At 40.8% G+C, this 144,179-nt stretch overlaps 4 protein-coding genes across 4 annotated transcripts; all 4 read right to left on the minus strand.

The window, feature by feature from the left end:
* Window positions 1–19,561: 19,561 nt before the first annotated feature.
* On the minus strand, window positions 19,562–41,607 carry SUPV3L1 (Suv3 like RNA helicase). Its single transcript, XM_075216471.1, has 15 exons — window positions 41,187–41,607; window positions 40,282–40,359; window positions 37,021–37,128; window positions 36,345–36,459; window positions 34,195–34,363; window positions 32,982–33,093; window positions 32,668–32,745; window positions 32,262–32,353; window positions 30,764–30,944; window positions 29,992–30,085; window positions 27,302–27,521; window positions 26,983–27,063; window positions 26,456–26,632; window positions 24,409–24,557; window positions 19,562–20,024 (listed from the first exon to the last, which is right to left on the minus strand). Exons 1-15 carry the CDS (start codon window positions 41,443–41,445, stop codon window positions 19,616–19,618), a joined length of 2,322 nt encoding a protein of 773 aa, XP_075072572.1. The 5' UTR covers window positions 41,446–41,607; the 3' UTR covers window positions 19,562–19,615.
* A 12,906-nt stretch (window positions 41,608–54,513) lies between these two features.
* Window positions 54,514–71,368, minus strand: VPS26A (VPS26 retromer complex component A). Its single transcript, XM_075216475.1, has 9 exons — window positions 71,229–71,368; window positions 67,221–67,370; window positions 61,104–61,179; window positions 59,347–59,503; window positions 58,978–59,142; window positions 58,409–58,515; window positions 58,218–58,286; window positions 57,706–57,848; window positions 54,514–56,454 (listed from the first exon to the last, which is right to left on the minus strand). The coding sequence occupies exons 1-9, from the start codon at window positions 71,229–71,231 to the stop codon at window positions 56,344–56,346; spliced, it is 981 nt and encodes a 326-aa protein (XP_075072576.1). The 5' UTR covers window positions 71,232–71,368; the 3' UTR covers window positions 54,514–56,343.
* A 17,155-nt stretch (window positions 71,369–88,523) lies between these two features.
* Window positions 88,524–98,025, minus strand: SRGN (serglycin; the record flags this gene model as incomplete). The annotated part of the gene is made up of 3 exons (XM_075178288.1): window positions 88,524–88,882; window positions 93,763–93,886; window positions 97,932–98,025. Coding segments are annotated over 3 exons (399 nt in total), but the record flags the coding sequence as incomplete, so codon positions are not given.
* A 25,269-nt stretch (window positions 98,026–123,294) lies between these two features.
* KIFBP (kinesin family binding protein) lies at window positions 123,295–138,242 on the minus strand. The gene is made up of 8 exons (XM_075216472.1): window positions 137,865–138,242; window positions 135,562–135,660; window positions 133,941–134,020; window positions 133,536–133,719; window positions 133,286–133,379; window positions 127,165–127,277; window positions 125,300–126,183; window positions 123,295–123,876 (listed from the first exon to the last, which is right to left on the minus strand). The coding sequence occupies exons 1-7, from the start codon at window positions 138,204–138,206 to the stop codon at window positions 125,308–125,310; spliced, it is 1,788 nt and encodes a 595-aa protein (XP_075072573.1). The 5' UTR covers window positions 138,207–138,242; the 3' UTR covers window positions 123,295–123,876; window positions 125,300–125,307.
* Window positions 138,243–144,179: the final 5,937 nt, after the last annotated feature.

Below are 144,179 nucleotides of genomic sequence, written 5' to 3' on the forward strand. Positions count from 1 at the left end.
CTGCAAGGAAAAGGGGCCAGTCACAATTAGAAATTGGTGAGACACCCGCCCCTCCACAAAAGATTATTTTGGTAGAGAGTCAAGAAACAGCCATATAAGTGCCCTTGAGAATCCAGTATATCACCATTCCAACCTAAATAAGTTAATTATACTATGTGGTTTGTATTGGTTTAGGGATAATAGACTAATGAATGCAAATATTGGGTTGACTACTTGAGTGGGCCATGAGTGTGGACCAGAGGTAGAGAAATAAGTCTGGGCTCAGGGAAAGTTTGCACGTACCCTGTACAAAGATATAATATAAAACAGTGTCTAGAATACACCTTTTCTTAGAATAGGCATATTTGAAGCAGCTGCACCATGTCCCTGCACTAACCAGCCAATCGCTGCATTTAACATAATCAGTAGTGATTGGGATTGGAGGCGAGTCAGACACTTAAGCCCCCTTCACTTTCTGTCTGCAATTTGTGACAGCCTGCCATAATAAATACTGCTCTTTCCTGAATATTTTATGGTATAACCCCTTTATACTAAGAAAACTTTAGAGATTAGAGTGTACTAAATGTTTCTTTTTTCCTCTGATGTTTGTGAGATATTATTTACCAAGAGCATCTCTAACCATCACTGTTGATGTTCTTAGAACATATACCGTGTTTCCCTGATAAGACCTACCCTTACTTTCATAGACCGGTCCAAAATAAGCCCTACCCCGATTATAAGCCCTAGCTAAATCCCCATTTTGCCTGTGCTACAATACAATGCCCCCATCTCCAATCACAGCTGCAGCGTCTCACAGTCAGTGCGCACTCACCCCTCGTTTTCTGTGAATGACGTTGGCGTGCGTGCCAGCGTCATTTACAGCAGCGTCGCTGAGGAGAGTACAGAAAAAGAGGAAAGTGAAGAAAAAGAAAAACGGTAAGTACGGTAAACTATTGTAAAGCAGGACTGAGGGGCATGATGTGGAAAAAAGCAGAACTGAGGGGCATCACACTTACTTGTTTATTGAAATTGCTGTTATATTGTTAATTAAAATAAGCCCTACCCCGAAAATAAGCCCTACCCCGAAAATAAGCCCTGTGCAGTTTTTTGGGGCAAAAAAAAAAAAATAAGACAGTGTCTTATTATCGGGGAAACATGGTATAACTTAGGTAAACTGCATATCCTGGATGCCTTTTCTTCCCCATCACAATAACCTCTATTTGTCCTAATTTACCTTATCTAAAATAAAGACACAGAGACTGTATAAAGTGGGTAAATAGGTCACAGTTTATTAGTAATTGAAAACTTGGTGGCGGAGAAAGTGCACTGCGGGACAGCTAACCAACCGATTACTCGAACCAAGCATGGATGGTGAACCGACCCAAATTCACTTAACATGGGGAACTTGGCTCTTACTGCTTGGCCGTTGCTAATTCTGGCATTAGAGTGACTACACCCCCTCTAAACTACCAATCACGTGCCCTCACAAAGCAGGTCAATGAATCCTCCACACTAAAGGACCAAGAGTCATTTTTACCTCGATGAGGGCAGTGACATGCGGCCAATCAGCGATAGCGCCGTATGTATTAGCCGATGATCGCAGTGCCCTTCCTACCAACTGTGCCTGCTCTGTGTGATGGGGAAAAAAATGTGGTTAAAACATAGAATTTGCATGAGCAGGCCAATCCATCATCAGGTGTGGGTGGGCTGCCTTGCTGGGTAACAGAAATCCTCATTAGGACCTCTCCCACGCAGTTGGGGTATCAGTGGGGGCCGTGGTTATAGTACATTTACATCCCTATGGATGGGTATCAGAATAGCGGCTTCTTCGTCTTTCCGCAATGCAGCAGCCTGACAATTTTATATGGCATTGGCCTACATAGACGCATAGACCGCGGCAGGCTGGGCATACATTACTATCTCCATACGAGAAGCGACATTTTTAAATTAAGGAGAATTGGAGGGCGATTGTATCACAATCAATTTTGATTACGTTACATGGCCTGCTAGCAATGAGATCCCCATTCCTACACAAGTGCTAGCTTCACAGGCAGCAAATTTAAGTTTTTTGCCTCCACTACAGCTAGCCAGTTAAATACTTTGTGCTATTAGCAATATGGTGTGCTACGTGAGCTACTATTTCACATCCGACACATACATAGCCACCTCCCCCCTGTTCAATTTCACTCTTGACATTAATACGTTCGTCCATTAAACATATAGTTAGACTCACACTTACAACACGTTTCAGGCAGACAAGTAAGATGCATTTGCATCTTTCAATTGTGCTATATACCCACTGATTACGAGACCTTTTTAGTATACAAGACTGTGCCGAGTTCAGAGGCTGCAGGCTTAGCATGGACTCTAACAGCCAGGGAGTGTATTTATATGTTTCCCCTACCGGGCGCTGCTTCACATATTCCCCCTTGACTCAGGCCATTTCACTTATTGGTGTCTGTTGATATCTATGGCACCCAATCTTGTAGATCTCAGAGCTAACAGTTTTGTTTCCTGGTAATGCTCGTCAGCCCTTTAGTCAGTATCTGCAGAAAGCCTTGTCCTGCACATGGGTGCCCGAGTAGAGATTCTAATTTGTGGGAAATGTGGTGCCATGACTAATGGTTGGTCTAATAGTTGGTCTAATGGTTTCCATTAGAACACTGCATTCCCAAATCCTGCATGCAATACACGGTAGACATGCAGATATTTGGCACTAGATTCAGAGGTTCATCAAGCTTTCGGTTTCCTGAGCAGGTACATGATACTGTCCACCCCTTTTTGAGCATTTCTAGGGTCCTTTAGTGCCTAGGCAACAAGAGTCAGCAGGTGTTCTCCCACTAGTTGGCGGTCGGGGGATGTATTATTGCATTTTGTAGACAGATCTATATCCATGAGTTCATTACAGAGTACACTAGACGCATAGGTAGGATTTGAGGATAGGTTTCCCAAGGGTATACTTTTCTACACTACTTTGCATTCAAGGATCGTTTACACATACATCTGCGCATACGTTGTAGCAGGGGGAAGTGTTTCCCTGAGGTCCTAATTTGACAGTGATTTATTCTCTTCCTTTCCTTAGCTGGCCTGTTATATTGCTTTTATACGTTAGGTACACGCTAAGGGCAAGGGGCACATGAGGTTTACCACATAATGTGACGATTGGTTCCCTTACTTGTCTTTACTATATTACTAGCAATTATTAACGCGTTTAAAGAACTTAAAAAGTAGCTTCCATGGCAAAGTCAAAGAAAAGGACATGAGATTAACAGGCTTCCACACGTGCGGGGTCAGCTTAGTATCCAAATGTATGGGATTAGTCCCCTTTGGAGGAAGCTCGGTTTAGTCATAAAACCGGGCCCCGTCCACCAAATTTCAGTTTAACATGCTACGGTTTGGTGGTGGTGGGGAGCCATCATCCGCGGCACACACTCCTTTGGATTGCTGCTGGAATTTTTGGAAACATCATTGTCAAGTTTAGACTGAGCCCGTGGAATAAGCTTATCCTCATATGGGGACTCCAGGGTATACCCAATATATGAGTACCTAAATGACATAGGCCCGAGCCTGGAGGGGAGCTACTCTCAGTGCACACCAGGCATCTCCCCTTTATGAATTGTTCTAATTCATCACAACCTTTTCCTTACCAGATTTTGGGCATCCCGAGTTGGTGAGCTAGTGTCTCAGTCTCAACACAGCATAGGCGCTGTACTACAGGCTAGGTACATTAACATGTCTACTTCACAGGTGGCCTGCTAAACCCTTCGTTTCTATACTGATCAGTTGGGTAGAGATTGTTGGATGACATTACCCGTACACGGGGATAACTCGATATGTCTAGTAGCATGTAGGCTGAGGCATTTTGTGAGTCGGCAATCGGTCGCACGGTGCTCTCGTTGATTGGCCGCAAGTCACTACCCTATTCAAAGCACCTGGGTTCTCTGTTCCTTTACACAAAGGATCCTTGGCCTGCCTCATACAGGCAGGGCTTTGCAAGCCCTGAGGGTGAGGGGGGTAGTCACACAGACACCAGATTTAGCACCGGCCAATCGTAAAGGATTTATCCTGGGACCAGTGGTTAGTGCCAGATGGCCATATACTGTTTGGTGTTTACGTTGGTCATGTCGCCTCATGATTTTTCCGCTCCATCAATATTTAATGCCCTGTTTAGACCCATGTGTTGCAAGGCTTTTTACGTGTAGACACGGCACTTTTTGGCACCCACTCGTCTAGGATTGGTGCGGTGGAAATCTCACGAGGATAAAAGATATATACGACCTTGGACTCTTTGGTCCCGCCAGACTAGCCAGTTTTTGTGGTTGATATTAAGGCAAAGGTGTAAGTTTGTAGACTGCTTTTTTTTCTACCCCTCCCTCTAAAAAACAAAAAAACAAAAAACAACAACAATTATTCAATGCTTTAAGAAAGCTTTGCGACGCTCCAGTCTGCCGCGGCTCAGTCAGGAGCCTTCATTGACAACATTAAGGCACTAGGTCGTTGGAAATCGGGCGTGTATAACGGTACATACGCCCATAGTCCGCTGGTTCCACCAAAATGAGGACAATGTGATAGGGGCAAGGAGTGGTGTAAATTGTTTGAAAGTCATTTGTGGTACTGCATCTAATCCTTTCTTCTTTCTTCCTCGTCTATTCCCCCCTTGTCGGTACTGGTAGGCTTATCCGCCCGTCACGTTACGCGGGGGCATGAAAGATTTTCCCATCTTTCTCCCCGGAATGATTAGTGGTGAGCGGCTGGGTTTTGATATTTCGCCTTCATTGAGGCTACCGACTTCCCACCCCCCCTCTCAAACCTTTTTTCTTTAATCGCTTTACCCCATGTATGGTATAATCCTCTCACCTGGGCATGTTGAATATGCATGAAGGTGAAAGCTGCAGTGGGTTAGCATAGACGCTGCTTGACATTTAGATCATTCTGTTTTACTCACGGGTGCTTTGACAAAGAGATCCGGGTATGGGTTATTGGTCATTCGTACGTCCAGTGGACATCCAGGCATAGGGCTGCCAAAATTTGGTTATTATCGACCACAAACAAGTTAATATCCGATGGATAGGTAGGCGAGGTATGCAATGGTCAGCCTTAATTCCCCTGCTGTCCATGGAAATTGCGAAAAATAGTGCCCCGGACATATTAATAGTACATCTAGGGGGTAATGATTTGGGTCTAGGTAAGTCCCTCGATTTGATTATAGCCATAATAGAAAGCTTGTGGGCAATAAGAGCCCAATGGCCATCGATCCATCTTTGCTGGTTTGAAGTCATAACCAGATTAGCATGGAGATGCCTGATTGATCCCTCTATTATGAAGCGTATCATCAAGAATTTGGATCAAAACATAGGTGGAGTAATAAGATACCTAGGCGGAATTAGCATTAAACTCACCCAAATAACAGTCGATCAGGTCCATTTATAATCGGGCAGACGGGGTTCATCTCACAGACGAAGGTTTAGGTCACTTTATCAGGTATTTATTTAAAGGGCTAGAGGAGGCACGTAGGGCAATCGGTTGCGGGCTGTATGCCTAAAAGGCCTCCAGCTTTGGCAGGAAGGCAAATTTAGTGAGTCAGCAACCGGTCACATGGTGGGGGGCATGCAAGCTGACGCCTGATTTAGCACCGGCCAACCGTAAATGACTTGTCCTGGGACCAGTGGTTAGTGCCGGACAGCCATACACTGTTTGGTAAGTTTGACATAGTTGGTGTCAGCTCACCATCCTTGCCTTCTCCACCAACGATTTATATTAAGCAAATTATAATTCAAATCTAATAAATTGCAACAAATTAGTTAAATTTAACAGTTGTCTGGTGTCGTTATTCTTAGTGTTAAGTTTGGTTTTGGTTAAGCGTGTTTATAGGGGTATGGTGACAGAGGTTAGGAACACTTCAGTCTGTAGTTTATGTATTTTCAGGTTCAAAAGCTCAAAACTAGGTGCAGATTTCCAGAGGCAGCTCCACGGATTGTGACGTGGGCGTGTACCTCTCAAGTTGCTACATAGAGAAGAAGGTGCATTTAAGCACATAAAGAAGCATTCCAAGTCTGCACTTTTTCAGGTTCTCAATATTTACTAAACTGCGGGTTTGAAAAAGTGGAGATGTTGCCTATAGCAACCAATCAGATTCTAGATTTCATTTTCTTAGTGCATTCTACAAAAGATCTGCAGAGACGTTTTACCCTGTGGGGAATAGTTCTTACCCGCATCCACGCTCAAATGAATCATCCGTGGAAATGCATGTGGTAGACACGGTATAGTGAGGTATCACGGGCTTCCCCGTTGAATTCAGAAACTTGTACTTACTCGTTCTTGCCGCGTCGCACATCAAACAGGTCTCAGTTCAGATCGCGTAGGTGCACCTACTAAATGGGCTGTCCGGGAAACGGCTGTAACAACAAACAGTGCCTTCCTTTCCTTTAATTCCTCGTTCCTCCGTAAGTATCGGAAATCCCAAATTCTTATAAAGGTCCCGGGTAGCTGACGCGTTTTGTCCCTAGAATGGGACTTTTTCTCAAACTAAATAAATTTCAGAAATAAAGATCTACCAAGCATAGTTTATTACTGACTGGAGATAACCTTGTCCCTCGAAAACAAAAAAATCCACCAAAAAGCCCATGGCATCCACAAATGTCACCATTGCCAAATTCTCCCTCCAATGTAGATAAACATCTATCTCTGCCACTTGCCATGATTTAGAATATATAATATTTATGCAAATGACTCTGAAAACAAGACCATTCCATTCTGTAGGTTTTAGAATTCTTCCATAAAAGTTTTAAAAAAACACATAAATCCTAATTTGTTATTGATCATAAATATCATATATAGGTTCCTGAGAGTCTATGGCCAGCCATAAAAGATATAGGGACTAATTCATCAAGGCACGTATTTGTCGATTTTGTAAGTATCATGTGCAAACTCACTCTACCCATATCCAGAACTGGGCCATGTTCAATGCATCTACGTACACAAAGCACACATACTACAGTCTACGATTTCTGTGAGAGAACGGGGTGGGAAAAGGACATTTGCCCATAGTCAATGTACAGTAAGGGCCAAACTCGAGCGCAAGCAGCCACGTCCAAATCAAGCATCTCAAAGTTACTTCTCTTTCTGCTGGATCTCTTGCTAGAGCTATAGGGCTAGTCTGAGTACTAATGATGACAGTCTTGTATGCATGCTATAACATGTGTTTGCAATCAGGAGCAACTGTAAAAATGTATTGTATGTTCAGTAGACATTAAGATCATCCTAATAAATGTATTTTGCGGGGGAAGAAGCAGACCTACACTGAATTTATCAGTGCATGTATCTTCAAATCAGTTCCTTGTTCAATTAGGGAGTGCATAGAGCCGATTTGCATGCGTTTTTTTTGCGTTGCGCTCAGTATGCGCGCCTTGATGAAACAGGCGCATGGTGTCTTATTGGGACCTTGACCATTTCTAACTGTCTTTAACTCTTTAATACACAGTACATATAAGATGTGGATTTATAGGTTCTCTAAATATTACCATCTTGGTCATATTTAGAGCTCTAAGTTCTGGGAGTTCTAAGCTCTATTACTTAAATTTGTTCTGAAAAATGTTAATTGCTGTAAGACACGAGCTGACTTGCAGGGATTTGTCCCTGGTTGTCTGTGACAACAGTGAGTTAATTAATGAAAATCCACAGTAATATGATTAAAGTGAGATTAAATGTATACACTGTATGTTACACAATTAAAGTGAGATTACCTTTATATATGGCACACCAAAGTGATATTAATCTTATATGGAATACAAGACTTTAATGCATTTGTCATTTGTTTAGAATAAAAGTTTTAATGCACACATACAAAGATCAACATGAAAACCACATGCCTAATATTGTGTAGGTCCCACTAGTGCCGCCAAAATAGCTCTGACCCGTCAAGCCATGGACTTCATAAGACCTCTGAATGTGTCCTGTGGTATCTGGCACAGATACCACAGGACACATCAGCAGATCTTATAAGATCTTTTAAGTCCTGTAAATTGTGAGGTGGGGCCTCCATAGCTGTTTATCCAGCAAATCCCACAGATGCTCGATCAGATTAAGATCTAGGGTAATTTGGAGGCCAAGACAACACCTTGAACTCTTTCTCATGTTCCTCGAACCATTCCTGAACAATTTTTGCAGGTTGGCATGAAGCATTATCCTGCTGAAAGAGGCCACTGCCATCAGGGAATACCGTTGCCATGAAAGGGTGTACTTGGTCTGCAACAATGTTTAGGTAGGTGGTCAAAGTAACATCCACATGAATGCCAGGATCCAAGGTTTCCTGGCAGAACATTGCCCAGAGTATTACACTGCCTCTGCCGACATGCTTTCTTCCCATAGTGGGTCCTGGTGCCATCTGTTCCCCAGGTAACTGATGCACATGCACCCAGCTGTTACATGATGTAAAGAAAAAATGAATCTGAAATCTCTTACTGAATTATGTTATCCAACTGTAACAATCTATACTTGTTACAGAGTGGATATATTTTAACCAGTTGCTAGTCTAAATAGCTTTAGGAAGCTGCATGGTATTACAAGTTAGGTTGGGTACATTACAGGATTTTCAGACGATTATCGGGTCAATCAAACGATAAACAACTGTTTGGCCCGATATCGCATTAGTGTATATACTGCAGCGATGAGCGATTATCGTTCAGAAGCACATCGTATTGTTTTATTTTTAAACTGGACTAAAATTACATTCATCGATGGAACACTGTCGTTCCAATTCTGCAGCGTGAATGCAGACCGGCAGTGTCCATAGATCTCTGTGGAGTCACAATCTTTTCAGCCAATGGTCATGTGTGTACACATGAATCAGCATGATGATCAGGACTTTTATTTCTATTCTGTCATTGGTAAAATCGTTAAAGATGACCCATCGGGAGAAATTTTCTGTAGTGTGTAAATCCTGTTTAAAACTCATACTTAAACCAGAAGGAAACCAATTCCCAATTTACATTTTGTATTTTAATTCACATTTATTTTTCACTATCATCTATAATTAATGACTTAATTTTAAGATACAACATAATCCAACATAGTGATAAAATTGATAGGACAGTTCTGTGGACTTTTTTTTTTTAATCTATCTTCATGTCAGTTTAGTAGTAGCACCCCAAGAATAAATGAATAAATAAATAAAATTAAGCACAATAAAGGGAAGAACAGTTCTGAAAATTCTTTATTGGTGCGACCATTCTTTCAGTTTTATTAGCACCTTTCTATCACAGTTAATATTAAGCTTTTTTTGTGCTACAGTAGCAATATGGGATTGTCTAATTAAATATTATCATGCACTGTCTAAAGTTAGTATTGGTTTCTAAGATTTAAAAAGGTGGAGTCAACTATTTCTATTGAAACTGAAGAATCATTTGGATCTCTCTTTTGAAGGTAAGTTGTACCAGTCTCCTCAATGAAGATCTGTGGGCCATTTATTTGTGCCAACTTTATTTTAAGTAAATCTTTTTCATATACATCTTTTGTGTAATTTTTTCTTTGAGCCAGCATTCCAGGATTATAATCTTGGTAATCTAAGTCTGGCCTCAAGGCTCTAGGGAGTTATATATTTATAGGTTTACTCCCTTTGCATGCGTTTCCTCCAGAGGCTCTGCCCCTAGCTAGGAAAAGCCGAAATTCATGGCATTTCATAGCAGGGGACGGGCTTAGTGAAGCAAAAAATGCATTATTAAGCCCTGCATCCATCACCTCAGAATGCCTACTCTTCCAGGGGTCCAGGAGGACTCCCCAAAATTCGGGAGAGTAGACAAGTATGACCTTTGTCAATTTCACAAATAAAATGTTTCCCAGAGCAGACTAGGGAAAGTGCATGTGGTTACTGTAAGACAGCAGAATTATCAACATCCAATAATAAAGTAGCCATTGGTGACTGTCTCTGTTCATTCCAACCACATCTCCAGTGCACAGAAATGCTAATGTGAAGTGAGCTAGTCATTCTAGAAAACTTAAACCAGCTGCTGGCAACCATAACTCTCCTGCACCCTTTAGCTTAACTGAACCGCCTTTGTTTTCTGGTTCCAGACAAGGCTGTTGTGTTGCAAGGGCACGTTTGTAGGTATCTGGCCGCTTGGAGTAGCTATAGGTAGGCCGCTGCTTTTCTTTAACATTGTGCTTTCTTCAGGAAACAGATCCAGGGCACTAGTTCCCTGTTCAGCAACAGGTGCCACCACTAGGGAGGCAGTGGAGATCAACAACAGGGGAACAGAGATGGCAACAACACTGACAGTGGAACTCAATACCATGTATTTTCCCACTGTGTTCATAAATCTATAATTGTTTTATATTTTTGAGAAGATAATTAAGTGCTCTAAAGCAAAGCCATCACAAACTGATGAATAAATAGTGGCCCAGGAAGCCGTCGTGCTCAACTGATGCTCCTGGCAATTCGGCCCAAAAAGCAAACACAGCTTTTATAGAATGAAGGTTTATGAAGCAGCCTTTTCACTAAAGAGAATCAACTCTTTGGGGTAAATTTATCAAGCTGCAGGTTAGAAAAAAGTGGAGATGTTGCCTATAGCAACCTATCAGATTCTTATTATCATGTATTTAGTATGTTTTACAAAATGACAGCTAGAATCTGATTGGTTGTTATACGCAACATTTCCACTTTTTCAAACCCACAACTTGATAAATTTACCCCTTTGTCACTTTTCTTCAAGGACTGTGTCACTCATTTCTGTCCTCCTTTCTCTAAGCATATTTCAACAGAGCCCCCCCCCCCCCCCAAAGAATTGACTGATAAGGGGATCTTCTGCATACTGAGCATCAGAGACCCTGGCCGAGACCCAATTGTAGCAACATCAGACTAGTTGGGCTTGATTCTGAAGGTCATTTTCTAGTGTTTTATAATCATAATTTTTTTTATTTTTTTTCAAAACTTCAAAAAGTAAATCTGTCTCACAATGTGTGGAATTTACTTTATCCAATAATCCATTACTTCTGAGAACGTGTTGTTATTAATGATCCAAGCAGCTAACTACAGCACCTTCAGTTTGGAGAGAAGAATAGGACATTGATCTCTGGCAAAAATCAGGATGTTTCTGCAGACAGCAGAAAGTTTGCCACAAACACTGCTCACCATTAACCTATACAGGTTATCATCATGTAATACTACATCTATATTTATTCCTAGCACTCTTGTTCCCTTTATTTGAAATGTTAAAATAAAATTCCTTATTACTCTGGGAATGAGAAGAAGAGGGACTCTCTTGCTCTTTGAATTGGAAAGCCGTTCCCCTCTGAAGCTTTTTAAAGGACTTTCTCTAGTGCAGGTCCAAACCAGAAAATGCCCTTAAGGAGGCGAATTCTAAATAATCTGGATTATATAAAGAATAGCCTGTCCATGTTTTTAACTAGACAGTATCTAATGCTGACTGTATCGTGGTCATTTAAATGCCTCCAGTACTAACTACGTCATATAATAGTTGGTCACCAAAGTGGAGGTAATCTAGTCTGCACATGGCCACAAAAGACCTTCCACTTTTTTTTTTTATTCTATTTTACACACAAAAAAAGCTTTAATATTTTTATCAAATGTTTTACTGCACCCGTGCTCTCAAAAGGTAGCAAGGATTATTTTAAGAAAGTTTGCCCAATGAGCATATAATCTAGTATACAAGCCTAAGCCTTCCTTCAAAATCTTCCCATTCACTTTTAATACTTTAGTGTCCTGAAGAAACAACCCTTTTTCTCTTCAAGCCTGCTAAATTTCTGGTCTTGTAGCAATTAAACTTTTTTTTATTATTTCTTTACTCTCTATGGTTCAATAAATTGCTTTTAATAGCTCTTTGAAAACTCTGCCACAAACAGAAAATGTTTCCTTCCTTTCTACTTCTTCCTCATTCTGTATCCAACTCCCCTTTTTGTGGACTCAGCCAAACATTTACCACAAATACTATGTTTTCTCAAGTGTGGTCTAGAAGAAGTCATCTTAGATTAATATAGTTTTTAATCCACCTACAAACAAATATATATCTTTCAAATGAAAATGAAGAGTAGGGGGGTACACGAATGTTGCGAAATATCTACTCACCGATAAACGTTTCTGCAATAGATTCATCAGATCGTCATTCTGTGAGATTCAATACTGCTCTGAGAGAAAGATGCGAATTATACTTACCGATAATGCCTTTCCCCTCACATACTTCATGGTAGCCATTACAATGGATTAATCCCTTCTAGCTTTAGGTAGAGAAAGACAATTAGAAGAGTCTCCAGAAAGTATATAGAGCAGCTACTCTTTTTCCCCTGCATGTTCTATATAAACTTATCTAACAAAATGGATGGGAAATGTGGGCTTTCATGAAGTATCTCAAAGAAAAAAAATATTCGTATCTTTCCTCTTCCATCCACCATGGTAGACTTTACTTTTATTCCCTGTGTACATCCCATTGTAGAGGACAAACATCAACTCCGCCATTTATGCTGCATAATGAAGACAACTGTTTTAAGTAGCTGTGTGGAGAATGTCTTTCAAATGGTGCATCAGTAGATGACATCATATCCAATACATAATGTCGGGGGAAGGTATGAATAGATGACCATTCAACGGCTTTGCAGAGATCTACTCTCTGAGCTCTGTGTACCCAAGAGGTTTGCAACTGCTAATGCTGAATGAACCTTTAAGATTTCTAACACCTTACATCAATTTATCTTGTATGCCTGTACAATGGATCTAATCCATCTCAAGATGGTCTGTTTGGATGGGTCAGATCCCTTCTTAAGTCCAGTAGGGATCACAACGAATTGTTCCGATCTTGAATAGGATTTGTCCACTTTTTCTGCATACTCGGACAGGTACAAGTGGGGACTGAGCTAGGCAATATTCAGCGCTAGGTCTTTTCACCTGATCTCCCTCCTTTGGGGCTATTTGGATACAATGGTTCCACCTTGTTTGGTGTATTGTCTGCCAAACTTATAACTTCTTACATCTTTGAACTGATAGGGGGACGAGGGAAAAGGAAAATGCTTCTCCTCCCAAGCCTGCAGCAGGGGGTTAGATTTACCCCCAGAAAACCTGTCAATAATAGGGTCTAGTTTTTCTCTAAATAGAAGTACTGTTAGGCTATTTTTAGTTTGAGCCTCTGCTGCCATTGGACGCAGCCACCTAGATGAAGCCACATTTCTGGTTGAAAAGCTTAATGGTATCCAATGATGCCTCGCAAAGTAAATCTATTCTTGTCAACATAACTTCAATGCTTTTCACTTTTGTACAAATTCCCTTCCTTCTTAGACCAGTCTTCTAAAGAAATAGTGGTTCTGGCTGATAAACTTGCAACTTGCCCCCTCTTCATCGTTGCAGGGATCCATGTGTTCTAATATTTTTCCGTTAGACTGAGACTTTTTCCACTTGCTGCTATTCTTTACAACTTAAAATCTTCAGAACCTTGTGCACAGGAAGAGCTCAATTGCTTCTAATGCGATCTTCAAATAAGGATTTCTAAACTGCACAGGTTAATGCTTCATTCATCCACATAGATTTATATGTGTCTGAGAAAAAGCTCCACATTAAATAGCCTTGACTCTCCTTTACGGGCGCCTGATTCACTACTAGATGGTTTTTCCATACCCCAAAAAATAAAAATAAAATCTATATATACACATATTAAGCATCCCTAACATACCTAGGACAGGCACTCGGCTGTTAGTCAGGGATGGACTCAGACTCCATCCTTCTGACAATGCTCCTGTGCCTTCCTAGAACAGGGAAGGGCTGGAGAAGCTCTTCCTTGTCCCTGGATGTAACACATATATGTATTCAGCACCTATGTCTGCACACCCAATATTTAAAATGTAAATATTTTTATTACACATTTGCTAAAAAGGTAGCAATTAATGGTCCCTGTTTTCTGCACAGCGTACACCAGGTAAGCCACTATATGCACAAAAAGACAACAAACTACTACATGTGGTCTTTAACTTCAGATAGCTACAGAAAAACACACATCGGAAGAGGAGATGCTGCACTATATAGTACTTGGAGTGTTTCTAATTGGTCTCAATCTAAAGCTAAAAGGGACTAAACCATTGTAATGACTGACGTGGAGGAGAACACTATCTTGAAAAACTTTAGGATATGGTCTCCAATGAGGGAAATATCCCAATTCTTGGTTGTTAGCTCCAGCGAAGGATACAGTTGAATACCCCAGTAGGGAAATGTGTGTGCTCTTAGCCTCTTCTGCCCAGATCCCATTTAGCCCAGATCCACTACAGAGGAAAGGTGTAAGGGAATGTTTTTTGTTTTTGTTTTTTTAACCTGATTGTTGCAAGTGCATAGGTGGTGGGAGGAATGCAGTTGAAAAAAGGATTTTTGTACTTACTGTAAATCCATTTCTCTGCTTCCACCTGGGAACACTGCTTCACCATGGGAATACGGAAGTAACTCGTGAGCTAGACACTTAGGGCCTCATTTAGAGTCGGATGCAAATCGTAAGTGTAAACTGCATCCCGTAAATTACACAGTATTTATAGTGGCACGGATATTTAGATCTGTACGACTTAGAATACTGTGCAAATTGCAGAAGCACGCCCTTATCTGCTTTGTGGGCCAGCGTGCAAGTGTATCATGCCCAGTGCCCTGTAAAGCGGATAATAAATAGGAGAGAAAAAAAAACAAAAAACAAGGGTTGGTTATGCTGTTTAGGAGGTGGTGCACGCTTATTTTTTTTTTTTTTTTTTTATTCTTTTCTACTTTGTATCTTTAATACATAAAGGTCTCTTGCACCAGCTGAATGCACCCACAAAATATACATCTACTAGAGACCTATTTGCGGTTGCTTTCAACTCAAAATAGAATGTAAGGGGCATGAACGTGCATTTAGATTGCTCCGGGAGAGGTGGAATAGGGAGGGTAGTGGGCGAGCCCTAGCAGAGAGGTGCAATGGAGAGATCCGTCTCAGTCGGAGTGCAAACTGAGACGGCTCTTTGCCAAAAGTGCTTTTTTTGCGCTAAACAAAAAGACTTGTGTCCAACTCTAAAATGAGGCCCTTAGAAGTTAAAAACAAAGCCTCCCCCCCTCTATATCTATCTATATATATGCACCCGATCTGCAAGAAATTTCCAGTTTATAACTTACAATTTCCAGAGGAAGCAAAAATAAGAATAAAAACTCAAAGGGAGGGGTTCACAGTGTCCCCCAGAAGGAATCAGAGAAAGGTATTCAACGCAAGTACAAAAATCCTCTTCTCTATAATCCAATCTGGAGGCCACTGTTTCACCATGGGGACATTACAAAGCTGCCCCTAACGGAGGATACGATCAGACACCACTGTGCGCATTATTTTTATTTTTTTTACCAAAACTAGTATTTCTGGACGCAAAGATTTTGAAACGATAGAATTTAGTAAAAGTATAAATGGAGTACCAGGTCACTGCCCAACATAGCTGGTCTGCTGAGGCTCCGTATTGCTCAGCCCACAAAGTACTTACTAATCTGATCGAATGACCAGAGACATTACCTGGCACAGGTTTACCTGAACAGATGGAGTCCGTTCTACGCACCTAGCAATGGTCTGCTTAGTCGCTGATTCTCCTCTTCCGGATTAGAGAGAATCCATCTGACAAGCACTAGCAGTTCTAGACACATCCTTAGCGATCTGACTACATCATGGTCACCTACCAAACCTTGTTTAATGAAAAGATAAACAAAAGGAAAAAAATTCAGAAGACGAGCTCACACTGCAGGCAAAACAGGGTGTAAAGAGACAGTCAATTTATCTGCCGTCGTAGTACCGCAGCGCGCCTTGATGCCCATGTCTTCCTCTTCCTCTGTGAACCCTTTTGTGGCTTAAAGGACTGACCCCTAGAGGCACAAGTTTTGCTTTGAAAGGTCACTCATGTGAAAATAAAGGAATGAAACCCTGGAACCTAGACCTGGAAGTATTAACTGAGCGAAAAGTACTCCTCCCTCATATAGCCGATGTATAATTTTGTTCAATTCCAGACCAAAGTGGGCCTGACCATCAAAAGATAAAAGGGACTCCATATTGACATCCCATGATCTAAGCCAAAGAACTCCTCTAGCACCAAGTTCAGAAGCAAAAACACTAGCACTGCATCTAACACGGCTTCACTTAGGTATTCAGATGCTTCTCTTATGTGATCCATCAAGGGCAGAATAGAGTCCAGTGTACCGGACTGAAGAACCTCAATGACCTGTTCTGACCATTTCTCAATGACCTTACTAACCACCACAAAGGCCAAAGAAGGTCTAATACTTGGCCTTACATAAATTGATTTTAATATACCTTCACACACACACACACACACACACACACACACACTATCTTTAAGAGAGACAGACCCTGTAACCGGAATAGTGGAATATCTAGATAACCAAGCAACTGGTATATCAAACCCAGGTGAACTTCCCACCTTACAGTAGTCTCTACTGGAAAAGTATAGCTTAATGGGAACCTCCTTGGAACCAGGAATTTCTTGTCTGGTTTAATATAAGGCTCCTCCAACATGCTTTTCTTTCATTATGGAGAATGCAGAGGATGTTTCAAATTTTTTTTAAGTCTTGAGTACTGCCCTGCCCAAGTCCTTATAACCCAAATCTGGCAATTTGCAAAGAAAATTAGGAATCAAACAACAAATCTCAGTTTCTTGGAGGGGAGTTAAAGTGGCTTTAGAAAAGAACATCCACCATCATCCCCAGAGAAAAAACAACCTTAGCTAGGCCTAAAACTGACCTAAGGATTTAACATAAGGCTGTCAGTATATACCCCTTGCCCCAAGAAACTAAAGTGCTACTCTGAGGCAATTCTGTGTGAGAAGCTCTGCTAGATGCAACCTCCTTCCAAAGCACCACAATGCCTGTTAACTCAGCAATAAACTGCACCAATGACCTCACCAAAGCAGCACCAATCCCAGGAGGACACGGTCCTGAGGTTCACAAACCGTACATCGGCCATCAGGTTCCTCACGTCCATTAAGCATTTTCGATTGACATCTACAACAGGTAATATAAATAACCAACTTAGTTGATATGTTAGAAAAGGGCTAGTTAGGTTCAAACCAAAACCACAAGCGCAAAAAATAAAAAAAAAATACCTCAGCATCCCAAGGCAATAATGGTCTTCACAACACTATATTTTCCCCCACATGCTGGAAATATCTGTTTTTTTCCTAAGTGCCCAGCTCCAGAATCACCTCTATATCTCCATGGTGAAGCAGTGTCTAGCAGTTTATGGAGCATACCATTTCTTTCCTAACCCTGAGCCATTTCCTGTCTCTAATTTCTTGTCTCAATGTTCTTCCCTAAACCAAGATCAGCTATAAGTACACTCTCCCACGCACTTTATAAAATCGCAAAAAAGACCTACCTTCAATAACATATCCGTTATTGCTCCCTCACACCACTGCCATATGCTGAGGAGAGTTTACGTCACCCAAAAGATGACCCCATGCTCAGGAGAATGCACAAGTTCGAACTATTTTGTTCTTCAACATGCTCTGAATATGTAGGTTTTGTCCAGCTCATGCCCTCCCTTGCTTAGACAACACCCCCCTCCCCCCCAAAAATTTTAAATGAGCAAAATTTGAGTAATTGGGAGTGTGGAGGGTTGTACAATCCTCCACACTCCCAATTACTCAAATTTCCCTCATTTAAATTTTGTGCAGGAACTTGCCCAGAATCCCAGCTAGGCAAAAATTTCCATGTACTAGTAAGAAATTCATCTTTGAATAGTGTACAGTTGAAAATGATCTTACTTTTCGTTTCTATACAGAGGGAGGAGCTGTAGAACTGTTATAATGTATTCCTCCAGCATTATAATGATCACGGTTACATTTTTGTTTTGAATTCTAATGACAGTTATAAATCAGAGATAAGAATACATAATATCTTCAGCCAAAATAAAACAGGAATAAAAAGATTTCCACTGGACAATTGAGCAACAATTAGAAAAAAGGGCATTTCGGTGACAAAGTTTCCAGGCACAAATATCTAAAACCAGGCACTGTCTTGTAAGTCAGACCGTTGCAACTGATCCTTTTATATACATCTAAATAAAAATGAACTCACGTACAGATAGACACACTTATACAGATAGTCATAGGTGCACACAACTATATAGCCCCAAGAGGCGAGGGCTCTTATGGACCTAAAGGAGTGGGAAGAAGCCAGACATAGGTTTATGGTCATTTAGAGTGAACAAAAATCAATGGTAAAATTAGTTTATTTAAAACGGCAATGACTTTAAAGGCAAAACTTGCCCTTAAAGACATTGCCGTTTCAAATTTAGCCATCAAACTCGCTGAGTATCGGCAAGTTGCAGAAATCGGGGCATTATACATTCACCCCAAGGAGTCATCATCATCAGCTATTTATATAGCACCACCAATTCCACAGTACTGTACAGAGAACTCATTCACATCAGTACCTGCCCCATTGGAGCTTACAATCTAAATTCCCTAACACACACACACATAGACAGACAGAGATAGACTAGGGTCAATTTTGATAGCAATCAATTCACCTACCAGTATGTTTTTGGAGTGTGGGAGGACACCGGAGCAACTGGAGGAAACCCACACAAACACAGAGAGAACATACAAACTCCACACAGATGGTCGGGAATCGAACTCCTGCCCCCAGTGCTGTGAGGCAGAAGTGCTAAGCACTAGGCCAATGTGCTGCTTCTATTGATGGTTTTCATAAGCGTAGGTTGTAACAAGACCACAACCAGCCAAGTTAAAAAAAAAATAAAAAAAAAAATAAAAAAAAAAAAAAAAAAAGGGGGCATGCGGGAGGACAAGCTACTAGGAAACATTGCGGCATTTATAGAATATAAAAAAAAAAAAAACATTTTATAGCATTAACAAGAATAAAACATTAGGAGACATTAATATAGACTAGTGGTAACTAACTGCAACAAAAAATATTGATGTTTTTAAAAAGGATAGTCTAATAGACCCTTTACTGTCTGCAGATCTCTGAAGCCTTGCAATGAAAATTAATGATACATTTAAAAATTACTTGTAGCTCTTTAACCAAACATTCAACATATTTTAAGTTCAGTGATGTGTAAAAAATGGAATGAATCACAAAGTCGCAATTAAAATCTCTTTTGTAACCTCGTCAAGGGGGGGGGAATTCAATTGACCGCGTTCCTGTAAAAAGTAAGGTAGTGTGCACACTATTACCGTTATTACGCTTAAATAGTTATTAAGGAAGATTCAACGCCGGCTTTTTGCTCGCAGCTCCAATTCCAGGTTAAATTTACCATAATAATGGTAATGGATTTAACTCTGCGCTAATTTGGGGGGAATTGAATTCCCACAAGGCGTTTTCAGCAGATTGTTTTTAACCATTTAATTCCCAGTTTAGAGGGGACAGTCCTAGTCCTTTACTCATACTGGTCACTAAAGATTAAGGCAACACAAGGCATTCAAACTCACTTATTAAGCTTGGCATAATAACTCTTAACAGCAAATGTGTAACCTGCGTCACTGTTGGAATTTTTACCAAGCAATAATTTTAGAAGTACTTTCAAATAAAGATGCATAAAGGTATGCTACAGTACCATAACCATGGGGTTTCTCTATAAAGTCTTTATTTTATAATATTAAAACAATGCTATGTATTCTATTTCTTTTTTCTTGGCGTTTTTGAAATGTCCAGTTCTTGTAATACGCTGCTCTGATTTCCATGTCTAAACTGACGAGACAACCATTCTTTCTCCAGCTGTTTTAACATGTCTGGTGTGAGAAGTCCATCCTGAACCAATCGAGAAGTGAGCGATTTATTTTGTTGTTCAGAATTTAATGGAATATGCTTCACTGCCCTGCCTTTCCTATGTCCATATCGTTGACTCTCTTCTTGAACTGTCCCAGGATTCGTGGATAGCTCGTCGATGACTTGAAGAGCAACATTGTTCTCAGAGGCTGCAATCAGTTTAGTGATGCTATAAACTCCTTTCTGAATGATGGAATCCAGCTCTCTCTGTATAGACCTCACAAGGTCTGCATCCGGAAACATATCCATAAAGCGGTAACTGAAACAAATAGAAAAAAAGAAAAAGAATGTGTAAATTCCTTATGGTGAATTTAGTAATGATCACTGTAGTGTTTTGTACTTTGACCAAAGTGACTGCATATGTAATCATTCCCATAGGAGAAACCTGTTGACCAAGTACTTTTATTTTACACTGCAATACCTTGTGAAGAGCCAGATTGGGATTTTAAAGACTTGTCCAAAGAATGTTTACAATCCAAGGGGAAAATATAGCCTTACCACTAGCTAGTCTTGTGGAAACCATGGATGTACCTTCCTAAAAGCAAGGCACAACCAGTAGAGGACAACAGGTAGCCCCCCATAGCTGGCTGCTCCTGATCTGAACGAAGCAGACTTCATTCAGATCAGGAGACTGGGACAGCAGACTTCCGGGTTGTGTGACCTCCTCTGCACAGTACAAGGAGGTCACACGGAATACCAGGAGGATGGAGTGCAGTGCCCTTCTTCCTCTGGTCGGCTCTTTTGAAAACTGGTTGAACTTAATCAAATTTGCCCATCACTGATGTAGTTGGTCAACTGCAGCTGACCTGACCTGGCCATGCCATTCTGTAGCCCCTCTGAGAACAGTTGGTGTAGATGACAGTCACTTACACCAACCAAAGTGGCAGGAAACAGTGGACCCTTGTAGTTAATAAACAAAATAATAATTTGTGATATTTCCTATTCAAGGTAAAGATTACCACCCTGATAAAGACTGCTAAAAGCCTCAGCCACTAGGAAATCTTATTGGAATTAGACCGAGTTGCCGAGATGTATTGGGCAGCATGCTCATCAACATCCCTAGCATTCCCTTACTCCTCGTCATAGAGTAAATACACCACTGACTCGTTCAAAACACTTCTTAAGAGATTAACTGGAGGGGAGGTAGAACATTGAACGCGAGTCCTGGAATCCCTCTACCTTCTTTGAAATGTCCAAGATGGACTAAATTTAAAGCCCTTGCTCAGGCTGGATTCAGGGATGAAAACACAAGACGTGCATGTCTGCTGCAAGAAAAGGTATTTGAGAATTTGGTCCACAGATTGAGCAAGACTGTGGGTCATTTGGACACGTGCATCGGAGAGGATCCTGCCTACGACTGAACAGCAAAGTAGGTAGAGCTGAAGGGGCTACAAGTTCCCATAAGCAACTACTCTCATCTTAATTAATTCCTGAGAGTCAGACATACCTCACCCACAAAGGGGTCTTCGTGAAACCAGGTATCTGATCCACCCTGACTCACGCTAAATGGTAAAAACCCAAGTGCCACCTGCTAGGTTAGGCTACTCCAAAACACAAATAAAAATAAATAAAATAAAAGGCAAATGTTTATGAGATAGAGGCTGTCAAGGAAAAGCAACAGTTAGTTTCTACGTGTATGATTGGATGTGACGCAGACTAAAACTCTCATCCGAATGGTGAACCCCCTGGATACTTGTGACCATGCTGGCCTCCTGTCTGCGTCTGTGACAAGAAGGGTACCACCAAGATAGTCAGAGCCCTCTGGCCAACAAGGGTGGATAACGGATTCCCACCGGTATGAGCAGGCTGATGGAGCAGGTGTGTTACTTTAAGGAATAAAAATGTACCGAACATGTACTAAATGTGTTACAAGCCTAGGAAAGTTTTTGGTTTTTTTTAATAATCATTAAAAAAGTATTTGATTGCAAATTTCATACTTTGAGATAATATATATAATTTTATTGCATACACTATAAAAGATATATGCAAAATATCTAATTTGCAACTATACTGAAATATAACTCATTAAAGAACCATATATCATGTATAAAAATAAGTGATACCGCTTTCATACTGCCACCCCGGCAATATCCCGGGTTTTTCATGCCGGGTTTTTGCCGGGGCTCGGAGCGTCCCAGCTCAGAAACACCATTCATACTGCACCTCGGACCCGGGAATTTCCCGGGTTGACCCCATTCATACTGCACAAGTCTGTGCCCTGGCAATTTGTGGGAGTCATCACCAGAGCAGTTTTCATTGGCTGAAAAATGGTGATGTCATTGAAAGGTGACTGTTTTTTTTTTTCTTCCACAGGCTCCCACCGATGACATCATCCTCCAGAGACAGGCAGACAGCCAATCAGCTTGTTTTCTGTGCAACCCGGGTTGAAAAACCCGGGTTGCACCATTCATAGTGCAGGCAACCCGGGTCCGACCCGGGAATTACCCCTCGATAAATCCCGGGTTGAAGACCCGGGATTTTTGACTTGTACCATTCATACTGCACCAAGACCCGGGTCGTTTGAGCTCGCCCCGGCAAAAACCCGGGATTTTGGTGCAGTATGAATGGGGTATTAATTGCAATTTCATAAAACGGCAGCAGTTTGGAGAGATCAGTTCATGCTTAGTTACATGTGTGAAAATCTAGAGGTCCACGATATAAAATATATGTAATCCTATGTAATTTGTAACAATCACAATCCATGTGTAATGGTTTCAATAATAGGGGCTAAACCTCCGATGAGGAACGGCTTGAGCCTGCAAAAAGTTTTAATCAGGCGTTCATTCCTTGGTACATTTTTATTCCTTATTATCAATCATAGCGCTATTTGCTTTTTTTTTTTTTTTTTGTCCTTTATGAGTTTTCATCCTACAGATAAGCAACTATTTCACCATTGATTATTTCTCCGAAATAAAGAGACTATAATATACTGAAACCACTTCTATCTTTTATTACGGGTGGTGCACCCCAGAAAATCTTTATATACATCATAAAAACAGGAAGAAAAATATTCAGGCACTCTGGTCTGGTATTTTAATAAAAACAAAATTAGTTAAACCCCCATTTATGATGTCTATATCCCAAGACAGTAATGAAATATTTAAAAAAAAAAAAAACGAAAAAAAAAAACCCAGTGAAAATGTGTTGTCTGGGATGTGTGTAAACAATGCAAACCTTGAAACAAATAGTATTCTGTCTGATGCCAATATACCATCGGTTACTTTGTTATATTATCTCAAAATCTTGTATCTGAATTAATTTCAGGAAAATGATAGATGAAATAAAACCTTAGAACACCAAATACATAATCATTAACCTAGAATGTTGTATTGTGTTCTGATTATTTCAGGTTGCTAAAAAAATAAATAAATCTGACAAATAAATTATTGTAAAATGAGTGATCCTAACCTAACCAGAGAATATGTACTTCTCTCAATATATGATAACTACATATTACAATCATTACATACATTAGATTTACTGTACTATTCCTCTATTTGCTTTATCACTTCTATGATAATGATTTGTTACAGTTTAATCACTCTGATCTTCAAAGTGCCCTTAATGCATTGTAATGAACCATTTCTCCTTCATTCATTCACTGCCTGGCTGGCTGTTCCTTACTTGATTAGACTAGAACTTAAATTCATCTGCTCTATTGTTTCTGTTAGAAGGACTTGTTGCAGTTTTGTTACAGCATAGTCCTATTGTATCATAATGTGTTAATTAATGTAGTCTCTATCAATCACAGCCTCACTGTTACTTAATGAATTCTTATTTTCAGTATAACCCTACTCTTCTGATTGATCTGTCTTGTATGGACAACGCTCGGCTTTCAATCAGCACTTTCCTCCATATGTGTTAAGCGGCAGGAGACCAATCTACCCTAGTCACTCTAACACTTTGTTTAGCAACCTTTTAAAAGGGTTTGGGTCCCAAACAATATGCCAATGTTTCTTAATTGTACCTAGCGCAGATGCATGAACATGCAGACTATGTATTTGTGTCCTTTACGACTTTGCTTGTTCGTCATACGTTTAGGTCTTTCTGGAGCTGTCCACATCCCAACATCATAAAGTGAACTCAATATATAGGATATTGTTTTTACTTAAATTCAATTTTAATTCACTCAATCTAGGGAACAAGTGAGAAAACCTAGTTATAAAACTGTAGGTGGTGTGTACAGGTTGTTTAGGGTCTAGCGATTAAGTAAATACAAATCTCATTTTGAGAGGAGACTTGGCAAGCATTGCAGAAGGTAAGTGCCCCTGGGCTGTTTTGCTTTTACAGAGAAGGGTACAGGTAGGGCAAGAAGGTCTGACGTCCTTGATGCAGCAATTTATCCGCTAAGAAGCAATAAACCTCCATATATTATACCCAACAAATCTGAGCAATCTAGTATCTGCTTACTAGTCCCCACTAGCCCATACAATCACCCAACCAATTCCAACCAAAGGCTTTAAGACATGAAATGTGCATAGTCAAAACTTGTTAGCGCAACATGATCTGCTACCTCTGCATTGGTTTCTACAACATGTATACAAGAGGGGATTCTGCTGTACCGCGGGCCTCTTACCAGACTTACACTGGAGCCATAGAAAACCAGCTTTCCCTGATGAGTGTATAGCAGGGGCTGAACTCACCTTAACCACAGGTAGAGATCCAGGATGTCATGAACCGCTTCTAGATGCATTAAATCTTTGATGGTTTTCGGAGGGGAAATAGGCCAGTTAACATGTTTACAAACCCACTGGAACGTCAGAGGCTCATTCCTGCTGAACTGACGAGCGAACTAGGGAAGCAAAGGCATGAAGAAAATACATTTAAATAAATGATTACACAACACATTAGCTTAACAGACAATAGCGATATAGAAGTTATTTGTTTGTCTGGAGTTTGGAAATACGTTTTAATTGTAATCTACATAAACCAAGCAAAGCATACTGAGTAACAATGAGCGTATAAATAAAAAGCTTTCATTCAATATGCATACATGTAATTTATGTTGCTTAGTAGTGAACAAGTTAAGAGAAAGACGTGTTTACTTCATGCAGTCTACTTCTTCAAAATGTGTGAAGGAGAAGATCAGAATGAAGCTTGCAGATTTACTAATGGAGACAACACAAGTGCCAACAAAACAGCCGCATACTGAATAAATGCCTCTGCCATGAGCATGTTATCTTCACAACAAATCTGTCACCCGCATATGTCCTCCGTTACTACATCTTGACCGAGGTTGTATTAAAAGTTTCAGAAATAGCCAAACACGCAACTTGGCTATTACAATGCTGTATCTGCCAGTCATACAATTGCTGCTATCCAGCTTCCAACCGCAGCCTGTGTTATGTAAAGGTTTCCAAGGGTTGTTCCTTTAAACCTGGAACCCCAGAGAGTAAGATCTGCACTGTTCTGACATCAAGCAGCAGAGTCACATAGTGAATCAGGTGCCTTCTCCTGCACATGCACTCAGAGCCGTTCTGGTTCATGGCTGGACGCCAGGCACATCTACAAACTTACTGAATCAGGGATTGCTGGCTTCAGAAAGTAACCTGTGCGTTTTTATTATTGAACGTGAAGAGCACTAAAAATGTGATTCACAGATAACAAATGCTTTAATATTTTAACTCCTCCATAATGATTAAATGACACTGTCACCTGTAATAGACTTTACATACTCAGCATACAGGAACCCTAATAGTAGTTTTTGATAAACACTATCTGAATGCATGTTCTTGTAAGGTACTCTATAGCAGGTCAGGCAGTGGCTGCTCTTGTGTTCAAGTCTAACAATGTTCTGTTTCAATCACTGTTCGAAGTGTTTATAGACTGCCCACACCATTCTGTTCCCAACATCAAAGCGTTTCAAACCATCAGCAGAAACAGCTTTCTGTTTGGATAGTGTGGGTTCTATTTGTGGGAAAATACACAATATGGATGGACATAACATTATCCCCTGTCACATGCAATTTTGTCCTCACACAATCGCAGGATTCAAGAGCTAGACTGTCACCCAAAAGAATGCATTCATCTCCTGAAATACTGGACAATACTGTGACCATTCCCATGGTATTGGCTACAGAATATTCTGTACCCACCCACTTTAAAACTGGACAAGTACAAGGTAAATACTCAATATGAAAAGATGTTATGACCCCAATCAAATGTGAAAAGGTGCATTACTCTCACATTGCAAGAGGAAGCTCTGTACTACTCAAACCCAGTAAATGAGTAATACGGAATTATTTGTTACTAAAACAATGACTTCGGAACCTGTTAATGCCCAGCCTGTAAACTTAAATACACTAGACATCAAGCATTTGCTATTCATGTCCAATTGGGATGACACCGACAGCTTGAGGGTCCCAGGAGATGGCCAGAGATGTCAGTAACGGCTCCTAGTCACACAATTACTGCTGCACAGTGTTCCATAGAATGGTATGCAGCATCTACAAGGCGAGATTCTCTCATCTGGGAAACCTGTTAAACACCCCTTCTGGAGCAAGAGCTACTGGATCTAAATGTATAATACTCATAGAACTGAATTTCACCTCTAACAAATAAGTTGTTCTTGTTATAATGTGTCTGGTCAAGAAACTAAGCAGTAGTACAGGTTATTAAGGGGTTAATTATATGTTTGATGTAGAGGGGACGCTCTGTGGCGCATTATAAATAAAACATGACAACACTCACCCGTAGCAGTGAAGTAGAAACAAACGGCAAACTGTGGTTTATGGGAGCTGTGCAGAACACATACCGTGCTCTTAAGTTTAAAGGTATGTGCTGGATCATGTCTGCAATCAACTTAAAGTCTTCAATATTGCACACAAAATACCGTCCATCCACCTGAGAGAGACTGACAAATATGTCCTAGAAGTCGTAAAGAAGTGAAAACAAATGTGATAAGTAATGTCATTAAGACAAAACAAAAAGCTCCCTTCTGGTTACACAAGTCCCCATCAGACAGTACATAGCTCTGCTATTGTTGGAGATGTACAATCACTTCAGGGCCAATGACAGGCATATGCATGTTTGCACACTCAGATGATATGACACCGTCAGGGGTACTGAGCAAGTGCATTTCTCCCCCATATATAAAAGGTGTGTGAATTCGGGAAAAGGGAAAAGCCCAAACCCCAAATATTTTGTTCACACATTAGGTATCCCTTAAATGCTGATCTTACATATTTAAGGAATGAAAAAAAACCAAACATACTCACTATGAGATTGGAGAGAGTAGCATCAGGCAGGTGATAAGCAAACATTTCAATTTGTTCTGCAGTGGGGTGCAATCCTGCAGCCTAAACAAATAAAGAAGGGAGGGGGGATAGATTGTCACAATGACACAGCTAGCAAACCTTTTTCAATGGGTTTTAATATATGCAAAATATTGCTTTAATATCTATTTTTCACCCCCAAAAAGAATTAAACTAAAACTAAATTGAAAACCACAGCTTTGTGAAATCTGTGTCACACGGGAGAACTTCTGCTATGTGCAGAGCAGTGCTCTTATGACACGGTCCCGTTTAAATACCGCACCTGTATTTCAGTGACGGACTTGCTTAGAATGTCTTTGAGCCGCACGAGATCATCCTGGAGCATGGTGGTAACTTCTCCCTCCTTAAATATGGAGCTGAACCTGCCAGCTCGTCCTGCAATCTGCAGGGCCTGGGAAGTGGAAATGGTGTCAATCTCTTTCTCCCCCTTCTCATTGACTGTTGGTTTAATCAAGGAATTGAAAATGATCCTTTTTATACTCCTAAAAACAGAGACAATAAAAGAAAATATTGATTACCTACAACAGAGATCCTCTAGAGCGGACCGACAACTTGGTCACTCCAGTAGGTTGTAAAGTAAATCTCCCACAACAAGCCGTATAGCAGATGCACACATCTGGGTGCCTGCTACATAATCCTGATTTAACGATAAGAGCCAAAGCATCTCAGCACCAAGTACAATCAGGAATATATCATTACACACTTGTCCAATTCCAAGTAGTTCACAGTAATCATGGCATGAATGTCCATATGGCAAACTGAAAAAGTTGGTGCTGAATACAGAATTGCCTAAAAGTATTCTTTCACTAACGATTCTGAACATTACATATTATCCAGGCCACCAAGCAAAATGGGTAACAAAGATCTATGAAACTAGTGCACGCTAGACACTATAACCCATAGCAAACTAGACCTTTGCTTTCCAAATAAAATAAAACAAAAATCCTCCACAGCATTAAAAATAATTCATGAGTAAGACAGAACAAAGACCCAGAAGAGAATGCATTTTCAGAGTTTGTTCCTAAAGAGATTGCAGCACGGGCCAGCCCCTGACCCACCCACATTTTAGTTAATGAGTAAAAAAAACCTAACAAATTTGTTGACAGCAGTACAAAAGCTTTTAAACCACCAACCATCTGTGTAATTTCATATGATTTAACCTTTAGCCTAAATTGCTGCCAGACGTTGTCCATCAGCTCACTTCCTTGCAATGACTTCACCTTCGATAAGGTTTCTGTATGCACAGTCATGGAATTCTATTGTGGAAGACAGAAGTCTTTCTAGTGACCTATGCCATTCTGTGTATACAGTATGAGTGACTACAATGCACCTGCCACCAGGAAGATTCTGATACAAAGTTACCTATTAATGCAAATCATTTGTTTATATATATATATCTATATATATCTATATATATCTATATATACACATACACACATACATACATTAAATGGAGTCCATAAACTACTGCACAGATATCCTAGTCTTTGACACTCTCTAACACTACTCAATGATATGTTATCCCTAACATTATTTTAGGACATTCCTCATCTATGCTAGAGGGACGGTTCATACACTTCATAATTATTAATACAAGGTGTTTAAGCAATACCTAAAATCTGCTGCCTTGTGCCAAATTCACCTTTAGTTAGACTACAGAGCACAATACGAATCAAACACCATCACTGCAAAAGACCTTGCTGCAGACCCTCCTACAGCAAGATGACACAGACAAACTCTCAGACAAAGCTGCTATGTGGCTTTGTCCAGTTTGAATTTACAAAGGAGTTTTGCATTAAGGAACATTGTTCCTTAGGGCTATTTAAAAGAAAAAACAAAAACAAAAACACAAACAAAAAATGGGGACAACCATTACTGTGACCGTAAGGAGACAATCAGAAGTCCAAGAGAGAACCCCCCCCCCCCCCCCCCTCACACACTATTAATGTCACTTCTCACGGCAGTATACTGATGCTGTCAGTTTTGCAATCTACAGAATGTGCAAGACGAAGGCCTGATCTCTACACACCATATATGGTGCCCATATTACCCACTTATAATGAAGAGACTCTAGTTGACAATTTTTGTAAAAAAAATAAAATAATTATTTATTTATAGTTCAAGTTGTGATTTTATGATTTAAAACTAAATACAGTTTCACATCTAGATCACAGGGCAGGAGACTCTAAAGCATGAAGTACCCGCATACAGATTTATAATGAAAAGCAGTACATGATAACTAGACCAATTTTAGCATTTATGCTGTGTGGGGGTTAAACCACAATAACCTTTATAATAGTTAGGGTATGAGCTGTGAATTTTACATTTTTCCCCTGTAACATACATTGCTTTCTTAGCGTAGCGTTTTCAAGTAAAGGGAGGGTGTTTTTTGTGTTTTTTTTTAAATAAACAATTTTCCATGATTATTTTCAATAAATTAGTGATCCCATAGAAATATGTCCTTGCATGTGGTCCTCTATTTTTACTATTAATTGTATACCCAATGTGTAATTTTCTCTAGTTTAGGTTAAATATATATTTTTTAATTTTTATAACAATTGATGGTTTGTTCTAACTGGAGCGTACATACAAGCTGCAGGTAGAGCTGAAACAAAGTTACCTTTATTTTTCTTTTAACAGGAGAACTAATCTGGGTCTTTTAAGACCCAGTAGCTCTCTTCTGTCCTGCAAGGGGGCCCCCAAGTAATGATATGATCACAAGGCAGGGGGTAAGGGGGGCTGCTTCACATGCATTCTAAAGCAATGTTTGAATGATACTTGCTTAACAGGGCAAATATGGCTGCTTCCACAAATATATATATGAAGTCATGAACAATATTGGCTTTTGTTCTTTGGATAAGTTATATTTCTGTTGTAATTATTGATCAGAATCAAAAAGGTAAAAACAATTGTGTGCAGAAGACAAAGCAATAATATAGAAGTATTACTCACAAATTCAGCCCCATTCCAATAGCATCTGTGGCCACCAGGATTTTACAGGGATCATTTGGATCATTAAATTTTGTTGCCTGAGCAAGTTTTGTCCCTGAAAGAACAGGAAGAACGTTAACAAAACGTTTTACAGTCAAAACCCCCACTTTACGTTTTTCAAGGGACCAGGAATAATCGGTGTAAAATCCTGGATAGTGCAAGATGAGACAAAGGTCTAAAAACCAAAATGTTTAAAGTCAAATAAGTGAAAAATACACAAAACAAACTTGCAAATGCCCCTACTAAAGAATGTGGCTGCAGTTTCCTCCAGGAGGTGAAATATGTCTACAAGTGGTGGATTTTCCATGAAAAAAAACAAAACAAAAACTTATCTGCAACATATAATAAAATGGTAACTTGGGACACAAAAACTATGTCCATTTCTGAGCAACGTTCTTACTCCTGATCTAATCTTAAATGTGTATGAAATCAGTGGGCTTAAATAACATACATTAAGGTGGTGTCAACCCCACTAATGCTTCTCCAGAAACCTGCTGGTGGGTGGTCATAATGCTGAAACACTCCAGCAGCGACAGGCAGAAGTAAGGGTGGAATTTTACTCCACTGGGAGTGATTAAGCTTTGTAGAGGCTTCAAGCATTCTATGAGGACGGGCCCAAGGCCATCCTACTTTCAAAATCTCATTAACAAAAATTGCAGATCTGTATATACGAAGTATACGTTATCCTCACATGGAACAGAAACGTAGACATGTACAAGAAAAGCTCATTCACCTGGGGGTAGGCTGCCATAAATGACAGCACACTGTAATCCCCGAGCCTCAATCTGCCGGCTCACAGAATAGATATCGTTCTTATTAAAGCAAACTATACAGTCTCCAGGGCGGAGGTTATCCAGTGACTGAAGAGCATGATCCAGAATCTTAATGGGGGTCAGTCGTTCGTAATTCCGCACCTAAAGAAATAGAAAACCAATAAAATGAAATTAATAAATATGTTCTCGTGGATTACACAAAAAACGGTGCCAGCAATGTCTCAGTTCTCATCACTAGCCTTCCCTTACTTTTATTAGATACATTTATAAACCACAGTGACAAATATGTATAGGATGAACCCGATCCTCTTCTGTTTACTGGCACAGTTAGAAATATCATATGCATTCTGTAATATCGGGAGGTACATTAATATGGAGGTTCATACTATTCACTCCTCCACTTTACATTACAATGAAGACTATACTGTACAAATAACCATTAACTTATTAGTCAGAAACAAAGAGGTCCCACAACAACATTAGGCAATATTATACGAGACAGAGATACACACATACACACACTATCAATCACAAATATAATGGACTAGTTGCCATTTCTTCTCCTTAAATGATCAGATTGTAGCATCTATGGTGTAATTGCACAATTTAAATCACTAAGTCTAACATTAATGTAATTAAAACCTATATGTGTGGGTTAGTGTTTTTATTGCCATTCACAATCACTTCAGAAAAAACACAAAAACACTAGAACAAAACACTCAAATAAATAATTTGATCCAACCACAAAAAAAAAAAAAAAAAAAGATCTCTGTGTGGATAAAATTAAACTGCAGTAGTTTTAAGTTATGGCAAACAATAACATATTGGCATAACATTTAGTTTTGTCATCTTGCCTTCAGTAGGATTTAAAAAACATAAGGGGTATATTTACTGAACTGCGGGTTTGAAAAGGTGGAGATGTTGCCTATAGCAACCAATCGGATTCTAGTTATCATTTATTTGAACATTCTACAAAATGATAGCTAGACTCGGTTGCTACAGGCAACATCTCCACTTTTTCAAACCCGCACTTTAGTGTATATACCCCATCCACACAGTAAAATCACTGGTGACACCGACAGGCTACATGATGCTACTACACTCAATGAAAAGCATACCTGTATTTTTTATTTTTAAATAAAGTTCTGCTTCTCTATCCATGCTTTCTAAAAATCCCACGTAGAACAAGTGTAAATGGCAAAACACAAAGTAACTAGAGAGCACTGGTCACATACACAGTGGAGGCAGCCTAGCTTGCGAGCTGCACCAGAAGAATCATTGCCTCCAGAGTATTTATAGGACAGGGGCACTTTAATAGCTCAGCACCAATAATTGTGCGAGGGTGAGAGTATAAACGATCTTAAAATGACCCAACGGTAGACAATTTGTAAATGCCGTAATGTGTGGCAAAGAGGTCACACAGGACTCGGAGCTCTGTGTAACACAAAGTAATGTTACCTCTACTTCTTCCCCCGTTGTGTACATCATCTCAGTGACTAAATTAATAGCAGCCGACTCCCCACATATATGAACTTCTTGTGCACGAAGTCCTGCAACAGAAATGTCAGTAGAATTTATTAGAAAAATTGCATTAAATGCCTTTTTGATCATTTGACAAATACAATAAAAAATAAAGAAACTAGGGCCTGTGCACGTTCACAACATGATTTATATCCGCAATTGCCTCCTTTTCTTCCTTCAACATGAATCTCAGAGTCACATTTGGAGATGTGTATTCTGGAAGGTAACTTCAGGTATTTGTGGAAATTAGAAGCTGTGTAGCAGTCAGTTACTGACGTGGTCCTTCTCCCCCTCTATCCCCAGTCGGACACAAACACATAAAATAATAATGAATGTCTCTTACCTAGAAGTGCTCTGGTCCATGCCCAACCTCTGCTAGAATCTCTTATCATTTGAATTTCATCTATTACAGCTACCTCATCTTAAAAAAAGAGAAGAGAAAACAAATGACTGGTACCATAAACAACATACGTCAATCAGCAAAGAGCCTCATTAGGTCTCAAACTTCAGTGCGAGTAGTTGGAGAGTCACAGAAGTGCATTTGTCATGGAACCAACTGTCCTCATCCCAAATTTTTTCCCCATTACTCAATATTAGGTGAACTAGACATGAACAGCTCAAGCATTCAATCTAGGTGGTGTAAGTAACGTTACGTACAAGGTGTGTTCACACTGCACATCTCTATGGTGCATGCTGCATGGGCCGCTGCTTTGCCGTCAGAATTGACATATATCATCTCCTCTCCTGTGATTAAGTCACAAGGAACTCCCTAGAAAAAGAAAAAAAAAAAACATAAAATGATTATACCTACAGAATTCCCCAACACTCCTGAATAAAGCAAAAAGATTCAAACGTCTAATGCAACCTGCTCCACTAAGTTATAGGTAAGCTACAGGTGCACCGAAGGTAGAGGTTAAATACAAATGGAGGGAGGCCTCGATGGAGGTCAGCAAATACCAGGGAGTCCCTTTAGTGTCTGCTGGGGAATTTGGGGTACCTCCTAGTAAGTTTTGCTCTCAATTTAAAGAACACATGAATATATGTAGGTACTCTCACTGGTAAGAAGCAGAACCATCCTATTAAAGCACACGCCTTGAAAGCAGTGGATTGTTTTCCTTGTATTTGCAAAAATGTAAGCAGTTAAGACTTCTGCATTTTATTAATACTTCAGAAGTTGTTTTAATGAGTCTTTTTGCAGGGGACTGTTTTGTTCACATTTGTATTTGACCAATCACTTTGGAGAGACTTATCAATTGCTTATAAATTGATTGAGAGGCTTCTATAATACTGCCTCTCATATTTAGATGTGTTTTTACTGTTGTGCATTAGATTGAGGTATTCAAAATAAAGTCTAGTGACACAAATGAATGATGCCTGCTTGTGGAGTACTTAAGAAAAACCAGGCACAATGAGTGTATGCATAAAGAAGAAATCTCCCATCTAAGTAGCCATTTGGTAGAGTTCCTGGAAACCCCATTGTTACTTTAAGACTGTGCTTGAAAGCTGATAAAGAGGATTGAGCCATTAGCGCTGCATAAAGGGCTTGGTAGGAGATTCCAACCAACCTGCCTAGGCTGAGGCGTCTAATAAAGACAGCACCTAATTAGACAGGAGGCTTGGCCAACCAATCAGGCGCCACATTCACTACATATCCACACATTCCAGGCTCAGGCTCTCATCTACTCTCAACTGGCTATCAAATGCAGCTCTCTCAGGGACACCCCAATGAAACAGGACAATGAATTATGTAAAAATTTCTAGATAAGTCACAAATTTTCTGGATAGATATAAACCATACCCTGCACTGGCTACTGAAATACACTTACCGTAATAGGGGGGCATATTATAAAGGAAGGATTACATTTCTCACCTCTTCGTTACTCTTTTTGTAGATTTCGTGGGCGAGCAGTTTGAGAGGACCACAGTATATCCCGGACTTGGCAGCCAGGTATCTCTGTATTGCATGATAGGTTTTGCCACTATTTGTTGGTCCAGAATGAAAAACAATCTTGCGCTGAATAGCTCTTGCCTCAGGATACCTATTGGCAACAATCACTCATTGTAATGACAACAAGGTCTGACAATAACAGACTAATACAGGGCACTACAACTGTGAATTATACCTATTTTCCTGCACCAAAACCTTTTTTTTATGCTTTTATTATCACCTACTTTGTATACTCAATACATATACCCTGATGCTGTGTTTCTCCAATTTGGTTGTTTAAGTTCATCATAGATCACTGCTATTATTATTATTATTATTAATATTTATTTATAAGGCGCTACAAGGCATCCGCAGCGCCGTACAGAGACAAACAAAATCACAATACAATGGGAGACAGCACAGTACAGTAAACACAGCAACTCAGTACGCTCAATGCACAGCTAGAGAGGGCGGGGAAGGGGGAGGGAGGATCCGAAAACGACGGGGTCCAAGAAGGGGGGCGCGGAAGACAGGGAGACCCCCAGGGGGGAGGAGGGAGCGAAAGTGGACGTGGGGTGGAGGACCTTTGAGGAGGAGGGCTAAGTAGCTGGAGAGCAGAGTTAGAAGTTTTGGAAACAGGAGGAGAGATGGCCCTGCTCAGAGGAGCGTACAATCTAAGGGGAGGGGTGGACAGACAGAGAGACGCAGGGGAGAGAGGGAAATAAATAAATAAATTGTGGCTAGGAAATTGGCAGGTGTTGTTGGTTACCCAGGGTGAGCCAAAAAGCTACTGCAACACGTACAGTGGGAGAACCATCATCATCATCATCCTTTATTCATATAGCGTCAACATATTCTGTAACCATAACATTGTCTATTTAAATTCAAGACAATCAAATCACAGTAAGCACTATTACAATGGATGGGTTTGTTTGCAACAGTAAAAGATAACGGACACACTTACATGCCACTGGCATGTGTAGAAACATAATATATGGCCATTAAAACCAAATGGAACATTTAGTAAAACTATACACCAAGAAGTATCTCTAGTGGAGCTCCAAATGCAATACAATAATACAGAGCATCTTTGGCACATTCAGTCATGTAATAAAGTCAGAAACAAAAAAATATTACTGCAAAGATACCAATATATACATTAATTGGGCAAAGATTAGGCAAGTCCGAAGGCAACTGGCAAATGAAAAACTGATTTGCAAATAATCTGTGCCTGCAGGAGAGACTTCTCTTGGGTTCCTGCTCTTACCACTCCTCCTCTCCCATGTGCTGCTTGTGTAAAATGCTCAATTGTTGGCAGGTACGACCCCTTTCATGAACAAGTGCAAGCAATTATTTGGGGTTAGTTTGAAATTTAGGCACCAGTGGCCATTTTATATCCGATGCCTGCGGCGATTTAAGGCACTAACTAGAGGGAAAATCAATTAATTGTAGTCACGATGGCACACAGCAGGTGTAGTTTTAAGACACGTTTAGGATTCAAAAATACTAAGTGTCTGTGCCAAATCTGCCCACCATTTGTTACTCAGTACCCAAGTAAATGTTGTATTGCTTTTAACAATACTATTATTTATGTGTCTGCCCGCTCCCTCCTAATGTACTTATATATTCTAACTTCTTTTTTATCATTATTATTTCATTACGCTTGTCGTAGAAAAGCATTTGTCAACATGCAAAACCAAAAATATGCCAAGCACATGCCCTTACACTAGGGGCACTATGGCTGAAATGATTTGGGCATGAAGCGATCATCTCTTCCACGCAGAAAACACCAGCGGGCACATCACTAGTGCTTCCTGCATTCTAAAACGTCATGTGTAATTAGCAATCACCTGTCCTCCTGGATATTTATATGTCCTGGCTTACTAAAGCACTAAGGAGGCACGCGCCATGTGTAATTAGCAATCACCTGTCCTCCTGGATATTTATATGTCCTGGCTTACTAGAGCACTAAGGAGGCACGTGCCATGTGATATAGGATTCACGACGATAGCCTCCTAGACAAGCATCACTATAAATCTTATATTTATGGCACTAAACCGGTTAATAAACTCCACTGAGAAAAACAGCCTTACCAATTAGGGGGTAACCTCAGGTCACTTATTTTGCGGAGGTCATCTAGACAATCCAGCATTGGGAATATTCGTTTGGCGTGTCTCATGAAGAATGGAAATATGTCATCAATGTGACCTAGATAAGGAAGCAAATGGTTAGTAAAGACATTACACAAAAAGACCATAAGGTTTTGGAGATTTTAGAAAGTTTCCAAGACCAAAGTTATATGATAGATAGGACCAGCTGCCAGTTTACTAAATACAGCAGTGACAGGTTCCAGAGAAGCAGGAGGAGACCCAGCTGCTCGGCCGGATTGGCTATATCTCATCCAATCTGGCTACTTGTGTAATAAAAATCTTTTGGGCCTGCATAGTTTACGTGTGTTTAATGTAATGGCATATTCCATAATCCCTCCTGTAGCTAATCATCAACATTTTGTCTATTTATATCCCAGCATTTTCCCGCCATTAGTCACAAAGAATAGAGCTGTATAAAATTATATTTCACAACATAGCCTCAACATTGGATCAAATGCTCCTACAGTACTTTGAGTAATAGACTATTTCTAAAATGTTTCTACATTTTTGTTTAAACCATTGCCACTTATATAATGCAATGGGCAAGGGTTTACACAAATATACATATAATCTATGCGCAAAAAAAAACAAATAAAACACAAATACATAATGCACCTACCAACTCCACAGCAAATATCATTCAACATAATGTGCAGGTCCACATGCAGGGGGTCAGTTTCCATAACATGTCTTCTGAAGCTTATAAACGCTTGGTGAAAAAGACGGGCTGGGATTAAGCAGAATAAAACACATTAACACCAACAATATGGCTGGGATTCACTAAGCATTGACAGGAAATAATGTATGTACACATAGGAGGGAAAAGCAATCTATGACAAGCCAAGTTAAGTGACCAAAAGATCTCCAGTATTCTTAGTGGCTAGCACAGGACAAGCACAATGGAAACAATAGAACTGATCACACAACTGAATTGTCATAAATCCCTGGTACGCCACCCTAAAACTTCTGGAAGGAAACTTTGCCTATTTATTGCTTTCACATTTACAATTAATTTAATTTAAATTTAGGTATTTTCTTTTTGTGAATTGAAAGACAATGGAAACCCAGGCTGCATTGCGATATTGTTTATCACCTCCGACATCAATGGTAAATACAAAAATATCTATAAAAGTAAATATAACGTAACAAGTATTAGAGATGATGGAGGGGCAACATTATAAGGCAAGACAAAATAAGTGTATATGGAATGCAGACTAGAAAGCCCAATATAAATCAATCGGATATCTTCTCTGTATTTCTAAAGCATCCAATAAATCAAGCCACTTCTACCAATTGTATACTATTACTGAATGTTTTATCAGTTAATAAGACTAAAATAAAAAAAGATACAGGGAAAAAAAGATTTGCATTTAGGTCCAATATAATAAGAAAACCATTTGATTGTACCACAAAGAATCAAACTCATGATCCCAGTGCTGAGGCAGAGGTGCTAACCACTAATTCTCTGTGCTGCCCCTTCTTTGAAATAAATAAATAAAACTCTGTTCAATAGACAGGGTGCGGTAGCCTAAAAGTTATATATAAAAATGAATGTAACAATTTTAAAGAGCAAGTGCATTAAATTAGAGTACACAAAATCAAAAGCATGTGCTACTATCCTAATAAGTTAAGTTGCACAACTCAATAATATTAAAATGTATCTTGTTTAAAAAAATTCCTAATCAAGAGTCTTCATAAAGACTTCAGTGGGTGATAGTCAATGCAGGTTAAACTTAAAATGTGAAAAATAAAGTATGCAGCCATTGTATTGTATCAAGTTCAGATGATATATTACACAGTTAAATTAGGAAAACCACTTTAACATTTTCTGGAAAATATAACGTTATACTAATTATTATTGCTATTAAAAGTCAGATCTAAATACATATATGTGTGAAAAGTCCCTGCAAAACCAATGACTAAGTTTTGGATCAATCATATGCAACAATGTACATCTACCCTTGTTCCTCATCAGAACCTGTTGGCTTCTATAATAGACATTATGCCTCCTGAGTTTTACTTTGTTTTGCGCACGACTGCTGCAGTGTATGAAGAAAATTGCTGTTTTGTGCCTCACCTGGTCTCTCTTTTGCTTGTAATAGTCAGTAGATGTGCAAGAACTGAAGACGGTAAAGTTAAATAATTATACAAATGGTGTAACACTGTGACAGAGTAGTAAGCATTGCTGCTTCACAGTGCTTGCTTGGGTCATGAGATTGTTTCTGACCAGGGATGTATCTGTTTAGAGTTTGCATTTACTCCCCCCATGTATGTTAGGAGTTCCAGGTGCTTTAGTTATCTCCCAACATATTGGTAGGTGAAATGGCTTCTGGGAAAAAAAATAAAAAAATAAAATAAAATAAATCGACGCGTGTGTGTTAGGAAATAGACTGTAAGCTCCAATGGGATAGGAACTGATGTGAATGACTACATAAACTCTGTACAGTGCTGCGTAATAGGATTGGCGCCATATAAACAATAATAATAATTTAGTTTACCTACTGCACCAAACCAACAGGTTTATTATTGTGCGACCAGGGTTAGCACAACAATGGAGTGCATCCCTGGCAACTTTTTTTTTTTTTTTGAGAAACAGATCACACTATGAAAACTCTGTCATTTTCTACATTTCCAGGTGTTTTGAGCTACGTTATGTAATTTTTTGCACAAATGTCTGGAAGGAGAATATATATTTATTGCCTTTTACAGCAATCCTCTCTTACTTTCATTGCATTGTAGTGCACTACAAAATAATCAATATCATCTTTGTTTGGCTGTATCCAGGAAGGGGAGGTTTGGAGTTCCTTCACCTGACTGTGGAATGGGAAATAAGCTTTCAAGCTCCTCACATCAGTAGATACCCCTTGTATCATTGGAAACAGAACAGTAAACTGGCGTGTGCACATTTTAATAGAAAGCACTATTAGCAACAACGCCTCCAGCTGGCCAATGAAATGAAAGGTGTACTGATCCGCTACCTGCATATAGCTCATGGGGAGAGAGCCAGTGAAAGAGAGGAATGGCAGGGGTAAAGCGTTAGAGAAGTGAGAGGGAAGAGTCAGCCAACTTGTAAGAAGGGGGGGGGGGGGGGGGTGGGGGGGGTGACAGGAGAGAAAAAGTGAATTATCTGGAAGGATACAAAAAGAAAAAGAAACAGGGAGGAGAAAACAGACTAAGATGAAGAATATAAAAAAGACAAAAAGGAAAGTGGCAAACAAAAAACTGCAGGAAGAGAGATGGTAAGAAAGCAAAAACAGGTAACGAAGAGTTAGAGAGAAAGTTAGAGAGACAGTTAAAACAGGTGACAGCAGGAATTCAAGATAGTGTGGTAGAATGGTCATCCCTGAGTCCAGAGTTACCAGAACATCACCCAGCAGCGAGAACAAGGCTATCCTGATCTGACAACAGTTTCCAGCATGATCGAACCACCTTTAAACATTGCAGAATTCAGATAAGTGGCATCATTAATGACAAAACCAATATTTTAGGAAAATAATACAAGTCCCTGCCAGGTGAAGTTCCTCAACATACCCATATCTACTCTTTACAGGACACTGGTTATCAGGCACAGAAGGGAACAAAGTTTTCTGTAATAAGACACTGATGGTTTATTATTGATGTGATTTCTGTACTGATAACCGGGACAATTTAACTTCCCTATAAGAGGCAGTGAAAGAAGCTTTCCTGAACTGCACACAGATGCAAGACATACAACTAAGCATCAGAAAAACCCAATGACTCACATTTTTGATAATGAATGCATTATTGCATTTTAGTGCTACTAAATTAGATATACACATGCATAACATTTATTTTGCATGTCTATATTTTATGTATACACTAACATGCAAGTTGTGTTGCGATATATATAATTTCTTACCATCAAGCCCATTCTCTGCTCCCAGTTTTTGTATTTCTTTTCTTCTATAAAACCTGTTTAAAACTTTCAATACTTCACCTAGGAAACAAGATAGCACAGTAAGCACTGATAAAAGCATATCGAAGATACTCATATTTGAAGGAGGCAGAGAATCATACATCTATGAGCAGTACAGACCTTTGTCAGAATTGATGCATATATCCCACAGATTTGTTGTAAAAGGTGCCCCAGCTTAGTGCCTTCATAAACACACAGGACCCTCAGTACAAACTATTATTAAACAGCATACAGAATACTAATGAAATAATCTATAACTTACAGCGTAATTTCTATGATAAACTTGTGAGTAAAGCCAACCATCTTCGAATACTTTATCCAAGAGCTCTTTTAATCAGATCCAAAAGATCATCATCATCACCATTTATTTATATAGCGCCACTAATTTCGCAGCGCTGGACAGAGAACTCATTTGCATCAGTCCCTGCCCCATTGGAGCTTGGTCTAAATTTCCTAACACACACACACACACACACACACACACACACACACACACAGAGACAGAGACAGAGAGAGACTAGGGTCAATTTTTGATAGCAGCCAATTAACCTACCAGTATGTTTTTGGAGTATGGGAGGAAACCGGAGCACCCGGAGGAAACCCACGCAAACACGGGCAGAACATACAAACTCCACACAGATAAGGCCATGGTCGGGAATTGAACTCATGACCCCAGTGCTGTAAGGCAGAAGTGCTAACCAATTAGCCACCGTGCAATCAGACAGGGGGATTTATGTACTAAAGAGGAACAGTTCTTCTAAAAGAAGGGCACTTAGAACTGTACTGACTCACAATAGTATAAATAGGATGGTAATTTATTACCAGCTATACTCGCTAAGGAGACTTACTCTTATTAAGAGCCTGGGTCAGTTCAGCCCCAATATCTGACTCTGGGGTGTCTGCGCTTCTTATTTCCACAGGGACAAAGAGCGAGGTGTCCAGGGATTTGTTAGCATTACTGCAGAGAGGCCTGCACATGGACCGCATCCTAGCCCATCCGGACAGCGAGCTGAGGACTACATCTCCGCGGTGAACAGATGACTGCAGGTTCCGGGAAGATGACTGCAGACAGCAACGGGCCAGCAAAGGCAATCTCTTCATATACATGGCGGGGAGATCACATAGACGGGACACTGGACGTCATAGGCACAGCCGGCTGCTGCTTGCCCTCACTGCCATTACTGTACACACGTCCCCTGCAAGAGCAGCATGACAACCACCGGCGCGCTCTACCTGCGTCATTCAATCTGCGCCACAGCGAAGGACCCAGCGACTTAGGCGCCCCGGCCTGTGCCTGTGTGACATTGACAGGTCATCAGATGTATGACTGGGATAGCACAGGAAATATGTGAATTTAAATGAGCGTGTGATTATCTGTAGAAACTGTAGTTAAATATTTCATTTTTATAACGATACGTTTATGTATTAGAGCTCCTGTTAATATAAACAATATAGAAGCAAAAAAATGAATAAAATATAATAACATTCTAAACAAGATGTCCCTGGATTGTTAAATTAAAAAAAGAAGAATGATTTCTGTCAAACTTAACCTTAGGAGATTGTTTAATATCTTCGAAATCAGAGTTCATAGTACGCTGACATTGTGACCTATTTGTACAGTTTACTAGACTACTCCTTATTTTCCCATTTATTTTTATGGCAATAATCCATGCTGCACATTGTGGTTTTATATTACTATATTTCTTAATTTATCATGGTTTAATGCAAAAATAATATATTGCAAAATGAGCTTGGAGGTGTGGTGGGGGGCTGGGATTGAAACAGGTAATGTTATAACAAACTAGAAGGTTTTTGATAAACCTTTTTATACTAACAGATGGCCTCTAACATCTTAAGTACAAAAGTGTCTGGTTCCTTGGCCTGGAATGATAAGAAGCTGTCAGTATTTGAGTTGATTGAGCCTATAAATTAGAGATGCTCAGGCTCGGTTCCTCGAGAACCGAACACACCCAAATTAAGCAGATCTGAGTACTGGCTCGGTACTTTCCCGCATGCTCGGAATTGAAAACGAGGCAAAACGTCATTGTTACGTCGAATTTTGGATTCTATAAGTACCGCCCTCCACTGTGATTCAGCGCCATTTCACAGAGGCACACAGAAGTTGTAGCACAGTTCTTGGCAGTCTCTAGTACAGTTGGACAACATCATAGGTAGAAAAGAAAGAGGGGTAGCAGTGTCTCCAGTGACATTCAGGAGAGCTCCATTGCTAATTGTTATTGCTGAGATAGAAATAATAGGTCTGTCAGGCTTAGTCTTCTAAATCTGCAGTCACATTGTACTGTGTTATATTGGTAACATACAAAGAGGAGAGCTCCATTGCTAATTGTCATTGCTAAAATAGAAATAATAGGGCTGGCAGACTTGGTCTTCTAAATCTGCAGTCACATTGTACTGTGTTATATAGGTAAAACACAAAGAGGAGAGCTCCATTGCTAATTGTCACTGCTGAAATAGAAATAATAGAAATCTCCGCTTGGACTATCCTCAGGATATGTAATTTCTGATAACGCCACCAATATTGTGAGAGCATTACAGCTGGGTGAATTCCATCACATTCCCTGTTTTGCTCACACAATAAACTTGGTGGTGCAGAGCTTTTTAAAAAATTACAGGGACGTGCAGAAGATGCTATCTGTGGCCCGTAAAATATCTGGACATTTCCGGCATTCGGCAACAGCATGTAGGAGATTGCAAGAGTTACAAGAGCAATTTAATTTGCCCTGCCACCAACTGAAGCAAGAGGTGGTGACAAGGTGGAATTTCACCCTGTATATGTTTCTGCAGATGGAGGAACAGTGAAAAGCAATCCACGCTTACTCCACAAGCCATGACATTGGGAAAGGAGGGGGATGTATTTTACTCAAGAGCAGTGGAGAATACTTTCCATGTTGTGCAAGGTGCTGAAACCATTTGAAGTAGTCCCCTGTGAAGTAAGTTCAGACACTGCTAGCTTGAGTCAAGTGATTCTCTTAATTAGATTTTGGAAAAGCAGTTTGAAAAACTGAAGGAGGAGATTAAACAAAGCAATTATGCTAAGTATGTTAGACTTGTAGATCAAATACTTTGTTCGCTCCACCAGGATCCAAGAGTTATCAAAATCTTGAAATCGGATCACTACATTTTGGCGACTGTGCTTGATCCTCAGTTTAGGAGCTATATCTTTTCTTTGTTCAAACTGACCCAGATCTGAAGAGATGCAAGGAGCTCCTGGTGAGCAAGATGACAGCTCAAGTGTTACTTGACAGGACGGCGTTTCCGCCTTCAGTTTCTCACTGAACTGCTGCTAGGAAAAACTTTGCTTTCCCAAGAGACCCAGGGATGATGCAGATGACTCAGCACACCATTTTGACATCTGGTTTGGTCTAAAAGAATTGACCAAAAAACGTGACACTTCTGCCGTAACTCCACCTGATCCTACTATCAACATCCAAAGGATGGTAAAGGATAATTTTCACGACAGCATAGAAAGACACAACAGACAGTCCCTTTATATAATGGGAGGAAAAAAAGGGAATTTGGAGACCCATGTACCAACTCGCTTTGCACTGCCTAAGCTGCCCACTCTCCAGTGTGTACTCAGAAAGAGTTTTCAGCACAGCCGGGAATCTTGTCAGCGATCGGCGTAGGAGGCTACTTCCTCAAAATGTGGAAAAAATGATGTTCATAAAAATGAACTTCAATTTCCACGAGGAAGGCCTTTCCCGCCAATTACATCAATATACTGAGACTTCTGTAATGGTGGATTCCAGCGGTGATTAATTAATAAAGTGTGAGGATGATGTACAAACTGATGAGGCTGAGGATGATGACAACATCTTGCCACAGTAGAGTTCATTAACAGCACTGTTACCTTAGGTGCCTTAAGGCCATTGTTAGCTTGTTTTGTGGGGTCCCAAACAAACCAAGCATATCATCCTAAAAAGTGGCACTCCTTGTCGCTGAAGTGCTTGGTTTGTTTAAGTGTGCATGTCCTTTTTAAGATCCAACATAAGGGTGGGTGGGATGGCCCAAGGACAATTCCATCTTGCACCACTTTTCCTTTCATCTTCCTTTCATCTTTACTGCATATGACTAGCCGGAGTTTCTGAAGTATTGGTACTTTTTGTTCATTGTTCTGTATGGTTTCACCCTGTATAGTCTACTGTTAGTACTGTGTGCGGCGCTGCGGATACCTTGTGGCGCCTAACTGATAAATGATAATAATAAATTAGAAAATGAAAAGCAAATTACAAAAGAAAGTAAGACAAACCCTAAAAAGTTTTTTAAGTATATAAATGGCGAAAAGGATTAAAAAAGATAATATAGGACCCCTAAGAAGTGAGATGGGTGAATTGATAAATGATACTAAGGTAAAAGCAGAGGTATTAAACACTTTCTTTTCTTCAGTATTTACTAGAGAGGAACAAATGATAGGAGTAATACATAAAAATGGAAATGAAACCATACCATTAATTAATACTTGAGTGTTAGAGGACGAAGTCCAAAGGCAGCACGGTGGCTAAGTGGTTAGCACTTCTGCCTTACAGCAATGGGGTCATGAGTTCAATTCCCGTCCATAGCCTTATCTGTGAGGAGTTTGTATGTTCTCCCCGTGTTTGCATGGGTTTCCTCCGGGTGCTCCCGTTTCCTCCCACACTCCAAAAAACATACTGGTAGGTTAATTGGCTGCTAACAAATCGACCCTAGTCTCTGTACATGTGTATTAGGGAATTTAGACTGTAAGCCCCAATGGGGCAGGGACTGATGTGAATTAGTGGCGCTATATAAATAAATGATGATGACTGAAGAATATTAAGATAAATAAAACTCCAGGTTCAGATAGCATACACCCAAGGGTCCTTATGGAGCTAAACTCAGAAAATAGCTAGACCGCTATTCTTAATTTTCAGAGATTCAATCTCATCAGGCTCAGTACCAAGGGATTGGCGAATAGCAGATGTGGTTCAGTTGTTTAAAAAGGGGACAAGATCACAACCAGGGAATTATAGACCTGTAAGCCTGACCTCAATAGTGGGGAAACTACTGGAAGGTATAGTAAGGGATAATATTCAGGATTACTTGGTGCGCAATAAGATTATTAGTGGGAATCAACATGGATTTGTGAGGTATAGGTCATGTCAAACTAATCTAATTAGTTTCTACGAGGAAGTTAGTGGGAACTTAGAGCAGGGTAGCACAGTAGATGTGGGCTACTTAGATTTTGCAAAGGGCTTTGATACAGTGCCACACAAGAGGTTGGTTTACAAAATAAGAGAACTGGGTCTAGGAAACAACCTTTGTACTTGGATTGAAAACTGGTTAGAGAATAGGGAACAGAGAGTTGTGATAAATGGAACAATTTCTAATTGGTCAAAAGTTTTAAGTGGAGTACCTTAAGGTTCTGTGCTCGGGCCACTCCTTTTTAATATATTTATTAATGACCTTGGTGATGGTTTAGAGAGTAAAGTTTCTATTTTTGCAGATGACACTAAACTCTGTAAGGTAATAAAATCAGAGCAAGATGTAGCTTCTCTACAGAGGGACTTAAATAAACTGGAGGATTGGGCAGCCAAATGGAATATGAGGTTTAACATAGATAAATGTAAGGTTATGCATTTAGGGATCAAAAACAAGAACACAATCTATAAATTAAATGGAATTAATTTAGGAGTATCTATAATGGAAAAGGATTTGGGAGTGCTTGTAGACAGTAGACTTAGCAATAGTGCTCAATGTCAAGCAGCAGCTGCAAGGGCAAATAAAGTATTGGTATGCATAAAAAGGGGCATAGATGCAAGGGAAGACAGTGTAATTTTGCCACTGTATAAATCGTTGGTAAGACCTCATCTTGAAAATGCAGTACAGTTCTGGGCACCACTCTATAAAAAAGATAATTTGGAACTAGAAAGTGTTCAGAGAAGGGTGACAAAATTGATAAAGGATATGGAGTCATTAAGTTATGAGGAAAGGTTAGCCAGTTTAGGCATGTTTACTTTAGAAAAGAGGCGTCTAAGAGGAGATATGATTACTATGTACAAATACATTAAGGGTCAATACAGAGAACTTTCATGGAAACTTTTTACCCCAAGGACTCTACACAAGACACGCGGTCACCCCCTAAGGTTAGAGGAGAGGAAATTTCACAACCAGCAAAGGAAGGGGTTCTTTACAGTATGATATGGAATTCATTCCCAGGAATGGTTGTGATGGCAGATTCAATAAATATGTTTAAGAAAGGGTTATGCAAATTTTTAGCGGAAAAGTGTATCCAGGGATACGACCGTTAATTAATATGAAGAATAGTAGTGGATATAGGGTAAAAATAGGACTGAAATATTGGGGCTGGGGGGAATTTCACAATTGAAACAGATTGGCATTTGCTTACTCTGAATCCATTTCAAATATAAGTGCAGGATCGCAGAAGATCCAAAATAGGTTAAACTTGATGCACTGGTGTCTTTTTTTCAACCTCATCAACTATGTTACTTTCCTGTTCCACTCGTAAAAGATTGAAGAGGTCTGATATGAGTAATGGACATTTGTCTGATTATCTGGTCTGAGTTTTCTCCTACAGCTGTTGGCAGGTTACAGCTATAGACTGGTAAACACCTGATCTGCAGATAAGTCTACACATAGAAAATAAACTGTAGACCAGATAATAATGTCAATAAGACCTTTTTCCAATTCATCCAACTGTGTGGAGTTTGGCATCCTGTTCAGTATATTTGAAAACAGTTTTTGGCAAAATGTTGTCCAAATGCATAAAACGTGTATTCTCGAGCTACAGTTTCAAGAAATATTCTTGTGAATACTGGAAGTAATGGCCTGACACATGGACTCTTCGGAATCTTTGGTATAACTGGAAGAAAGTAACCTGAAAATAAGCATCCTTCAAATCTGTATAATTAATCCAAACTCACTTCCTTAGATTTTTCCATGCCGAAAATTGCATATTTAAATAAGTGTTTGGTCCTGTTAATTGGTGTTGTATAAATTCCCAACCTTCTGTTGAGTGATTATTGCATTTGTTGAAGTTCATGAACAATGTGTATTAAAATTTGTTTGAGCAGCTCTTTTTTGGTGGCTCTTCAAATGCAAAGCTAGTAAAAGCAATGATCACCTAGAACAGCGGATGATATCCCTCCAAGATTATGTTATTATCCAATGTATTCTTCCTATTTTCAAACAACAGAAAAGAAAGATTACGGTGTAGCATATACTTGGTTTAAAATGAACTGTTAAAAAGTATGTGAGAAGTGTTCCTTAACTTTACAGAAATTGCATTTATTTAATGTAACCCATAAATGGAGAGCTAGGTCATTCCTGTTGCACTCATGGCCCAGTAACACATCTCCTGTATTCTTCCCGAATCCTAGAGACTTGTCTAGGCTAATAAAAGTTGATATCTGCAAGAGAAACTCTACCGAGATATTTATACAGAAAACTGAATGCAAATGAGAGAGATAGGCTCTGTGGGCCTAGGCTGAATGTCCATGTCTGACAAACTCTGTTTAGTAAGGAGATCATGATCCTCACTCTTTATACTTCAGTACTAGAATATTTGGGACTTATTTTGAAATAAAGTTTGCAGCTTTATTTATATTCTCTGACCAAAGCGGAATCTGGAGGATGAAGTGAGGTGACATGTTTCTCTGTGACAACTCTGGAGATTCCTCCGATACCTTGCATTTACTGACTGACTCCACTGTTTCATTGCATACACACACTTATAAATTGGTCAGTGTTTTAGCCCATTGACCCAAAAAAAAGGGTAACCATATCATCATTTATTTATATAGCGCCACTAATGCCTCAGCGCTGTACAGAGAACTCACTCACATCAGCCCCTGCACAATTAGGGCTTACAGTCTAAACTCCCTAAACACACAGACAGACACAGACTAGGGTCAATTTGATAGCAGCTAATTAACCTACCAGTATGTTTTTGGAATGTGGGAGGAAACCCACGCAATCACGGGGAGAACATACAAACTCTACACAGATAACGCCATGGTCGGGAACTGAACTCATGACCTCAGTGCTGTGAGGCACAAGTGTTAACCACTTAGCTGCTGTATAATTTCATATCATATAATTTAGCTTGCGTCCATTATTCACTTTTTGCAAAAAAAAAAACGTGATGTAGTTATAATAATCTTATCAGTTTGAAAGGAGCCTCACATTACTTATCTATGCTGGTGGGGAACCACAATCCTTCCACTGTCAGTCTGGAGCTTCTTCCTTGCCTCCACTCTTCTCATTAGAGATGGGCGGGTCCGGTTCTCCGAGAACCGAACCCACCCGAACTTTGGGTATCCGAGTACCGAGCTGAGCAGCTCGGTACTCTCCCGCCCATTCCGAATCCAAATCGAGGCCGAACGTCATTGTGACGTCGTCGGATCTCGGGGCTCGGTTCTCGCGATACTTCAACTTTATAAATACACGCCTCCACAGCAATCCATCGCCATTTGACAGAGGGAGAGAGCAGGGTGTAGTCATAGGCTAATTAGAGCAGGGACAGAGAATACAATATTGTTCTTGCAATTGCTCTAACCAAAATCGCTAGTGCAGAGAGGAGGATAGAGGTTTATTATTTTTTCTTCATATTTGGCACTCCCCAGCGCTTTTGGGGTGTCCCCCATAATTGTGCATAAATATTTCTGGCTGTCAAAAGTCATATCTGTCAGCAGTATCTACTAAATAATTTTTAGCACTCCTCAGTGCTTTTGGGGTGTCCTCCCTAATTGTGCATTAATATTTCTGGCTGTCAAAAGTCATATCTGTCAGCAGTATCTACTAAATAATTTGTAGCACTCCTCAGTGCTTTTGGGGTGTCCTCCCTAATTGTGCATTAATATTTCTGGCTGTCAAAAGTCATATCTGTCAGCAGTATCTACTAAATAATTTTTAGCACTCCTCAGTGCTTTTGGGGTGTCCTCCCTAATTGTGCATTAATATTTCTGGCTGTCAAAAGTCATATCTGTCAGCAGTATCTACTAAATAATTTGTAGCACACCTCAGTGCTTTTGGGGTGTCCTCCCTAATTGTGCATTAATATTTCTGGCTGTCAAAAGTCATATCTGTCAGCAGAATCTACTAAATAATTTTTAGCACTCCCCAGTGGTTTGCGCTCAGAATGGATTCAAAGCAGTCCACATATGATCTGAATGAGCAACCAGGTTCTGTCACCAGTCCTGATGTTAGTGTTCCCAGTACGTCATCTGGCCAAGGCGATGTCAAACAACAGAGTGTTTTCAAATTAGTGCAAAAAACAAAAACCCCAAAAAAATTTACTGTATTGAAGCGAAAAAGAAGTGTAACCGAGCAAAAGTTAAGTGACGATAAAAAAAAAATTGCAAGCATGCCATTCTACACACGCAGTGGCAAAGAGAGAATGAGGCCTTCACCTTTGGCTATTAGTGGCAGATCCCAAAAAGTTACCCAGCCTACAATTGGTGCACAACTACTGTTACGCGTCAAAGCCGAGCTGCAAGATAACAGTGAGGCATTACAGGAGAATATTTGCTCCGATTCACAAATGACAACAATCCCTGTGGAGAGTCCATCCAACAGTGGGATGTCTAATCGTGAGCATTCTGCTGATGTGTGCCTTAATAGCCCGAGTGTAGCCGGTGATACCCAAATTGAGGATGCCACTTTGGAATTAGAAGAGGATGAGGGGGAGATTTGTGTAGGCGACGAGGGCGCTAATGAGGATGTTGATGAGGATGAGGTTGTTTGTGTAAGTCCTGCACCAGTGGCAGCAGTTCTGGCACGTGACAAGAAAAAGGCCATTGTCATGCCTGGGCATAAAACAAAAAAATCCACTTCTTATGTGTGGAATTATTTCTACCCAAATCCAGACAACAATTGTATAGCCATTTGTAGTGTATGTGAAGCCACAGTCAGTCGAGGGAGGGACCTTAACCATCTTGGAACCTCGTCTATGTTACGCCATTCAACGAGAGTTCATGGCAAAGTGTTGGGAAAAGCTGAAAGTTCTTCCCAAAAGAATACAAGCACTCCCTCATCAGCTAAGACCCTCCGCTCACCGACATACCGACGGCTACAAAATACACCCACCACACCATCTTCATCAATATTCTCAGTAGCGCTCGGAGTTAGCCCGGCATCCCACTTAAGGCTGGATGACTCCGGCACTATTATTGATTCCTCTGAAGAAAGCGTTAGTCCTGCTGCTGCTGTTGCTGCTGCTGGGGGTGAATCGTCATCCCAGAGGCAGGTTAATAAAATGAGCAGTCCTACATTTCAGCAATTAACTGTGAAACAATCATTTGCGAGGGGAAGCAAATATGACAGCAGTCACCCAGTCGCCAAGCGAATCACAGACGCCATGGCTGCAATGTTAGTGTTAGATCTGCGTCCAATCTCCACAATAAACGCAGCTGGTTTTTCACAGTTAATTGAGGTTTTGTGTCCGCGTTACAGAATTCCATCGCGACACCATTTCTCCCGTAAAGCTATTCCACAACTATACCAAAAAGTGTGTAAAAATGTAGAGATTGCGCTGAAAAATGCCATTCTGCCCACTGTTCACTTAACCACAGATATGTGGACAAGTGGAAGTGGCCAAACCAAAGACTATATGACTGTGACAGCCCACTGGGTTGGTCATTCACCTTCACCAGCAGGAACAGCAGCAGCATGTACACCACTACGTAACATTTGTCACAGGCAGGCCACTCTTTGTATCACCGGCTTCACTAACAGGCATACGGCTGACAATTTGTTACGCAAACTGAGAGATGTGATTGATGCATGGCTTATACCACTCGGACTCTCCCCAGGGTATGTCATTTCAGATAACGCCAACAATATAGTGCGAGCATTACAGCTGGGTGATTTCCAACATATTCCCTGTTTTGCTCACACCATCAACTTGGTGGTGCAGAGCTTCCTACGAAATAACCGTGAGGTGCAGGAGATGCTTTCGGTGGCCCGTAAAATTTCAGGCCATTTCAGGCATTCAGCCACAGCATGTAGGAGATTACAGCAGCTCCAAGAGCAGTTTAACTTGCCCTGCCACCAACTTAAGCAAGAGGTGGTAACTCGGTGGAATTCCACCCTGTACATGCTTTAGAGGATGGAGGAACAGCGCAAAGCCATCCAAGCATATTGCACAAGTCATGACATTGGGAAAGGAGGGGGGATGTATTTCACTCTTGCACAGTGGGGAATCCTTTCAGTGCTGTGCAAGGTGCTGAAACCATTTGAAGTTGTAACATGTGAGGTCAGTGCAGACTCTGCTAGTTTGAGCCAAGTCATTCCTTTAATTAGACTATTGGAAAAGCAGCTTGAGAAAATGAAGGAGGAGCTGAAAGCAAGCAATTCAGCAAAGTATGTTGGCCTTGTCGATCAAGTACTTAATTCGCTTCACAATGATCCTCGAGTTATTAAGATCTTGAACTCGGATCAGTACGTTTTGGCCACTGTGCTTGATCCAAGGTTTAAAACCTACATTGAGTCTTTACTTGTAAATGAGCGAGATGTGAACTTTTGCAAGGAGCTATTGCTCAGCAAGTTGGCCGCTGAACTGGGCCTCGGCTTGACGACGTGTCCTCCTTCACTTTCTCAAGCTGTTGCTCGTAAAAAATTAAATTTCCAAAAAAGAAGCAGGGAAGACACAGGGGGCAGACCAGAACAATTTAACATCTGGGCTGGTTTGAAGGATTTTTCAAAAAAATGTGTCACTTTGCCCATAACTCCATCCAATATGAGTATAAACATGCAAAGGATGGTGGAGGATTACTTTCAAGAGGTAGTTGATATGGAAATGTCAGACAGTCCCTTTCCTTACTGGGAAGAAAAGCAGGCCATTTGGAAACCCATGTACAAACTTGCTTTGCAATACCTAAGCTGCCCACCCTCCAGTGTGTACTCTGAACGAGTGTTCAGCACAGCAGGGAACTTAGTCAGTGATCGCCGTAGAAGGTTACTTCCCAAAAATGTGGAGAAAATGATGTTTATAAAAATGAACTACATCTTCCACGAGGAAGGCCTTCACCATCCAAGACATCCAAGCACTGACTGTTCTCTAATGGCGGATTCAAGCGGCGATGAATTGATAGTCTGTGATGATGACGTACACACTGATGAGGGTGAGGATTAAGCTGATGATGCCGATAACATCTTTTTAAAACTTTCTATGTAAGTGTAGGGTGCAATCTACCCCCAAAGAGGAAAGGGACTTGTGGCATTTCCATATCACATACCATCTTGAAAGGCTGCTGTTAGGGCAATTTATCCTTAAGGGTAGGGTGTCATAGACAGAGTGACCCTAAACTGGCTTTGTCCATTTTTCATAATATTGTACAGTCTATAATGGCTGAATTTTTGGGTATTTTATACAAGTGGAGGGGGGCCTAGAGAGACAGAAACCAAACTGGCTTTCTCCATGTCAATTAATATTGTACAGTCTATAATGGCTGAATTTGGTATTTTATACAAGTGGAGGGGGGCCTAGAGAGACAGAGTGACCCCAAACTGTCTTTCTCCATGTCAATTAATATTGTACAGTCTATAATGGCTGAATTTTTTAGTATTTTATACAAGTGGAGGGGGGCCTAGAGAGACAGAAACCAAACTGGCTTTCTCCATGTCAATTAATATTGTACAGTCTATAATGGCTGAATTTTTTGGTATTTTATACAAGTGGAGGGGGGCCTTGAGAGACAGAAACCAAACTGGCTTTTTCCATTTCTTTACATATTTAACTATAAGTGTAGGGTGTAATATACATTCAAAGACGATGGCTGCATTGCCAATATGCATAGATGGAGAGGAAGACAATCTGTTTTGTGTGTAGAATAGGCCTACCAACGAAGAATTAAACTGTTTTTTTGGATGATTTATTACCTCAACAATTAGATTACTTGTCTCTAAAACAGTTGGAGCACTAAATTGGGTTAATTTAGGCCCAAAAACATGGATTTTCCCAAAAAATAGCAAAACAAAACCAAACAAAACCAAAACCAAAACCAAAACACGCAATGGCGGTTTTGCAAAACCAAAACCAAAACCAAAACACGACGGTAATCCAGATCCAAAACCGAATCCAAAACCAAAACACGGGGGTCAGTGACCATCTCTACTTCTCATACCATGACACTCCTGTAACATTAACCACTTTCCTCACTTACTCAAAGAGTGGACAGGTCACTGCCTCCCACAAGATCAGCACTTATCTGCCTTAAACACACTGTGCTCATGTGAATATTAACATGACTCGCTTTGAAACTGGGGGCATAGTGGATAAGAAGATGAAGACAATACAGAAAAGGTGCTCTGGCCATAGTCAAACGCACCGTAAAAGGTTATGGAAAACCATGGTCGCATTGCAGTGTGTATCTCGGGGAGCTCATCAGCGGCAGGGTGTACCTGGATGAGGAGCACATCACTGGGTAGTACATGAGCTGATCATTTATTTCTGGTACACCCTCTTAGGCACAGCATGCCACCACTGCTACCGACCTTCCTGACAAATCCCAGTAAATAGTGAGATGTATCTTTCAAAAGTTGTTTATAATGTCCATTTACCACTTGTTTATCTGAACATCAGCTTATTATTTGTTTTCATTTTTATTTTTTTTGTATAACATATACCAAGTCCAAGTAACAAATATGTCTGCTGGAAAGCACAAGGAGAGGTTTGCGAGACATTTTGGAGACTCCTTTCATATTGTAATTAAATATACTGATTTCCCACCTAGACCATGTTTATTTATACATTTGTTTTACATTAGACCAGGTATTAATCTTGGGGACTTGAATATATACTCCCACTTATGTTTATTGTGGGGAAGGACATGCATACATACACACACACAGCTGGCTCACACATAGATCATGGAGTCCTATGGACAATTGGAATGAACACAGGCTGCTTCATAACAAAGTGAATGGTGGATAAGACTGCAGAGAGGACCTGCTCTCCTTTTCCCCACAATCCACTTGGCTAAGCAGCATCTGTACACAGACCGCATTTCAACATAGAGAATACTGGTTTACAAAACAATCACCGCTCCATTCACCTTTCAAAAAGGGAATGTACAAGGTCCATCATGGACATCGTGAATCCTTTACAAAGAGAACACTGCATTACTCCATTGTTGAACAACTTGCCATTATTAGAATGTGTACATTAAAAAGACTGCATAGAGTTTAAGATAATTTATTTGAGTATTGTCCCCACAACATGTATATATAAAAACAATATAGTAAAGCAATATATACACAGTGAACAAGTATTTAGAAATAATTACCATTCAGAAAACGAAAAGACCCACCCCACATATAGTAACAGTAATTATACCTGCTAACCCGAAATACATTAATCATGTTTAGCAATGTTTTCTGTGTGAATATCTTCCAAGAACAGAATATATAGGTTTAGTTACACTGGGGGGTTATGGAAACTGGTCTGTTTGCAGCACAATTACAGTAATCTGTGCACCAGCTTTCATAAGTGTTTCCCTGTATCTTTCTTGTTTTCTTTAATGAATTTAAAGGGCATCCTTTATAATGTATAAGAATAGAGGATGCATATGCTGCCATTTTCACATACAGCAGTTCTCTTTCAATAAAGAAATATGATGGTGGAACAAACTAAATGCACAAAAAATATACACATAAAAATACTTCACTGCTTCTATAAAAAGCACTGTTTAATAGCATGTAGATATACTAGTGTGGATATGTGCCGTCTACAGAACAAACTCTGATCAGTATTTCTATAGTACGAGAAGATGCCTTTCTCTAATGTTTACCCTACAAACAATGCAGCATGACATGCCATCATGATTACCTTGTGCGACATGGTCATGTAGCTTCGTAATAATCCACTCTTTGGGCACCTCAAACAATAAATGTTTTCCAATACTTCAAGAGTTCCAGTGTTTAGCAAATCTGAATATTGGAGCATGGTACCTATTGATTCAATTTTGATTACATGGGGGAGGGGGATAAAACAAAACCCCACTGCAGAGGGGACCTTAGGACAGAGTTAGAGCTACCATTATAACTGAACAATGCAGGCTAATTGGTAAACAGAATTTTTTTTAGAGGATTATGTTATATTATTTGATAGAGAGGCAACCCGTAGTGTTTGGTTAAATGAAAACTTAAATGGGTCTCCACTTAAACCTACAAAAATATGCAATGCCTGCACGGGCACTTCTCTCCACTCCTGGCACAGGACTGCTCACTACCATCTGTACATGGCTTGGACTTCTCTCCCGAGTTTCCTCTGTACAGTAAGACAACAAGTGCTCACTGTACCATGAGAGGGGGGTGATGCTGCTATTGCACAAATTACTGCTAACAGCTTGTATGAAAATATTAGTTTTAAGTGTGGAACCACATCATAACACACATGAAACAAAAAACACATACAGAAAAAGTAACAAATCAAAATGAGGGTAGAACAAAATAATATATACACGCATTTGATCTGGCACATGTGACTTGGACAACAAGCATTAAATAAAATTGACACATACACAGAAATGTCTTCAAAATGTTTAATAAAGCCTTCATTTCCAAAGTGAATCCTACTAATTTTGGGATGATTCACAGTAATTTGGGACCTGCCTGTCCAAAACAAATATAAACAGAATTCCGACAAGATGACCAATGCAATAAAGTGTATATGAAACACACAGAGTAAGGCTCTCTTTGTAATTTACATCAGCCTACATGCATGAAAAGAAAGGGAGACATTTGTTTTAAGCCTGATGCATGTTCCAATGCAGAATCCCAAAATTAAAAATTAAATGAGTTATATAAAATGCTAGTCTGAGAAAGGTCCAGTGTTTCGGCAAAAGCACTTGGTATTTATATATGTACAAGTGGAATTACAAACAGACCCGCAGAATGTTTAGTGTGGTACAGTGAACAGCAGTGTCAGATGAAGGAAGACTATCTGGAGGGAGGTTTGGCCATTTCCTATCTGGTTCTGTCCTTCATCTTTTTGTGGGATACAAACTCCTAAATCTCGGGCTGCTCGGCTGATGCTTGGGGATCCGGAGACTCAAAGCGTTGGTGGAAATTGGTTCTTTTCCTTATCTTCTCAGGTGCTTTTCTCCATAAAATAATCTCCTGTTAAAATGGAAATTTCAGCAAAACATTTTTGGTTAGTAGTATTGTTTCACTGATTATACATTATCTATATCATTAATATCTCTCTCTCTATCTCATGATTATATATCTATATCATTATTATATATCTATATCATTATATATCTATCATTAATATGTATACTGCAGCTTTAATTGTAAGTTGTGTTATAATGATGACCATTTTATACAGTAAATCAGGTGGTACTTCTCTGACCATTTAGTGTCATTTTTGCCATTATGTTCTACAAAGAAAGTTTTGTAGTCCGCAATAGCAATAATACACCTGCCAACATTACAACTTTAATAAGTAAATAAATCATGGAAACAGAATACTCAGAAGGATAACGTGTACATTAAACATCCCACTTGAATCACAAAGGCTCAGTACTGCAAAAATTCAGACAGGCTGCTCTAAATTGCACATATTGTAACACGATCTTAGATTGCAGTGGTGGGAAACAGGACTCAGAATAGAGACGTTGAGTGTTATGTACATGACTTGTATCTAACACTGACTCTTGGCTTGTTCCTAGTACAGATATGGCTGTTATCACAGCAGAATTATTTATGTCTCTTGCCTCTCATAAATTGCTTTCTGATATACAACAGCTGAAAAAGACTGGTACTCATAGGTACTAAGGTCAATGATGTTTACATTTAAAGGGTTTGTGCGCTACTAGACAACCGGACATTATGACCTGCACCCCTCTCTACCTCCCCCTCATTTATCTGAAGTACTGTGAGCTCACATCACACCGGGCTGAATTCACCCAGTTTCTTTTATAGTGCTGAACAAAGCCCCCTATTTGTTATGTAATAGCGGTGGGGTCACAAACAATGGCTGGTTGATGCAGACCACCACTATCAATGCATTTAATACATGCAGAGCAAATCTTAACCCAGAATAACACTTTTTTATTGATCATAAAGAAAACACAGTAAACCTACATTTGAAGTCACACAGCCTATGACAATGTAAAACATCCTTTCCATTACAGATACACGCCATAAAATTCACGATTTCTACTATCGTTTTACCCAAGAACATTTTACTCTAATTTATTACCAGTCAGAGCATGACTGCTCACTGTAACTCCAGATTAATGGTGAGGTGAATAAATTCCCACGTATAAATGCCGCAATATCAAACAAAACATTTTATACCATTTGGTCTACCAAGCATTAATATCCACATTCAAACCACAAGAATCACACAACACCAAACGCTACCTGTTGCTTGAAATATCTTCGGTCTTCCTCATCGACGAGGACTAAGTTCAAGAAATACCTCACAGAAAACTTTTTGTTCACATCTCTCATTGTGGGTGTCGGGTCATAGCCAGCAAGGAACAGCCGGATGGGAATCGATTCTCCTGAAAAGTTACAACCAGGATTAGTGGATATATTTGGAAGTAACTGCAAACAGTGAGTTTATAACACTACTGGAAGGCTCTGATAGCCACAAGCACCCTCTATTTTATAAATAATTACTTTAACAAGTTATCAAAAGAAAGCCCTATCTATCGCAAAGAAAAAAAAAAAAAAAAGGTGAAATCTACCAAAGACACAAAAAGTAATTGATAAAATATATCGTCAGTATAACGGAGGATAAAAAAGTAAACATGCCCCTTATCAGGACAGGGGCAATAGTTTAACATTCAGAAAATTAAGCTAGTTTATTAGGCAGTATATCAAACATGTACTTCCGATCAATAATTACTCCAATAAATAGTCAATATTACCTTTTACAGGTGCCCCATCCATAATTTCATATTTTGCAACAGTTTCAGTCTCAGTTGTGGTACTAGGTCCTGTGAAACAAACAATAAATGACTTTACCAAGAATAAACAGATTTACTATAAGCATGAATCTCTGGTATAATCCCACATTATAAATGACATGCAATAATACAGGGGAGATAGATGTTTTTACCTATTCCAGTAATCTCCTTTTTGATCAACTGCAATTCCATGTGTTGGATTTTTATTCTAACCAGGAGGAAGTAAATTTTTCCAACAATGACATCTTTTAAGTGGTACCTTTGAAACGAGGGAAAACACAGCACATTTCCATAAAGCAATGACAAGATCTTAAACGAAAGTCCATTTTCACAATATTAAATACATTAAAAAAAAAAAAGAAAAAAAGAAAAAGTGTGGTAGAAGATTGAGTCATAACATAAAAGTGTCAGGGTAATTTAAAATAAATAAAGCTCATTGCTGACGAAATACAGGTCTTTAGAGGGAAAAAAAGGAAACAATGTTCAGGATAACTAGTATTATTTGGAGGTAGACCATGCTCATGCACTAAGATTTGTGGGATGTAAAAGTTCCCACCAGAGGGCAGTATTGTATATATGCACAACCCAATTACTGTTAAATAATAAATATACATATATTATTACAATTAGACCTATTCAGACTCCCGATTGATTCATGTTAATCCTCAATGTTATCTGAACCAATCTTCCCTTCATGAAGATAATACATAAAGGCGCTCACTTAGATTTGTTGTATTCAAATTCTATGTGCAAACAGTCCTCTATCCCAACTTCCATTTTGATGGAGTTGTTGACGTCTGGATATGTGGCGAGCTGGTGGACTAATAAATCATACTCCTTCACCAAGTCTGTCAGGCGCCTCACTATCGTCACTTTGAGGAAATACCTGGAAACCAAAATGGCAAAATGATCACCGATATATTTACACCACATGTTCCAGCAGAGACAAGCAGAACATTGTGCCTGTATAATGAAACTGAGGGCTTGACAGCCATTTATATTTCTACATAGCTGTGGATTTACCTATTCAAAACTTTTCAATTAAAAAAAGACAGACAATAATAAATTTGTAAACCAAAATGACACATACCTCAGTCGCACATTTGTACCTATGTAGGACTCGTAAGGCTTCTCGACTTGCATGAATTCAAAATCATAACTTCTGCTTTGTGTCAGCTCCCCAGGTAGCGCTAGTTCTTTGACAAGATTTACAAACTCGTGTGTATTACTTTTATCGTTAAAGAGTTCTAGAAAAACAGACAAATAAAAAAGGTAAATTAGGTAAAACAACTGAATACTTTAAAAATAAAAATTTTATTTGTGGTATTTGCAGGATATACTAAAATTAACCTAACATGTTAAACTAGGATTATTAAGGCTTATGTTAAAGTGATTAAAGTATTTCATTTTCAAAATACATGCACACAGCATTTCCATTTTGTGGCCCTTACTTTTGCATAAAATGTTAAAAATATCACAAAATATACACGTTGCCTTATATAAAAAAATATAATATTGACAGATATATAAATGTTACAGGTAATGCACACCAGGCTTCCTGTCTCTTAAGTAAGCAAAACAGGTGCTTCTTTTATTTGGCCAGTTTTCCAGCACGATTGGACAAAGCTGGTTGGCCTGTGTGTGTTATCAGCGGTCAGGGCTGTTGCAATATATTTTGGTCATTAAATGGGCGAGCCAAAAAGTTCTGTCCAATTTAGCCATCACAGGTAGATACATTTGCTATAGATTTGATGGTGTGTCAACAACCGGATTAAAGAGTGAATGGCCAGGATTTATTGGGAGAAAGAGACAGGTAGCCTTCACTGTCTGAAACGGCTGGTAGAAAATAGGTTGCTATCTGGTACACAGTAAATATAAAGACAATGCCAAAAAGCTCATCTCAAGTTCAATTATGTTACGGGACCTTCATATTTGTGAATGTTAATGGTTCTTTTGTAGAGTCACTTCGGTTTTAGGTTTAGTCATACTTACCCACTTTTCAAGCCTCTCCTTCAGGAGAGGTTATATGACAGGGGGCAGGAGGGTGCATGATGACACCATTGCATCACTGTAGCCCTGTCGCCTGCTACGAAATGGCAAAATTCACTGCATTTCATAGCAAGGGGCAGGGCTTAATGATGCAAACTCATGTTTGCATCATTCGGGGAGTTCTCCAGGATCTCAGGAGGACTCCTCACAACTCAGGGGCCTCCTGGAAATTTTGGAAGAGTCAAGCACACTTCTAAGTAAGGTGAAAAATTTACCCTACCCACTGCACCATTCACCGAAGATTCAGGGGACGCTCCCTGAAACCGGTTTTGTTGGGGCTCCGCAGTTCACCTTACAGCCCTGGGTGAAAACTAATGCTTTGTGATGCTGGGGAGGGGGGTGTAAGCTGGAAGACAAATCAGGAACTAGATTCAGAATAAGGCTACAGATTGTAACCCCCACTTTTGCATACACTATATTAAGAGATAAGATACAATATTAAGAAGGACGACAAAAGTTATTTAAAAGAATTTCTACAATGTGAACACCAAAATTAATGGCATTTGTATGCAACAAATATATAAAAAGCCCATGTAGCCAGTCTTAATATTAAAACATCTAATACTACTCAGTGCATATTTAAAAAAAGGTGCATTTTGCCATTATCAATACATTTACATGGAACGTAAGTTTATAAAAGGCTTATTTAATTATGTAATATGAGGACAAGACTGTGGCATACCCCCAAAAAATGAGTTGGTCCAACAGTTTACGTACGTTACTGAGCGGAATCTCGGGTTCTGATGTAACCTTTTAGTTACAAATATAATGAATAAACACATATGCATGCAAGCTCACCAATTTGTCCAACAAACTCAATTCGAATTCCTTGATGCTCTAATCTTTTACCAGGCTGCTTGAAAACAAGGTTGACCTATACAGATATAAAACAAGATTATGTTTTAAGTACTCCTCATTTTTCTTAGCCATGTCAAATTAGAATAAAGAAAACAAGAACTTAGTCACACATGTTTAATGCTTTATGGGCAAGCAGAAGTGTCCTATTCACACATCTGACTAAACTCCTGTTAGAAAGGCACTAGTCTTCACAGCACTCAATCATTTACATGTGGACAGGCTGAATTGAAGGGGGGATGCACCTCCTTATCACAAGATGCTGCAGGCAATGTTTTCTGAGCTAAATCACTCCCGTGAGCCAAGGAATGAATGTTAACCCTGCACTCCAAGGATAGTTGAGTGCTGGTGAAGTGGTGGAATTCAAAGCACCTGTATGACATCACCAAGACAATTCTATATGGGAAGCTTGCAGACTGCTGTGTGTACTTTTCACTGTTAAACTTTGATTTCCACCAATGGCAGAAGTACTTACACTTTCCAACGTAGTGCAATTTGTAGACTTTTCCTGGGAAGAATATGAATGTTTTTTATACAATGTGTTATTTGTACACTTATGAACTATATGTACACCTACATGCAAATATTCCTCATTGGAAAAAAAAAATTGGAAAATATATTAGTCCACACCCTCTGCCCAGTCATGCCTGGATCTGTATAACCCAACCCAGATCTACCAATACATGGCCAGTCTGGGAAAGATCACATCTCTTTGCTGGTGAAAATCAGGACTGTTGGCAGGTACAAAATAAGCAAATTGACCTCACCCATAAGTTACTTTTGTTCAAAATACTCCATGGGCTGTCAGAGTATTTAGAGAAAAATAAATTATTAGAGAGTATAAGTTGCTAAAATCTCCTCTTCCTTCTCCATCACAGCCCTGACTGATGGAATGACCCCAAGCAATACCCTGGGTGCATTAAACAGGAATAATCAGTCTTCATGTAAAAGTATGTACTGTGCAACAGAATGGAGAATCTTCCTTTTAAATTGTGTGTTTTCTTCACATCCAGGAGATCATGCCTGGAAAAAGTATGCAATGAAGTCCAGCCAGCATAAGTCATTTACTACAGCTTAAGTTCTATTTGACCATGAGGTCACCCCTGTCCTTGTTGAATGTGCCCTCAATACTTTTGGCACCTTCTGTTGTAGGTCTGTACAATCGCTTGTCAGATCCATCTTGCCAGGGTGTTCCTTGATGGTTTTTGTTCTTGGCAAGGGCTTTCCGGGATTACAATAGAGGATCTGAATTCCTATATTCCTCTGTCCTTGAAATATACACAGGGATTCTCATCAAGTCCAGTTTGTGCAATTTCTATTCCCTTTCATCAGCAGGTTCTGGAAACACGATTCCCTGGTTCATATGGGTTGACACTACTTTAGGTAGAAAGTCCAGGTTTGTTGAAGAATCAGGCCCCTTGTGTGTAAGCCATTTGCACTAATTCAAACAGTTCTAACACCTCATTGTTTAGACTCTATTTGCCGGGATAAATCACATGCTAGCTCAAGTAGTCTGCACAGGGCTGCCAGGGATTTTAGATTAGATGCGTGTTCTGGCAAACCAAGCATCAGTGTTACTTCTGCCATCATAGATATACTGTTGGTGCCAGTTTAGAAAGGCCACAACTGTGCAATTGTCGAGAAGATTTTTAACTGTTTGTTCCTCAATTGCAGCTGAAATTGTTGCACTGCTTGCAAATATTGCCCTTGCTTCCAAGATGTTCGCATGCAACTTCTTTTCTTTTTGTGACTATTCCCCCTGTATTTCTTCAGCTTGAAAATGAGGCCCCCCTACCCCATCTGCTGCAGCTTTGATTATGTGATCATCACTGTCCTTTTGGGCTCTGGTAGTGGAATTGCCTTGTTTTTCAGTGATGGACTTAATCACCAAATGAAAAACTTCCTGGTCTTGTTTCTTAATCTGATCAACTGATCCAGGGGCTTTGGATTGCAATCCCGTTGAAACACTTCTTGCTGGAGACTTCTATTGTGTAGTCATGCCTAATGCAGGACACTTATGGTGGATGAAAACATTACCAACAATTGTCCCATTCTTGTCAGTCGTGTTCCTGTAACAGACAGATTACTCTGTATGTGCTGAATTAGGTTCTGTATTCTGACCCACTACCAAGATGTGGTCTAGGTATGGGAATACTGCAATCCCCTCTTCCCTGAGGAACTAGATCAATACTACCAATACCTTGGTAAATGTCCTGAGTGCTGTAGATAGGCCAAGCAGTAAGCATGTAAACTGGAGATGTTTCCCCAAGCAGAAGAACCTGAGATAACGGTGATGTTGTTGAGCTATGGGTATGTGTATCTTGTAGATCTCTAGATGTCAGAAAATCCTCTTTACTGCCAACATTTAGAATGGAGTTCACGGATTCCTTATGGAAATGTTTTGTTCCAAAAAGCATTGTTCGCACGCTTTCTGAATGTTTTTCCAACGACCGTTTTGGAGTTGAAACCGATGCCTTCCTGCATTATAGAAAACAAGGTGATAACTTGTTTCTACATGGACGTTTTCAGAATGTCGTGTAATGACTTTACTTGTACTGAGGATGGTGGGTTCCATGATTTCACAAACACAATCTTCCTGGGTACTTACTACACAAGCCCTTGATCTTGCACATTCTTGGTCCAAATATATACATACCTTGTGGTACTGACTCCCAACAAGCTCACTGAGGGCTGCATGGTCCACGAGTCATTGTAAATTTCTGGGGCATCTTCCTTTTTTAACTCTAAAGGAACAAAAATGTATTTTGCTTGTGGTCCCTCCATTTTGTCTTGCTTACCCGGGTGATGTGTTCTGGCTTCTTTAAACTGTTGTCTTTTTATTTATTTTTTTAAAATCTCCTGCTATCTTTGAGGTGAAGCAAGATGTTCACACAACTTCCTCACCTCTCTGTTGGAGAAGATGTGTGCTCAGAGGGGACTTAATCCACATTTGGAGGAGAGGTCCCAAGATTTCAGATTTTTTAAGGATATTCATAACCTTATTGAGCAAATCTGGATATTAAATTCCACCTCTCCCCTTGGAGTGCCTTGCTGTGTCTCCATGTTCCTGGTTTGGGGATCAAGACTAAAACTTACTTCACATATTCTCAATGCTGTAAAATCCTCCATAGCCAAGTTCTGGAAGGAAACATAGCGACCTCCTCTCAAGCATGTGAAGAACAAAATGTGGTTCATTGCTTCCATGGAGTGCATCACTTATCTTCTACAGGGGAAAGCAGCCTCCGTAATAACTCCTTGTTGTCGATCAGCTTAATCCTTCACATGATATGGACATTAACACTTCCAATATCTATTTATCCAATGACACCCTTGGATTGTCATAGTTCTCATGCCGACTTTGGTTTATACCCGGACAGCTGGTCTGCTCTCAATTTTACCCCACGCCCCTTTTATTTTACATATCCTTTCCTCCCCATTTTTACACTTTTCTTTTAAAACCTTACAATGATATGCTGACGATATGCTGTTCTTTTAGTGTTATTTCTATCTATTGCCACGTTATACTGGTGAACATTTTTTTTTCTTCTCTGTACCTGTTGTCATTTAAAAAAAAAAAAGAAAACGTTTCAAAAGAAAAACAAATCTCCTGCTATCCACCGGAAGTTGATATAGTTTGCCTTCCATGACCTTCTTAATCATATCCAACTTATTGCCAAAGAGGAAACCACCTTCAAATGGAAGTGTTAATGTATTTTTGATCGATTGCCCGCTGTCCAAAGGGACAGTCGAAGCAGTCTCCTAGCAACTACTGTTGAGGCTATACCTCTAGCTGACAACGTAATGATGCTCTTAACACATGAAATTAATACTTTTCTTCACAATATCTCTATTATTCAGCAGACCATCTGCGTAGGTTCCTTTCAACATCTTCATAAAAAGTATCCATCCAAATTCTCAAAGCCCAGTATACCAAGACCATTGCTATTCTTGTTTTAACCTCCGATCCTGATGATGCATGAAGTTTCCTGAAACACTTCGCTTTTTATTTATCTTTTTATCCACAGGTTCCCTTAGATGTCCCCATCTTCTAAAGCAGTCCTCATGCACCCTTAACAGCTCATGTTTTCAAAACTTCTGTTCTGGGAAACAGGTGGGATAATTACTGACGCAGTTAAGTAGACTAAGTCACCTGTGCATGAATAAATCCTGAAAATATGAGCTGTTAGGGGTGCGCGAGGACTGTAGTCAAGGAACTTTTTCTAAAGGTATAGCAGCTTTAGCTGACTGGCAAACTAAACCTGCTATACCATCAATTTTTGGAGCAGAGTCCCAATTAGTGAGTTTTTCCTTCTGAAAAGAATACATACTACTTGTTTGACATTTATTTATCTCTTTCCAAATGTTCCCATTCTTTATTTCAGATTTCATTAATAACACTATATACTATAAAGACTGTGTCTGTGATGTTTATCGTCATAAAATGTTGTCTTGTAAAGTTGCTGGGGCTGGTATGCCTTGTATGAACATGGTCCTATCAATGTTTAATTAATGTCAACTATTTCAGGATTAAATGACCTTGCTTCCTCCTTGACCTCTTCCTCATCACTACATGAAGATGTCTCACCAAAAGAGAACATAGATTCAACTGAGGACACCTCCTGCATGCTGTCCAGTCCCATACACATTTACGACGGGACCTTTAACCCCTTGGTTTGCCTACAGCTCTTTCTTTGAAACAAAATACTTCATCATCAATCCAATCAATTCCTTAAACTGTTCCGAGGGCTTTCCTGTATCTTCTCTATGTGGCATACAATTCGTACACAGGGCTTCTTTGTAATCTTTAGTCAGACGCTTATCACAGGCTCCACATATTCTGCTATGAAATTTACTGGCCTTCTTCTCGTCAAGCAGCTCTACCAGAGTACTGAAAATGGGGAATGTGTAAGATTTTCTATATAATACTAATCCATAGTATGAAGAAACACCCTCTAGCTAAGAGTATACCTAGAATGGGTGTATTTAGGTTTCTTAGGGGCTGGTTCCGGATCAACGTTGCAGGCGGTTTTCTAAGGATCAGCGGTGCAATGTTCCCAGTCAGACAGATACATACTACAAAAAGATGTCAGCCCCATTCCTAATATCAGCTATCCTGGAAGTAATGTCAGTAGCCTTCTTCTCATGCTGTGGGAATCCAGCACTGCTTCCAGACCCTAAAATGGTGGGATTGTTGCCCAGAGAGACACCCCCTCCAGTTTTCAATGGTAAGCTCACTTCCTACAAAAAACAATAAAAAATACCACCTACACTCTGGAAACCCCTTTCAGTTTCATATTTTATAGAATATTTTTTTTGCCTTAAAGTTTGAAAAAAAATGATCAACTTGCACAAGACATTTTGATTTGAATATCACTCAGCTTCCTGCATCCTGAGATTTGTTATATTAATTTTCAACGCTCCAATACTGCCCTATACTGTTTAAACTCCCATCAATAACAATGACTCTGTATACTGGGCAGAGAAAATCTCTAGGAGCCCTACTTTAAATGACTGACCCCTGAACTTCCCCATAAGATATTACATGTAACAGTGATCACAAATTGTTGTTTTACCAGATTTCAGTTCTTTTTATAAAGGCGTTCTTTAACTGATTTTGTGGTAGCAAACAGCCCTGGAACATTTTGTTTCCCTTGATACAATGTGCTAAATTCCAAAGTAATATGCAAAGACATTTAATCCTTAAGGTAAATAAAATAAAAATACTTCCCTGGCCACGGCACCACATTTACAACAGGCAACAAGTCCTGAAAATAATGGTCACTCAAAATGGATTTGGACTTTTTTGCACAGGGATTGCCACATACAAAACATCAATAAAACGTCTTCAGACAATAGCAGACATTTTGTTTTTTTAATAACTGCTGAGCCCTGAAGTCTACTCATTCCAACAAGAATGGCCAAACAGAGGCAAGCCACCCACATCTCCTGCTGGATGTCAAACACTTAGACAACAGATTCTGTTTCAAGAATACTTGAAAAGAAGTGTTGACAGAGTGAGGTTCTCTGAATTACTTAAATGGATCCATAAAACCTATTTACCTTTCCAGCTACTGACTCGCCATCGTAGAACAAAAAGTGTTTTTCAATGTTGCCTTCATCAGTTTTGATCTCCGATACCTTCCTGGTTTCTGCATCATTGAGGACAACTTCAATCTCACAAATCGGACCAAATAGACCGCTTAGAAAACTCTGCAGAGAAATGAGACAAATTCTGAAAATAAAATTTGGGCGCTAAGTACTGACGTACACACGCAAGAGATTTCCCCACATCTACCATGTTCTCATAAGACTTTGTATCGGAGCAGCTATTTTCTTATACATTGCATTGATCGATGAAGAACTTGTGTTCCTGGCTTAACATACATAATTTAAAGCAACCACATTTTCAGACAAAGTTCCTAATTAACAGACTAGCATGGTGCATGTCAGAGAGACAGCGTATCTACAGACCACAGGACAACTCGGCTAAACTGCCAGGACTGGACAATACAACATCTGTGGATAGATTGGGGTAGTTTAATCCTAAAGAGTGAACATTGTCTTGCATTTTTTAAATGCGATTTAGACTTCTGCACCAGGTATTAGTTACAATATTTCCCAGGATGCATAATATACAATACATGTGCTGCTAAAGTCAACGGGAGGATAGCACCACGGTATAAAACAAAATAATTTGCAATGGTGGCTTAGTGATTAGCACTTCTGCCCCACAGCACTGGGGTTAGGAGTTTGATTCCCGACCATGGCCTTATCTGTGTGGAGTTTGTATGTTCTCCCCATGTTTGCGTGGGTTTCCTCCCATACTCCAAAAACATACTAGTAGGTTAATTGGCTGCTATCAAATTGAACCGTGTGTGTGTTAGAGAATTTAGACTGTAAGCTCCAATTGGGCAGGGACTGAGTGAGTTCTCTGTACAGCGCTGCGGAACTAGTGGTGCTATATAAATAGATGATGTGTGTGGCAAGGTCATATTTTTGCTTCTAATTGATGAACAAATGCATTTTATTGTCTATTGGAAGATTATCAAGCCAATTTTTATTGTTTTATCAATCTTCACACAAGAGTCGTATCACAAGTGTTTTTTCCCAGAGCGCTATCAATTTCTGCATATAAGAGAAATAGATTAGAAGTTAAAGTGATGTATTTTAATTACCAAAATATTTCAAGTCAGCTGTTTATAAAAATAAACAAGAAGACTCCAAACTGTTGGAAAGAAATAACAAGACAGACCATTGATTAGGGTCAGTTTCCAGTTCTGAATGAACATATCTCAAAGCTGCAAATCTGCACTTAAACTATTGCAACCAATAAGTAATTTGCATTCATTAATTGCATTTAGCTGCACAATTTGCACTAAATCATGCCACTGAATGAGACACTTGCTTTCATTGTCTAACTTAACGCTGCATTAGACAGATAAACACTAATTGCAGATTGATTGCTATAGTTTCAGTGCATATTGTACCTTTGAGCAATGTTGGTAAAAAAAAAATCCTCTCTATTCTTATATAGATTTGTTACTGGATGATTGTCATGACCAACTGGCCAATCTCTGTATGTTGATGTCCCAATTTATGGATTAGCAACATTATCTTTTTTTCTTTAAGAAAGTTTACAACTTACCCTCTGAAAATGACACATAGGCTAATATATCCCTGGTTATAGGAGTTTGTAAGTAATGCTGCAGTGTCATGCTCAGGCTTGTCATTGGGGGTAAGTTAGTTTGTTTTGCATGAAGGGGGTTACATTTCAGGAAGGGAATGCTGAGTGCAATGCAAAAAGGGTTGAGGCAGGTGACTGTGGAGTGGTAGAAGTTTAAATTCTATCTAACACAAAAACAGACAGACACACAGACTACAGTCCTTTTTTGTCAGCAGCCTGTATCGGTTTCAACTGTGGGAAATATAGCCTTGGATGGAATCAGGATTTTTGCTGGACTAGACTGGGTAAGGACGCTTTATAAGCAGTGGTGAAGGAGAGGAGGTGTGACATGTAGCAAGGCTCAGTAATGTCCGAGATGCAGTAGAATGTGCACGCTATATTTGGAGGTGTATTTGGACGTAGGTTGTGTTACGGGGAGGTAAATAAACATGGACATGCTAATAAGAGATCTTCCACCCCTACAACTTTTCTTAAGTATATAGATCAACATTCTAACACATAGAACTTAGTGATTACATAACTTACAGTGGATGTAAAAGAACACTGAAATATAAAGTTTAAATTCTCCAATGGTCCATATGGATGCACTTATACTCAGTGTGAACAAATTAAGCAGTCATCCACACTTCCTATCTAGTAATTTTCATGTCTCCGCAATGCCTACAGTAGTGTGTGTGAAGGACCGTAACTAGGGCTGTGCTATAGGTGCAACACTGAAGGGGGGTGCCTTTTAGGAATATTTTAGGTTTGTTTGGTTACAATTGAGGGCTAGGAGGAATGGCATTTTTCATTCTCACCCCAGGAGCTAACATTTTAAGTTACAGCTGTGTGTGTCTGTGTATGTCTCATTACTAGAAGCCTATTGCCCAGTTGCAATGGAACTTTGAACACCAATTCTTATGATTTGCTGCCTAAAAGGATTGTTAAGGGAAAATGTTAGTTTTCCCTAGACAAATGAGGCAATAATAATACTAATTTACAAATAAATGTATTGATGACTGCCCTCCATGTGCACCAATTTGTGAATATGATGGCAGACAACACTAATTGTTTATGTGCACAGGCTTTTTCATGCAGGTTTCATAATTGTAGCTAATTACATGGTGGCTGTTATGATAATATTTCTAGCTGAGTTTACTTTGGAGTGCATTTGTAAAGTAACCAAAAGTAAAAAGATGGCATTTTTACAAAACACATTAATATGTCTCATAGGGCATGTATACCTAAATATTAAAACTTTTGTGGTAGTTCTAAAAAAAACTATAAAGATGTTATTAAACAAAAGCACACAATGCACAGCATGTTTAGTTACCAATGTCAGTACAATTATAAGCATTAAAGATAGGAAATCCAGCATCAGCTGGTTACAGGCGTGCAGGAGGAATTTTGTCTCTATACTATCAAGGCAATTTTCTACAAATGCAGAGTTGTTTAAACAAATACATTGTTGCTGCCTATGTTGTTTGCCGAGAAATTTAATGGCAAATTTACTAAAGAATAATCATCGCCAACCATCAGTAAACTTACATTTAGTAAAATAAACAAGCCAAAATCTTCTCCGTTACTGTGTGAAAATATGGACATCCTAGTGACATTACTAAACACATGACATACCCAACCTGCATCAGACCAATACATTTCAGTGCTTTATTTCCTCTAGATTGTAATGAACGAATTTGATACTTTTTATTATCAGTTAATATCTAAATAATTATATTGTTAACATGATCTGCATCATCCTTAAACTACATGAATATATATGCCCCGGTGCATTGGTCTATTTACAGAGTTCCTATAAATGAATGATGTGGCCCTGATCATTAGAGGCCTGTAAGATGCACCAGGAACACCTCCGTGGAAAGTTTCCACATTCTCCAAACAGGACAATTTTAAAGGCACTTGAGCACAGATGGTTGTAACATATGGGTGTTGTCATAATTAATGTGCATTACAATTTACCATTGCCACACATTGGCAGTGCCCATCAGAGGCATGAAGCAGTGCCCTGCTGGTAACACTGCTTACAAACAACCCCTGCAGTATATAATACAATATAGGAGTTTTGCACACAGAAGTTTTACAATTGCCGAGGTGATTACATGAGGCAGTAGGGAAGTGTTGCATGTAGACAAGGATCTGGGTAATCACTGCTAGTGACCAGCTGTAAGGACACACCACACGTTACATTGCTCGGGGTCACCAGGTGCAGTTACACTGAAGTTAGCCTATTACACGGGGTATGTGTGACAGCTCAGGCCGGGTGTCCCGCCCCGTGCTAGGCCCTGATAAATCCCCGGCCTATCAGCCTGCGGAGGCCGGGGTGGAGGTGCCCTGTCCCGGGCTAGGCAGAGTCCCCCACCTCCCATGTGTCTCCGAGAACTCACCATCTTCTCCCACCGGACCGGACCCTCCGCAACTACCGACCAGCTCCACCCGCCGCCGTCACGTGACTCCAGGGGGGCGGCGACCACCTGACGCCACGAGATCCTTGTGATCGGTCAGCTGACCTGGGGAGGGCGGAGGGCAGCGCGGAGGGCAGAGCTACAGCCTGGGAGACAGATCCCGGAACACGAGCTGTCATCAGGCAGAGGCTGTGGGCCTGGCTGCTCTCTAGCTCCATCTCATACCCAGAGATAGGGGGCTGCTCTCTAACTCCATCTCATACCCAGAGAGAGAGAAGGCTGCTCTCTAGCTTCATCTCATACCCAGAGATAGGGGGCTGCTCTCTAGCTCCATCTCATACCCAGAGATAGGGGGCTGCTCTCTAACTCCATCTCATACCCAGAGAGAGAGAAGGCTGCTCTCTAGCTTCATCTCATACCCAGAGATAGGGGGCTGCTCTCTAGCTCCATCTCATACCCAGAGATAGGGGGTTGCTCTCTAGCTCCATCTCATACCCAGAGATAGGGGGCTGCTCTCTAGCTCCATCTCATACCCAGAGATAGGGGGCTGCTCTCTAGCTCCATCTCATACCCAGAGATAGGGGCTGCTCTCTAGCTCCATCTCATACCCAGAGAGAGAGAGAAGGCTGCTCTCTAGCTCCATCTCATACCCAGAGATAGGGGCTGCTCTCTAGCTCAATCTCATACCCAGAGATAGGGGCTGCTCTCTAGCTCCATCTCATACCCAGAGAGAGAGAAGGCTGCTCTCTAGCTCCATCTCATACCCAGAGATAGGGGGCTGCTCTCTAGCTCCATCTCATACCCAGAGATAGGGGGCTGCTCTCTAGCTCCATCTCATACCCAGAGATAGGGGGCTGCTCTCTAGCTCCATCTCATACCCAGAGATAGGGGGCTGCTCTCTAGCTCCATCTCATACCCAGAGATAGGGGGCTGCTCTCTAGCTCCATCTCATACCCAGAGATAGGGGCTGCTCTCTAGCTCCATCTCATACCCAGAGAGAGAGAGAAGGCTGCTCTCTAGCTCCATCTCATACCCAGAGATAGGGGCTGCTCTCTAGCTCAATCTCATACCCAGAGATAGGGGCTGCTCTCTAGCTCCATCTCATACTCAGAGATAGGGGCTGCTCTCTAGCTCCATCTCATACCCAGAGACAGGGGCTGCTCTCTAGCTCCATCTCATACCCAGAGATAGGGGCTGCTCTCTAGCTCCATCTCATACACAGAGAGAGAGAAGGCTGCTCTCTAGCTCCATCTCATACCCAGAAAGAGAGAGAAGGCTGCTCTCTAGCTCCATCTCATACCCAGAGAGAGAGAAGGCTGCTCTCTAGCTCCATCTCATACCCAGAGATAGGGGCTGCTCTCTAGCTCAATCTCATACCCAGAGATAGGGGCTGCTCTCTAGCTCCATCTCATACCCAGAGATAGGGGCTGCTCTCTAGCTCCATCTCATACCCAGAGAGAGAGAAGGCTGCTCTCTAGCTCCATCTCATACCCACAGATAGGGGGCTGCTCTCTAGCTCAATCTCATACCCAGAGACAGGGGCTGCTCTCTAGCTCCATCTCATACCCAGAGATAGGGGCTGCTCTCTAGCTCCATCTCATACCCAGAGAGAGAGAGAAGGCTGCTCTCTAGCTCCATCTCATACCCAGAGAGAGAGAGAAGGCTGCTCTCTAGCTCCATCTCATACCCAGAGATGGGGGCTGCTCTCTAGCTCCATCTCATACCCAGAGATAGGGACTGCTCTCTAGCTCCATCTCATACCCAGAGAGAGAAGGCTGCTCTCTAGCTCCATCTCATACCCAGAGAGAGAAGGCTGCTCTCTAGCTCCATCTCATACCCAGAGATAGGGGCTGCTCTCTAGCTCCATCTCATACCCAGAGATAGGGGCTGCTCTCTAGCTCCATCTCATACCCAGAGACGGGCTGCTCTCTAGCTCCATCTCATACCCAGAGAGAGAGAGAAGGCTGCTCTCTAGCTCCATCTCATACCCAGAGATAGGGGGCTGCTCTCTAGCTCCATCTCATACCCAGAGAGAGAGAGAAGGCTGCTCTCTAGCTCCATCTCATACCCAGAGAGAGAGAGAAGGCTGCTCTCTAGCTCCATCTCATACCCAGAGATAGGGGCTGCTCCCTAGCTCCATCTCATACCCAGAAATAGGGGCTGCTCTCTAGCTCCATCTCATACCCAAAGAGAGAGAAGGCTGCTCTCTAGCTCCATCTCATACCCAGAGATAGGAGGCTGCTCTCTAGCTCCATCTCATACCCAGAGATAGGGGCTGCTCTCTAGCTCCATCTCATACCCAGAGACAGGGGCTGCTCTCTAGCTCCATCTCATACCCAGAGATAGGGGCTGCTCTCTAGCTCCATCTCATACACAGAGAGAGAGAAGGCTGCTCTCTAGCTCCATCTCATACCCAGAAAGAGAGAGAAGGCTGCTCTCTAGCTCCATCTCATACCCAGAAAGAGAGAGAAGGCTGCTCTCTAGCTCCATCTCATACCCAGAGAGAGAGAAGGCTGCTCTCTAGCTCCATCTCATACCCAGAGAGAGAGAAGGCTGCTCTCTAGCTCCATCTCATACCCAGAGATAGGGGCTGCTCTCTAGCTCCATCTCATACCCAGAGATAGGGGCTGCTCTCTAGCTCCATCTCATACCCAGAGATAGGGGCTGCTCTCTAGCTCCATCTCATACCCAGAGAGAGAGAAGGCTGCTCTCTAGCTCCATCTCATACCCAGAGATGGGGGCTGCTCTCTAGCTCCATCTCATACCCAGAGATAGGGGCTGCTCTCTAGCTCCATCTCATACCCAGAGACGGGCTGCTCTCTAGCTCCATCTCATACCCAGAGAGAGAGAGAAGGCTGCTCTCTAGCTCCATCTCATACCCAGAGATAGGGGCTGCTCTCTAGCTCCATCTCATACCCAGAGATAGGGGCTGCTCTCTAGCTCCATCTCATACTCAGAGACGGGCTGCTCTCTAGCTCCATCTCATACCCAAAGATAGGGGGCTGCTCTCTAGCTCAATCTCATACCCAGAGACAGGGGCTGCTCTCTAGCTCCATCCAGGGGCGGATCTAGGAAATTACTATACCCCGAGCGATGTAGGGGGGGCGATTTAGGCCCCGCCCCCTTTCCAACTTCTAAGGCTGCCGGCAGCTGCACAGTATGTGCAGGTCTGTTCAGCAGTGACAGTGTGCTGTCCCGCTGCTCTGATTGTGTTTAAAACACAATCAGAGCAGCTGGGCAGCACACTGTCACTGCTGAACGGACCTGCACAGTGTGTAGCTGTTGGCAGCAAGCCCCTGGTAGGGCCCCCCCCCCCCCCTGGATCCGCCACTGGCTCCATCTCATACCCAGAGATAGGGGCTGCTCTCTAGCTCCATCTCATACCCAGAGATAGGGGCTGCTCTCTAGCTCCATCTCATACCCAGAGACAGGGGCTGCTCTGGGAACATCATACAGATTGTATGATGAAGAGCAATATTGTCCTGACATAAAATAAGAAACAAAATAATATGAATTAAATGTCACATGTAAACAGGGATTTTATTTTGGACTTATTTATATAAACAGTCTAAGACAGTGATTGGAATACTGATACACTTCATAGGCCCTATGGTACTATAGCCTGCCATAGGCAAACCGAGGGGGGGGGGGGTTCCTAGTGCCTGGAAACCCCCCTCCAAGCCTGTTGCACTGTATAATTAAGGTGGCTGGACCCTGCCCCTGCTTCACATGGCTCTGCTTGAAAAGGGAGAGCTGTGTGCACCTAACAGTAGTGCACGCAGCATTGCCCATGTATATTATAGGGATAGGAAGAGTTGGAGAGCAGCCGAGCACTGTCTAATATTATAGCCATGCCCCCATGCATGCTGGTCATGCCCACTCGTGGCGTGGTGTGGAAACCCCACTCTACAAATCCTGTGTTTTCCCCTGCCTGTAACTTTCAAAAGGGCCACGCAGACATGAGTAATGAGTTTAAACCAGAGGTTCCCAAACTGTGCGCCGCGGCTCCCTGGGGTGTCGCAGCGCTGTCACAGGAGCGCCGCGATCCCTAGCAAGAAAAAGAAGAGAAAAAAAAACAAACATAAAAAAAACCCTTACCAATCATCCACCGCCGGATCCTACTCCTCACTGACTGCCGGGCGTGACAGCGTCACGTCCGTCAGCCTCAGTGAGGAGCAGCAGCAGAGAGGACGTCAGGAAAGAAGGTAAGTAAAGAAGAGTGAAGGGAGACACAGAGAGACACTGAAGGGAGACAGAGAGACACTGAAGGGAGACAGAGAGACACTGAAGGGGGACAGAGAGAGACACTGAAGGGGGACAGAGAGAGACACTGAAGGGAGACACAGACACTGAAGGTGGACAGAGAGAGACACTGAAGGGGGATAGAGAGACACTGAAGGGGGACAGAGAGAGACACTGAAGGGGGACAGAGAGAGACACTGAAGGGGGACAGAGAGAGACTGAAGGGGGACAGAGAGAGACTGAAGGGGGACAGAGAGACACGCTGAAGTAGGGGGACAGAGAGACGCGCTGAAGGAGGGGGACAGAGACACGCTGAAGGAGGGGGACAGAGAGAGACACGCTGAAGGAGGGGGACAGAGAGATGGCGAAGAGGGGGACAGAGTAATATGGTGAAGGGGCGCAATGTGATGGTGAAGGGGCCTAAATACATCTTACGTCATTTTGACCCAACTACTTAAAAACGGGACTACCCGGTAATTATTTTGGCTTTGGGGTGCCTTGGAAAAATTATGATGACCTTAAGGGTGCCTCGAACTGAGAAAGTTTGGGAACCACTGGTTTAAACAATACATTTAATCAAAGAAAGAGACACCTATCTGTAATAGCATAGCAGCAGGCAATTTAAACAAGTGTTACAAGACAAGCTATAAGAAGCAGATCTGACAATACAGCAGGAAGGAGCTGGGAGCCGCAGATGAAGGCTCGGAGGGCCGCATGAGGCCCATCACTGCTCTTAAAGCTGTCAGTAGTTTTAAAAACTACAACATGGCTTCAGTTACCCTAGAGATTTTTATTATATGACAACACAGAGAGGATTTTTTTTTCGGAACTGTTTTATGTGGTCTTCACTTATGTTCCTGTTTCACGATACAAAATATGTGACAACGTTTGACACAGTTCACGTACATGGACACAGTTGCAGGCATGTAACTGGTGTGACACAATCATCATTGCCGTATAGTACAACAGACATTACTGTGTTTAATATATTTTGGGCCATTGTTTACATGTAATGTTACATGTGGTCTTTTTCAGGCGTACTAGACTCGGCTCGGCAGGTTATTAGGAATATTTTAAACAAAAAAATGCAAATGGCCCATTATGGGAACCGGCCAGCCCCTAGTCTTTTTTTTTTTTTTTTAGAACACTTTTTTATTTTTTTTAACAAATTTGGTTTATTATTGAAATAAATAGTTTTTTACATTAAGCCTGTCACACCAGCAGGTTTTCTATTCTGACAACTGCTATAATTCTGCAAGCAGTCTATATAGCAAACAGGATATCAACTGAAGCAAATAAGTACTTTATAGAATTCTTATGTTATTTCTCCTGTAACTGTCACACAGCAATTAAAGCATAACTCCACTCAAAACTGAAAAATAATTTTTGATGGAGTTCCATAGGTTTAGCATAAAGATAAAATATTACTTTTATGAGGTCCAGCAATTCACCCAATCCGTTTGGTCCCTTGACATCTACTGTTTCCAGGGGGTAAATGTATCATACCCCGGTTTTCTCAACTCGCGGGAGATCGGCGTCTTCGCAGCTTAAATTTAAAGCGGCGCTGCCTTGTAAAGGGAAACTTCCCTTTACAAGGCAGCACCGCTTTAAATTTAAGCTGCCAAGACGCCGATCTCCCGCGAGTTGAGAATACCGGGGTATGATACATTTACCCCCAGGTGTCAATGGACACTACTATATGAAAAAGCAGGAGTTAGGAATGGCCTCCAATGTCTGCCATAATCTAGAGATATAACCCTAGCTCATGCTGAGGTAGTCTTCAGTGGCATACAGTATGCACAAGCCTGAATTACCTTACACCTTAGTGTACAGTGACCTCTTTATATATTTCTAGCAATAAATCTTACAATCAATCCAATTAGTGATCGTGAATTTAGAGTCTTCTCCGGAGTCATTGCAGCAGAAAATATAAGGCTACAAGAAAGAGCAATTAAAGACTTGCAAGTCACAAATGATTGACCTTGGAGGTGTTCAGAAGAGCATTGCTAACATTAATGAAAAAAATATATAATTTTATAGTTAATAAGCAAAGTCGCTGATTTGCAGCGGCTTGCAGAAATCGGAGGTGCATACATTTACCCCCAAATGTCTTAGACTAATTATAGCTGCATATATCATTTTTGTATTAAAGTCGCGCAATCCATTTTTTTTAATTATGTGAAATCGCCATCACCATCTTAACTACACTTACAGTAGAAAACCCCTCCTATGCTGCCAGTGAAGTCTTCTTTCTTCCATTAGAAAATGGTGGCAACCATGTGTAGTATTTGGTATCAAAGGTCATTACCCAAATGTTTAAATTGACCTTTACATATATATATATATATATATATATATATAATCTACTATATAAATGCCTAGTGGCGTGTGTGGGAAAAAAAAAAACAAGCTGCAGCGCCACCTGCTGGGCAGAGTTATACACTGACCTATATATTTCTTGAAGGAGAAGTGACAGTTGGGAGTGGTTGGTGGTTGCCGGGGGTGACAGTGGGGAGTTTTTAACACCTTAAGTAGCTTGATGAAGGATGTGGCGATGAAGATGAGGTGATGGAGAAAAATTATGAGGCGGTGACATGTGGACAAAACCACGTTAAAAAAGGCCGCTTGCGTCGGGAAGTAACACTCTTCCCCTGAGGAGGCCTGGGCTAGGCCCAAATGCATGATAAGAACCTTTTTAACACCTTAAGTAGCTTGATTTGACTAGAATGCATGAGTATCATGCACGGGTTAAGTTGTGTGTATATATATATATATATATAAGTTAACCCGTGCATGATACTCATGCATTCTAGTCAAATCAAGCTACTTAAGGTTAACCCATGCATGATACTCATGCATTCTAGTCAAATCAAGCTACTTAAGGTGTTAAAAAGGTTCTTGTCATGCATTTGGGCCTAGCCCAGGCCTCCTCAGGGGAAGAGCGTTACTTCCCGACGCAAGCGCCCTTTTTTAACGGGGTTATGTCCACATGTCGCCACCTCATCATTTTTCTCCATCCCCTCATCCTTCATCTTCATCGCCACAACCTTCATCAAGCTACTTAAGGTGTTAAAAACTCCCCACTGTCACCTCCGACAACCACCAACCACTCTAAACTGTCACTTCTTCAAGAAATATATAGGTCAGTGTGTAACTCTGCCCAGCAGGTGGCGCTGCAGCTTGTTTTTTTTTTTCACACGCCACTAGGCATTTATATAGTAGACATATATATATATATATATATATATATATATATATATATATATATATATATAAATAACTCGTGTATACATATATCACCCCTAAGGTTCCTTTTGAATAAATTAAACAAACTTAGTTTTTGTAATCCTTATATTGTAACCATTCCATTCCCTTAATTCATCAGGTTTCCCTCTTCTGAACTCTCAAAAAACTTGCACACAACTGTACTCCCTATATACAGTATGCGGTCTAACTAATGACTTATACAGTGGTAATGCAGTGTTTGCATTACCTGCATTTATACCCTTTTTATGCATCCCAGAATTTTAGCTACTGTTTGCTGCTAATAGTAATCAGATTTCTGTTAACTAGTATCACTTCATCCTTTTCTAACATAGTTTTCCACATATAGTTACATAGGAATTATGGGGGGGGGGAATGTGGTATTCCATATAATGTGTAAGTAGTAAAGTGTCACCATACCCAAGGTAGATAGCGAGCTCAGGGTCAAAATATAGTGGTAGCGTTAGCTGACACAGACACCGACGAAAATATAATAGAGTACACCAAGATTGCTGAACAACACTGAATTTAATAGCATTAGAAAGAGACGCCAAGCATGAAAAATATTTACTACGCTAAATAACAGGACCTCTCCCTAACATTGGTAATAACACACACAGCATAGCCAAGTAGTTTTGCCAAATGTTCTCACTGTTGTTGGGTAGGTCTTGATGTCCGCTGCCGCCTGGGAGCTTGGGTACTCTGATAAAAGTAATTTTGATGTGGCCTCCTTTTCATGTTGCTAGACTTCGGTAAGCAGCAGGTCACATAATCTACCCACTTTAAGCAGGCTTATCCTGGATGCTTTAACATACTGCCTTGACATAAAGGCAACCGAATATTGCTGGTACTGGAACATCCATATTCTTTGTTCTACTCCTCATAAAAGATAATCATATTTGTTAGACAGAACCGGTCCTTATTGAAACTATGCTGACATTGTGTTATCAAATCATTTTCTATAATATATTTCAGAATCGTACCTATACCTCAGAATTCCTGGAAATGATTTGCCCACAACTGAAGTTAGACTCAGGTTTATATTTTCATGGTTCCAGTTGTGTTCCCATTTAAAGATTGGCAGCACAATTGCTTTCTGTTAGTCTTGCGGCACTGATCCGGTGAGGAAGGAGTCAATAAATATAACAAATAGTTTTCTATTAATCTCTGAACTTATTTCCTTTAGCACACATGGGTGTTTATCATCTGGACCAGAGGCTTTGTATGTCTTAATCCTGTTTCAGGGGCAAACGCAGGATTTGTAGAGGGGGGTTTGCACACCACACCGCCAGTAGGTGTGACCAGCATTTATGGGGGCGTGGCTTAAATTTTAGACAGTGCTTGGCTGCTCTCCAACTCTTCCTATGCCCATAATATACATGAGCAATGCTGCGTACACTACTGTTAGGTTCACGCAGCTCTCCCTTTTGAAGCAGAGCTGTGTGAAGTGGGAGCAGGGTCCAGCCACCTCAATTATACAGTGCCCAGGCTTGGAGGGGGGTTTTCCAGGCACTAGGAACCGCCCCCCTCCCTTGGTTTGTCTATGTGTTTAAGCATAACTGGTCCTCGTTCTGTATTAGGCAAGTAACATTTAATGGTTTGTTCAGGCTATTTCCTGGCACTATTTTTTCTTTTTATCATAACAGGATTGGTGCTTTGCACAACAGTTATACTTTTATTTTGCAGTCAACAAGGGGAATTAATTTTTTATTCCCCTTCTCATGAAAAGTTTTCACTTATTTATCTCTGTGGCCACTTATTTAAGGTTAAGTTGAGCAGGAGAGAGGCTCTGTAAGGTGACCGCAGAGTGCTATGTTGCTGTGATACCTGGAGTGAGATCCATGCTGCATTCCACAGTGCCGCTCAGCAAGCCTAATGGGCACTTCCTACATGGCAGCTTGAAAGGCTGGTTGGTGCGTTTTTCTTGTTGCAGTATTGTGGTTATTGAAGCAGTGTTTTGTTTATTTCAGCCCTCCTTCTAAAAGCTCAAACAGAAAAGAAAACACACCCATAAGGAATGCAGTGGACAGATACACTTAGAGGGAAACAGACTATGAATAGAACGTTTTAAGGAAGTAGCAGAAGAGAATTATGCTGAGACTAATCACAAATAGATGAATTTATTACATGGGTGAAATCAATCTGTTCAGGATCATAGAGCATTGTCTGCTTATGTTGCTTCCTCTGCTTGTGCTGAATCATCTGGTGATGAACATCCACACAGAAGAAGTCATCTCTAATGTCAGATGTGAAATAAATCTATCCCACTCATTTATCAAAGACGAAGAATAATCCCTTTACTTAGTGATCATATATCAAATGAGTGTTACAGACGTGCACCCCAAGATCATATCATATTGGGACAAAAATAAAAGAGAGAAGAAAGAACCCTTCTAGTGGGGGCACCCTAGAATTCACAAAAATAATGTTCATTAAAAATATTCCATATTTTATTAATAATTAAAAATAGATTATGTAATGTTACACTTTAGTCTTATAAACTATAGAAACCCATCGGTAACTGCCTTTAATTAAACTGAAATGTAATGACTAAATTTGTTTCTTAACATAGTTCGATATTTTTATTATATACTACATTGAATGTAGAAATTTTAACAACGGAGTATAATGAATAAATAACTATATTATCAATCACTATATTAAAGGAACTATAGAATTTTTTTATACACTACAATATATGTATAAGTTTTTCCATCAAAGTTACATTGATGGGCATGGCACGCTTGATATATGTGGCAGCAAATAACTATCACAGTTTCCAGACCATCCAGCAGGTCACATGTTCCAGGTCACCCAACAGGGCTGCAAATAACTGTCACAGGTTCCAGACCACCCAGCAGGTCACTTGTTCCAGGTCACCCAGCAGGTGCACAGGGAGTGTTCACTAACTGTGCAAAAAGATGCAACCGTTTACAACGCCAATATTTTTCTGCAAATCTACAGACCAAGACCTTTAATTTGATATATGATGTGCCCTGCTCAGACAATGGCATCGGAGAAATATGTCACTCATAAAAGTCGTACTTATGCTATTAATATATAGATGCTTACAGCAATTTAATTCTTTCTGCTAAAAATAAAGAAAGGTGCTAAAGAAATTATGGAATAAAAAGTTGTAAAAACAACCAATTTGAGGGTTCTGCTAAGGAAGAATTAAATATATTTAGTCATAGGAAAGACAGGATTAATTTAGATGGACTTGTTCAGTAAGTATACACTCCCTGACAATTTATATTGCTATCTTTTACAAATCATCTGTATTAAATGGTCTATTGGTATAATCAATATTTGTGAATAAAGGTATCAAATCACCAACTAGTTTGTCTTGGTTTTACGCCATATTTGGGACCTAATCTAACCAACCAAAGTTTCTGCTATCTAGCACCAATTATACCATACATGAATATTATTCAGTGTGCTGTTTAAAGTATAGTGAATTAAACCTGTGAGTATCTGTCACTGTCATCTGGTGATAAATCAGAAACTTGATGATATTTTGTCAGCTCGGTAAGAAGAATCTAGATCATCATTTTTATGTTTTGAACTTTCATTGATTGAACTGCTTGTTGTAGCTAAGGAAGATCTCCAGTTAGAGGATAAAAAAGTTAAAGACAATCTGGAGTTAATATTTGAAGACCACACTAAGCAAGAAATCCCTTTTCTTGTTGAGGATCTACTTTATTGAGACAATAGTAAGGCAGAATTGAAGATACCAAAGAAAAAAGGTGTTAGTGGCCAGTATATTTGCTTATATGTATCCCTTTGAATGGTCTTTCACGGAGCTGTGGGATTTTCCCCCTAAAGCTGATGGATATGTTGCCTATGGACAATGGTGTCATATCACGTTTAAGGAAAACATGGATATAAAAATGGAGAATATTTAGAGAAAAGGGTTTTATTGAAGCAGTGGTAACACACAGATGCCCCATTTCTACTACTATTGTGGCCAGAGCCATAAAAATGTGGATAGCGAATATGGATAAAGTCCAAGCAGGATAGACCATGAAGCTATTGGGCCTTGGCAAATATTAGATTGAACTCAATTTGTTGCAGAAGAGTCAATGGGCAGCATTACATATAAAATTGGAAAAGCGCTCAATACAGTAATGTAATCAATCTGGCATGGGCAGCATGTAGAGAGATTCCCCCAAAAAAACCTCAAACATACATTGATTCCAAAATTACTACAGCGCTCTAATACATTGTCTATTACGCATTTGTACACAAGTGAATTTGTTGTGGTTTAATGTGTGTCGAATCACACTCTGGCATTAGAGCGCTGTAGTAATTTTGGAATCAATGGGCAGCATTAGATTGTCTCCCAGACCAAGGGCTCTCTCGATGTCTGCTAGAAGAGCATTGGGGCTTAGTTCATGGTTGGTTGACACATCCTGCATAATAATCTGTACAATTTTGCAGCATAGAGTATTTTAGGAGATGAGTTTGCTAATTTTGGGGGTGGAAGGCAATTAACAGTCCAACAAGCAGGAAGCCACATAGTGAGAGATGAATGGAATGGGCAGGTTCCCCAATAGAATATGAGTTTGAGGCTTCTATCGTACTGATGCAGATAGATTGTTGTTTTAAACGTATATGTATATGTAATAAAGTTAATATAGTCAACTTTTTAGTAAGTAGTGGAGAGGGCAGCCATGATGAACAAAACCGCTGATCCGCAGTGAACATACAGCTTTGGAAACGCTATTCTCCTTGATCTGTGCAGATTATTATTATTATCCTATTTATAAGGTGCTAAACATCCCCAGCACTGTACAGTGGGGAAGTATATAACAAAAACATACCAAGCATAATATTGTGCATAAGACATAATAGACAGGCTGTATAACAGGTATCATAAAGAACATACAGGAGTTACAATCACAGGTAATTGTGCAAAATGTTGCTATAACCCATAGCAACCAGACGATTGCTCTCACATTCTAAAATGTACTAAAAAAGTGATGGCTAACATTTCTTAGTTGCTATGGGTTACATCACCTTGTTTCATAGTTACTTGTGAAACACTTTCATTCATTATGTCAACATGTACAAGGACTTTGAAATCAGTCAGTCATTGCACGCTGATTGGCGTGCCTTGATTAGCACATCTGTACTGCTCTGATATGTAGCCTATCAACTACTGACCCTATCCAAACTGTGACTTTATAGACTGCACGCGGATTGGCGTACCCTGATTAGCACATCTGTACTGCTCTGGAATGCAGCCTATCATTCACTAACTCTATTTTCACTGTGACTATAAAAAGGTCAGAATGGACTCTGACCGTTCAATTATCACTGAGGAAGCCTGGTCACCGGGTTGGATAGTATCTATCTGCTACTGATTCACATATTTCTTCTATTGGAGCTTTGCACTATGCAAAGCGCTACGGAATATGTTGGCGCTATATAAATAAATGATGATGATGATGATGATGCTCTCTGACACCCATTAACATCCTTCCGATAAGCCGCGAAGCCGGCTGGATGAGGACTACAGTGGAAATTGAAACCACCACAAGCGCATGCGCTACACCATGGACAGCTGAACATTTGCATCTGGATACAAGGTGGCCGATACAAGAGGAGCGACGGGAGACACTACAGCATACAGCGAGATCTCCGGGAGCAGGGTTAGTGCTTCTTCCCTCACCAGTACCTCCGGAGCCAGCCTCACTTGATAGCTGCAAACAGCTTTTAGTTGCACAGACGGAACCACTTCTGGAAGTCACACATATATATACTTTTTTTCTCCATGCATGGAATATATCCCCGAATAGCCTTGGATAGAGACTGTGTACTCCGCGTGGCTTGGGAAAATTTATCTTTGTTTATGGACTGAGTTATTATCTCCCATGCAGCTATTTCAGGCATATACCATTGTCTGCAGAGGGAGTTTCTACGGACTTGCTTCACTATTATTGTGTACATTGGATTTTTATGACTTACATCAGATGCGACCCTGGTAACCATATAAGGTGGATACCTATAGGAAATTTTTTATACATACCTATGTTTTTATCTCCACATTGGCGGTTTGCATAGTCCTCATTACATATGGTTTTTGTATCAATACAGCAGGGCGCTTCTCTATTGATTACTTGTGTCTGAATACATATGCACTATTAGATTGATGTCCTGTCTTCTTTCCATTTACATTACTGTGTTAGACAATTTACATCTAGGCGCCTGGGGATTCCATAGATGTATCTCTGGTTTGTGTTACCATTATGTCAACATGTTCTAAATAAAACTGTTTGCCAACTTCAGTGTTGTGTAACCACAACTGGTCTCCAATACTGTGTAAGCACAAGTGTGTAATAATAATTAAGCAATAGCCACAAAGTCCAACCTCCTATCACTTTAGAGCTACCCATAAAATGAAACATTTCTGTTTGTTTTCCTAAAATACTGCTTGGCCCTCATTTATAAACTAAATAAATCAAAAGTGTATGGGACAGGGCAGTTTCTAGACAAATGCGTGTCTCAAACAATATCTGTGCAATAATACAGTCCAAACTGACTCGTTCCCTATGTCTCTGCAATATAGCTTGTTAGACTGTATATACTGTATATCTGGATCATTCTTCCCACATACTGGGCCTGATTCATTAAGGAAAGTAAAGCTAAAAAAAATGAGTAACTTTGAAAAAACCATATTTCCCAGCCATTATTGGGTCCCCGGCCTCAGTGCCGCCCCCCAGAGGCTGACGCCATAGGCAGCTGCCTAACGGCCCTGCACACACACACTAAATTGCCATAAGCCCCCTGTGCCATCACACACATTACACTGACACAAGCCCCCTGTGCCATCACACACATTACACTGCCACAAGACCCCTGTGCCATCACACACATTACACTGCCACAAGCCCCCTAGTCAACACACAGACACACAACATTGACATAACCCCCCCCCCCTGCTGCCTTCACACAGCACTGACATCAGCACCCCTCACTTACCTATAGGTGCTCTTCTGCTGCATCGCTCCTTGATGCTCATGCGAAGTGAGCACTTCCTGTCTGAGGCCAATCAGCAACAGGCAGCCTCACGATTATCTGCCTATTGCTGCCACTGACAACCAATGACTTGATCGTCTCCCCCCCTCCCCGCTCGCAGTCTCCCCATTCCCCCCGTGGGAAAAGGAAAGAGAAAAAACATCAGGCACACCAGGCAGGCCAGGGGTTTCCAGAGACGAGGAAACCCCCCCTGCATGCACGACTGATATGTATGCAATAGTATTAGGTGTCTTGAAGTTTGAGCTTTGTCAAAGAGTTTAACAGTGAACTCTAGCTAGTATAACCTCAAGGGTGGAATGCCAGGGACCCCTGTGGTTTAGGATCTACTGCCCCCACTGGCACCAATAACGGTTGCTTCCCCGGCATAAAAGCATGGATAAATTTGAAAGTAAATGGCTTGTTAAATCATATGCTTCAACAATTGTTCAATTATACAATATTCTGGGTCTGCTGCATCTTATACCTGCTTTATGTGTATAATATTGGATGATTTATTTACAGATAAACATATTAGTTTATGAGGGTTATTTTCTCAAAGTATTGTAATTCATACAAACCTGTCAGCAATTACATTTTACTACTGCGAAGTACTAGTTACTAGAAGTTGTAATATGCTCTAATTCCTCACTGTAGACTTTTGTGGCACCTTATAAATAAATGCTAATACTAATTAACCCTATTGTATATTACTTGTTCTCACTCCTTAAATAGTTTGCCGATCATCTATTACTAACCCAAATCTGGAAGTATGCTGCATGTAACTAATTAGAGTAATAATACAAAGTCAGATATATACATCTTGCTTGGAAGGTTGCATGAATGTCTAGAGGCTTACAACATTTTTTCCCTATCTCACTGGGGAGAAAATAAATGCATGTAGGCAACCAGAGAGCAATCTTTTATCTCTGTGATCATTGTATAGGAAGTGAGTTATGGTTGAATTTCTATTTCATGTTTAATGGAATGGATGTAAATATGAGAAGAAAGAAAACAAAGCTGTGGTAATGGCAGATAGTGGAAGTTTATTAACGACCACAGAACAAAAGTTCAGTGACCCATAGCAACCAGATGTTTTTTCATTGTCCAACCAGCAAGAGATTAAATATAAAGGTTGATGGGTTGGTATGAGTTACTGTCCATTTGCAGTGTATGTAATTTATTACTCTTTAATAACTTGCTTTATTAGGTCTGATCTGTACATCTGTAGAGTAGATGATCCATACTGTGGGGTCTGCTTATCAAATATGGAAAAGCCCTAAATCCGGCGAAAGCTGGTGCTCTCGGCATTGGCCTGGCGAGCAGTAAAACTCCTCTTACCACTGCCAGCCGGTAACGCCGGGCATCGCTCAGCTGCCGCTACAAACTTTTATTGATAAATTATGCAGCCGAAGATCTTCTATCTCTGTGATATGAAATCTTCACAACCGCAGGGTCTTGATAAATAGACCCCAGTGTGTTTTTTGACCATTATCAAACCAATGAATGCCCACGATAAGCCCAATATTTACTCTCATGGATTAGTGGGACTTGATGGCACATCTGCAGGGATGCAAAATTTAGCATCTTCTGATGAATAAAGTTTGCACATTCAAGCACTAAACTGCACACAGCAAGAAATGCCCCAATCTGTCAAACACAAAATATTAAAACACATAAAAGTGACTAATGTAGTAAAGATGGTCCCAATGTCCTCTCACTCTTATTAATTTATGTTAATTTATCATATGAATTAGGCTAAACAGAGCAGTATTGTAGTAGGAAAATTGGAGTTCATGAAAGGGGTAGTCCTAACATAGTCGTAGGGTGGACTCTGAAGTTACGTTCTCACTCTATCCATCATGCGCATTTAAACCCACAATCCAGCAAAAGTTAGCATACATTGGTTTTCTGGGGGCAGTGATGTGTGTGTCCCTATTTATCTGCTGGGAGGACGAAAAGGAAATAGAAAAGCTGTGCAGGTCTGCATGATTTGCATAGAAATTATAAGCGAGATTTCATGAGCAATATATGTAGAAACTATACTAAGATGAATGGATCCATTTAAATGAAAGATCCATCTATGGAGTTTTCCATTACTAGCCAAACAGGCTGACATTTGATCACCTTGGTGGAGGTGTTAGATGTAGTCCACATGAGCCTGCTGTTTTGTAGTTTCATATGCCTGGAGCTCCCCAGCAGCATAAATGATTGTTTCCCATATTAATAAATATTTGGAAGTCTTTAATTGAGTAATCCATTTTTTTCTTACTGTGATAGTAGTGAGTGCTTTCTATATTGAGAATAAAGAAAAACATGAATTAACTGCTTAATTAAAGATGTCTTGATGTGACAGAAAACAATGCTTCTGGTGAGATCCAGAGACTTGAAACCATACACAGAAAAATGCAGGATCCTTTGGAATACACCTGACACCACTAGCAAAGTGCCCAAATATCAGTGGTTTCCTTACTTACCCGTTTTGAAATTTATTTAAAATGGTCCACTCAATTCAGTTGATTCTAATATTGCTTCAGCAAATAGCCATTTCGTAGCCTCCCCTTTATCAGATTTTTGTCAGTAATGCATTATACCACCACCAGGGGGAGTTATAATGTAGGATTGTGACATCTGCAGTTGTTAAAGATTAGACAGTTTGAAGTGATCTTTGTTTCAATATATAACATTTTTTAATCTATAAATTTACATATTTTCTTTTAAATGCTGTTAAATATACACAATCATAATGTAAAATAAAGGAAAAGCTATAATAAAGTTTAATGTAATATAATGATATCAGTAACAACAAAAATAAGCCAACAGGAAGTTGCCATAGTGTAGAACTTTCTTGCACAAGCTACTGACATAAAAGTAGAAAACAGTTGGTTGAGAGATCTACATTCCATGTGCTTTAATAATCATGCATATACCTTTACACAATAAGATTGTCCTCAAACAAATTATATTTGACTTTGTAGTCCTTTATCTCATTAGAATTTGGTTCATATGATGTTGCAGACCCAGGTTCCTCTCCTGAAAAAACTCCATTCCCTGAGCTAGAATCTTCTTCAGAAAATGGGACTGGTACTGGGTAGGATGGGACTTTCTTAACCCTAAAAATGTACAAAAGCAACAATATTATTAAACATAATCACTTAACTTGTATACACGGTTCATACTTCCTGACATTTTAGCATTGTGAAGTAAGGAAAGGTAATTGCAAAAGATATTTTGAAGGGGAAGTATTAGTTACAAAAATAATAGTTTTCTAACTGCACATGTAATGGCAAAGTGCCTTCAATAGATATATAGATAGACCGTTTTAGATATTTCACAAACTGAGCCAAGTAGCATGGATTAGCATGAACTTACTAGTGTTTCTTCTAGAGTTTGAATTGCATTTGTCTTCCTTGGCAGAACTTGTTATTATGGTAGACATTATCTGATCTTTTGTAATGGTTGAAGGAGAGGGACACAATGCATGTGACAAAATCATCACCATCATCACAATTTATTTGGGTGAAAAGGAGTAAAGAACTGACTGAGGGGAGTGATGAAATAATTGAAGGGTGGTGCTGGAATGGCTGAAGGGAGCTTGTTGAATTGGCTGAGGGGAGTGATGAAGTGACTGAAGGGGAGTGAAGAATTGGTTGAAGGAGGTGATGAAATAGCTGGAGGAGGATAATAAAATGTCTGAGGGGGATGATGGAATGGCTGGAGGGTGGTTCTGCATTGGCTGAAGGGGGTCCTGAAGTAAGAGTTGAAGTGACTGAAAGGGGTTGCTGAAATGTTAGAAGGGGAGTGATGAAATGTTAGAAGGGGAGTAATGAAATGGTCGAATAGGAGGTTATGAAACAGCTGAGGGGGTGATGAAATGGCTGAATGGGGTGATGCAATGGCTGAATTGGGTGATGAAATGACTTAGGCGGTTAGGAAATGGCTGAAGGGGGGATGATGAAATGGCTGAAGGGGGATGATGAAATGACCGAGGGGGTGATGAAATGGCTGAGGGAGAATTATGAAATGACTGAAGGACGATGATGAAATGACTGAGGGGGGATGATGAAATGGCTGAGGGGGTAATGGAATGTTTTCTTAAAAGCAGACCACATTGCACTAATTGCTCTTCCTTTTCACATATAGTGCATATAATGCACATGTACTGTATTTCAATATTAAACTTGCCATTTTTACACCCTACTACACCTGCTCAACTTGGTTAACTGTAAATTTCCTTTCTTCAATGTAGTAGAATAAAAGTTTTTAGTCCTCCTACTTTCATCTCCTTCCATATCATGTTTTTGTATCTTTCTTCTCACATGTGTTCATCTCTCAGTTTTCTTCCTGTTATCACAACTTTTCACACAGACCAAAATATTTCCTTATTACTAGTGTTCTATAAATAAAAGTATAGTCTAGACTTGATAGGAGTGCATGAAATGTTTCCTGCCTGCCATAATTCTATTTCTCCCTTTCCTTGTCCTCCTTCCAGGGCCGGATTAAGGGAATGGAGGCCCCTGGGCTAAGGGCGCCTCCATTCCCCCGTGAGGCCCCCAATGTGAGCCACCCCCCCCCCCAAAGTGAGCCACCCACCGCCCCCCAAAAGCGCTTACCTGTCAGTTCAGTCCTCCGTCCCCGGCACGCTGTAAGCTCCTTACTGAGGAGATCTCGCGAAAGATCACTCGCGAGATCTCCTCAGTAAACAGATTACTGAGCGCCGGGGACGGAGGACTGAACTGACTGTGCTCAACAGCATTGATCGGGCTGGGGGCACCCCCGCCCCCGGACCGATCAATAATGCTGCTGAAAACTTTGAAGGGCCCCCTGGATGCCCGAGGCCCCTGGGCTATAGCCCAGTTAGACCTCGGGTTAATCCGGCCCTGCCTCCTTCACTCATATCTGTGTTCTCACTGTCTCCATTTATGCATCTCCCTCTTCTCATTGTCCTCCTTCACTCATCTTCCTCTTTTCACCTTCTCCATTTATGCATCTCCCTCTTCTCTTTGTCCTCCTTCACTCATCTTCCTCTTCTCACTGTCCTCCTTCACTCATCTCCCTCTTCTCATTGTCCTCCTTCACTCATCTCCCTCTTCTTTGTCCTCCTTTACTCATCTTCCTCTTCTTATTGTCCTCCTTCAGTCATCTTCCTCTTTTCACTGTCTCCATTTATGCATCTCCCTCCTCTCATTGTTCTCCTTCACCCATCTCCCTCTTCTCATTGTCCTCCTTCACTCATCTCCCTCTTCTCATTGTCCTCTTTCACTCATCTCCCTCATCTCACTGTCCTCCTTCACTCATCTCCCTCTTCTCATTGTCCTCCTTCACTCATCTCCCTCTTCTTTGTCCTCCTTCACTCATCTTCCTCTTCTTATTGTCCTCCTTCACTCATCTTCCTCTTTTCACTGTCTCCATTTATGCATCTCCCTCCTCTCATTGTTCTCCTTCACCCATCTCCCTCTTCTCATTGTCCTCCTTCACTCATCTCCCTCTTCTCATTGTCCTCCTTCACTCATCTCCCTCTTCTCACTGTCCTCCTTCACTCATCTCCCTCTTCTCATTGTCCTCCTTCACTCATCTCCCTCTTCTCATTGTCCTCCTTCACTCATCTCCCTCTTCTCATTGTCCTCCTTCACTCATCTCCCTCATCTCACTGTCCTCCTTCACTCATCTCCCTCTTATCATTGTCCTTCTTCACTCATCTTCCTCTTTTCACTGTCTCCATTTATGCATCTCCCTCTTCTCACTGTCCTCCTTCACTCATCTCCCTATTCTCACTGTCCTCCTTCACTCATCTCCCTCTTCTCGTTGTCCTCCTTCACTCATCTCCCTCATCTCACTGTCCTCCTTCACTCATCTCCCTATTCTCACTGTCCTTCACTCATCTCCCTATTCTCACTGTCCTTCTTCACTCATCTCCCTCATCTCACTGTCCTCCTTCACTCATCTCCCTCTTCTCATTGTCCTCCTTCACTCATCTCCCTCTTCTCATTGTCCTCCTTCACTCATCTCCCTCTTCTCATTGTCCTCCTTCACTCATCTCCCTCTTCTCATTGTCCTCCTTCACTCATCTCATTGTCCTCCTTCACTCATCTCCCTCTTCTCATTGTCCTCCTTCACTCATCTTCCTCTTATCATTGTCCTCCTTCACTCATCTTCCTCTTTTCACTGTCCTCCTTCACTCATCTCCCTATTCTCATTGTCCTCCTTCACCCATCTCCCTCTTCTCATTGTCCTCCTTCACTCATCTCCCTCTTCTCATTGTCCTCCTTCACCCATCTCCCTCTTCTCATTGTCCTCCTTCACTCATCTCCGTCTTCTCATTGTCCTCCTTCACCCATCTCCCTCTTCTCATTGTCCTCCTTCACTCATCTCCCTCTTCTCATTGTCCTCCTTCACTCATCTCCCTCTTCTCACTGTCCTCCTTCACTCATTTTCCTTTTATCATTGTCCTCATTCACTCATCTCCCTCTTCTCATTGTCTTTCTTCACTCATCTCCCTGTTCTCATTGTCCTCCTTCACTCATCTCCCTCTTCTCATTGTTTTCCTTCACTCATCTCCCTCTTCTCATTGTACTCCTTCACTCATCTCCCTCATCTCACTGTCCTCCTTCACTCATCTCCCTCTTTTCACTGTCCTCCTTCACTCATCTTCCTCTTCTCACTGTCCTCCTTCACTCATCTTCCTCTTATCATTGTCCTCCTTCACTCATCTTCCTGTTATCATTGTATTTCTTCACTCATCTACCTCTTCTCATTGTCCTCCTTCACTCATCTACCTCTTCTCATTGTCCTCCTTCACTCATCTACCTCTTCTCATTGTCCTCCTTTACTCATCTACCTCTTCTCATTGTCCTCCTTCTCTCATCTCCGTCTTCTCATTGTCCTCCTTCTCTCATCTCCGTCTTCTCATTGTCCTCCTTCTCTCATCTCCGTCTTCTCATTGTCCTCCTTCTCTCATCTCCGTCTTCTCATTGTCCTCCTTCTCTCATCTCCGTCTTCTCATTGTCCTCCTTCTCTCATCTCCGTCTTCTCATTGTCCTCCTTCTCTCATCTCCGTCTTCTCATTGTCCTCCTTCTCTCATCTCCGTCTTCTCATTGTCCTCCTTCACTCATCTCCGTCTTCTCATTGTCCTCCTTCACTCATCTCCGTCTTCTCATTGTCCTCCTTCACTCATCTCCGTCTTCTCATTGTTTTCCTTCACTCATCTCCGTCTTCTCTTTGTCCTCCTTCACTCATCTCCCTCTTCTCACTGTCCAACTTAATTTACCCCCTCTACTCACTGTCTTCCTTTATGCATTTTACTTTAGCTACTGTCCTTCTTTACTCAACCCCCAGGCAGTCCAATAGCTAAGGGTCAAAACCAGCACCAGTAGTCAATCAGGCATGGGTCAATACTAGGAATTAAATGTTAACATAAAAAAGGACCAATACCATAAAGATTAAGGAGAAGACACTGTTGCACAGATGTCCTGGTTTCAAATCCCTGACAGAACCCCATACAAACCCACAATACCCTTGAGAATTTCAGCATTGGTATGTGGCTCAGCATATTGATGAGTGCTAGAGTGTCTGGACACATGAGATGTTGCACAATAATTTAACATACAGGTTTCCTGTGAAGTCTGATAAACAGTGACCCTGTCTCTTCTTTCACCCAATGTCTGGAGGAATTTCTAGGAAGAGAGCCAGTTACCACCTTACATACAGGACTAAATTGTGCCAGATATTAGTGAAGATTATATCATATTTAAACATTGTTGTGGCTCGACTGTGGTGGCTGAGTACTACTAATTCTATTTAGAGCACATTTCCTCACCTATCTTTACTTGTATTTGCCTTATACTGTTCCCCTTATTTTTAATGGTCTACAAATATAATGTTGTACATGAAACAAATTTATTTCACCAAATTACTTTTTTTTTTAAAAAAAAAACAAATTAACCTTAGATTTAACATGTCTCTAATGCGACAATAATGTAATTATATACTTACATTGAATCAATTTTATTACTTTGTTGGGCTTGATCAAAAATGGGTTGTTCTTGAATGCAGACTATTGAATTGTCATCTGGTTTGCACTTGATCGTTTGGTATCTTTCTCTCTTCACAGGTAAACCTAGACAGAATGTAGTAACAGTGGTCAGTTGATACATGGAACTAATAATATGGGGAGCTTTCTTCACATGCCACTACTCTCTCATGAGCCTCAGGTGGCCGCTAGGATATAGTTTGCAGCAAGAGAGGAACAGATATCTAATAAAACAAGGGACTGGTTGCTGTTGTTCAATGGTTTACTCACATGAATCCTGCTGTGCTTGGCAGGCCATATCCCCCATGATATAGGATCAAAAATATCACAAGTTGTATATAGAGGACACAATTTAATGGTTAACTCCTTCCATAGAAGTTAAACGTGTTCAGCAAACATAGGCCCCTTTTTCAGACAATATTTTCAGACTCTTATATTCTTTAAACCTTCTTTAAACCAAGATTTGTAAATCCTGCCTGAAAGCTTGCAACCTCTATGGATATGCTCTGCTAATAAATGGTGTCAGCTATATACAACATAGGCTGTTTTCAGTAGTGAATTCTATGTGTTACAAAATATAAATGTTAAATGTAACATACAAAAGTTTGCTAACTTACATACAGTGGACTTGATTCATCAAAGCACATATACTGAGCGCAAACTGCACTGAAACGTCCTTACTGTACATTGACTACATGAATCCGCCCACTTAGTCAAGGTCAGATGGGAAAGAGAAAAAACTGGTGTAAGCGTTGTCTTTGCACATTAGAGGCCTGATTCATTAAGGAACTTAAATTAAGAAGTTTCTTATTTAAGTCTGGACAAAACCATGTTACAATGCAAGGACTGAAAATGAGTTTTCTGTTTTGCACATAAGTTAAATACTGACTGTTTTTTCATGTAGCACACAAATGTCAACTTTAAATTTCAGTGTACAAATAAGCTATCAAGTATTTGTGTGGTACATGAAAAAACGATCAGTATTTAACTTATGTGCAAAATAGAAAACTCATTTTCACACCTTGCATTGTAACATGGTTTTGTCCAGGAGACTTAAAAAGGAAACTTCTTAATTTAAGTTTCTTAATGAATCAGACCCTTGATGAATAAGTGAAAACAAATAACATAGAACTTGCTGACATGCGCCAACACCAGAAATCAGAGAGAGGGGGTGACTTCACAATAATTTACCCAATAGTAAATCCTATCAAATAGCACAAAAACGCACAAAAAAGTCCTTCTGGAAGTCCTAGAAAGAAGTAATAAAATAAAATAAAAGTAAAAATAAAAATAAAATGAAAATAAGAAATAATAATAAAAGTCTCGAACTCCAGATAGGTATCCTGGGTGTGGAAGATGTTTGAGTTCTTTTGCGATGATGAAAGTCAGTTCACCCGTAGTTCATATAGCGGCATAGAAAGAAAACAAAAAGAAACAGCACACAAAAAGAAACAGCACATTTTTATTTTTATTTTTATTTTTACTTTTATTTTATTTTATTACTTCTTTCTAGGACTTCCAGAAGGACTTTTTTGTGCGTTTTTGTGCTATTTGATAGGATTTACTATTGGGTAAATTATTGTGAAGTCACCCCCTCTCTCTGATTTCTGGTGTTGGCGCATGTCAGCAAGTTCTATGTTATTTGTTTTCTGTTATTAGTATGGTTCGGTGTTACCTACTTTGAATTTGCTACAAGCTGCCTCTTATTGTATCATTGTTGCGCCATTGTTGGATTTGGTATACTTCAATTTCCTAGATGAATAAGTGTTTACCCAACAGCCTCCTTGCTCGTACAATTCTATCCAACACCCCCGGCTGTATAAGTTTACAATAAAATGGTTGGTTGAAAAAGAATAAGTAGTAAAAATAGATAAAATAACATAAAAACAGATATATATGCCTCATAAAGTTTACTGCTCTAGTCTTCTGACTAGTTAGCTTACAAGGTCATTACAGCTCTGCTCAAAGTGATCAATTTCCTGTTGAAAACTCCCCCACAAAAAGTCTAAATATAAACTTTGTGGTTTATAGCAAATTTTCTAGAAAGTTTTAGGATAATTAATGGCAAAACACATGAAAAATAATAATGATTTGTTGTCTTAACTTTCCATTATAAGGATATTCCAGTGCCCCAGGTATATACATCATGCTTGTCCACTTTCCCGGAATTTCCAGGAGCCTCCCGTATTCCGGGTAGGTCTCACGGACTTCGTGAGACCTACGCGCATCCTGCCCACTTCATTAGGAATTGGACAGGTTAGGAGACTCCATGATACGATTCCTGGTGAATTGTATTATTTTGGCCCTGCCCCCATGGTAAATTGACACGTCAGTGTTATAGTGTTGGGGGCGGGGCCAAAATGACACAATTTGCCTCGCCCTGGCGCCTTCCGTCTTGGCACCCCAATAAAATTACAAAGTTGGTAAGTATGAGATATATATATATATATATATATATATATATATATATATATATACATATATACTTATACCGTGAGTTGTGCAAGTACATTTCTTTCTTTCTCAGTACTGATAATATCAGTTTCTATGTTAGCATTATCCAGAACCTCTAATACCTCTTTAGCTTATTTATTGCCAAAGAGGTATTTTTTTCTCAATTATACCATGTATATGCTCATATTTATATTCTCTGTCCTTTGTACAAACCAAGACTAACCCCAACACTTCATTTATGTTGATCCCATCTCCAAACATCTGCAATTATTAAGAGCGCTTTGTCAATTCTTCCAATTCCTACTGATCTTTACTACTAGATATTAACTAATATGCTCAGAAGACAACATTTTATATAGATCCACAATAGCCTCACATTAAATACGTGAGAGACGACAATAATGAGGCCACGTTCTATGACCACTATAAAGCATTACCATGAGACTATGTTTAGGCATTTACTTTGAACTGCGTCACTGCATGAATCAGCTTTCCGTTTAACTCCCCACGTTAACCTATTTTGCAATTGTAAAAGGAAATCGTATGTGGTGTGTATCAGCTATGTATATGTCACAATAAATTGAACTGGTTTATTATTATGTTATTATTATTTATTATGAGTACAGTTTCATTTGTTTATAACGATAACATTTTTGTATATTTAAAATGCATTTATTGACGTTAATAGAGGTTTGGAAAAAGAATATAGTTAAGGAACACAAATGACTGTTGTCCAGACTCCTTCCTTGTAAACGACTTAAAGCTCATTCTGCCATGGACATTGTGAGGGTATATATACAAAATTACTTATTGTGTACATATTGTTTATTTCCCTTTTCAATACTCTCTTCTCCATAACTTTTAATGGGAATTTAGGTGGTTGATAAAGATGAAGTACCAAAAAATTAGGATTTTAAATAAAAAAATGGAAATAAAATGAACATAATAATGTCTATGCTGTCCCCTGAACCGTGCTCCTCATACATATGCCTAGTTCGTCTAATTGGTAAATACAGCTCGACAGCTATTATGAACTTACATTGTTCTTTGTGTGTTTGTATGAACATTTGTGCCTATAAGGCTTTATAAATCATTAATATACAGCTCCCCATCTTAATGCTGACAGCTTACAATGCAGGACAGGACAGGCATCATAGAATAGTGATGGCAACATATAATGGAATTAAAACGATTGAAGACGTTTTTGTGAAGACACAATACTCGGCGGTAAGTGAAGGTGGTGGAATAGAATGGGTTGGTATACAGGGTGAGCAATCTATAAAGGTATGACACTTCTTGTATACAAAATGTCACACATGTTACACTGAAATCGTGGAAGATCTTTGAGCTGCCAGCAAATCTTCCCCAGTAAAGTTAGTGTTATAACGATTTAATATTTTATATATTTAAAGGTATATATGTGTTATATGTTTATACTAGTATAGTGCTAATGATAGAGCTGGAGACTATTAAACTTATTTCCCATTATAATATCAAAAAGGTTACAGATTAACATTCCAATTTTAAAAAAGTAAAACATTTTGGTCACAGATAATTTGAATACCAGAAGAATCCATTAAAACATGCTCAAATATTTGTCCTCCTTCCATTCTTAACTAATTTTTAAAATATATAACATCCATATTATTTAATGTGTAAAGTGGTAAGATTGTATTACCTTCTACAAGGCTGCCAGCAACCAGGATTACAAATAGGAGGAACATTTTCTTGCCGTGTAAAAAGGAGAAGATGCCTCTTTCAGGAGTTGTCCTTTACAAATTCAATATTAAACAAGCAATGAGTTCCTCAGCTAGTTAAGATTTCCGACTGAAACCACTATGACCAACCCACAAATTTGTCACAACTTCCTGAACAAGTGTGAAAACATGATGCTGTACACAATTAAAGGGGGGGGGAGCATTTTACAGAAACAGTTTTTGAGAAAAGGGAAACTAAGCATGTTCTAATGGAAGAGGCAGAATGTTGCAGATATCTCTTGTGATTGTGTCTCTAGCGGTTTCAGTTGTGGAAAGAAACGTTATCTTTAAAAAGATGTGAGTAAAGCAGACACAAGTTACAGAGAATATCTGCCCATAATGTAATTTCGAATAAGGCTTTATATAAAAACATATTTGCCAAAAGCTTTCCCTGTAGAAGAGACAGGCTCTGGCATTTCTATCTTTCCACAAGTACAGAAAAAGCCAAACACAGTACAGTAACGACAGGGGCAGGTTAGGCTGGGGGGCAAGAGGCATCAGAATATTTAAAAAGTACCCCTAACTTGATGCTTTTTTTAGTTCCTTAAAGGTGCAATGCCCTCTAAAAATGAGGAATGTTTCTTTAACATAAATCACTCTGATAAATCAACTCCATGTGAGATAAAACACATGGAGTTGTTCATTTTTCCTAAGGGTTTTGCTTCAAGATGCTAATAATGATTTACAGTTTACCAAGTACCATCGGATTACCATGACAACCACAGTCATGGGACATATGATGGAGTGAGTAGCCTCCAATGTGCAGTTGCTCCCACGGAAAGAGAAGAGAGATTGCAGCCATGTACCTATAGTGGATCGGTACCAACTAACCCTGTAAGTACAGTTGCTGACAGCAACATGTCACACTGAGTACAATGTCAACTCAGATCTCTTTACCAAACAATTGATGTATTGATAGACTCACCTATCCAGTGTGCTGCCTGACCACCCTTCTCTCATTATAATCTACCTTATATTATGGTATTTATGATGGAAAACAATAGTTCTATAATACACACATAATTCTAATACCTATAAATGGTGAGTTTGAAATTAATCACTTCAGTGTTCATTACAAAAACACAATGTATCCCTTACAGTAAATGATTACAGATATAATATACATCAATGGAGAATCTCCTGGTGGTGAGATGTCTGTTTTGTGCCAGTCATTGTCACTGTTATGGTATGTTAAGAAACCATTTTTTTTAATTACAACTTTTATGTTATAAGGAATAATGTACTTTCAGTTATTACTGATATTAGATCTTCTTCAAGTTATGTCCTTGTGCTTTTTATATGGTCATGGAATTTCTAATAACCTTATAATTTGCAGGGGTACATTATCCCATATATTAGACATCACCTGTGGCCTTAGAGGGTAACTAATGTGTGACATATTATGGGATGGGTCTCTTCTGCATTGTAATTGTCATATTTCAAATTGAGGAATGATGTTAACGTGGCTATCTTACTGTACATACTGTATATCAGAACTGGGTCCCTAAGTATATGAACAGTAGTTTTGGCAAAGAATGAAAATAAGTATTTTGGTATTTTATTACCAACTATGTCTAAGGGGCATATTCAATTCTCTGCATTTTCCGCGATGTTAAAACTATTACCGTTATTACGGTAATAGTATGCTGGATTTAAGGGAGCTGCGAGCTGAAATCCAGCGAGAAAACAACCATAATAATGGTATTTACGCACACTATTACCGTAATAACAGTAATAATGCGCGCTCCACGAGAATTTTGGCTATAACGCCAAGAATTTAATATGCCCCTAAGTGTACTTACTTTTTTTACTTTACTTAATTTCTTATGTATCTATTTTTAATGATAAAAAAAAAGAAAATCCAGCAACAGTAATGAATAAATGCTCCACATCAAAATGCTAGCAAAAACCACCACCAGACATATCGAAAGGATGGAGCATAATGTTGCGTACAGATACTGCTCTCTCTCTGCAATAAACCAACTCTTCTGTGTTTTCTTGCGGTCAACTCTTATTACAGCGTTGTAGGATTATGTCTCAATAGAAGACAATTTGTCCTCTTCTAAACTTAGTATGAGCTGCGTTTTACAAGTGCTGAATGTAGTTTACCACAGATAGTACATTCTGTACGCAGCCCGATAGTGAGCAAAGCTGATTACTCTATTGAGACCAACTTTTTCACATTATTTTCTTTAGTTGTTTACCTTTTTGTATGCCTTGATCCTCCCATTCTTTATTAACCCCCAATACTAGGAACACTTACTGCTTGTAGAGCAACAATAACACTAAGACAGTTGCTGAATGCCGATTAGATATCATGTACAACAGGGTTAAATAATCTATATAGAAAGTACATACAGAATGTAGGAACTGGCAGTAATTTCAAGAACATTTTGAACATTATCATCATCATCATCATTTATTTATATAGCGCCAACATATTCCGTAGCGCTTTACAATTGGGGACAAACGTAATAAACTAATAAACAAACTGGGTAAAACAGACAAAGAGGTGAGAAGGCCCTGCTCGCAAGCTTACAATCTATGGGACAATGGGAGATTGACACATGAGGTTAAGTATACATTTTGCATCTTGGCCCAGCCAGACTGCAAAGGTAGGGTGACTCATAAGCTAAATGATCCTGTCACACAACAATGTTATTCCGGGGGTAGTTGTCTTGTGTGAAATTGTGTAACAGGCTAAAGGTAGTGAGGTTAAGATGGTGGTTGAGGAATATTATAAGCTTGTCTGAATAGGTAGGTTTTCAGAGAACGCTTGAAAGTTTGTAGAACAGAGGAGAGTCTTATTGTGCGAGGGAGAGAGTTCCATAGAGTGGGTGCAGCCCGAAAAAAGTCCTGTAACCGGGAATGGGAGGATGTAATGAGGGTGGATGAGAGACGCAGATCTTTTGCAGAACGGAGTTGCCGAGTTGGGAGATATTTTGAGACAAGAGAGGAGATGTATGTTGGTGCAGCTTTGTTGATGGCCTTGTAGGTTAGTAAAAGTATTTTATATTGGATTCGGTAGAAGACAGGCAGCCAGTGTAGAGACATACAGAGTGATTCAACAGAGGAATAGCTATTTGCAAGGAAAATCAGTCTTGCCGAAGCATGTAAAATAGATTTTAGGGGTTTGAGTCTGTTTTTGGGAAGACCAGTAAGGAGGGAATTGCAATAGTCAATGCGGGAGATGATTAGTGCATGAATTAAGGTTTTAGCAGTGTCTTGTGTGAGATATGTGCGGATTCTGGAAATGTTCTTTAGATGTATGTAACATGATTTAGATATAGAGTCAATGTGGGGAACAAAGGATAGGCGTGAATCAAGGATTACACCTAGGCAGCGAGCTTGTGGGGTGGGATTTATGGTCATGTTATCAACAGAGATAGAAATGTCAGGTATGCTCTTGTTGGCGGGTGGGAATATTATTAACTCTGTTTTAGAAAGATTAAGTTTGAGTTGACGAGAGGCCATCCAAGATGAAATGGCAGAAAGACAGTCAGTTACACGGGACAACACAGATGTCGAGATATCAGGAGAGGATAGATAGATTTGGGTATCATCCGCATAGAGATGATACTGAAAGCCAAAGGAACTTATTAGATTTCCAAGAGAAGCGGTATAGATAGAGAACAGCAGAGGACCTAGCACCGAGCCTTGTGGTACTCCAACTGATAGGGGAAGCGGAGCAGAGGTGGCTCCAGAGAAATTAACAGTGAAAGAGCGATTAGAGAGGTAAGATGAGAACCAGGATAGAACTGTGTCTTGAAGACCTAGGGATTGCAGTGTTTGTATGAGAAGAGAGTGGTCAACGGTGTCAAATGCAGCCGAGAGATCAAGGAGAATTAGGAGAGAGTAATGGCGTTCAGTCTTAGCAGTGATCAGATCATTAACAACCTTTGTATTTTTACAGAGTCCATTTTTTTATTTATTTTTTTGTTCTATGTGTACTCGTGTGTACAGATTACTTAAGTGTCTGAATACCACTTAACCTTAGTGTACCACAAATGCTGAAATGGTGCCATACATCCTGTACAAAGGAGACTATTGGCCCCTATAGACCAATTATTGGCCCCTTATACAAAGGAGCAAAAGAAGACTAAGCAAGTACTAGTAGAGAATTCTATAGTGATGACTTTAATTCTCAGAAAATGAAACTTTTTATTCCATTTTTTCTTTTCCTTATCTTTATAAATGTCATCAATGTCATTTATTTAAATTGGTATTTTTGTACTTATATGGCAGTGAATAAAATTGTGCACAGAGAGCATTTTCTTCTAGTGCCAGGCTAATGCATATAATTTATCAGTTTCATCAAAATATATTTGCTGACAATGCTTAGCTAGCGGAAGCAAGACATTTGAGGAACAATCACTAATAGCCACGTAAGTGATCAGCTTAATGAGTAAAGTGACCACTTCCTCACTGTTCTTGACATCTAAGCAGATGGGAGATACAGCAGTAGTCGAACAAGCTTCCCAGCCAAGATTAACCTTGGCTACAAGATTACAAGCTTTATAACAAGTGTTATTTTGGAATGGTCAAGCAACAAAGTACATCCGACATTGAGAGCATTTAAATTTGAACATGGTAATCATACAGTATCTACAACCAGCATAGTAACATGATATCCTAATCCAGGGGTGTCACCAAGATAGAAGAAAAGTTTGACCAAGAGTTTCATATTAAAAGACAGAAAGAAAGAGAAGAAAAGACAGACATGAGAAAAATAGAATAGAGAAAGAAGTAGAGTGGCTAAATTCCATGATAAATGATCAAGTGAGGTCACAAGAAAGGAGAATGGGCTTCAAAAAAGAGAGTCAAGGGTTCCAAACCTTGGTGAAAGATCTTGAAGAATTGCGAATAATGCTGGTCATATATTCCATACGTTGAGACTGCCATACTCTATTAATGATTGCCTGGAGGGATGGGGGGCCTGCTGTCGCCAGTCCGCAGCGATTTGGCAGGTAGCTGCCGAGATGATAAGCTGAGCTACCTTGTTCTGATGACGGGTCACAGAGGGTGCTCCCAGGGTTAGGAGAAAAAATTTGGGCTCCAGAGGGATATCAATCAGAAGAATCAATTGGATCTATTTAACATCAGTCCAAAAGTATGTAAGTTTTGGGCACTTCCACCAAATATGGAGGAAGGTGCCATTCTGGGAGCAACCCCGCCAGCGGCCATCAGAAGAGTCAGGGAGAATCTTATGGAGACGCGAGGGCACATAGTACCATCAGTACATCACCTTGCAAATATTCTCCTTTATTTTGACACAAATTGAACTGGAGGCTCCGTATTCATAAATGTCAGACCATTCTTCGGCTAGTAAAGATTCACCAAGGTCTTGTTCCCAAGCCAGTTTGTGGGGTTCCCTGAGGTATGAAGTGGACAGGGCAAGTTCATAATATATTGTAGAGATTAAATCTATTGTAGAGCTATGCTGTAGACAAAGATTTTCAAAAGTAGTGAGAGGGCAGGAGGAGAGGCGTGATTTGACTGTGATATGGTAGTGCTGTAGCTGTAAATATTGATAGAAATATTTTGAGGGGATGTGGAGGCGAGTGTGAATATCAGAAAATTGAGGGAATGTCATGGTAGAGGTAAGGTCTTTGAGATATCTGACACCCCGCGAGAGACAGGGCTGAAACACTTAGGAGTGAGAACTGGAGAAAAGTCAGGGGGTTTAAATAATAGTAGCATTGGGGTGGGGTGAGGCCGTGTTTTTGGGAGGAATTGTCCCATATTGATTGTAATGTTCGTCTAGTCGCTATCAATAAAAATTGTCCATTGCGATCAATGTGGCTCCAACGCACAGAGAGATTTAGTGGCAAGATGCAACAAACAACAATTCAATTAAATAAAGTACAGCCGATACATACGCAGCGCCCTTAATCCAGCATACAGTTATTCAATCCTAAAGTCTGTAGTTAAAGTAGACTGTATGATGGCCTCAGTGCCTGGTTTGTATACAGTTTGTGGTACATACAAAAACAGTAGTGATGTCATGGCATGTTTCCATTGGTTCAGGATTCAGAACAGTCCAGTGTAATGCAGGTCATAGGTCGGTTCAAACGATGCTCTCAAAGGGTGGGGGTCAACTCTCCGACAGCTGCCTATGTGTCTTCCCGCCAAAATGCTGCTTTAAACCGGTTTATTAGCATTACAAACACAAAATCATTTTGACCATTAATCCACTATCATCCATAACTTGCATACGCAAGGTGTGATTGCTTAGCCGATAGTGGCGGATATCTGATGGTAAAAAGTAAATTAGAATGACACTAAGCATGATATGTTTCCTATAACCTGAACCTTAGATATCAATAAAGTGGTTTTAACATTATTATATTAAACTATTAAATCTATTACATTTGGTTATGAAGACTATGTGCTGGAACTTTATTAAGGTGAACTATTTACAAAATGAATATTTGAGTGTAAATGTATGAAGAAGTGTTCGCACGTGTTATTGCTAAATACGCCCTTCCACACCATAGCGTACTGTTTGCATAAAGCCAATTAAATTGATGGTTATGAATTTGAAACGACTTCATCCAATTATTTGACTTCCACAGACCACCCTTTGATAGTGCACAAAACTATCACCTAATTATGCTCTCTAATTCAAGATTATAATGCAGTTCTTTGCCTTATACCTGTACTTTTCATCACCATTACAGTCTCATTTTTCAGTATTTACCTCAGCAGAACGCTTTCCACACTTCAACGCAGTAGGAACACATCTGACACATAAGCCAATTACTAAGATGACACCAAATAAAAGAATAATGAGTCTACCTATACTAGCAACAATTTCTTGTATCCATTCACCTAGATCTGAGAACCATTTTGCAGGATTCAACCATGAAAACCATCCTGCTACCTTTTTTCCTATTTCATACAGTGAAGAATTATGGTTCTTTTGAAATTTCCATTTTAACTGTAAGATTTCGTCCATTTTCCGGTCAATAACTTATTTGGGGTCGTCTGTATTATTGATAATGTATGTGCAACTTTTGACACCAAACTGGTTGGCTAATGTCTCACAGAGTATCCACCAGTAATAGATGTGAGATAATGTAACACCAGCCTATGTTGCACTAACTCCTTTTTATAAGCCTGTAGCTTCTTACCTGTATACCTGAAAGTGTCATCAAACATCTTGGTGATATTGTCTATAAATTTAGCTGGGTCTTGTATATACTTATAATTTCGAGTTCCCCAAGCAATTCTAGTGGGGTCTAACGCGACCATAATTTGAAATCCTGTAGTTTCACTAATTAGCTTTATAGCTACAGGTTCTTCACCGGGAATCATATTTCTTTTGCCAGGATGTTCATACTGTGTGTGTACGTATGGGGGTGATGTAATTATATGGATATCAATCATTTCATCATGTATAATGGTCATAACCTCAGGAACCAATTTCCCTAGAAAACATAAACCATTGGAACACGGAGTTAACCAGGAGTAAGCCTTTCTTCCACAATCATAAGCTTTAGACTAGGGGACCTAGTGATAATATACCTCCCTCCCCGTAATTCGAGGACCTCAGAGATGTTTAATGGAAATGGTATTAGTCCTACATTATGTTGTCCCTGAGGCACATAAGAGCACACCCAGCACTCGTTTTGGTTTAAGACCTTACCCACTAGGGAGTAGAAAGCCACTCACCGATCCAGCGTTCCAGCGGTGAGCATTTCTTCCTTCCTGCAGAGGTTGTCAGCAGAGGAGGGATGAGCCAATCAGGGTTCACCTTCCCCTGCTGGCCAATCGGCGGTTGGATGAGCGAGCCAATCCTGGCTCACCTCATTGGCTCGCCAAGGCAGGACTGTTCCTGGTCTCAAGTACTCGTAGTCCTGCGCTCTTGGCAAGAACCAAGAACAAATCGAGGTGGCGGCAAGCGAGATTGACTTGAGTGTCTCTGCTCATTGCCGTGGTCTCGGACAGCCCTTTCCTGGTAGGCACGGCCTTAATTTCTGTTTCTTCTGTAGAGGGAAGTGGAGCGAGGTGACAGAGGTTCGGTTGCTGTCTGCTGGGATAGGAGAGCGGCTGGGGTGACTCAGAAGCGGACAGGAGGTGACCGTCGTTTGTAAGGTAAGTTATCTGTGTGCATCTGTCCTGTTCCCCGCAGGTGCTACAATGACATCATATTGAAAAATGGTCACAATCTTTGGATGCAACCTAAATGTGAGTACCCATAGTTTTATCAGCAGGGCCTGAAGCTGCGATTGGAGACTATGATCATCTGTTATTGCTTAATATCAATGCTATAATTGGATTACATCAGGATCATATCTCAACAAAATATGAGGCCTGAAACTGAAACAAAATATGAGGTGCCACACTGTACACCAAAAGTAGAAAATTAGATCCATAACTAGGGTACATAGGCACTGATACAGAATGAGACGTACGCCAGTTAGTGTAGTATAACTAAAACTAGAGGATATATAAATGATTGTTATATTTTATGCTAGATAAGATTGTTTTGTTAATGTTTTCATTAGCTGAGGTAGCTTGGTTTGGGGGGCTGCAACTTAGAGCATTCATTTAAAAAAAAAATGCAAAAGTCTAAAATATTGGATTTCACATTACTAGTATATCTAATAATGATTGAAGTGGCATGATGTAAATTTAGCAAAGTACATGATCCATGTTACACCATACTTACCAACTTTTTTAAGTTGGTGTCCGGGAGACTCTCTGTAGCAGGTGGGCGTGCAGGGGGTGGGGCGCCAAAATCGCGTCATTTTGGCCCCGCGACTTAATGACGCAAATCGCGTTATTTGACAGCGGGTGGCGGGGCTAAACGCCGCGATTCACCGGGAATCGCGGCGTTTGGGATCTAATTCTGCCCACTCCACTTGGAAGTGGGGCACTTCCTAGTGAAGTGGGCAAAATGCGGGAGTCTCCCGCACATTCCGGGAGAGTTGGCAAGTATGTGTTACACTCTGACACTGTGCAAATGACTAAAACATACAATGGAAAATTGGTCAGACACCAACAGAAAACCACAAATAACAGTAATCTTTATCTGGTAGTCAGATTGCACAAACTGTCACACAGTGCACAGAAAGTTTACAGGGATAAGTCTATAACATTGTATGTAGAACTGTGTGCAGATGTTTAGTAATCTACGTTAGGTCTTATACCCACTGGTGTTTGATTTGCACTAAAAATGCAACTGCAGTTGCTAATTGTAATTTTATAGTTGTTTGGGAGGTCACTGGAAGTTGCCTAGGCTTCCTCAATGCAATCTTTTGAAGTAAACAGTGGAGCAGTCCCCATCACTATTAGTATTTTGAGCACAAGATTTAGGAAATGACAACCATCAAAACAAATAATGTGAAGAAAGTCACAGCCCTCCCAGCATCAATTGTAGATTGTTTACTTACTATTGGTTTTTCATTATCATTTATATAGTGCCCTATAGTGCGCTGACTGCATTGCTAATATGTTCAGTGTGTTAGTTACAAGTGTATTAGGATTAATATAGCATAATTCAAAGTTATATCAGAGTTCAGGGGAGGGCTGGCAAATTTTAGCAAGACTGGACTCAGCAGCCTATTAGAAACATTTGAAAGGAAAAAAAATGCAGATGGCCCAATGACCCCTGCCCCCAGCCAAGCTTGCCCCTGCAGGAGTTCCTATTGGTTATTTCTACATCAGACACAGAGCATATGAGAAGTGACTAATTTCTTCATCCTTTCTTTTATCAACATGCAATTAATTATACATACTCTGTTTGCACCAGTGTCAGAATTGAATTTAAGAAAATGTTTTATTTTAATACATGATAATTATCCCTTCCTTGTTTGCACCAGTGTCAGAACTGAATTTAAGAAAGTGTGCTTTTTAATACATGGTATGCTGTTATTTCACTGTTTGCTTGTTTAAGACTTTTATTGCTAGCCTTTGTTGTGGGAGTTTATTGGGGGCTGATTGAGGCCACTGATCACAAGTGCTTGTTAACTATATATAATCAGTGTATAGTGGCCGCAAGCCAGTGTTGGCTACATAGCTTGTGTTTTTAGTTCAAAGTGTGTTAGTTACAAGTGTATTGCTAAACTTAATGTCCCTTTATATACATATTAAGACAGCTTATCTGAGATGCAGATGAATAGAATTCTATCACGTCCGCTTCTCATCATCCAGATAGTGCATCTCACAGATACTGCAACTCAAAAACAACCACAATCGTGTAGTACATTCTGGCATAGTTACTAGAGCCAAAAAGCTGAGACAATTCAAATTGATTTAATGATAAAAGAATATTAAATCAGCTTAGAGCAAATTCATGCCCGTACATCAAGGTAAAATACAATCAGCTTATCTGTCCTCCTCCACAAACGAAATGGAACGTCCAGGGTGCACGCGACAATCCCAGCCAACAGATACACATAGCACTCCAGACTCCAGAAGGTATGGCGAAGAAAAAGCCTGACGCGTTTTGTCCTAGATTAAACTTTCTCAAGGGGTCATATCCGAACTCCATAAGCTTACCGATTTAAATAGTTAAGTAGTCTTACTAGAACCAATCATGATCGGTGTGAAGGGAAGCCGCGGGTTACGTGCATGTATGGGGTACGTGTGCGCACGCGAAGGGCGCGTGTGCATGTACCAAGTACAACTGCGCATGCCGCAGTTGCATAGTAGAATCCCCACTGTGTCTGCCGACTCAAGTCGGCATATACAAAGTGGGGAGAATTGCCAGGGGTGATGATGTCATCACTCCTGGACACATAGGAAGCTCCACGTGTGTGTGATAAATCACCACACACACGCGGCTGCTGGGCAGGTTGGGAGTTTCCAGGTGTGGACTATAAAAGTCCAGGCTGGGGACTCCCCTCTCTCTCTTGCTGCCTGCTGTCCCTTGACAACGAGCATACACTACACTACAGGAAAGGGTTAATAGGAACACTACATTAATAAGGACACACTACACTACAGAAAATATATATATATATATATTACACTATACTATTCTATAGGATTACACTAAGATACAGTACACTACACTACAGAATATATACATTATACTACAGAAAACCTACACTAAGCTACAAGAAAGGATTCTATGCTACAGAAACGTTCCCTACACTGCAGATAAAGAATCGGACCCAGGATATAAGTATCATTAATATATATATTCATAAAGCTATAAGTGTATTTGTAATGTGAATTTAACTATTTATATACATATGACTGTGTAGCTATTGTCTGATATCTGCGATAGTTAAATCAATATTATAAATACTCATTCTTATCAAGGATACATATGTAAATCAAGGATAGTGTAAGGAAAAGGTGGTGAACCTAGGGTTAATTTTATATTGATATACTATGTTATGTTGAACAACGTTATGATATATATGTGAAATGTGAATACAAGCTTTTCTATGTTAACAGTAAAATACTTTCATTTAAATACATACATATGTTGTGAACATTGGTTATTTATAACGAATATATACTGTGAAGTACTGCTGAGATACAGTGATTATTGGATAAATAGTTCTGTAAAGCTTGCGTTATTTAGTATGGTCAAAAGACTGAGTAAGGCAACACTGTGTAAAGAAAAGTGCACAAAAGTGTGAGTTTTATAGCGAGTGTATCTAAGAACAGAATAAGAGGATAGCGTGCGCATGTAAGGCGCGACCACAGATTCTTTAACAATCGGGCACTTCTGTCCTCATAAAGATCATTGGAACACATCAGTGGCATATTTCCGGACAAGACGATACCTCCCTTAAACAAACAAACAAACAAACAAACTTCTTCTTTTATATATATATATATATATATATATATATATATATATATATAAGATATATGGTATAGCACTTGATTATATACTGCACGTCCGTGCAGAATACTGTGTGGGATGTAGACAATATTAGGAACAGGTCTCTTATGTAATATAAGCCTTCGATCATAGATGTAGCTATCGTTTAACATCTTCTCAGACAGTTCGGTAAGAACGGCACGAAAACCGAAGTTCCAATCCACGCATGCGCAGTAGCGCTTTGCAGGCGGCCAGTCTGTGCCCTACTCCTTGTCACCACTAGACCACCGGATATAATACAATAGAGATAGGAGACGGAGCACCTCCTATCAACACAGGATTCGTTCAATACCTATGTGGACAATAAATTTGCAAAACAACAAAAACTATATTGAATTAATGTCACCTGTTGATAAGTATTAATGATAAAACAGTAGAGGAAAAAATATATATTTTTTCTCTATCCCCAATGAAATTAATTTTTTAGGGGGTTCTTAATGTCTACTGAACATAAAATACAATTTTATAGTTGCTCCTGATTGTAAACACATGTTAAAGCATGCATAGGAGGCTGTCCTAATTTCTGATCAGGACTAGCTCCGTAGCTGGAGCAAGACATACGGCAGAAAAACAAGTCACTTTGAGATGCCCAGAGGTTGATTTGGATGTGTCTGCCTGCACTACAGTTTTGCACACCCGTACTGTACATTGATTATGGCCAAACGCCCCTTGCCGTCCCGTTCACTCCCTGAAATTGTAGGCTGTAGTAAGTGTTCTTTGTGTACAAAGATGGAGCACACAGGGCTGTGTTTACTGGTGTACAGTCCGGTTCTGGACATGCACGGAATGATTTTGCACACGATGCACTCAAAATCGGCAGATACGTACCTTAACGAATCAAGCCCATTATTTGTTTGTTGTTCCTGTGAACATTTTGATTAGGGACACACATTTGTTGCCTAGAATTTATTTCATATTATTTTTGGAATTTAACAAAGTGCTTAATCAGAATTTGCTGACCAAATATGGTTGGTACAGGGACCTTACAAATTATTGTGTAACAAACCTTAACTAACTTACATGTTACATATTTTACACATAGTTACGCAATAGGTTATTCAACATTATTACCTAATAGCCACGCGTCGTCTCCTTCTTGACTGTGTGATAATCTACGCCATATGCCTGATTGCTTCATAACAAATGAATCATGGGTGCTGTCTGGGAATTTAGCAGCCGGGATGCAATGAGGAGTCACCAGAACATTGATGGAGTGAAAATGTTTTCTATTCCAAAAATTAGATTCATTTTTTCCCATTGGTATCCAGGCAAAAAGTGTACCCTCTACTACCCCTATGAAGTGCGAGAACCCAGACAGATAACTGATTTGATATTTCATTCACACAAGGGATTCTGTCATGGTAACATTAAGAAAAGAATCTCTGTCACCTTACTCTGGTGGACAGATTCCGATGGCTGGAAGCAGGCTGATCAAAGAGGAGTTCCTGATGAAGCTGGCTGAGAAGTGATCCCCGAAGCTGCTGAGAAGATGGTTTCAGGAGAGTAGTTTCCAATACAGCAGAAGGTCGGTAGGGAGACTTCCAAGGAGTTTAGACTGTAGTGAATCCAAGTGTCCAGAACTAGGTCAGTGCAGGGTGTACCAATGTCAGTAAGCACAGTTCCAAAGGGTCGGTACATGATTTAGCAAAACTTAGTAAGCAAAGTTCCAGAGGGTTAAAATGTCCAATTATTCAGAGCCAGTTCAGTACACGATATGACAAAGTCAGTAAGTAACATCCTAAGAAGCTGATAGCTTCATACCTGATCCAAGAAGTCCAAAGGCAAGGTCAAAACATAAAAGTATCAGATACAAACGCTGGATATTAACACAATTACTTAGCAATGCCTGTATGACAGAGGGTCCCTTTTATAGTAGCGGTAGGCGCTTCTTGATGACCTCAGCAGAAAACCTTCAGAAGGAATGGAAAGTTTTATATATGCGCATAACCGTTCTCAATTGTTGCCAATCAACGCAGGAAGCTGGATGTGACTTCCGATGGAGAAGAGCCTGGACGAGACAGGCGAAGGCTGAAGATTTGTAGAATGGGCAAGCCGTAAGAGTCTTGCCCTAACAGGTAAGGTGCCGTATGTCCGGATCGGGGATGGCCATGCCGCTACTGTAGTCCCTGTCGGTGAGGACAGATTCCCATGACAGATAAATGAACTGATTGATGCGCAAAAGGAAGGCTTGCAGCACCACCATCAGTACACGACTAAAGGAGGGCAACAACAACTGTGCTGTAGAATGAGTCAGACACAAAAATGGAACCCAGCCAGTAATGTAGTCAGCAGTGGAATTGATGGTTGGATGTTGACCAGGATGATATGAAGTGAGAGCCTATAAACGGTATAGCATCTCGGCACCCGAAATCCCAATGAGGCTAACACGTGGCCTGAAGACAGCCTAGACTGGTGATGGTATGGAAGCTACTGGCTTCCTACTTACTAATTTACAAGGCTTTGAGCACAAAAATAATTTCTGTGTTCATTTCTATATTTAATATTAACCAATGTACATATCACTCAAACTATCAAGCTGCTCAACAATTTATGTCATGGTTCACAGCCTCTGATATATGCCAGTGAGACCTCTCAATATCCTCCCCAGCTTGGCTCTGAGGTTACAACTACACTACCAATTATTGTCCTATTATAGAAGTCAAGTGTGACTTTATATGATTGTATGACTTTTTAGCTTACATGCTTTTCATGCTGTTGCTTCTGTATGACAGTTTGAACGTATCTTCAGTTATATTTCTGATGCAAGAAAATCACTAGACTCAACAACGAAACGCAACTCCTAACATGTGAGTTATTATTAATCGCATGCAACTCCTGCAATACCACTAAGTTGAGTAAATGTCACAAATAGAGCAGACTTTATTACAATTACAGTACTTTTACAGGATTTTTTATGTGACTAATTGCACAAATATATACATACACTTAAATCACTTGATTATGCTTATCCTGGTAGTGTGCAGTACAGTAAAGAATACGGAAAGCGAATAAAGAGAGGGTATTTTATCAAAAGAGCCTTAGGGCTAGATTTATTAAGCTGCGGGTTTGAAAAAGTGGGGATGTTGCCTATAGCAACCAATCAGATTCTAGCTTTCATTTATTTAGTACCTTCTACAAAATGACAGCTAGAATCTGATTGGTTGCTATAGGCAACATCCCCACTTTTTCAAACCCGCAGCTTAGGAAATCTAGCCCTTAATCTTTACCAGGAATTGATGTTTATTTTTTAATATAATGTGAAATATTAACACTCATAAGGAGAATAAGTTTTTTTTTGCATATCCACTTTTATTTATTACATTGTTTATTTTAGATACAACAGTAGCCTACTGTGGTAAAAATAAGTATTTTTCATGTTCATTCTTGAGTAACTACACCATTTGCCATAGGAAAAGGAGAGCTAAAGTGTCTGCTATGTTGTCCGGGACTAGCCACATGGATGGTGAGATCTGAAACATCGAAGATGAAGAAACATTATTCTTTGTCTCCTCAAAAAGTTTGAATGATTACAATAAAATTATAAACTTGATCAGAATAGCTGGCCACATATCTATTTTTATTATGAAACAATAACTAACATATTATTTTAATACCATTTGTTGAAGGCATCGCAAACAATATAAGTGAAAGTTACAGTTTAGTAATAAAAACAAACATGCAACCAAAAACAGAGATCGGTCTGTAACTGAAATACAAAACATGAATACAAACAGAAGCTGGCGATACAAGTTTTACCAATGATATGGGGAGAGGGGACAAGGTGAGAGAGCCAAGTGGACTTGGGAACAGGGTTCTGGACAAAATAGGAAGGAAGGGGGGATAGGCCACGTGGAAGATATAGGGTATTGGAATAGATTTGATTAGTGCTACAGAAAGACAGGGACCAAACTTTTATTTATAGATTAAGAAGAGGTTGGGTATGAAAAGAGGCCCATGGGGCCCATACTTTGTGAGATTATACATGGAAGCTTGTCAGGATGCTTGATATGTGCTCCATATGATATATGTACCACACATGACTGCAGAACAAGATGACAGTAGGAGGAAGAGGATACTTTCATGAGGCTGTTATCTGGAATGTGGCTGCACCCACAATGTGCCTTACCAAGCTATAGGTGTGCTTAGGGAAATCTGGTATAGGTAATTGAAGCAAAATATGTTTAGGGGACCTGCAAACTTATAATAGTGGTGGCTATGGAAATAACTTTCTTCAAAAATGGTTAAAGTTTAGGGAAGCTCCACCAGATGTACGGGGAAAGATCCTGGCTGCCCACAATTCCTCCAGCAGGCATCTAAGACACTCAGTAAAATATTCTCTTTGATGCTGACATTAATGGAAGACTTTACCCTCATGTATGTCATTACACTTCTCCATATCCAAGGATTCACCGAAATCAAAGGTCCTTTTCACCATTCAAGATAACAAGGAGAGCATTACATAGCATGGAGATGAGGCCTTTGGAGGTGTGACCTGAGAAGCAGAGGTTTTCAACTGCGGAGGCCTATTTGCCCAGTAGGCAGGTCTTGAGTGGAAGAAGTGACTAACCTGCAGGTACTGGTAGGACTGCCCTTTTGAGGAGCCTATAAGTTACCCAGATAAGAGAATTGGGGGAAAAATTGCCTGTCCTAGCAATGTTGTACGGAAGGAGCACTCCTGCCATAGACCACACAAAGGACATGTGATGTGGAAGGCATGGTGGGAAAGCTGTTTTGCGCCAAAGTGGAATAATAGGGAAGGGATAAGGAGATAGGTTGGCCATTCTGTTACAGCAGGACCAAACAGCTAAGGAAAGGTGGATCACAGGATTCATGCGTAACAACATGGGTCTCAGCATCAGAGGTAACCACAGAAGAGAACATATCGGAGAGCTACCCATCACTGCTGAAAGAACATATTTTTATATGAATTGCTTTCTACTGCCTTGAAAATTTTTCGATGCCTCAGCATATAGTCCAATTACTGCACTGTATAACATGATAATTCCATAACAATTCAACAGTGCTAATGGCCTGTAGAAAGAAGTTATCATTAAATATCATATGCTGTCTATTTTCAGTTTTCAGCAGATGCAAGTTTGCATGAAATGTGTTTATTAATGAGTCCCTCCTTAATGAAGAAATATTTCAGGAAGTAACTGAAGGTTGGGGGAAATGTGACAAAAATTAGCTTGTTGTGCAGAAATAGACGCCCTAAAATGTGGGAGTGAGAGCTGCAGATCAGGTCATCTGGAGAACACGGGAATTATTAAGGGAAACTCTTAAAAACTTGCTGAAGTATTGGAAAGTACAGATCCTCCTACTGCTCCTGTAACTTTGGATTCTTTATTCACTGAAAAGTATACACATTACTTAAAGGAAAACCAAACAGAAAAGTAGAAGGCGACAACTTTCACTTTAGAACACTACAATATGTTGGTTTCTGTCGCCTACTGCTTACTTTCATATAGGTACTTTTGTATGAGGTGCAAGTGCATTTAAAAGTCTTGATTACACAGTGAGATGCAGACTTGAAGTAATCATCTCACCTGGGTCCTATATATGAAAGAGATAGGGCTTCTCCAAATTTATCAAAGCACCCCAGCCGGTGATAACTATTGCCGAATCTCTCTGGTGAATACTTTTTAACAAGGACAGTGACCGTACGAGTACCAACGAAATTCTTCTATCACTATTTAAGGAAAGCATTTTTTGTTATTGGAATATATTAAAACATTTTTTTTCCCATATATTTTTTTATTAAAATATCTGGCTTCAGTTCCACTGAAACCAGATATTTTAATGGTAAATTGTGGAAATAACATTTTCTGCTGCGCAATAGAAAATTTATGTTATCCATACACCATAATAGATAGACTGCGCTCAGGGGCAGGCTGGGCTGGGGGGCACCTAGGATTGCTGAGTCTTGCCCCCGGGCTAAAATTTGCCAGCCCTCCCCTAGACTCTGCTGGTCCTAATTGGCCATGCTGAATAATTGATATGTGTGGGTAATCAAAGTGAAGAGTTGGCAACCCTTATTTGTCCTCATATACCTCTGTGCCAGGCCACCAATTCTCCCAGTCATCTCTGAGGAACCCAGCTGGGAACACACACACCAGTGGCATCAGTACAGCACCAGTTACAGAAAAGTCATTTAAATTACCAATAGACAACTATATATATATATATATATATATATATATATATATATATATAGTTAAAAAGCACTGTTAGTAAAATGATATGAACTCCTGTGCTTTGCTAAATCTTATGGGCATCTCTACTATGTTGGCTGATTAAACATCATAGTGTAGCTGTTACAATGATATGGACATCTCGGCTATAGTCATATAGGAACCACTGCTTGCTTAGTATATTAGTATACAAAACATGTTTGTCCCTGCTGAATGGAACATAATTATATGCAAGTTTCACTGAGACTGGAGATTAGAGAAGAAGTTTGACTGCTACCCTACCTATGGATTGCTTTGAGTTTAATCTGGCTTTGATTCTATACCATTTCTCATAAGCTTGTTCATGTGTTTGAGGGGATGGAGGAATTCCAGACATTTTCACTGATCCAGTTGTGTTTAAGTTGGTGCGGTTATATAAACCTAGGAGAAATACTTTTTTTAAGACTGTCATATAGAGAAGTGAGTTTGACGAAGAACAACTGTACAAACGGAAATCCTTTAGATCAATTATTTAGATCTTTGTCATTGTAGCAGAAAGCAGAAGTATTTCAACACTCTTATTTTCCTGTGTAACATCTAGTGGGCCCATTATGGATTCTGAAGTCCAAAATGGGCAATCATAAATCATGTCAGGGATGTTTTATAACTTTTATTTTGATAAAATATGTGACTAAGTTTAGATATAAAACAATAGTTATCATCATCAGGATCAATTCGACTCCACATCCCAGTATAGGAGCTTGCAGATTCCCGTTGTTACCATACACACAAGTTTAACCTGTGTCAGTTCAGAATATATTTTGTTTCCAATCTCATGTTCTCTGTTTTTCCAGGTTATCAAGGATGTAGTTGAGGGGGTGGGGGCATTGTTTTTTTTCCTATAAAAAGAGGTAGCAGTCCACTTTCTTGCATATATGATAATTTTTGGGAGAATTCAGATACAGGATCAAATGCATTCTGGAGGCCAATTCCTGAAACAATCAAGCTAAATCCCCACAAAGGCCTTTGCAAATGTATGCAACATTAGGTGATAACTTGAACATATTATCTGAGTCGAGTGAGCAGGGTGAACAGAAGGTGAGTGTTATGTGTGTGCAGGAACAGAGTACTATAAGAGCACTTACGTGCAATTCTCTGGTGAGATAGAGGCCATTGTGTATTTCTAACAGAAGCAAAACATTTAATGATTCAGCCGATTGTTACACTTCAATGCAGAAATCACAGCTAAGGAGCCCGGAATATGGTGAAACACACAATGTTTAATGCTGGAAGGTACAAACCGAATGATGTAGAATGAGGATTGCAGGGAGATGCAGAAAGCAAATACCAGGAATACGGCTGATGTAGGTAAGCAGGTAATATGAAGAAATCCCAGGGAATGGGTAAACCAGGAGCACAGCAACATGGCATGGCATGGCACGGTACAGCACAGCAACAATGGGCAGCACAGGAAAGAGAGATAGGCATGTAGAAATAGGGAAAACCCAGGTGCAGGAGATAATTGGTGCAGCTAGGTTAACTCCTAAAAGACAGATAAGCAAAGCACAATAGCAGCACCTCTGGTGGATCAGAGGTACTGTGATAATACATTCAGAGAAACACAATAAAGTCCAAAACAATTCCATAGGCAGGAGCTGCTGAGGTGAAACAGCATCCTGACACAATGCTGCATAGGAAGCCAGGCAGATCCTGACAGTACCCCCTCCCTTTAGGGAGCATTCTGGATGCGCATATTACCAAAAGTGGTTTAAAGTGTCTGAGGCAGAGTCCACTAAGGGGAATCCGGCATGCATGTCCTCGTCTAAGGTTGGAAAGGCGATGGAGATCATGCCAGAGAGAAATTGAGACACCACAGACCCGGTTATCTTCTTTCGCCCTTTCTTTTTTTTTACGAGAATTACTTGAAACAGCAGCCTGTACTGAATGAGTGGTGCACAGTGGTAACTCTTGGCTTGATGAGATAGGTGGTATTGCCGAATGTACGGAGGCCCCGCAAAATGGCATAGCGGGAGATGTTGCAAACTTGTCAATTACTGCCTCAGTAAAGGATTGCAAGTCGGAGGATGGGATGATCCGTCTCAATAAATGGGTTTACCCATTCCAAAGCTTCCCCTCTAAAATGCGATATTAGACACAGTACCTGCCTCTTAGGGTCATTAATGAGGCTAGGTACGGAGGGAATATGCAACGCACAAAACCTCAGAAGGGCACTAAGGTGGGAAAGGTGCCCCTCAAAGAAAGGTGATGGCTGGGACTTGGCACCCTCGGCAGGAGGCTCAAACTGGGCAGCACAGTGAGAAGCCTCAGAGTGTGCAGCACAGTGAGAAGCCTCAGAGCGGGCAGCACTGTGAGAAGCCTCAGAGCAGACAGCACTACGTGTCAACTCAGGCTGAACCAGGTAAGTCAGCAACTTGGGCTCAACTGTCAGCAATGTTTCTGGAGCGGACTGGAGAGAAAGGGCCCCTTCTGGAATGGGCTGTAGATGACACCCTCTCTGAAGCAGGCTGTAGCTCAGGAACAAATATGGCGGCTGGCGACTCGGAACTGGAGGCGGCGGCTGGCGACTCGGAACTGGAGGCAGCGCGGTGGCTCAGTGATTAGCACTTCTGCCTCACAGCACTGGGGTCATGAGTTTGATTCCCGACCATGGCCTTATCTGTGTGGAGTTTGTATGTTCTCTCCGTGTTTGCATGGGTTTCCTCTAGGTGCTCCAGTTTCCTCCCACATTCCAAATACATACTAGTAGTTTAATTGGCTACTATCAAATTTACCTCAGTCTCTCTCTGTCTGTGTGTGTGTGTATGTTAGGGAATTTAGATTGTAAGCTCCTATGTAGCAGGGACTGATGTGAATGAGTTCTCTGTACAGCACTGCGGAATTAGCAGTGCTATATAAATAGCTGATGATGAATAGCTGATGATGGAGGCGGCGGCTGGCGTCTCGGAACTGGAGGCGGCGGCTGGCGATTCGGAATTGGAGGCAGAGGCTGACGACTCGGGAGCAGTGGCAGAGGATGGAGGCTTAAGACCGGAGACAGTGGCAGGAGACTCAGGACTGGAAGCAGAGGCTGGCACCTCAGAACTGGATAGCACCTTGGAGCTGGAGACAGAGGATGGCACCTCAGGACAGGCGTCAGGGACTGGCACCCCAGGACAGGTGGCAGAGGCTGGCACCCCAGGACAGGTGGCAGAGGCTGGCATCTCAAGATAGGCAGCCGGAACTAGCACCTTGGGTCTGTCCGCTGAAACTGGTACCTCGAGACAAGCAGCTGGAACTGGCACCTCTCGACAGGCAGCGGGAACTAGCACCTCTGGACAGGCAGTGGGAAAGAGCTCCTCTGGATTGGTGTCCGAAACTGGCTCCACGGGACAGGCGGCTGGAACTGGCGCCTCAGAACAGGCAACTGGAACTGGCGGGCTAGGCCTCATCCCAGGGAGCAGAACAGACTGTAATGTGGAAACAGGAAGTGAAGCGCAAACAATTCCAGAATGAGGAAGAGAATATCACAAGACGGTTCTGTAGGGTGTCGTGGTCTGCGGAGAGAACAGTCTTGTAAAAAGTGTATATTACTGGCACAGTAGAGACATAATCTATTAGTTCTGCGCCGCCGCTCCTCTTCGGTCAGATGGGGGCGTGGACCACCTGTGAACCTGAAGTTGTTACACCATAGTTCTTGGTAAACAGTAAATTAGTAGTAGCATTTTTAAAAGACAGGTCTGTAGCTGAAGGTTGCATTGTCAGGAAAATGGTCACCTCCCTGCTGCTAGCATGTGCTCATAATAAAGCATGGAGCGAGGCCAGCCATTTTGGGTGATGACTTTGCAGAGAAAAATTAAATTTCATTATGAGTACTAGAGTATATGTACTACTGTGTATATATAATGTAAATACAGTAGAGAGAGAGAGAGAGAGAGAGAGAAAAGCAATTAGAATTAAGGATTAAATAGAGAATAGGGAATTGTTATGAATTCTGACACACACACACATATATATATACAGGCAAGCACACATTATATATATATATATATATATATATATATATATATATACATAAATTGTCTTCTGTTTTATGTACGATGTGTAAGATTGTTATTAAAATATTACATTATTGTACAAGTAAAGATTCTATGTCATACATATATATCTGCGTTGTGATTATGAATTTATAGTCTTGACACAAAAGATATTTTATATAGAAATCTGTGTGATACAGTAAATTAGATTTAAAGGACTGAAGTAGGCGTGTCATAAGAGGAAACCTGTAAATGCGTATTGTGATGTAACGAGCGTATCCAGGAGCGGAATAAGAAGATAGCGGGCACAATTATGGTGTAAATACGGGTTCTTTAACAACCCCCTTCTTCGAATTCTGACATCTCACCTGAATTTGAAAGGGATACATACCGGAAATCAAAACATTAGAGTAGTTGCTTTTGCGGATGACTTCTTATTATTATCTGACCAGTATCTAATACTACCGCCATTGATTTAAAAAATAAAAGAATATGCCATAGTCTTCAGATTCACTATTAACCAATCGAAATAAGCAGCGATGTCTTTAATTCCGGAAACCAAACCATCAAAGAGTAGAAACTATGGGATTAAGGTCTGGGGAGTTTCCTGGCCATGGACCCAAAATTTCGATGCTTTGATCCCTGAGCCACTTAGTTATCACTTTGCCTTATGGCAAGGTGCTCCATCATGCTGGAAAAGGCAACTTTACAAGATGGTCTTGGTGCGTGCTGGACATTCTTGGATGCCCTGAAACCTTCACAACTATTGAACCTTTCCCCTTGAAGTTCTTGATGATCTGATAAATAGTTGATTTAGGTGCTATCTTATTAGCAGCAATATCCTTGCCTGTGAAGCCAATTTTGTGCAAAGCAATGATGACTGCATGTGTTTCCTTGCAGATAACCATGGTTAACAGAGGAAGAACAATGATTTCAAGCACCACCCTCCTTTTAAAGCTTCCAGTTTGTTATTCTAACTTAATCAGCATGACAAAGTGATCTCCAGCCTTGTCCTCGTCAACACTCTCACCTGTGTTACCGAGAGAACCACTGACCTGATGTCAGCTGGTCCTTTTGTGGCAGGACTGAAATGCAGTGGAAATGTTTTTGGGATAAAGTTCATTGTCATGGCAAAGAGGGACTTTGAAATTAATTGCAATTCATCTGATCACTCTCCATGACATTCTGGAGTATATGCAAATTGCCATCATAAAAACTGAGGCAACAAACTTCGTAAAAAATAATATTTGAGTGATTCTCAAAACTTTTGGCCATGACTGTCCATTCATCCTCTTTAGGTTGGATATTGGCTGTTAGCATTGGAGGGCTCTAACTTTTTCCTTTAGTTTATCAATCATGTCTTGGGATTGGTTTAGATCAGTGTCATTTCTTTGTGCAGTTCCTCTTGAAATGTCTGAATTGGTTGAGAGCATGTTGAGCCATGAATTTTTGTGGCAGGTGCTCGAGGCAAACGTGTTGCTGTCCACAGGTTTGAAGAATGTTTTGGAATGAATACTGGAGTTTACAATGTGTAGACCAGCACAGTGGTTAGAATTGCTGCCTTGGGTTTGACTCTGACTAATGCCCTATCTGTCTGGTGTTTATATGTTCTCCCCATGTTTGTTTGTGTTGTCAAAGAGGTACTGGTAGGTTAATTGGCTTCTGATTAAATTAACATTAGTGTGTGTCCATCTGGCAGGGAATACAGATTCTAAGCTCAACAGGTGCATGAACTATTGTGAACGATTATTCTCTATAAAGCACTATATAATATGTGGGCACAATATAAATTATTCTTAATTATAATAGTGTTAGGTCTAGGAAATTGATGCTTGTAGTGCTGTGTGAATTTAAGGTTTAGCCTGTTTTGGTTTAGGTGTGGAATGAATTTGAGATTCAATTCTGTTCCTTCCCATATAAGTATGTCATCTATGTTGTGTTTCCAGAGTCTTATGTGTTATCTGTGCAGATAACATTTTCCACCCCGTGTTCATAGAAGAATTGTCACAATGTTGGTTCCTATTACGGTTCCTTGTGTTTTTAGGTAGTATGTTTGTATGTTTGTTATGAACTTTTCATTTTTATATTATGAAAACCACACACATTTATTAGTACATTTGAAACTCATTCTCTCTCCAAGATTTGAAATGATATGTACATCTCTGAATGTCTAAAATTCATAGGACGTTTTTAATGTTTATCCAGCTGAATCCAATAATTTATTGATTTTGAGTCTAATACTGACTGACTCTGAAAAATAACTATGTTTTGTTGCTCATTATCATTTATGAAGCCTTATAACCTCTACATATCCTTTATTTTCCATATTATTCCTGTATGTGTGAGACATGGCTCTAGTGCCATCTACTGGCTAAAGTAATAACGGTTTGGTTATTCATTACAAGTAAAAGGAGTAGTTAATGTGTTATAAACAATGATCTTTGAAAATAAATCCTCCCAACAATCACATGTGGAAGCGTAATCCTTTGTTCTCTGCTATTTGGTAAATGGACCTATTTTTAACAGATATTCCCTAACATAAGAATTTATGTTATAAGGCAGACTAAGAAAGAAGTAAATAAAAGTTGAATATAGAACGGAATATGTAAAAGGTGTTTGTAATATTGTAATTATAATGAAAAGTGGATGTAGATGTATGATTTTGCCTTTATAGATACTAAAAAAAATGATATCCTGCCATATAAATTGACACTCTGGACTAATGAACTCACTCTATAAAAATGTTAAATTAGGACTATTTGTTGGTGGATATTTCTCCATTGTAGATTTCCAAGTTATGTATTCACATATTCATATAAAGCACAAGTATGCTCTCTGCTTTGCTTTATAGGTTTGGGGAGTCAGTATATTAAAAGTATAGAGAGAGAAACAATGAAGGTTCGATAGGTGGAAGTGGGGTAAAGAGGGGAGCTCTATAATATTTAAAGCACTATACCATTTATTGCATTGATATATTCTATTTTTTTCTTCTCTCCTTGTATTTGTTTGGCATGTATTTATTTGCTTGTACCAAATGTTTGTTATTTTTAAACAAAGTAATTAAAATACAAGATTTTTTATTTTTTTTTAAATAAAACTGACGAGTATACTTTGTTATCGGTCATTACTCTCCGAAATGACCACCTCTCTGTTAGAATGGCTGGAAAGCCAAAGCATTAAGGAAGTTGTTAGTGGCCAGCACCAGGTAGAGGTAATGGAGAAAACATAGAAACAGAAATAAACTATTTATTCACACAGGCAGACAGCTGCAGCAAAACAACATAATCCTAAAAAGACAGGAGTATCTTCATCTACAGCATTTGTCCAATCAGCTGAATCAAATTAGATTACAAATCTCATGGCAACATTATATGGAGAATTCATAATGTGGGGGACGTGATCCAAAGGGTATTAACGGTCTGCCAGTCCAGGAAAAATAGGAAAACAACAATTCTTGATAGTTATTATTAACTTTTATTTATAGAATTCCAATATACTTCACAGCACATTGGGAACAAAACAGTCATAAAACAATAGTTACCTTTAATCAATGAATTTTAACATGTCATGTAAATGTAATATATTAATACTTTGTTTTTGTTACAATGCCCTCTAGTAGCCTCTAGTCAGTTTCAACAGCTGCCCACACAGAAACATATATTATTCATTTGTAACATAGGTGCTAACTTGTATCATGCAGTAAGTTATTTTACCTTACACTATATTGATTACAAGTAACTGCTCATCGGATGCAATGCCTTATTTGTCCACAGATACATACTCCCTCGAGTTTCCACGCATTGTCTGTAAGGCACTGAAACACAGAGAGTAACAAAGTAACTGAATAGATTGACAAAGTACTTTGATTAGATCACATGTAGTAAACACAATTACCAATCTGTTTGAGACACCGATTGTGATCGAAATAAAAATGATTTCCAATCAGATTACATGCTTTACAATGCTGAAAACAACCCTTTCATGAAACAGGACCAGAAACAGGAGAATAAAGTCAGAATTGTGTCTTTCTACTTAAATACAGTCATTATATTTAAATGAGACATTAAATCAAATAAGATTTTTATTATGATTATCACTTTACTTATAGGGCGCCTCAAAGGGTCTGTAGTACCACAGAGAGCAAACAACAAAACAGTAAATAGCATTACAGGACAATACAATAAACATAGCAATGCAAATCATGATACAATTTTCAGTAGCCGAACTGGGCGACGAGGTGCAAGCGGGTATAGTAACACACTATAACTAGGAGGAGAGATGGGGCAATGACTTGGCGCAAGCTGAAGGCTGTGCCTATGAGCGTGGAAATAGGACAGGGAGATGTGGAGACCAAGGGCAGAGAGTCCAGGGAGGAGGTGCAAAACAAAGCTGGCGAGAAGGACACTGAGGAGGAGATGGCAAAGAGGAGAGTGGAGGGGAGAAGTCAGGAGATAAGAGGCAGCACGGTGGCGTAGTGGTTAGCACTTCTGCCCTACAGCACTGGGGTCATGAGTTCAATTCCCGACCATGGCCTTATCTGTGAGGAGTTTGTATGTTCTCCCCGTGTTTGCGTGGGTTTCCTCCAGGTGCTCCGGTTTCCTCCCACACTCCAAAAACATACCAGTAGGTTAATTGGCTGCTAACAAATTGACCCTAGTGTATGTTAGGGAATCTAGACTGTAAGCCCCAATGGGGCAGGGACTGATGTGAATGAGTTCTCTGTACACCGCTGCGGAATTAGTGGCGCTATATAAATAAATGGTGATGATGATGATGATAAGAGACAGAGTTAGAGCTGGGTTGCCCTTTATGATTAAGTAGTAAAGAGAAGTGCTAGAAACAGTCTCTCCACATGATTATTCATATTCAAAGTTAAAGAAAAAAAAAAGAGAAATAGAAAATATGAGTAATGTCTGCAACTCACAGGAACAGAAAAATTCTGCAATGAAAACAGGTCAAATACATCTCAAACCAATGCTGCCAATTATACATGCTGATTCCATCATTACACATTCCCTCCCACCTAACTGAATGATCTCAATGGGAGAACAAGTTCGATAACACACTGCATGCAAAATAAAAATGTGCAATACCTAACAAATACTGAAAAACAAATTGACAGAAAATAATAAACAAATACAAAATAATGAAAAAACAAAAAAAGCATTTAGTGAACTTGTACATTTCTGCCTTTGCGAATTGGACTTAATACATTACTTTAAAGAATGCAAACTCACACTATTGTTTAGGAGGAGGATAACTGCAGCCTGAGCCTCTCCATTCTTGCAGGGAGGAGAGACACCATTTCCTTGGTAAGTTCCAACTCTGTTTCCACCGATTTGGCGGCTTCCTCGTGCATTGCACAGTAATCTACAACAAATGAGTAGTAATTTAGACACGTCTGCATGTTTTCCAATTGTTTCTTAGCATCAGAGGTTATGAGTTTTCCATAGAGACGTGCAATGTGGAACTTGGCCACCAATGCAGGCCGAAGGACATCCTCTTCCAGCTTTTCAGGGAACTTCTTATCAGGGCTTCTCAGAGAGTCCAGGAACATCTCATAGAACCTAATTGCTGACTGCGCCAGAATGTTGATTTTTTTGACTGTGTGAGAGTCCATCTCGTCTAGTTTATTTCCTATTGCGACCTTTAAATCCATCATTACATAATAGGTGTCGGCCAACTCGAACTGGAGCTGTCTACAAACCAGCAAGTAGTATTGAGGGTTTAATTCTTTACATAACGGTTCGAGCATATCTATCCTACGTTTATGCATTTTGCACCGCCGTTCGTAATCCTCCTCAAAAAAAGTCAGAACCTGAAACAGAGTGCTGTGGTCCTGGATTACTTCAATGTGGTCGGTGACGTGTCCATCCAGCTGAAAATATTCCTTGGCATCATTTATATAATTCTGCCCTACTAGGAAGACTTCCCTAGCTTCGTTGAAATCTAGTGGAAGTGAACAGTCCACTTTTTCCTCTGCAGCTAAAATGGAATCATAGATGTCATTGGACCCAAAAAGGACAGCCTTCTTCCGACCCTTCTCCTTCTCATCTTCTTCCTTTCTACGCTCAGCCTTAAGTTCATCTTGAAGGTCAACGTCAAGTTCCCCTATACTGTCCTATGACAGAAAGCAAGGAAGAATTAAACCAGAGGCTGTTAATGCCACATGTAAAGCAATTCAAGGTGAAGTGACATCTATAAACATTCAGAGACATAAATGTCAAAGTTCCAAAGTCATGACACAAATTTGACTATTTGAAATGCTATTAAGCTTTCTTTTCTTGCTGAGCCCCCAGTATCTAGTGAAATGTTGCATGCGTTACATTGGGGGATACAGACAAAGATACATACTAGGTAGATATACTTCTGCACATGGCACTTAGTTAAAGAGGTTTTCCGCCTTGGAATAACTAATTTATTGGCTTGTACAAGCAATGTTTTTTTTCCATCTGTATTCTGCAGCCATGTATTTACATTGGCAGACTAAACGGTTTGTTTTCATTGCTCTGGGTGAAGACTCTGTTGTACTCTGTTCATTGGGTACAGTTGTATCCAGAGAGCAGCTTTGTCATAATGCCAGGGAAACTAAAATAAACTTCCGCATGATATACATAATAGGGTTCAAATAGGAATTCTGACATGCGTAGAATAAATGCTTCACCCACAATCACAGCCTTATCTGACCTAGTTCTATAAGGTTTCAAAAATTCATATTAACAAGAGCATTTTTTTTTTATTATTTTTTTTAGCGATAACTTTTATTCTAGACATCAACATCTTCCTGTAAATGCGACTTTACATTAATGGCATAATGCACACAATGCTGGTGGGCAGAACTTAAATATACAAGATTTAAAACCGTACTATCACTTGGTAAAAGATTTTACTAACAATACAGGATTTCAGCAGACTGACGCTTGTGATTGGTTCTTCCGACACCACCCCCTCTGCTGCCATTTAAAGTTTGTGAGCTACATTGATTTGCGGGTTCTGCATGTAGTAGCCCCGGGGAAACTAGCTTGCAGGAAAAGGTGGGATGTTAGTAAAATCTCTTACTAGGTGGTAGAGTAGTTTTAGTAATGCTTGACAGAAATTTTACCTCAAGCTTTTTGCGTGCATCCTGCAATAAATTGAGACAATATTTCACCCAGCATCTCGCTAGGTCAGCCTTTTTTTGTGTTAGAAGCTCGAGACGCTCCTGTTCTGTTTCAGCTGTATAAAAGAAAAGAAAAATAGCTGGAAATACAGACACAATCACAATATTGTCAAACCCCACTATCCAGAGCTAATACAGTACCCAGAAAACCCTGAGAGATTAAGATTATTTTCCTGCTTAAAGCATAAAACTTTACAGACCAGTATAATATAGCAGATCTATAAAAAGGTGCTATATAATCCACTAGTATTCACATTACTAGCTATAGATGTTTTTTTTGTTTTTCCCTGTACTGTAGACCAGGAAGCAGCAATTATGTTTAAATAACCAAAATCCATGAGAATGTAATCCACCATTAGGAACCAGTGAGATCAATTCATGATCAATAGAGATATGGTGCTTGCAGCCAAGTTAATTGAAAGGCTGCATTCTCATGAATACTGGTTCAACAGAACAAAAAGTCTGCCTCCACTGTGTATAGATGGCAGGTAGCCAAATGAAGACGGACAGGATGTGCCGAATGTGTAGTTTTAGATTCCAATTACCAAACCGTGCAAGTCGAGAAGCAAGCTACAAATCCAACATTTAATCAGTAGCCTAAACCGGCAACTAGCCCCACATAGCATTGGCCCTGATTATATCCAACTAGACACAAGAACACTAAAAAAAAATGCTAATAGGTAACAAAAAAAACAAACAAAAAAAAATGGGATTTTTATACTTACGTAAAATCCATTTCTCTTAATCCGTTGGGGGACACCGGGACCTTGGGGTATAGAGTAGGACAGGCAAAACGCTGGCACTTTAACTTCTAGTTAAAACAAAAAGCTCTGGTTCCACCCCCTCTATACCCCACCTCCTGCTAGAGGCCAGTCTATGTTTAACCAAGCCCACAGAAAGGGAGATAGAGAGAACCAAAGAAAAGAGAATAAACTTAACACAACATTCTCTTAACAATCAAACAACATGTCAAACAGAAGGAGAAACCAGAGCGTTAAGGGTGGGCGCCCGGTGTCCCCCAACGGATTAAGAGAAACGGATTTTACGTAAATATAAAAATCCCATTTTCTCTTAACATCTCTTGGGGGACACCGGGACCTTGGGGACATCCCAAAGCTGTCTCACGGGAGGGAACGCTCAGAAGAAACGGCCCGAAGCACCTTTCTCCCAAAACTTGCATCCCTAGAGGCAAATACATTAAATCTGTAAAACTTTGTGAAACTGTGTACAGAAGACCACGTGGCCGCTTTACACAACTGTTCACTGGAGGCACCATGGCGTGCCGCCCAGGAAGCACTTACAGATCTTGTAGAATGCGCCCGTAGATTATATGGGACAGGCTCCCCAGCCCCACTGTAAGCCTGGCGGATAACAGCCGTAATCCACCTAGCAATGGTCACCTTAGAAGCTGGCCAGCCTCTTTTGTGAGCATCATAAAGAATAAAAAAATCCTCAGTTTTACGGAACTTGTGAGATCTTTTAACATAAATTTGCAAGGCACGAACAACATCTAGATAACAAATAGAGTCATCGTTATTGGAAGACGAGGAATCAGTTAGAGCCGGAATAACAATGTCCTGATTCAAATGAAACTTAGATATAACCTTAGAGAGGAAGGAGGGCTTAGTTCGAAGAACTGCCCTATTCTCACGAAACACTAGCAGAGGAGGCTTGCAAGACAAAGCCGCAAGCTCTGAAACTCTGCGTGCCGTAGAAATGGCCAAAAGAAAATCAGTTTTCAAAGTTAGAAATTTGAAATCCACCGAATTCAAGGGTTTAAATGGTGGATGCTGTAAAGCCCTCAACACCAGATTCAAATCCCACGGCGGAAGCGGAGGGATATAAGGAGGTTGAACATGGAGAACACCCTGAATGAAAGTCTGCACGTCAGGTATAATAGCAAGTTTTCGCTGAAAGAAAATTGAAAGAGCTGACACCTGACCCTTAAGAGAACTAAGACGCAAACCTGCATCCAAACCATCCTGCAGAAACCTGAGTAACCTGGCCAGACGAAAAGAAGATGTAGGATATCCCTTCTTCTCGCACCAACCAATATATGTCCTCCAGACTCAATGATATATCTTGGCTGAAGCCGGCTTTCGAGCACGGAGCATGGTCTGAACCACCCGGCTCGAAAAACCCTTAGCCCTTAGGATTCTGGCTTCAACAGCCACACCGTTAAAGCCAGACGATGCAAACCCTGATGACAAAAAGGGACCCTGGGGTTATGGGCGTATTGGCAACCGCCACGACCGACCTCCTGCCATGAAGAGTACCAAGCCCTGCAAGGCCAATCCGGCGCTACTAGAAGCACTGGAACACCCTCTCTCCACCTTTTTCAGTACTCGTGGAAGCATGGTTATCAGAGGAAAAAGGTATACAAAGCGGTACTTCCAAGGGAAGGACATAGTGTCTACCGCGACTGCACCGGGATCTCTTGCACGGGAACCTTGTGATTCAACCGATATGCCATCATGTCGACATCCAGTTGACCCCATTTCACCCCATTTCACCACTAACTGTTGAAACACCTCCGGATGAAGAGACCATTCCCCTGGATGCAGAGTCTGCCTGCTTAGGAAGTCTGCTTCCCAATTTTCTATTCCGGGAATGAAGACGGCAACGAGTGCCGAAACGTGAGCTTCGGCCCACAGAAATATCCTGCGAGTCTCCCTCATGGCCAAAGGACTCCTGGTGCCGCCCTTCTGGTTGAGATATGCCACTGCCGTGACATTGTCCGATTGGATCTTTACTGGCTTTCCCTGCAGCAAGTGTTGCGCACTTCTTAGAGCGTGAAACACTGCGAGCAGTTCCAAGACTTTTATTGGAAGTTTGGACTGTTTGTGAGTTCAAAGCCCCTGAAACTGAGCCTGAAGACATACAGCCCCCAAACCCTGAAGGCTGGCGTCTGTTGCTATCAGAATCCAATTCCAAATTGAAGACAAGCGGCCCCTGGTGAGATTCTGCCTGTGTAGCTACCAGATCAGCGACTGGCGCGTCTGTGGAGACAGGCGAAAAACCTGACTCGCCAGATTGCAATGAGATTTGTTCCATTGCGACAGAAGTTCCAACTGAAACTGTCATGCATGGAACTGAGCAAACTGGATTGCTTCAAATGACGATACCATCTTGCCCAGAAGCTTCATTGCAAAATGAATGGAAGGTCTCCGTGCCACCAACAGGGATTTCCCCATCCTCTGTAAAGCTAGAATCTTGTCCTGAGGAAATAAGACCCGTCTCAGACGGGTATCGAATAGGAGACCCAGAAACACCATCCATTGGGATGGGAATAACTTGGATTTTTTGAAGTTGATAATCCAACCGTGCGACTCCAGGGTCTGGATTACCACCTGAATATGCAACAGAAGCTTCTGAGAAGAATCTGCCTTTAAAAGCAGATCGTCCAGGTAAGGGATGATTGTAATCTCCTTGGCCCTTAGCAGAGCCGCCATAACCGCCATGATCTTGGTAAAGATACGTGGGGCTGTGGCGAGACCGAACAGGAGAGCCTGAAATTGGAAGTGCTCTGACCGAACCCCAAACATCAGCAGGGACTGATGACCCTTTCAAATAGGCACATGGAGATATGCATCTTTGATGTCTAGAGCCACCATAAATTCTCCCTGTTCCCTGCCGAGAATGACCAAGCGTAAACATTCCATCTTGGAGCTGGGCACTCTGACCCGAGTGTTCAAAGCCTTTAGATTGAGAATCGGTCTGAACGAGCCGTCTGGTTTTGTCACAAGAAAAAGATTGGAATAAAACCCCAAACCTCTTTGAGAATGAGGAACCGGAATAATCACTCCAAAAGACAGAAGGGATTGAATCGCTTCTGTTAAAGCCAATCGCTTTCTCGGACATGACGGAAGCCCTGTGGTGAAGAACAGTCTGGGAGGAAGACCGAGCAGATCGATCCTGTAACCCTGGTTCACCACTCCCCGAATCCAGACATCGGTAGTGGACTGACACCACCGATCCCTGAACCGCAGAAGACGGGCTCCCACCACTGACGACAGTGGAGGAGCAAAAACCCTGTCATGCAGACTGTTTGTCTGCCGGCCTTGCAGCCAGACGTCGCGCAGACCAGGCCTGACGTCCCCGCTGCAAATTCCCTCTAGGAGTGGGTGGCAGACCTCTAGAGGATTGTCCTGAGGAATATTGTCCTCGAGATCTACCTGCGGAACGAAAGGCCCGAAATCTGGACATCCTCTGCTTGGGAACACTGACCGGGAGGAAAGTGCTCTTACCTCCTGTTGCCTGACTAATAAAGGAATTCTGTCCAAACAGAACACCTCCAGAAAAAGGAATGGACTCAGGAGCCTTTTTGGACTCTACATCAGCCTCCCAGGACTTTAGCTGCAACTGCCAAGGCAGAAATGCGCGCTCCAATCGTCCCTGCTTCCATAGCAGCTTCTCCTAAATAATCTGTTGCCCTTTGAATCTGCTCCACTACAGGAAGCAGTTCAGAGGATGGCCTGCTTGCCAACAAACCTTCTGACAATTGTTCCGACCATCGATCAACAGCTTTGTTAACCCATGCTGATGCCAAAGCAGGGCTCAAAGAAGCACCCGCTGCCACAAAAATGGACTTAAGAACGGTCTAGACCTTCCGGTCTGTACCATCCTTAAGAGTGGCCTGGTTAGGCACAGGAATAGTAGTTACCTTTGCCAACCTTGCCACAGCTGCATCCACCTGAGGAAGCGTCTCCCACTTAGCGAGAACTTCAGGGGGAAATGAATAACACGACTGCAGTCGCTTAGTCACCTGAAACTTCCTGTCTGGGGAAGTCCAAGATTTCAACAGCAACTCCTCCAAATGGGGAGAGGCCGGGAAAACAATTTCCCTCTTTTTGCGTCTTTCAAAAAGAGAGGATCCAGAAGCCTCAGGGACTTGTTCCTCAGGAATATCAAGTAGTTGACGCACCGCCTTAATTAACTCTTCCACACTCTGACGATCTGCTGGAACCTCCACCAGAGAAGCCGCATCTATGTCAGAGCCCAGCGGTAACTCACCCTCTTCCTGGGGACCACAATAGAATCAGACTCATGTCCCAGAAGAGATGCCGCCACCCGCTTCCGCTTACGTGAGGAAGACGGTGCGGCTGACTGCATCATCCTCTCCAAGGAGGAAGAGACCACTACCGGACCTTGTACTGAGGATGCCAGACCCTGCACCCATGCAGGTTCTACAGACTGCACTGGAGCAGCAACAGGCAAAACCTGAACTAAGGAAGCAGAATCAGAAGATTGAGCAGCCTGAGACTGTACCTTCTGAGCAAGCAGTTCCACCGGAAAAAAATAGAGACCGAGCCCAAGCAGGCTCCTCCGTGTTTGAACAGACAGCAACTGTTTCACCAGGAGTAGTCTCCGTGGGCCGACAGGAAACACACAGAGCCTGTGTTCCTGGCTGCCCAGACGGTAACTTAACATGACATACAGCACAGGTGAAACTTAACATAGTAGCACCAGCCCTGCCACGTGAAGATTTTTTTCCTCTCAGAAATGTTCAAAGATGGGACAAAAAACAGTACAGTGAAATACACACAATACAGATAACAAGCAGCACACAAACTACAAGAGAAAGTGAGCCTGCAATACAGCCAAAAAGCTCCATAGTGTATAAAAAATACAAAGGCTAAACACACCACCCCCAACCCTTTACCTTACAGTATACAGGATAGAAAAGGGGAGAAGCAGGAGCTTTTAAGATGGCTGCCTATTCAGGTGTCTACACACGAGGAGTGAAAGACTACCACGGGGGAAGTGCACAAGAGTAAAACACTCCCCCCCAGGGCCCAGAGCTTTTTGTTTTAACTAGAAGTTAAAGTGCCAGCGTTTTGCCTGTCCTACTCTATACCCCATACCTATACCTAAACCTAATATTCAAAATTGTTGGTGATTCTAAACTCACCAACAATTATCTGAACCACCACACCATTATCTAGGCTTGACATCACCTATTATGTAAAACCCATACTATATTAAATAGCATTATAGGGGCAGTGTGTGTTTGCGTGTTGTTTATCTTTCAAGCTTTAACTGATAAATTATTAGCATAACATACTTTCCTTAGCAGCTTCAGAGGAAGGTATTGGTCCAGCTTTGCTGAATATGACATTGGCTGCAGCAAGGCAGTGCCTGGCCTCCATATAACATTGCTATGGAAAAAAGTAAATAGAAAAGAGTCATATCTATTTTTGGATTTGGTAAACTAGAAAGGTAAAAATAATAGAGAAAAGAACTAAACAACAACAACATCAAAAAAACCTACATGAAAGCTCTAACACTCATGAAATAAGGTGTAAATGACATACCTTTACTAGATAGTACTGAGATAAGGTGGCAGCATTGATTGCCCAGTCTACTGGGTTATAGCCATCATATTCCAGCTGCCTTTGGAGAGTTGTATGACAGTACTGAGCGGCCTTTTCATCCTGCTTCAATAGTTTGTACACTTGCGCTAGATAGTAAAGAGTATGTGTGTACACTTTCTCAAACCTGAAAGAGGGACCAGGAGTTTTAATTATTGCATTACATACTCCGCATTAAGACATGGGGGTATATTTACTAAACGCAACCAATCAGATTCTAGTTTATTTAGTACATTCTACGAAATGACAGCTAGAATCTGATTGGTTGCTACAGGCAACATCTCCACTTTTTCAAACCCGCAGTTTAGTAAATATACCCCATGGGCACAACATGATAGTAAAACCTACCTCTTTGATCTCTCCTGTTCTGTGAGTTTTTCCTCCTCAGGTTTAAAATGTTCATCAGGATCAACTGGGGGTTTCCCAATCTGTAAGAGATGTTGGATATATACTGCAGGGGAATTGTTTAAAGTGGTGGCTACAACATTATCAGGTTTAGTGCCTACAACACAAACATGCACATTTTGGACCCTGAGGCAGATTAGACCTGGGGTAGAACAAGATGAATGACCATGTTTTGGAAAAAAAACAAAAAAAACATAAAACTGTGACTTCAGGGATTTTTTTTATTAAAGAGATTTTTTATTTATTTTTAAGAGTATTCTGTGCTACAGTTTTTATAACTGGCTTCCACTGTGTTCTTTCCAAGGATTGATCCATGGGGAAGTCAGTGATGAACATACAGCAAAAGCCAGTTTGAAGATGCTTAAATGATGTATTCCACCCAAATATTTTGGGTTGTACATCAATATTACTAATATACTCTACTCAAACGTCAGAGTTACTTCCACCTTTGCATCATAGGAAGCTAAAATATTGATTATTGGTTTCACCAGTCTCAAAGCGTTTAAAAAAATAAACTTAAAAAAAAAAGAAAAAGTAAAAATGACATATATGAAAGAACACACTTAGCATTCTCTTCTCCTATGCATCACATCACTGCTAAGAGATAGTTAATTGCTCCTGCAATTCCTCTCAACAGTCTACATATTTCTGTAGCTGCACCTACTGACTGAGAGATCCAAGTTACAAGTCCATTGTAGCGGTTTACTAAGAGGATGTGCAGGTCAGCATGCAAAATATCCCAAAGCTCCACCAAAGCTTGTTCAAAATAAAGACAGCAATGAAGTCCAGTAATGCAAGGCTTGTACTCGTGCTTTTTATTTGCAAACGTTTAACTAATTAAAGGGGTGACCCACTTTGGAAAGCCTTTCCTCTTCAGTCATCCCCTCTATCCATGTATCATTTTGGTGGGAGTATTTACCTCCATCCACCCCCTGATGGCCTGAACAGAGGCATTTAGAGCTGTGTTTAACGGCCAAGAACACAGTTGTGACTGCAATGGACAGCACTGATTTGGAGGAAACTATATGAATGGAAGTTTTGTAGTGAAGGGAGGACCAGATTAGATGGGATGTTTCACAGTCAGTTATATACTTTCTAGCGGGATGGATGTTCAGATAAGGAGTAATGATGTCTATAGAAAACCACTGTTACAGTGCACAAGAAAGAATGGAACAGGTTTGGAGAAAGTAAGAGGACGTGCTATATTATCCTGCCCCTGTTCAATCATCCACCTTGGGTAAGCACTGTTCTTGCATATCTGATTGCATGTCATGTTTTATAACAAGAATAGTAATCAGGGCCGGCAGTGGCCCAGTGTAGTCACTTTGGTATTTCGCTGCACATATGCCCCCTCCCCCTGTGCTTATTCAGATCCTTGCACTGTTCAGATCAGGGACTTGAAGGCTAAAGGAGATAGCAACCAAGCCGGGGAAAAAAAAGTTTTCATGTGGGTGCGCTGGCTGGGTACCAGGTTTAGAGCCCTCTGCTGTAATTACCATGTTCCTACGGCCTTGGAACTTGTAAACATTACTACAACTTTTCGATAACACATACATTTACTTACCTTTTTCATATATTGACAGTACAAAGATTCAGCAGATTCTAAATAGGTCTGAGCAATGATAATATCTCCTCTGTCAGCCCAAAGAATTCCAAGATTATTCTGTAGAAAGAAACAAGTGTGAGGACTACAGTGTCTAGTCCAGTGTTTCTCAACTCCAGTCCTCAGGACCCCTAACAGTGCATGTTTTCCAGGTGACAAGGGAAATAATTATACCACCTGTGGATCTGTTAGAATGTGTCAGTCAGTAATGAATACAACTGTGCTTAAGCAAGGAGATATGGAAAACATGCACTGTTAGGGGTCCTGAGGACTGGAGTTGAGAAACACTGGTCTAGTCCATAAACTTTTAATGTAGTGTGTAAATTACTGTCTGTAAACAGATGTTACAATAGGCTGGGTGTATATAATTCTGCTACATACAAATCTAACCTTAATTTAAAAACATCAGCTAAATATATTCAACATATACTCCCTAATAGTAGAGGTTGCAGAGTAATCAGTGGATTATACTTGTTAGGGCAGCGGTTCCCAAAGTGTGCGCCGCGGCTCCCAGGGGTGCCGCGGCGCTGTCACTGGGGTGCCGCGACCAGCCAGAGGAAAAATAAAAAACTTACCAATCCGTGCGGCGCCGGGACCCAGCATCCTCCTCTCTCCTGCAGCGCGCCCGACAATCAGTGACAAGCTGCGGAAGAGAGGAGGATGCTGGGTCCCGGCGCCGCGCGGATTGGTACATTTTTTTCTTTTTTTTTCTTTTTCCTCTGGCTGGCCGCGGCGGAGGGGGGGCGGAGGGGGGGCAGAGTGGCGGTAGAGTGAGAGAGGAGCATAGAGAAAGGGGCAGAGAGTGTCAGAGAGAGGGGGGCAGAGTGAGAGAGGGTGGCAGAGAGAGGGGCAGAGAGTGGCAGGGGGCAGAGTGAAAGTGGCAGAGAGAGTGGCAAAGTGAGAGGGGGCAGCGGAGACAGCTTGAGAGGGGGCAGAGGGGCAGCGTGAGACAGGGCAAAGGGGCAGCATGAGAGAGGGCAAAGGGGCAGCATGAGAGAGGGCAGTGAGAGGGCAGACTGGGCAGCGTGAGAGAAGGCGCATGAGAGAGGGCAGAGTGAGAGGAGGCAGCGTGAGAGAGGGCAAAGGGGCAGAGTGAGAGGAGGCAGCGTGAGAGAGGGCAAAGGGGCAGAGTGAGAGGAGGCAGCGTGAGAGGGGGCAGAGAGTGAGAGGAGGCAGCGTGAGAGGGGGCAGAGAGTGAGAGGAGGCAGCGTGAGAGGGGGCAGACGGGCCAGCGTGAGAGGGGGCAGGCGGGCCAGCGTGAGAGGGGGCAGGCGGGCCAGCGTGAGAGGGGGCAGGCGGGCCAGCGTGAGAGGGGGCAGGCGGGCCAGCGTGAGAGGGGGCAGGCGGGCCAGCGTGAGAGGAGGCAGACGGGCCAGCGTGAGAGGGGGCAGACGGGCCAGCGTGAGAGGGGGCAGACGGGCCAGCGTGAGAGGGGGCAGACGGGCCAGCGTGAGAGGGGGCAGACGGGCCAGCGTGAGAGGGGGCAGAGTGACTGGATGCAGAGGGGGCAGAGTGTGTGGAGATGAAGGAGGTCACAGTGTGAGTTAGTTGTCAATTATTCTTTGACAGAAATATAATTGAAAAAAATACATAAAAATATTATTTTTTCTTGGATCTATGCGTATTATTTTTGCATACAACTAAATAAGTATTTCTGTCCTGACCTAAATACTTATTACGTTTTTTTGACCCAACTACTTCTAAAACAGGACTGCTCAGTAATTATTTTGGATGGGTGCCTTGAAAAAATTATGGATACTCTAAGGGTGCCGCAAACTGTAAACGTTTGGGAACCACTGGCTTGGGGGCTTCATCCAACAGGCAGGTATCAGCGGCGCACGGAGGATTGTCGAGGGGGGGTTCCCCTCACCGTCGACCCCCCCCCCCCAAAAAAACCCGAGAGAGAGCTGCTGCGCTCAGTTTCGTCAGCGCTGTCCTATACAGCAGCCGCGGCGCTGTCTAAGAAACGTCTGCGGTGGTGCTGTATACACAGTGGCCCCTCACACACACATATACAATACAGCACCGCCGCGGACGCTTCTTTGACAGCGCCGCGGCTGCTGTATAGGACAGTGCAGTTATAGTGGCCACTTAGTTAGCGCAGGAGGGGTTTCTAGAGACTCAGAAACCCCCCCTACGTGCGCCACTGGGTATGTGGTATTAAACTAGATGGGTGACAGTGTGGGCTTATGGAAGTAGGGGGACCACCCAGTGATGTGTTATGTTAGGTCCCTGTCTATCATATATACTGTGCACATATATACCTGAGCCTGGGTATAGGTGGAAACACAGTCGTGTGACATCCGGAATCTTTCCACCATGCCCACTGCCTTCACCAGATGCTCCTCTCCTGCTGACATCTCCTCTGTCTCCGTGTGATTGACACCAAGCCGAAACTCAATCACAGCCAGCCGGGCTGCCAGGAGCCGCTCCTCATCCTCCTCCTCGGCCCCCGGGCCCAGCAAGGCTCGCACTTCCCGCAGTAACTCCCTGGCACGGTACTTGGAGCGGTACGGCTCCGTCTCCGGATCGGTCTTGGACTCCAGCTCGGACGCAGTCATCGCCCGTTGGTATGTATCACACACAAGCTGCCAGTTGTCGGCCATGTTGCTCCTCACAAGGGACGTCCGCGAAATACGGCAGGGAGGCGACTTTGCAGCAACGTAGACAGACTATAGTTTACAGAGCAGTCCCTCCGTGTACCGCTGGGGCCGCTGTATCACCGCTTCTTAGGAAGGGATGTCCTCTATACTTCACAACATTCTCAAACATTGCAAATCTAATGCACAGTATTCTTTGAATGGACTGTGGAGCGCTACAATCTACATCATGCCATGTTTATTGACTTTTTTTTTTGTATTTTTCACGTTTAAAATATTCATCACTACCTGTCAACCTATAACACAATAAATAGAATAGATTGTAACAATTATATTAAACTTGCGGAAAATAAATTATATTGGTCAGCATTGAAAAATAGGGACATGCCCAGGGATATAGTTTTTGAGGAACAAATCTTTAAAACCTCTGTATTTAACTACAAAATAGGATCAGCTCATAACTGTGCATCATAACATGTCAGCTAACAAACCAACTTGGCTAAAACATAATATTAACAAAAAAAAATTGTAAGAAATGACTAATATTAGTAGCGCTTAATGAGCAAGGACATGTAGTACTTTTGTGACCAGACTAGAGGGAGGAGGGGAGGTCACTAGACTAGAAATGAAAGCCTAAGTTCTGGGTGTAATGATACACTATATGGACAAAAGTATTCAGACAAAACAACAACAAATTTGCTGACAGGCGCCAATCAAACAGTGCAAATCTTTCAGGTCAAACTAAAATACTGAATGACATATACTAGAAGATAGGACAGTACTCTATCTAAAAAACAAAAACAATAATGAATATATATATACCCAAAACTGGGTGAGGACAAGAAATAAGTTCATGTAACAGTTCTTCAATATCCTAAAATCCAAAAATCCAACGGGATGTAGGCGGATGTTCCGTAGAGTTTCCAATTATTTCATACCTTTTCCGTTGATATACATAGGAAGAAACAGAATACAAAACATAGTGCAGCCTGTAGATCGAATAAGATGATGTAAAATGCCCCTTTAGTGCCCGTGTGCTGATAATAGAGGCATAGAACACCACGTGATCTGGAGAATATTCTTAACCCCTAAAGGGTTTACACTCACCAGATGGCATAAGAAACCAGGCCTCTACATAAATCCCACTCGTCCTATAGAGTAAATCTTCCAAAACGAGAATCTACTCAACCACAATTAGATCAAAAAAAGAAAGAAATTCTCCATAGTGTAAAATCAATAACACAATTTATTTGAATATTGTATAAAACTTCATAACGTAAAAAATGTATTACAAAACGCCAGGCCAAGCCCAAAAAACGGGGATAGATGGACCCTTACCGTCCCTAAACTTGAAAACGAGCGTGGCAAACGATGATACTCAGCGAGCCGTGTCCCGGGCAAACACTCTCACAATTCCAGCTTGATAAACAAGAAACAGGTTCGCCAAAGGCAATCATCCGCTGGGCGCTTCTGACGTCACAAATCCCCAGTCAGCCAACGCGTTTCGGCTCGCCTGGAGCCTTTGTCAAGGTGCATGAGGGGGGTTCTGAGTGAAGGCTCCTTATATACTCTAAGGGGCACATTTATCATTAATCGGCAAAAGTGAGAAATAGTTATCAATCCTTATCGCAAGGATAAGGATTGAACTATTTCTCAAATTTATTAAAAAGGGGTCACAGAAACAGCAGTTCCGATAAACTGCTGTTTCTGTGATAGAAAAAATCACACTTACCCCCCTCTTCGGATGCGCTGTCTCGGGATCTCCTCTTCGTTCCTTTTCTTCATTCAATTGCGCATGTGCAGTGCACATGCGCACAAAGTCCCTGCTCTGTCTCTGCAACGATAGTTGCAGAGAGAGAGCGCTGAGTGACAGGGAGGGATCATGTGATCCCTCCACACATGCGCTGTCCCGCTCTGCTCTCCGGAGCAGAGCTGGACATAACGAAGAAGAAAAGCTTCAGCAACATAACAAGTTCCCGAAAAATATTTTTCGGGACTTGTTAAATGGCGGCCCCGAGCAGTCACCATTCTGTTGTATGATGAATGCTCGCAAAAACGAAGTGCAGAGAAAATGACTCCTTTTCAAGATTCAACAGTGCGATGGGCCTTTCATAAATGTCAATTTGACACTTCGCTTACCTATTTACACGGTAAGTGCACGATAGTGCAATACCGTGAATTGTTAAATATGCCCCTAAGTTCACACACTTCACTTTATAGACGATAAAAACATATCTCATACTGATCCATGCGAAAAAGATAATAAAGATATATACAAAAATATAAAATACAATTATAATAATAAATAATAAATTTATAATAATAAAAAATATAACAACCATGAAAATAGTAGAGGGCTCCCATCCACCTCTTGGCCAGAGATAATGCTGCTTAGTTTCACACATACATCATATTGTAGTAAACCCACATAGGATTAATCTGAATAAAAACAGAAAACTAGTCATCTGTAAGGAACCACTTAAGTTCAAAATCATGGTTAAGACCTTCTGGGGCTAAAGTCCCCAAATTATAAATCCATCTCATCTCACGCTTAGCAAGAGATATAGAAGTGTTTCTCTGTCTCCAATTACCTTCTATCTTATCTATCGCTAAAAAATTCTTTAAGCCGCTCCCCGCACATTTATGATGGCTTTTGAAATGAGAGGACACAGAATGATTTTCATATCCCTTCCTGATGTTGCGTAGGAGTTCAGACAATCTGACCTTTAATGGACGAGAACAGAGCCGGATGTACACCCCATGGGGCCCTAGGCAAGATATCGGTTTGGGCCCCCCGCCCCCTTCACACACACAGTGGCCCCTCACACACACATAATACACACAGACAGTGGCCCCTCACACACACATAATACACACAGACAGTGGCCCCTCACACACACATGATACACACAGACAGTGGCCCCTCACACACACATAATACACACAGACAGTGGCCCCTCACACACACACACACACACACACACACACACACACACACACATAATACACACAGACAGTGGCCCCTCAGACACACATAATACACACAGACAGTGGCCCCTCACACACACATAATACACACAGACAGTGGCCCCTCACACACACATAATACACACAGACAGTGGCCCCACACACACACATAATACACACAGACAGTGGCCCCTCACACACACACATAATACACACAGACAATGGCCCCTCACACACACACACATAATACACACAGACAGTGGCCCCTCACACACACATAATACACACAGACAGTGGCCCCTCACACACACATAATACACACAGACAGTGGCCCCTCACACACACACATAATACACACAGACAGTGGCCCCTCACACACACACACACACACACACACACACATAATACACACAGACAGTGGCCCCTCACACACACATAATACACACAGACAGTGGCCCCTCACACACACATAATACACACAGACAGTGGCCCCTCACACACACAGTGGCCCCTCACACACACACATAATACACACAGACAGTGGCCCCTCACACACACACATAATACACACAGACAGTGGCCCTTTACACACACACATAATACACACAGACAGTGGCCCCTCACACACACATAATACACACAGACAGTGGCCCCTCACACACACATAATACACACAGACAGTGGCCCTTCACACACACATAATACACACAGACAGTGGCCCCTCACACACACACAATACACACAGACAGTGGCCCCTCACACACACACATAATACACACAGACAGTGGCCCCTCACACACACATAATACACACAGACAGTGGCCCCTCACACACACATAATACACACAGACAGTGGCCCCTCACACACACATAATACACACAGACAGTGGCCCCTCACACACACATAATACACACAGACAGTGGCCCCTCACACACACATAACACACACTATTAATATACTACCCTACCCCTCCCCCAATTTACATTTTTCCATCTAGGAGCTGTGGAGTCTTCATCCCCTTCACACATGGGACGGCACCTGTCATGTGGTGCACGTCCCATGTGACACAGAGGGAGACCAGCCACCACACTTGCCCAGTGTGGCCCCTCCCCTGACTCGCAGAAGTCGCAGGGAAGGGGGGGGTTGTGGGGTGCCGCGAGTCGGGGGAGGGGACGTTTTTTTGGGTTTTTTTCAAATTGCTCCTGGGCCCCCGAGAGCCGCTAGGCCCTAGGCAGGTGCCTAGGTTGCCTATCGGTAAATTTGGCCTTGGACGAGAAGTACGCCCTACATAAAAGAGGCCGCATTTACACTCCAACAAGTATATCACATTTGGAGTGTTGCAACTCAAAATAGTTTTAATAGAATATTTACGACCCTTCACTTCAAAATCAGAGATTTTATTCTTCTGATCTGAAAAGGTAGTTTTGCATGCTGCACAAAGTCCCCACTGATAGAATGAAATTGGAATTAAACAATATGTTTGAGAGATATAGAGAGAAGGGAGTTTTGGATGTTGAGACTATTGAGTTTCTTACAATAGCTTATCCAGATACTCCTGTTCTGTACATTCTACCTAAAGTCCACAAGGATGCCCAGAATCCTCCAGGACGCCCGATTGTGGCCGGGACTAAATCTTTGACATCTAACCTGTCCCAGTGGGTTGATCATTACTTACAACCCCTAGTGATTAAAAATCACGTTCCATAGTGTGGCTGTGGATCCGTCCGTCCTCCTCCCCTCACCTCTATGGCTGCTGTATCCGGCAGCAGAAATAAGGATTATTGTGAGGCTGCTACTGTGTGTAGGTCAGTGTGGGGGGGGGGGGGGGGCCTGCTAAAGTGTGTGTAGGACAGGAGGGATGGGCTGCTGCCAAAGTGTGGAATGGGGAGGTCTTAATACATTATGTGATATGAGGGGAGGGAGGGGGACTGTCTTAATAGTACATGGGTGGGAGGTAGGCTATTGATTACATGGTGGAGTTTATGTTGGGGTTAAATTTTTAATGGGTGCTATTATTTGTAGGGCAATTTAATTTATTGGTGGGGTATTTAATTTAATACCGGGGCCTATTAAATTAATATGGGATGAAGGGACCTTTAATGCTGGGGTGATTTGGGGCTATTAATTGAATGTGGAGCAGAGTTTGGGGAGGAGGGCTACCTATTAAATGTGAATATTAATTTAATACTGGGGATAGGTGTGGGAAATGGTTATATTAAACATAAATGCTATTAAATTATTGCTGGGGCTTTTTGGATGGAGGGAAATAGGTTTATTTATTAAATGTGAGTACTGTTATTTTAATGTTGGGGCTAGAGGGAAGCCTAATAATTAAATGTGGGTGCTATTGATATAATGCTAGGGCTGGTTGGAGTTTTCTAAACTTCATGTACCTATTTTTCTCCAAAATAGGGCCTCCAGCATTCCAGGATCCAGACAAGCAGCAACTGATCTTAAGAACCCAGCAGTCGCAGGTGGTGAAAGTGACAAGAACAAGTAGGAGAGAGCAGGACAGTCTGCCAACTGTCCTGAATCTGGTGGGACAGTCCATAATTTGGGTGCTTGTTTTGCTTAATCAGGATTTGGTCCAACTGAAAGGACAGTTGGGAGGTATGTCCCGCATCACCGTGTACTGCTCATGAAGACAGAGCTTCGTGCACCTAACAGTAGTGTACACAGTTTTACCTGTGTATTTGTCTAAAATGATAACCCCCCTGTTGCTATTTTAAATATTTAAAAAAAAATGTATCTGTTAATCCAATAGTCTTTTTCTTGGAATAAGCATGGTACAAATAAAATAAATGTTGGTACATAGTTAGATACCTTAAAACCAAAATAAATAAAAAAAACAAAACACATGGTCCTCTTACAGGAGGTGCATATAGTGGACAGGCTGCTACAGCTTAAGAGCATGTATTAGATATGCTTACTACTAGGTTCTTAAAAACATGCAAGGGGCATGTCTGCACTGATCATGAAGAATGTGAATTTTCTGAAACTAGTGAGGGATG

This window comes from Mixophyes fleayi, chromosome 6 (assembly GCF_038048845.1).
Source record: "Mixophyes fleayi isolate aMixFle1 chromosome 6, aMixFle1.hap1, whole genome shotgun sequence".
Taxonomy (NCBI): Eukaryota; Metazoa; Chordata; class Amphibia; order Anura; family Limnodynastidae; genus Mixophyes; species Mixophyes fleayi.

Excerpts from the sequence above, each read along its gene's own strand:
- SUPV3L1 (XM_075216471.1), bottom strand. The coding sequence starts at position 41,445 with ATGTATATGAAGAGATTGCCTTTGCTGGCCCGTTGCTGTCTGCAGTCA. Across the intron at positions 37,129-40,281 it reads AGCAGAGAATGGGCTTGATG|CCCGTCTTTTTCACCAAGCG; the intron begins GTAAGAAATTAT and ends GCTTAATCCCAG. Across the intron at positions 34,364-36,344 it reads CTGAGGTTACCCCCTAATTG|GTATCCTGAGGCAAGAGCTA; the intron begins GTAAGGCTGTTT and ends TGTTGCCAATAG.
- VPS26A (XM_075216475.1), bottom strand. Across the intron at positions 59,143-59,346 it reads GGTACAAATGTGCGACTGAG|GTATTTCCTCAAAGTGACGA; the intron begins GTATGTGTCATT and ends TTTGGTTTCCAG. Across the intron at positions 57,849-58,217 it reads GGATGGGGCACCTGTAAAAG|GAGAATCGATTCCCATCCGG; the intron begins GTAATATTGACT and ends GTAACTTTTCAG.
- KIFBP (XM_075216472.1), bottom strand. The coding sequence starts at position 138,206 with ATGGCCGACAACTGGCAGCTTGTGTGTGATACATACCAACGGGCGATG. Across the intron at positions 127,278-133,285 it reads CTCTGAAGCTGCTAAGGAAA|CTGAAACAGAACAGGAGCGT; the intron begins GTATGTTATGCT and ends TCTTTTATACAG. Across the intron at positions 126,184-127,164 it reads ATGCACGCAAAAAGCTTGAG|GACAGTATAGGGGAACTTGA; the intron begins GTAAAATTTCTG and ends TTTCTGTCATAG.